The 121,896-nt window shown below is 40.9% G+C and overlaps 1 protein-coding gene across 1 annotated transcript; it reads left to right on the top strand.

Moving 5' to 3' along the window:
• Window positions 1-8,856: 8,856 nt before the first annotated feature.
• Window positions 8,857-103,670, top strand: LOC124710878 (pre-mRNA-processing factor 39). The gene is made up of 18 exons (XM_047240960.1): window positions 8,857-9,104; window positions 9,309-9,448; window positions 29,782-29,998; window positions 38,013-38,797; window positions 43,383-43,611; window positions 64,820-65,112; window positions 65,199-65,324; window positions 66,414-66,562; window positions 70,045-70,170; window positions 76,407-76,593; window positions 76,951-77,061; window positions 77,166-77,330; window positions 78,061-78,196; window positions 90,782-90,990; window positions 91,340-91,399; window positions 94,767-94,948; window positions 98,083-98,169; window positions 103,187-103,670. Exons 1-18 carry the CDS (start codon window positions 9,065-9,067, stop codon window positions 103,566-103,568), a joined length of 3,624 nt encoding a protein of 1,207 aa, XP_047096916.1. The 5' UTR covers window positions 8,857-9,064; the 3' UTR covers window positions 103,569-103,670.
• The last annotated feature ends 18,226 nt before the right edge of the window (window positions 103,671-121,896 follow it).

The following is a 121,896-nucleotide window of genomic DNA, read 5'->3' as shown; positions in this document are numbered from 1 at the left end:
CATACCACCCTGATTAGACAATGACTTCAGTGTCATACTTGCAAGATCACACAATGTTGCCAGGATGTTCCATCTGCCTATAAAATCTGCAAAAAAATTGTTCAAACCTTGAATTAACTCAAAGAAATGTATTGCAACTGTGCATCATTGTGCAGCTCGTGAACTAACTAGATTCAGTGAGGAAGCTAAACATGGAACGAAGAAAATTAGGGAGTTTCGGTTCTTCAGTCTTACTTGCAAGCCTGAATATGCTCAGGCATGTTGGCTGCATTATCATATGACTGACCGCTACAGTTGTCAAATTTCAGTCCATGTCTTTGTAAAAAAATTCGAAACTGTTTCAGAAAGCTTCTCCCCAGTGTGACCTGAACTTTTTATGAAGCACAAGAATCTTTCAGCTGAGAGCCCATCTAACCTTATGTATCTAATTATTATATTTAACTAGTCATTATGGTATATATCCAGCACTGAATATGTTGTTGTTGTTGTGGTCGTAAGTCCAGAGACCGGTTTCATGCAGCTCTCCATGCTACTCTATCCTGTACAAGCTTCTTCATCTCCCAGTACCTACTGCAACCTACATCCTTCTGAATCTGCTTAGTGTATTCATATATTGGTCTCCCTCTACTATTTTTACCCTCCACGCTGCCCTTCAATATTAAACTAATGATCCCTTGATGTCTCAGAATATGCCCTACCAACCGATTCCTTCTTCTAGTCATGTTGTGCCACAAACTCCTCTTCTCTAGAATTCTATTCAAAACCTCCTCATTAATTATGTCTTCTTGCCTAAACTACTTTTCGTCCACTTTTCACCTCCATACAAGGCTACAATCCATAGAAATACTTTCAGAAACAGCTTCCTGACACTTAATTCTATACTCGATGTCAACAAATTTCTCTTCTTCAGAAACGCTTTCCTTGCCATATCCAGTCTACATTTTATATCCTCTGTACTTCGACCATCATCTGTTATTTTGCCCCCAAATAGCAAAACTCATTTACTACTTTAAGCATCTCATTTCCTACTCTAATTCCCGCAGCCCCACCCGATTTAATTCGATTACATTCCATTATCCTCGTTTTGCTTTTGTTGACGTTCATCTTATATCCTCCTTTCAAGACACCATCTATTCCGTTGAGCTGTTCTTCCAGGTCCTTTGCTGTCTCTGACAGAATTACAATGTCATCGGCGAACCTCAAAGTTTTTATTTCTTCTCCATGGATTTTAATACCTACTCCGAATTTTTCTTTTGTTTCCCTTACTGCTTGCTCAATATACAGATTGAATAACATTGGGGATAGGCTTCAATCCTGTCTCACTCCCTTCCCAACCACTGCTTCCCTTTCATGCCTCTCGACTCTTATAACTGCCATCTGGTTCCTGTACAAATTGTAAATAACCTGTCATTCCCAGTATTTTACCCTTGCCACCATCTGAATTGAAAGAGAGAATTCCAGTCAACGTTGTCAAAAGATTTCTCTAAGTCTACAAATGCTAGAAATGTAGGTTTGCCTTTCCTTAATCTATTTTCTAAGATAAGTCGTAGGGTGAGTATTGCCTCACGTGTTCCAACATTTATAACGGAATCCAAAATGATCTTCCCCGAGGTCAGCTTCGACTAGGTTTTCCATTCGTCTGTAAAGAATTCGCATTAGAATTTTGCAGCCATGGCTTATTAAACTGATAGTTAGGTAACTTTCACATATGTCAACACCTGCACTCTTTGTTATTGGAATTATTATATTCTTCTTGATGTCTGAGGGTATTTCACCTGTCTCATACATCTTGCTCACTAGATGGTAGGGTTTTGTGACGTCTGGGTCTCCCAAGGCTGTCAGTATTTCTAATGGAATGTTGTCTATTCCTGGGGCCTTGTTTCGACTTAGGTCTTTTAGTGCTCTGTCAAACTCTTCACGCAGTATCATATCTCCTATTTCATCTTCATCTACATTCTCTTCCATTTCTATAATATTGTCCTCAAGAACATCGCCCTTGTATAGACCCTCTATATACTCCTTCCACCTTTCTTCTTTCCCTTATTTGCTTAGAACTGGGTTTCCATCTGAGCTCTTGATATTCATGCAAGCGCTTCTCTTTTCTCCAAAGGTCTCTTTAATTTTCCTGTAGGTAGTATCTATCTTACCCCTAGTGATATGCGCCTCTACATCCTTACATTTGTCCACTAGCCATCCCTGCTCAGCCATTTTGGACTTCCTGTCGATCTCATTTTTGAGACATTTGTATTCCTTTTTGCTTGCTTCATTTACTGCATTTATATATTTCTCCTTTCATCAATTAAATTCAATATCTCTTCTGTTACCCAAGGATTTCTATTAGCCCTCGTCTTTTTACCTACTTGATCAATGCTAAGATTTTTTGGGTCACTGACCTCTCCACAAAATTATTAAATCTTCTGGTGACAAGTATGAAATAAATCCTTTTTCGTGGATACCAAACCTTGAGACATTGTTAGCCAAAAAGGAATCATACTCCACAGTTAATTTCAGAAAAATCATGAAATTGTCATTTTTCACAGAACCAAACACCATTTTGTCTCCATGAAACGATAGGCTCGTAGAAGCTAGCTTCTTTATTGGTGAAACTACTCTTTTTAGTACATTTCTCCATTATGTCATTTCATGTTCATACTGGATGAGCAAGTGTTTGTCAGTTCCATTCATTTTATTTCCTCTGTTTTTCAGTTTTAAAAAGCAGTCTTTGCGAAAGGTAGAAGGTTTCTGTTCAGCTATCCAGTCACTGAAACTAGATGTTGCACATTGGGATGCACCACCGAATAATTTACAGCATGCACAGAACATGATCCTTGGCTAGGAGAATATAGAATATATTCACACTTTACAACTTCCTCATTCACGAAAACCCTTTGAAGCATTAATTTTTACGTTAAAATCGTTGAGCACAATGACGTATCACAATGAGGCAATAGAAAAATTAGCACTTTTATTCTGATCAGCACTACTTTTAACTATATAGTCCAATGTCTGATCATTGTTATCCCAATAAAATGGGCCGTTACTGGGAACAGGAAAATTCTCTGTTTTAGAGTGTGTGGAGTCTAGACATTCTTCCAGAACTCTGAAAGTTAGAACATATGCATTCTGTTTATGGTTTAGAACTCAAATTTCATCTGCTTTGCAGAGCTAGACTGTTCATTATTACTGTTTGTATTTGGAACTTCACTTTTACCACTAAAATATGAATCCTATCGCGATATTTTGTCTTAAATTTTACTATCCTTCGGTCTTATTTCTTCAGCTTTCTTTCGATATGTAGCACCACTTAACCTAGACTGGCCATCCATATCGCCACAGTGAAATGAAAAAAAAAATCTTCTATGTAGAGTGTTGGAAACTGACCGTACAGTGGACTTTGTACTATCCAGCTAATGTGGCTGAAGGTCAAGCTGAAAAAAAAAGAAATGGATAGGCCTGAGTTTTCCAAATTATCTCTTTCGACCTCAGCAGTACAAAACCCTTTTTTATACCAAAACCCGATTTTATTAGCATTTTCTGACTTCCAAAATCGCTCAAATTTTTCGTTTGTCATCCATTTCAGACTCTTTAATTAAAACAGAAAGGACCACATAAAATAACAACTTAACAATGCACTCACCTTGACCAGCTGATATGCAACTGCCGAAACAAAGACGCAGGGTTGCCAAGAGGGCTGCTCTCGATGTGTGTTCATTGTTAATTGTGTGCATTTCTAAGCATCATTTTTGAAACGTGGTTCCCTTAATTTATTCAGTATTGTAACTATGATTCTACATGCATTAGAAGCACCAAAGACGTATAACACATTTTGAAAGACAATGCAGCGTTGTAGCCACCACCTGCTTGCTAAATCTTTGGAAAAGTACAGTATACACAAGAAATTAATCCTCGTTTTATTACAGAGAAGTATTATTATAATATTAGTTAAGTAGGTCAGATAGTCGACACACTGAACAGTCACGAGTCCGATAGTCGAGAGTCAACTGTACTTGGGTTATAATAACAAATGCAACAGAATCAACATCACTATGACCAGTTAGTACTCGAATTATATACTTTGTGGAGAACAATGTGAAACATTGTGTTGTGTACAATGGCTACATAACCACGAATGGATGAATTGAGCACATGCTACATGCAAGATGTCGTAAGCTACATGATTATGTGGAGAGTAAGGGTAGGCCCTACAGGGAACGGCTTGCCCATGCACTCAACAATGCTCTGTTGGCCACTGCAGACGGCAGGACGCAGCGATCCAGTTGTCGAATGGCGCTCATTGAGAACAAGACAGCTGGTGTCCAGTAAACGTGAGTAGCAGCTCTCATGACGATCAACTGTGCCTTAATTTTCCACGGCTTCTAGGGAACATAGAAGATGAAAGTGTGAAATAACACTACACAACAAGTTGATAGGGGATTTATCTTTGAAAGGAACTGTAATCTTGTGAAGACTGTTTCTTCAGTTACTTTCGAATGTCTCATGAACAACTTAAAAAGTTATACAATGTGAGTTAACCAAAAATCTCAAAAATTGAAATGGACTAGAGAACTGAGGGAAGTACATTATTTATGATGTTAATTGATTCTTCTGTCGCTGCTTGGTAGAACATTACTTGTGATAGAACATTATTTATGGTATAAATAATTTATTTCACTTAATTATTTACTGTAAGTATATATTTTCAGAAATAGTAATAATCATGAAACATGGAACTATATAAATAAAATAAACTGAAACAAATTTTTACCTTCTCATACATTCTTCTGTCGCTAGAGAAGTCATTGTAAGATTCCCCTGGTTCCAAAATTGCAATGATCACTTCATTTTACAATGTAGTATGATCGTTATATTGTGACACCATGTGATAAGTGACACTAGGACTGAAGGGGATAGGTGTGGTGGTGTATCATTGATTAATCTCTCACACTGAATCTCTTCAAATACTATGCCAACTGTATTTTTAAATTAGTTTGTATTTGAGCTAGAAATGTATTGAACGAGTGTGCATCACTCAAAAATAAGGTACCATTTGATCAAGCCCATGCTTCTCTCTACTGTTACTCTCTCTGGTGTGTTGATAATTTGTGACTGTAGGTGTATCTTCATTTATTTCGTTTTGGCCTTTTTGCCTGATGAACTGACATTATGGATTCAACTATGCTTCTTCCTTTCAATCCCCATCGTCAAGAAATGGTTTTTCTAACTCTTCAAGATTTGATGATGTATGAGTTGGTGACAGTGTATCTGGAAGAAACTACAAATGACCTGTCTGTGCCAATTCTGATACTTCTTGACTGGACCTGTGACTCCATTATAAATTTTAGGTATTTGCTGTATGGGTTTGCAGATTCTTCTGTTTTGCTCAAACGATCTCACATTCCAATCAAGCTGTATGCAAATTATTTTATTTCATATGATCCATTATTACTAACAAATAGTACCTTTTTTCCGGATATTTGGCCACTGGTGATTCACACCACATCATTGCTTTTTTTAATTCCATCTCCAGTTTAATCAAATATGTGTGTCAAGAACTGTACAACGTTTGATGAGCACTGTATTTACCTCAGCCAGAAAAGGAAATCTACATGAAAATTGAGGTGGGACGAATGGGATGGTTACAGTTTCCTAACTGCACTGACAGCATACATGGAAAGCATGTTAGACTGAAGTATCCTAAAAACAGTCGCTCAAATTATTTTCGTTACAAAAACTTGTTTTCAACTTTCCTGCTTACAGTTATGGATGATGATTACAAATCCGTGGTGATTGATGAAGGCAGCCATGGCAGACACTGTGACAGCACAAGTTTTGAAAACTTGGCATTTTTCCACAAAAATGTGTTCTGGTTCCGAAACTATTGCCAGGCATAAATATGTCCATCCCTCATGTGGTGACAGGTGGTAAAGGGCTTAAATTATAAACCTATGTGGTGACCCCTTCCCCCAAGTTAGCAGGCTTGGAAGACACTTCGAAAGCAGTTTTCAATAAACAAATATGCAGGGGCCATCATGTGGTGACAAATACCTTCTGTATACTTGCTCAAGAGGATGAGTCTTTTTAAGGCCAGCAGATGTACAATCGATACTGCAGAAGCTGTTGTCAAAGCAGCATAATTGTAGCTTAAATTGCACTACAGGGGCACTACTTGGTTGTGCAAGAACACTATTACCGTAGTGTACACTACAATATTCGTATGGTACTATATCATGCAACTGCATGTTTATTTATGAACACAGAAAACATCTATTTGATATAAACTTGCGTCAGTTTTCTTCCTTGTTGTCATCTTTTTCATCACATTTTTATAATCACACAGTCTCGTAAACTCACAAAACGACTGGGAGAGTGGTGTGCTGACCACATACCCCTCCATATCCACATCCGGTGGCGACTGTGGGCTGAGGATAACATGGCGGTCGGTCGGTACCATTGGGCCTTCATGGTATGTTCAGATGGAATTTAGTTTAGTTTTTATAATCACAGTGTTGTATATTGTGCAAAAATACATTTGCATGCATCAGTCCTGTCAGTCTTTCTGTTTCTGCCACTGCCTTGCACGCACTTGCCCGCCACATACTTTGTAGAAAATCGCAACCAGCCAGATGCACGCCGCTGGCAAGGGCGGTCTAGCACGAGCGCCCTCCTCCTATCTGACTGGGATGGCGCCATAGCGTAATGTGTAGCACGTAGACCACTGTGAGTTCCCATGCATTTTGCGTGCGCTCTGTTTGACAGAGCCTTAATCCACTTGTACATGGAAGAATTGTGCAGATGGTCTAGTAGTAAAATACAAATTTCATGACAGGTAGAAATATTTGTCAATACTTCGCCAATAAATTTTTGAATACCTGAATGCTGATGCAATGAGCATTAAAATTATACTTAAAAATTTTTCTCAGTGAAAACATTTTGCCACCCACAAAATTTTGCCCCCATGTGGAGCTGCACATGTTGCTCCTGCCTAAACAGGAATGAGAGGTCTAGCTAATGACTAGCTTCAGTCGTGCCTCACAAATCAGATACAAAGCTTAGAAATAACAAAAATATCAAGTAAGGCTGAAATTGAGTGAAACACACATCACAGTCAAGATATGTTTATATATAGTTCCTCAGGATTATCATTTAGGATTAACACTGATCCTGATATACATCAATGACTTTGCCAGCAATGTTGGCAATAAAAAAAAACCTGTTTACTGATATCAGCAACATTACAGTAACTCATTGCTATGTCTGCAAGTCGCCGTATACCAGTGCACATGTCGGAGAAACAGGTGAGAAAAGATGATGATGCATGGCAGGAAGATAGCCTACATTCAGGTCTCAAACCCATACTGGAGTCAAGCAACAGGACAGACAAACAGTAGACCAAACACAAGAGCGAAACTGTAGCAATCTTTCGGACATGTCCAAAAGAATACATCCCATCTTCATATAGATAAGGCTTACTGGCCGACGATCTTCTGCAGTGTGGATGTACTCACATTGCCCAAACTCTTACGGAAATCGGTAGATTTACTGCCACAAGAAATGAGTATTGTGGGCAGGGCCACTACAAACGTTGTGTGTGGACACTAAGTTGGGAATGTGGGTCTCACAGGGAGGGTGCCAGAGATAAGTTCCAGCAGTCGGACTATTTTCCGTGTCCTTGGTGCTTCAGTCGGATATACTGTCCGCCATGTAACCCAGAGATCCTGAGCTCGAGTCCCGGTCGGGGCACAAATTTTCAACTGTCCCCTGTAAGCAGCTAAAGATCTGATTTCATTGTAATTTCATTCTTCGAGAGCTGCAAGATCACCAATGGTACATATAAAACAAAACAGAGCTGACACCTTCATTTTATATAAATAAGAACATATGCATGTGAACCAATTTTCATTTAACAACGCTGTAAGTGAAAAAGTCAGCTCTAATGATAGAGAAAAACACAGTTTTATGACATTAATATTTAGATGTGTAAGAGAAAAACTTAATGGTTAAGGTAACAAGTCTCTATTTATTCCCTTATATATATTGTTTGAAGTGTCTGTAAGTAGATATTTTCGCTAGAAAATAAAATGTTAATGTTTTAAAATTTTATTTTTCTTCTTAGCACTGCACCATACAAAATCTGATCAAGAACATACGTTGTGAGGTTTGCTTTGTCCTTTAAGGAACTTTATTGTTGTTAGTTTCTAAATTCTCGTGCTATTCTCCAACTTTTTTGTATCACGGATGGCAACTCATAACCTCATATTGACCTGTCTGTACTGGCTTCAGCGAATTGACATGAAGGGTCGTGACGAACAGCGTGAAAACTCCCTGACGGAAAGGTTCCGTGGCGTGACGGCCTTAAATCAAATCTTGCATTTTTGTGATCCTATATTCTTCTGAAAGGCTAGCTTTATACGTTGGTTAAAGATGCAACGACTTCCCGGAACACACTGTAAAACAAGTCTACAACACATTTGGCGTCGTTGGTAATTTCAGAAAAACCAGTCGATAAGCAGTTGAATAAATTACAGGGATCACACTTCGAAATACTTACTTTCGTTGCTGATTGAAATTATCTGTAATTTTAAAAAAATGTATCTAGCTATGAATTGATTCCTGATGAAAAGGACATAAATCTTTACACGTTCGATATTTGCCCTATTTTCTAACATTTCCCCAAAACGAATTTTTGGAAAACTGTCTTTACTATTAATTTTTACACGGCATCGCATAATACATTGTTGTGGTAATGATTTTGGAAAGTATCTCGTAATAAAATATATACTGTGACACAGTCTTTAGCATATTAACGCGCAGTTTTATTCGTTACACTTCTTTCGTAAATGACTGTATTTTATAGAATCTTAGAACTGTACCCCATGAGCTAAGATTTTCAGCCGTTGGCTATAGAGTTGTGATTCGTTGTTATTAAAATCTTATTAGGTCGCAAAGCTTGGGAAGTTTTTCGTGTAACTAAGTGCTGGACGTTTTATTACTAACGTTGCATTGATAGCGGAAAAAAATAAGCGGACGTAGCACTGTAATACATTGTCTGTTTACTTAGAGGAAGATGGCGTCAGACGAGGAGGGTACGGTGGCAACCGATGCAGGTAAGAGAAGAAATTGCGTATACTGTTTAAAGTACAGCAGAGTCGTCTTTGCCTAATGTTTGTCAACTAGCAATCATTATCATCACGACTTTAATGGAAGGATTCTATATTTTCTGTGCTGTTACGTAATTTTCGGTGAATTCGTTCATGTTGTTAACTATTTTCAATACACAATTGTCATTGTGACATTTTGTTGTGTGGTAGCTGCACGTGGAACACGGGCATCAAAAACACCATCTTCCAAAAAGACTCGTACTAAGAAGATGAAGTCTAGTTCTGGGACTAGGTCAACCCGATCCAGAAAGGCAGCTGCCCATGCAGATTCTGATGATGATGCCGTGGAGGTAAGATTGCAGTCTTCACTTTTTTGTCAGAATTATATAAATGAACTTACAAAATTGTGTGCAGACATGTTAACCAAGTTGTAGATGAAGATTGCAAACCTGTATGATAGTGTGTTGGTCATGGTGGCAGTTTCAGCTATAGTGTTGCCCCAGGTGTAAGTTAGGTTTATAGATAATTTGGCTGAGTTGCCAAAGCAAATGAATGTGGCTACCAAATGGAATAACGCATACCGACCGTACAGTTTTTAGCTCTTGAGTGGAGGAAGCTGATAGTGGAAGCTTGTGATTGGCTCGTAGTACACTGGCTACTGGGACAAGTCCTGCCTCCATGTCCTAGAGCAGCCAGCTCATGGCTTGTAAAAGAGACAAACGTGTAAGGTTTGATGCATTGCAGAACTGACAAGGGAGCTGATGGCTAATCACTACAGTAACCAGCTATAGCCTCTAAGCTCATATTTATAAACAAAATGCTAGCAAACGCTACACACAACACTGCACATGCAGCAACCCTTTATTTACATTGGTTACTTATTGTTATTGTGCACAGAACTGTTGTGTAGCTAGTGTTGGCAATGAGTGTAAATATTCTAGGGTGGCATGAACTTGGCTGACCTTCCATAAAGTATATGACCAGTAGTGTTGCCTTAATTACACACTGCTTGTCATGTTTAATATGCTTTCCATCTTAAAACGAGTAACTGCAAGGTAAATGCAGGAGCTGTGTGGAAAAATGGATGAGTCTCAAATTACTCTGGTGCATAATATGCATATAAACTACAAAAAATTAAAGGATAGTCCACTACTTAATTTTTAAAAAAATCGATGATGGTCCACTACTTAATTTCTACTGGTCTATGCAGTGTCTAATATTGTGCAACATGTAGAACCATGGTGTTGTACAGTTGCTGTTCTTATGTATGTTGATATTGCAGAAGTCTGTGGTAGGCTTATTGTGAGAGACATTTAATTTATATGTATCTGTAGAGAGAGAAATCTGAAATGATAAACCTACATTGGGTCGACAGAAGCGTCCGATCCCACGCGTCGGCTTTGACCCGTGACGTAAGGGTGTTGTCATGTGCGCCGTCATGACGGCGCGGAGTTTGGTTTGAGTGTGGCTGTCTCCAGTTCTGTTTTATCTTATTTTATTTACTTTTCTGATCTGTTCGTTCTATCTCGTGAGCTTTTTTTTTTAATTTAAAAACACTTATTACTTATTTTAATTATGTTTCCTCGAATTTATTCTTTAGTTTATTATATTTATCTTTCTGATCTGTTCGTTCTATCCCGTGAGATTTTTTTTTTAAAAAGACAAAAAACACTAATCACCTACTGAAGCATCTTTATCTTCTATGGGTTGCAGGGGTTACGACCCCTGGGGAGGTGGGTGGGTATTCATGCATGGCTGTCTTCACTTACACGTTGTAGCTACGCAAGGCATCTAAATTTGTTTATATTTCGTTTGCCCCCCACCCAAAACACCCCATTTCCTGCGCTTGTCCCGTTAGTGTGTCATTAGGCTTCTTGTGGAAAGTGTGTGTGTTTGTTTTTGTTTCCGCCATATATGTGACGTCATGGGTCAAAACAGACGGGCGGGATCGGACGCTTCCGTATTTCCACCTACATTAAATGTGAATTCATCATGATACTTCGCGTGTACATGTCTTAGTAAGTGGTACAGGTCACTGAAATTTGTTGAAATGGGTTTTGCAAGAAGGAAATTAGTTGGTTCTTGTGGGCTGTAGTATAATAGGACATACAGAATACATATTTCAATCTTTACTCTATGGCGTACTCAAACTGAAGAGGTGTCTCCTCCCATCATAATTTATATTCATATATATAACACAAAAGCGCTGGCAGGTCGATAGACACACAAACATACACACAAAATTCTAGCTTTCGCAACCAATGGTTGCCTCGTCAGGAAAGAGGGAAGGAGAAGGAAAGACAAAAGGATATGGGTTTTAAGGGAGAGGGTAAGGAGTCATTCCAATCCCGGGAGCGGAAAGACTTACCTTAGGGGGAAAAAAGGACAGGTATACACTCGCACACACACGCATATCCATCCACACATACACAGACACAAGCAGACAAACCCGGGAGCGGAAAGACTTACCTTAGGGGGAAAAAAGGACAGGTATACACTCGCGCACACACACACACATCCATCCACACATACACAGACACAAGCAGACATGTCTGCTTGTGTCTGTGTATGTGTGGATGGATATGTGTGTGTGTGCGAGTGTATACCTGTCCTTTTTTCCCCCTAAGGAAATGTCTGCTTGTGTCTGTGTATGTGTGGATGGATATGTGTGTGTGTGCGAGTGTATACCTGTCCTTTTTTCCCCCTAAGGTAAGTCTTTCCGCTCCCGGGATTGGAATGACTCCTTACCCTCTCCCTTAAAACCCATATCCTTTTGTCTTTCCTTCTCCTTCCCTCTTTCCTGACGAGGCAACCATTGGTTGCGAAAGCTAGAATTTTGTGTGTATGTTTGTGTGTCTATCGACCTGCCAGCGCTTTTGTTTGGTAAGTTTCATCATCTTTCTTTTTAGATATATTTTTCTCACGTGGAATGTTTCCCTCTATTATATATATAACACAGTACTATATGTTAAACAAGCAGTACTTGAGATATGAGAGATCTTGAAGATTCATATTGTGTGTTATTGTATTACTGTGAGTAATATTTTTTACCAGGTATATATACCCAGAAAATACGGGAAAAGCCTGAAATTTTTCATTGTTTTAGATTTCAGTTAAATTTATGTAATTTTGGCTAGTAAGCACTGATGCTCTAACAAAGAATTTTATTTTACCCAGCTACTGCAGCAGTAAAACATGAACATGAGAATAATACCTAAATAAAGCTTTAGTCGCAAAGAAAATGTGCCATTTTCAATTGAAACCACAGTGTGTGCTGAAGCGCCTGCTGAGGGCAAAATGTCGGGACTAGTGTAGCAGGGGATAAAACCCGTCGGCTTTGGACATTGTCACAAGTCGCCAATCGAGAAGCGATTCTTCTTAGTGTTGTAGCTCCCTTCATTGGCTGATAAGTGTTTTTTGGCTTTAAAAAAAAAAATCTCACGAGATAGAATAAACAGATCCACTTTATTAAGCAATCAGTAAAAAACGAAACTGAAACATAACAGCAAAAGCGAAAATGGTAAACTGCTATCTGGCGACTTGTGACGTCATTGTCCAAAGCCGACGGGTTGTATCCCCTGCTACACTAGACCCAAAATGTCAGACTATGTAGTACTTCATAACAGCAAACTGCTTTCAATGCTAGGCCTCATTTCAGTGAGTGTGAAGTTACAACTGTTTACATTTCTAACAGGTCTTGGGAAAATGTCTCGAGTGATGGTCTGAGAAGTGTTACTTTCAAAGTAAATTTCCTTTTATTCGAGAGGAATGAGAATGTGCTAAAAAAAAGGGTGTTAGACTCTGATTCAAAACTTTGAGGACCACCCACCTAGAAAAGCTTTAGGCCCAGAGGCCCAGCCGTTCATTTCAAATGTTACTGGCATGTTTGTGTTAGATATCTTGTAGGATAAAACACGCTACAAAAGATAAAACCTCCAAGGTCATTTTTCATATTTGTTTTAGTTATTTCATAGATTACAGAATATCAAATAATGATGGCAGAAAGCAAAATAATCCTTCAAAAGTTTGAAGTGAATTCTTGAGCAGTTTCGTATGTAATTGGCTTTTCTATGGAAAAGTCGATGTACTAAACAGAACAGGCATTCAGCCAGGTAGCCCACATAATTTGCGGTGCACAGCTGTGGAATTTATAATAGTGTTTATCAGAAACATTTAGCTGGTGCAATTTTATCAGTGCTCTTGGGGACCTGCCTAACCACAGCCTTGGGGTGGGGGACTGATAGTTAGTCAAAGCTTAACATTTCTTCTAACTATACTGCAGAGATATTAATTTAAACCGTTAATTTTTTCTATTTGTTCATTTGCAGTACTTAAGTGATGTTACTGTTGGCTGACTACATCATGTATCATATGCACTGTAAATGTTGAGGTGCATCAAAGCTCTTTCAAAAAAAAAAAAAAAAAAAATTCCCCACTCCCCAGCCAATGGGTTTCATTTCCTAAAGTGCCGGTAAGTTCTATGTCAGTGTATAAAACATTCACCATTCAAAGTGATGCAGCTCTGAGGGAAAGTGTATTGTCACTTAACGTAGAAAAGAAGGTACTTTCACCAGTTGTATAGTGCATTTTTAACCGGGAAATGTGGGAAGATTTTTGTTTTCTTTTCCACGTACATACCCTGTGTATGTTCTGGATTTTTTTATATTGTTTATGATTTTGGAAGTGCTTTAATACAGAGTTGGGTGGGGCAAGGGAGCCTATATTGAAATTTTTGAGTGCTTGGTAATGACTGCTTTTGAGGAGTGCTGTGCAGTATTGTATAATACACTGAAGAGCCAAAGAAACTGAAAACCTGCCTAATATCGTCTAGGGCCCCTGCGAGCATGCAGAAACGTCGCAACACGACATGGCATGAACTCGATTAATGTCGGAAGTAGTGCTGGAGGGAATTGACATAATGAATCCTGCAGGGCTGTCCGTAAATCCATGAGAGTACAATGGGGTGGAGAACTCTTCAGTACAGCACATTGCAAGGCATCCCAGATAAGCTCAAGCCCCTGCGGGTCTGGGGTAAGAATAGGCCCGAGGTATTCCTGCCTGTCGTACGAGGCGACTAAAAGGAGTTTCAACCGTTTCGGCCTTCCATGTGATGGTCCCCCTTGGGGTTTGACCTCCATTTTTCAAAATTCTACAGAAGTACGAGCCTTTTGGGGAAGGACACCTTACGTGGTGTACCACTGGTCCTAAGTGCACTAAGACCTTGGCACTCAGCATTGCACCGGCGTTGTAACCATACCCACTATTCCTCAAATTGGGCCTAAACGCCTGATGGGTTGTCAAAGTTACGCCCATAGTGCATCTCCATCTGCACCAGCGATCATGATGGACTTTCCATGGCACCAGAAATCCAGCACGGTAGCCAGCCTGTTGTGGTGGGGTCGTCATGTACCCTCTAGGTTGTAGCCCCCCCGACAACACAGGGATCGTACTGCCGATACCTGAGCTGCACCCTCCCCACGTCGGCCAAGGAGTAGATGCCCGTCTCCTTGGGGCATCAGGACTCCCGGCAATGGTCATCCTGCCAGGTGGCCCTTGCTGTGGCTGGGTGGTGCCCGTGGGGAGAGCCCCTGGTCGGAGTGGGTGGTATCGGGGCGGACGTTTCGCAGATGAAACGTCAACATGTATCAGGTCGCTCTGCGGCCGAGTGTTTCAAAAGAAAAGGTACCGTTTCTAGTTCTGGTTCTCCTGCCCTTTCCCCCTTGGCCACTCCATGGGAGGAGGGACAGGCCCGCTGGCTTGGGGCGAAGTACTTCCCCCGCTATTTGGTCTGTTCTCGAACCGATGGGGGGACATTCGCCACCTCCAAGCCCATGTTCTTTGTTCAGCACATTGAGGACATCTTCGGGGAAATCGAGGCTCTCAGCAAGATGCGTTCAGGGTCCGTTCTCATCAAGACCACCTCCGCCACACAGTCGGCGGCGCTCCAGGCGTGCGACCGCCTAGGGGACATCCCAGTATCCATTGTCCCACATCTGGCACTAAATAGGACGCAGGGGGTTATTTTTCATCGTGACCTCCTGCTACAATCTGATGAGGAGCTCAGGGCCAACCTGGAGCGCCGAGGCGTGCATTTCGTCCGGCGAGTCCAACGCGGCCCCAAAGACCGTCGCATCGACACCGGGGCCTTTATCCTCGCCTTCGAGGGGGACGTTCTCCCAGAGAAGGTAAAGGTGATGTGCTACCGGTGTGACGTGCGACCTTACGTCCCGCCTCCTATGCGCTGTTTTAGGTGTTTGCGCTTTGGGCACATGTCGTCACGGTGTGAGGCTGAGCCCCTTTGTGGCGATTGTGGACGTCCTCTTCGTGAGGAACATACATGCACCCCACCACCTCGGTGCATTAATTGTCCTGGCGTCCACTCGCCTAGATCCTCAGACTGCCCCGCATATCAGAAGGAGAAGAAGATACAAGAAATCAAAACTTTGGATCGGCTCTCTTATTCTGAGGCCTGGAAGAAGTATGACCGCCTCCATCCCGTGCCATTGACCACTTCGTTTGCCTCAGTTGTGTCCACTCCTTCCACGGTATCCTCACCCCTATCCTGTCCCCCCTCCACCTCCTCCGCCCATCAGGGGGCTCTGCCTCCGCCTCCCAACCAAATCCCTCCCTTCCAAATCCTCCTCCCCCGTGGCTCCCACCCCCTCTGCCCCCCCCCCCCCCCCCCCCCCCTGCGGGTTCGGGGGTAAGAATAGGCCCGCGGTATTCCTGCCTGTCGTAAGAGGCGACTAAAAGGAGTCTCTAACGTTTCGGCCTTCTGTGATGGTCCCCTCTTGGGTTTGACCTACTTGTTTTCCCAATTTCCGTTGTTAGTGCGTGCCATTTGGGGAAGGACACCTTACGTGGTGTTTTTCTATTGGTCCATCTTGCTCCACCATCTTGCATGTTACCTATTGTCGTGTGGGGGGGGGACTACGCCCAACATCTTCTGGGTTGTCTCCTTCTCGCCTTCTGCGCACTCTTCTTCTTAGCGCCCACGACCCCTGTGGACCCTTTCAACACCTAAAATCCAGCACGGTAGCCAGTCCGTTGTGGTGGGGTCGTCATGTACCCTCTTGGTGGTAGCCCCCTGACCACGCAGGGATCGCACTACAGATGCCAGAGCTGTTTCCTCCCCATGCATGCCAAGGAGTATGTGCCCATCTTGTCTGGGGCACGGGGACTCCGGGCAACGGGATATCGGCCAGGTACCCGTTGCTTTGGCTGGGTGGCGCCCTTGGGGAGAGCCCTCGTTCGGAGTAGGTGGCATCTGGGCGGATGTGGCGCAATGAAGCGCAATAAATCACACCAAGCTGGTGGTCGCACGGCCACCAGCGTCTCTAAGCGAGGTAGTCGACTTCGATGCTGCGCAATATGACCCTCAGACGTTCCCCTCGTTGGCTGCGCCATGGGAGGGACACCGATCTAGTGCCAAGCGGGAGCCTTATGTACCGCAATACCTTGTCTGCAGCAGGACTGATGGTGACTCCTTTCTTCCGACGAAGCCTATGTTTTTTGTGGAACACCTGGAGGATAAGTTTGGGGAAGTGGCAGGGTTGTCAAAAATGAGGAATGGGTCCATCCTCCTCAAGACGTCCTCCCCAGCCCAGTCACGAGCGTTGCTCTTGTGTGATAAGCTGGGTGACGTCCCTGTTACCGTCACTCCCCACAGTAGCGTAAATATGGTCCAGGGGATTATTTACCATCGTGACCTCTTGTTGCAATCCGATGACGAGCTGAGAGCCGACTTGGAACGACGTGGTATGCATTTTGTCCGTCGTGACCATCGAGGACCCAAGACAAACAGGGTGGCCACCGGTGCCTTTATCTTGGCCTTCGAGGGTGATGTCTTGCCCGAGAAGGTGAAGGTGATGGTTTACCGTTGCGACGTCAAGCCATACGTGCCTCCCCCGATGCGGTGCTTCCAGTGCTGGAAGTTTGGGCATATGTCCTCCTGTTGCCCATCCAGCGCTACATGTCGAGATTGCGGACGCCCCTCTCATCCTGATTCTCCATGTGCGCCTCCGCCTGTATGTGTCAACTGTGGGGAGCACCACTCTCCATGCTCGCCGGATTGCCCCGTTCTTCATAAGGAGCGGAAGATAATGGAATTTAAGACCCTGGACCGGCTTACTTATCGAGAGGCTAAACAGAAATATGAAAGGTTGTATCCTGCTTCCCTTCGAACATCTTATGCTGCAGCCACGTTATCGTCGCCCACGCGAGCGACGGTTGTCGCTTCATCTGTGCCGCCTTCAGTGGGCCTTCGGGGCCATGTATCTCTGTCTGCCCCCCTCGTGCCTGGGGGCAAGCCTTCCTCTGTTGCCCCCTTAGCAGTTGGGGGCAAACCCTCTTCTGTCGCTCCCCCCACGCTTACTTCGGGAGTGACATCTGCTCCACAACCGGGAGGCTCGATCCCTCCCCCTCCTTCTCCGCCAGCGTTGCCTCTGCCGGTTCCTCTCTCGCGGCAGGGGTCCCTCGGGGTTCTCCCTTCCTCCGTTTCTTCTCCTTCCCAGCCAGATGTCGGCCAGTGGCTGAAGGTTCCGCCACCTGCTGGTCGTAGGGCTTCTGCGTCGTCGTCAGCCTCCGACGCTCCTTCAGAGAAGCTCTCCCAGCCCTCTCACCCTAAGGGCCGACGTGAGAAGAAGGAACGGCATGTGTCCAAGAAGAAGGACGTTCCGGCGGTTTCAGCACCGCCTGCTGTACATAGTCCTGGCTCCGGGGATGAGGTGGAGATCCTCGCCTCTGCCGCGGATCTCGCCCTCACGGAACCCTTGGGGGCCTCTCCTATGGACTCAGCTGCCTCTCCCCCGGTGGCGGCAGTTGGCTCTGAGGCGCTGTCTGCCTCTTAGTCGCATTCACGCCCTCCCAGTCCCTTCCTGCTTCCATTCTCCAGTGGAACTGCGGTGGTTATTTCCGCCACCTGCCTGAGCTCCGGATGCTTCTGAGTGATTCCCCTGTTCTCTGCATTGCTCTGCAGGAAACTTGGTTTCCGGCACTGCGGACCCCCGCCCTTCGCAGTTATCGGGGATACTATAAGAACCACGCTGCCTGTCAACGAGCGTCGGGTGGGGTTTGTCTTTTTGTTCACCACTCTGTTTGTAGCTCGCCAGTACCCCTTCAGACGCCTTTAGAGGCAGTCGCTGTCAGGGTTGAGCTCTCGCCGGCTATTACTGTTTGCTCTGTTTACATTCCTCCGGATGGGGAGCTCCCCCGACATGTCTTGGCTGCACTGCTGGCTCAACTCCCGCCACCTTTGCTGCTTCTGGGCGATTTCAATGCCCACAACCCTCTATGGGGTGGGACTGTCTCCGATGACCACGATCGGGCCGTGGAGCATGTGTTGGCTCAGCTCGGCCTTAGCCTCTTGAATACCGGTGCTGTCACGCATTTCAGTGTTGCCCATGGCTCGTTCTCGGCCATCGATCTCTCTGTTTGCAGCCCTGGACTTGTCCCATCCCTCCACTGGAGAGTGCATCCTGACCTGTGTGGTAGTGACCATTTTCCCATCTATTTGTCACTGCCCCAGTGTCATTCTTCTGGGCGCCTGCCCCGCTGGGCTCTCCACAGGGCTGACTGGCCGGGTTTTACTTCTGCGGCAACCATTGAGTCTCCCCTACAGGGTGACATTGACGAGGTGGTCCGTGTTTTAACCACGTCCATCATTTCAGCGGCCGAGGCTTCCATCCCCCGTTCTTCTGGCCTCCCTCGGAGCAAGGCTGTCCCCTGGTGGTCGCTGGAGATTGCTGAGGTTATTCGCGACCGTAGGCGGGCTCTTCAGCGTCATAGGCGGCACCCGTCTCTGGAGACCCTCATCGCCTTTAAGAGGCTCCGTGCCTTCGCCCGTCGTCTTATTGCACGGCGTAAGCAGGAATGCTGGGAGAGGTATGTCTCATCCTTGGGCTCCCATGTCTCCCCCTCACTCGTGTGGTCCCGGATCCGGCGGATTTATGGATACCAGACCCCTATGGGTGTCCCTGGGCTCTCCTTGGACGGCGCTGTCTGCACGGACGCTGCCGCCATTGCTGAACAGCTTGCCGCGCACTTTGCTCAGAGGTCTGCGACTGCATCTTATCCCCCCGCCTTTCGCTCTCTCAAGGAGCGAGCCGAGCGGACGCTGTTCTCATTCCACACGCGTCGTTCTGAAACATACAATGCTCCTTTCAGCGAGAGGGACTTCCTCGCTGCCCTCGCCGATTGCCCTGATACAGCACCAGGCCCAGACTGCATCCACGCGCAGATGCTGAAGCCTCTCTCCAGGGACAGCCAGAGACACATTCTCGCGATCTTTAATCGCATTTGGAGCGAAGGCGTGTTCCCGTCGCAATGGCGAGAGGGTGTTATTGTCCCCATCTTGAAGCCCGGTGCGGACCCACTGGCGGTGGACAGCTATCGTCCCATTACCCTCACCAACGTTTTGTGCAAATTGCTCGAACGTATGGTGGGGCGGCGTTTGTGTTGGGTCCTTGAGTCGCGCGGTCTCCTCGCTCCATCCCATGGTGGCTTCCGTCGGGGCCGGTCTGCAGTGGACAATTTGGTGCGGCTGGAATCTGCTGCCCGTACGGCCTTTGCCCGACGTCAGCATCTCGTTGCTGTATTTTTCGATCTGCGGAAGGCGTATGACACAACATGGAGGCATCACATCCTCGCCACGTTGCATGAGTGGGGTCTTCGTGGTCAGCTCCCGGCTTTTCTTCAAAGCTTTTTATTGCGCTGCTCTTTCCGGGTGCAAGTCGGTGCCACCTCTAGTTCATCTTATATACAGGAAAATGGGGTCCCGCAGGGCTCAGTGTTGAGTGTCTCCTTATTTCTGGTGGCCATTAATGGTCTGGTCGCAGCAGTGGGGTCGTCGGTGTTTCCTTCTTTGTATGCCGACGACTTCTGCATCTCATTTAGCTCCACGACTACGGGAGTCGCCGACCTCAGGCTGCAAGTCTCCATTCGCAAGGCAGCATCATGGGCTCTGTCTCATGGTTTTCAGTTCTCTGCTGCTAAGCCTGATTTTGGAATGGGGGACTGATGACCTTCGCTGTTTAGTCCCCCTTAAACATCCCAACAACCACCACCCTCTGCCCCAGGGGCCACCCTTCCTCCTCCTCCTCCCCCCACGCCACCTGAGAAGCGATCCTCTTCTCAGGCGTCCATCGGGGAAACGTTCCGGACCCCAGCTTCCGAGGTCTGGCGTTCCAAAACGGACCCCGCGCATGAGGACCTTCTTCGGGTCCAGCCCACCATCCCTGTGCCTCCTCGGTCTTCCAAGAAGGCCTCCAAGAAGAAGTCTCTATCCCCCTCTCCACCCCGGCGCGTTTCGTCTGACGCTCCATCCGTGAGTCGCTGCTCCCGGCCGTCCTCAGTTTCGCCAGGAAGCTCTGCTGCCAGGCGCTCAGCTGGCCTTTCGTCGGCAAATGATGCTGCTCCTCCTACACAACCAGGGACAGCGGCCGCAGCTGGCGACGAGTCGATGGAACAGGATCCGCCTCCCGTCGGTTGTAGCGTTGTTCCCTCGCAACCTGGTCCTCCACGGCCGTCGAGGTGACCAGCTCTTCCCCCGTCTCGTTCCACCAACTTTTTGACTAGCGATGGCGTTGTTTCATTGGAACATAAGAGGTATTCGATCTAATCGGGAGGAATTACAACCGCTCCTCCGCCTGCACTGTCCGCTCGTCCTTGGTCTCCAGGAAACCAAGTTGCGCCCGACTGACCGTATTGCCTTTCCCCACTATACCTCGGAGCGGTATGACTTCACCCCTGTGGACGGTATCCCCGCTCATGGTGGGGTCATGTTGCTCGTTCGGGACGATGTCTATTACCATCCCATCCCATTGACCACCCCACTCCAAGCAATAGCTGTCCGCATTACTCTTTCTGCTTTTACTTTTTCAGTTTGTACCATCTACACTCCACCGTCATCTGCTGTTAGTCGGGCTGACATGATGCACCTGATCGTTCAGCTTCCCGCGCCGTTTTTATTGTTTGGCGACTTCAATGCCCATCATCCCCTTTGGGGCTCTCCTGCATCCTGTCAAAGAGGCTCACTCTTGGCAGATGTCTTCAACCATCTCAATCTTGTCTGCCTCAATACCGGCGCCCCGACTTTCCTCTCGGACTCTACTCATACCTACTCCCACTTGGACCTCTCGATCTGTTCTACCACTCTTGCCCGTCGGTTCGAGTGGTATGTCCTTTCTGACACCTATTCGAGCGACCACTTCCCCTGTGTCGTTCGTCTCCTGCACCACACCCCATCCCCACGTCCTTCGAGCTGGAACATACTGAAAGCTGACTGGGGACTTTACTCCTCCCTGGCGACCTTTCCGGACCACGATTTTCCCAGTTGTGACAGTCAGGTCGAATACCTCATGGCTGTTATCCTCAATGCTGCCGAACGTGCCATTCCTCGTACTACTTCTTCTTCACGTCGCGTTTCCGTCCCCTGGTGGAACGAGGCTTGTAGGGACGCTATCCGTGCTCGACGACGTGCTTTACGTTTGAATACAAACGACTCCGAGCGCAATGCCGTTGAGCCATCAAAGACAGCAAAAATGCTTGTTGGGCCTCCTTCACCAGCTCCTTTAACAGTTTTACTCCCTCTTCCGTCATTTGGGGTAGCCTGTGCCGGCTGTCGGGCATTAAGGCCCACTCCTCGGTACCTGGCCTGACCTCAGGTAATGAGGTCCTTGTTGATCCTGTGGCTGTCTCCAACGCCTTTGGCCGCTTTTTCATGGGGGTTTCAAGCTCCGCCCATTACCATCCTGCCTTCCTTCCCAGGAAAGAGGCAGAAGAGGCTCGGCGACCTTCCTTCCACTCGCTGAATCTGGAAACCTGTAATGCCCCCTTTACTATGCGGGAACTCGAACGTGCGCTTCCACTGTCCCGGTCCTCTGCTCCGGGGCCAGATGCCATTCACGTTCAGATGCTGGCACACCTTTCTCCGGCGGGCAAAAGCTTCCTTCTTCATACCTACAATCGCGTCTGGACCGACGGTCAAGTCCCCAGGCGTTGGCGTGACGCTGTTGTTGTTCCTATACCCAAACCCGGGAAGGATAGACACCTTCCTTCTAGTTACCGCCCCATTTCTCTTAAAATTGGATTTTGCCCTCCCTACCACCTTCAGAGAGGGTGAGAGCCAGACACCACCTTGGCTCCAGGCCAGTGTTAGTAGAGACAGTGAAATCAACATTGTCTAATACATATTAACAGCATGTTTACCTTAGGACAGGCCCTTTGTGGGACAAGCCCCTCGAAATGGTAAACTGTGGAGAGCTCCACCTGTTGAACTTCTTAAACAATAGCTCACGTAACAACTGCAAATAAATACACATGTAATAAACTGAAAATAACTCCACTCTATGTAGGTGAGCTCAGTTTTTGTCTACTCACCTGGATAGGAACTATTGGTGAGGTCCCCCCTGTGGGTTCGGGGGTTAGAATAGGCCTGCGGTATTCCTGCCTGTCGTAAGAGGCGACTAAAAGGAGTCTCAAACGTTTCGGCCTTACGTGTTGGTCCCGTGTCGGGTTTGACCTCCATATCTCAAAATTTGTCCGAAGAGCGAGCCGATTGGGGAAGGGCGCCTTACTTGGTGCATTGTGTCCATGTTGTGTTGAGAACTTTCGCCATCTTCTTCGTCGTTGCATTGCAGTCCTGCCCGCTCTCCATCGCTTGGGATTGGATACGCTCCTGCGTACACTTTCTGCCAAACACTGTGCAGGGCCATTTTCTGCACTGACGGCGACCATGGATCACATGTCACCTAACATCCAGCACGGTAGCCAGTCCGTTGTGGTGGGGCCGCCATGTACCCTCTTGGTTGTAGCCCCCTGACAACACAGGGATCGCTCTACTGATGCCTGCGCCGTTAACTCCCCACGTATGCCAAGGAGTAGATGCCCATCGCCCTGGGGCATCGGGACTCCCGGCAATGGCCATCCTGCCAGGTGGCCTTTGCTGTGGCTGGGTGGCGCCCGTGGGGAGGGCCCTTGGTCGGAGTAGGTGGCATCAGGGCGGATGACCCGCAATGAAGCGTGGTACATCATCTCTCGCTGGCAGCCAGCCGTCAGCAGTCTCTAAGCGTTCCAAAGCTCACTTTAAGGCTAATGTGTATGACCCCAAATCGTTCCCCTCCCTGGCCACACCATGGGAGGAACGAAGGGCTATGAATGAGAGCGAAAGATACTCGCCGCGGTATCTCGTCTGTACCAGAGCTGACGGGGAATCTTTTATGTCCGTGAAGCCTCAGTTATTTGTAGAGCATTTAGAGGACAAGTTTGGGGAGGTGGAGGGCTTGTCCAAGATGCGGTCCGGATCGGTGTTGATCAAAACGGCATCCTCCGCCCAGTCGCGGGCCTTGCTCGCTTGTACTAAGCTGGGGGATGTCTCCGTCACTATCACGCCCCATAAAAGTCTGAATATGGTCCAGGGCATTATCTTCCACAGGGATCTCCTTTTACAGTCCGATGACGAGCTGCGCGCCAACTTGGAGCGCCGCGGTGTCCATTTCGTCCGGCGCGTCCACCTGGGTCCGAGGGATCGTCAAGTTGCCACTGGTGCCTTCATCTTGGCCTTCGAGGGTGACACGTTACCTGAGAAGGTCAAGGTGATGGTGTACCGTTGTGATGTCAAGCCGTATATCCCTCCCCCGATGCGGTGCTTCAAGTGTTGGAAGTTCGGCCACATGTCTTCACGCTGTGCTTCCGACCTCGTCTCTCGCGATTGCGGTCGACCATCCCATCCTGATCATCCGTGTGCGCCGCCTCCAATCTGTGTGAACTGTGGTGCGCACCATCCGCCTTGCTCGCCAGACTGTCGGATTCTGCAGAAGGAGCGGAAGATCATGGAAATCAAGACTCTCGACCACCTGACGTACACTGAGGCGAAGCGGAAATATGATCGGCTTCATCCAGTGCGCATGACAGCTTCTTATGCCGCAACTGTCACTCCTTCTACAATTCCATCCGCTCCAGTCAGCTCTCAGAGTCGAAGTCCCACACCTGCCCCCTTGATGGTGGGGGGCACTAAACCTCCTGTTGCTCCTGCTCCATCTACTTCAGGAGCAACACCCCCCCAACCATCGGGGACATCAGTCCCCCCTTCCCAGCCGGAGAAGTGTAAGACTTCTTCGGCTACTCTCGTAAGGAAGGGGTCCCTTGGGGCCCTGCCTTCACACGTTCCGACCGGTTCCAAAGCCGACAGCCGCAAGTGGCTCAAACAACCGCCAGTCCCTGGTCGTCGGGACACATGGTCGACGTCTGTCCCTGAGACTGACCCAGTGACGCCCTCCCAGCCTGAACCACCCAAAGCGCAGTGCGAGCAGCAGAAGAAGAAGAAACTCCCCAAGGCTACCGACATTGCGGTGGCACCCATTCCACCGCTTCCTACAAGCTCTGCGTCTGAGGATGAGGTGGAGATTCTGGCGTCCGCTGAGGACATGGATCTCGCCAGTCCCTCGGATGCAATAGATAGCTGTTGTCCAGGTGGTGACTCAGTAGCAGCTGGGGCCCCGGAGGCGTAATCTGCCTCCCCAGTCCCTTCACGCCTTTCCCATCCATGGCTAATACCATCCTCCAGTGGAACTGCAGCGGTTTCTTCCACCATCTAGCTGAGCTCCGCCAACTTATCAGCCGTCATCCTTTCCTTTGCATCGCTCTGCTGGAAACTTGGTTTCCAGCAATGCGAACCCCTGCCCTCCGTGGCTATCGGGGTTATTTTAAGAACTGGGCAGCTTATGAAAGGGTGTCTGGTGGCGTCTGCATATATGTCCTTAACTCTCTTCACAGCGAGTTTGTACCTCTACAAACAGCTTTAGAGGCTGTCGCTGTTCGGATGTGGACGCCACAGGCTATTACCGTCTGCAGTATTTACCTTCCACCTGATGGTGCTGTCGCGCAGCATGTCCTGGCTGCTCTGATAGCCCAACTGCCGCCACCTTTTTTGCTGCTGGGTGATTTCAATGCCCACAACCCTCTATGGGGTGGGACTATCTCCGATGACCGCGGTCGGGCCGTGGAGCATGTGTTGGCTCAGCTCGACCTTAGCCTCTTGAACACCGGTGCTCCCACGCACTTCAGTGTGGCCCATGGCTCGTTCTCGGCCATCGATCTCTCTATTTGCAGCCCTGGACTTGTCCCATCCCTCCACTGGAGTGTGCATCCTGACCTATGTGGTAGTGACCATTTTCCCATCTATTTGTCACTGCCCCAGTGTCATTCTTCTGGGCGCCTGCCCCGCTGGGCTCTCCACAGCGCTGACTGGCCGGCTTTTACTTCCGCTGCAACCATTGAGTCTCCCCCACAGGGTGACATTGACGAGGTGGTCCGTGTGTTAACCACGTCAATCATTTCGGCGGCCGAGGCTGCCATCCCCCGCTCTTCTGGACTCCCTCGGAGGAAGGCTGTCCCCTGGTGGTCGCCGGAGATTGCTGAGGCTATTCGCGACCGTAGGCGGGCCCTCCAGCGTCTTAGGCGGCACCCGTCTCTCGAGACCCTCATCGCCTTTAAGAGGCTCCGTGCCTTCGCCCGTCGTCTTATTACACGGCGTAAGCAGGAGTGCTGGGAGCGGTATGTCTCATCCTTGGGCTCCCGTGTCTCCCCCTCGCTCGTGTGGTCCCGGATACGGCGGATTTACGGACACCAGACCCCTATGGGTGTCCCTGGGATCTCTTTGGACGGCGCTGTCTGCACGGACGCTGCCGCCATTCCTGAACACCTTGCTGCGCACTTCGCTAAGAGCTCTGCGACTGCAACTTATCCCCCCGCCTTTTGCTCTCTCAAGGAGCGTGCCGAGCAGACGCCGTTATCGTTCCGCACGCTTCGTTCTGAAGAATACAATGCTCCTTTCAGCGAGAGGGAATTCCTCGCTGCCCTCGCCGATTGCCCTGATACAGCACCAGGCCCAGACTGCATCCACGCACAGATGCTGAAGCATCTCTCCAGGGACTGCCAGAGACGCATCCTCACCATCTTTAACCGCATCTGGAGCGAGGGTGTGTTCCCGTCGCAATGGCGGGAGGGTCTTATTGTCCCCATCTTGAAGCCCGGTGCGGACCCACTGGCGGTGGACAGCTCTCGTCCCATTACCCTCACCAACGTTTTGAGCAAGTTGCTCGAACGTATGGTGGGGCGGCGTTTGTGTTGGGTCCTTGAGTCGCGCGGCCTCCTCGCTCCATCCCATGGTGGCTTCCGCCGGGGCCGGTCTGCAGCGGACAATTTGGTGCGGCTGGAATCTGCTGTCTATATGGCCTTTGCCCGACGTCAGCATCTCGTTGCTGTATTTTTCGATCTGCGGAAGGCGTATGACACCACATGGAGGCATCACATCCTCGCCACGTTGCATGAGTGGGGTCTTCGTGGTCAGCTCCCGGCTTTTCTTCAAAGCTTTTTATTGCGCCGCTCTTTCCGGGTGCAAGTCGGTGCCACCTCTAGTTCATCTTATGTACAGGAAAATGGGGTCCCGCAGGGCTCGGTGTTGAGCGTCTCCTTATTTCTAGTGGCCATTAATGGTCTGGCCGCAGCAGTGGGGTCGTCGGTGTCTCCTTCTTTGTATGCTGACGACTTCTGCATCTCATTTAGCTCCACGACTACGGGAGTCGCCGAACGCAGGCTGCAAGTCGCCGTTTGCAAGGCAGCATCATGGGCTCTGTCTCATGGTTTTCAGTTCTCTGCTGCTAAGACTCGAGTTATGCACTTCTGCAGGCGTCGGACGGTCCACCCTCATCCTGAACTTCACCTCGACGGCCACCTGCTTGAAGTGGTGGACACTTGCCGCTTCTTGGGACTCGTGTTTGATGCCCGGCTCACATGGGTTCCTCATGTTACTCAGCTGAAGCAAAAATGCTGGCGGCACCTCAACGCCCTCCGCTGCCTTAGCCACACGTCTTGGGGTGCAGATCGCTGCATGCTGCTGCGATTGTACAGAGCCCTTGTGCAGTCCCGGCTTGATTATGGGAGCCTGGCCTATGGGTCTGCGTCCCCCTCGGTGTTGAAGTTGTTAGACCCCATACACCACTGTGGGGTTCGGCTTGCAACTGGCACTTTTCGCACCAGCCCCGTGGATAGTCTACTGGTGGAGGCCGGGGTTCCCCCGCTGCGGGTTCGCCGCCATTGTCTGCTCGCCGACTATGCTGTCCACGTGCACTGCTCGCCAGGCCATCCCAATCGTCGCCTGCTTTTCCCTGCCATGGTCCTCCATCTGCCCGAACGGCGACCTAGGTCTGGGCTTTCCGTAGCTGTCCGTGTCCAGTCCCTGCTGTCAGAACTGGGGTCATTCCCTCTTCTGCCTCCCTTCCGGGTCTGTACACCTACGCCTCCCTGGTGTTTGTCCCGGCCATCCGTCCGTCTGGATTTGGCACAGGGACCTAAGGACTCGGTTCCGCCTGTGGCCCTCCGTCGCCGTTTTCTTGCGCTCCTCGCCTCATTTCCGGGCTGTGAGCCTGTCTACACTGATGGTTCCCTGGTTGATGGTCGCACTGCCTACGCTTTTGCTCACGCTGCCCATGTTGAGCAACGCTCCTTGCCGGCTGGCTGCAGTATTTTTACTGCAGAGCTGGTGGCCATCTTGCGCGCTCTTGAGCATATGCGTTTCTGCTCAGGTAGGTCCATCGTCATATGCAGTGACTCCCTGAGCAGCCTTCAGGCCATCGACCGCTGCTATCCCTCTTCTCCTCTGGTGTCCTCTATTCAGGAGTCTGTTTCCGCCATTGCCCGCTCTGGTCGTTCGGTGGTCTTGGTTTGGACGCCAGGTCACGTTGGCATCCCGGGGAACGAACGTGTTGACAGGCTGGCCAAAGGGGCGATCGACGCCCCAGCTTTGGAGATTGGCCTCACAGCTCGCGACCTGCAGCTGGTGTTGCGCCGTAAGGTGCTTGGGGTGTGGTCTGTTGAGTGCCATGGCATGACAGCCCAGAATAAACTGCGGGCCGTCAAGGAGACGACCGATGTGTGGCGCTCCTCCCTGCGGTCTTCTCGCAGGGAGTCTGTTATCCTATGTCGGCTCCGCATCGGCCATACATACCTGACGCACGGCTATCTTTTGCGCCAGGAGGATCCCCCCCGTGTTGGTGTGAGTCCCGGCTGACGGTCGCCCACGTTTTATTGGAGTGTCCCCGACTGCGCACCCTTCGGCAGTCTTTTAATCTCCCGGGCACCTTGCCTTTGATTTTATGCGACGATGCCTCCATGGCTGACAGTGTTTTACATTTTATCCGTGCTAGTCCTTTTTATGGTTCCATTTAGAGTGGTCCTGCACCTTTCCCTTTGTGTGTCTCTTGTCCTCGAGTCTCTCATATTTGGTTGCAGATTTTAGTGTGTCGTCGGTTGGTTGACTCTTTCCCTTTTTTGTTGTCGTGGTCAGTCAACCAGTCTCCGGCCATCTTCTTTTCTTCTGTTTCTTTCTGTCTGGTGTTCATCTGTCCTCTTCGTGTCTGTCGTATTCGTTACCGCATTTGTGTTCTTTTAGGGCCTGGGGGGGAGTATCCTTCCCCTTGGGGTTTTCTCTGCTCCGCGCCTTAATGTCTCGCCTGTTTTTGGAATGGGGGACTGATGACCTTAGCTGTTTAGTCCCCCTTAAACATCCTAACAACCACCACCATTGGTGAGGTACAATCTCAGTATTGTGAAAAGCGAGCAGTAGTCCTGGTGGGGAAGGTAGCCTTTCTGGAAGAATGCTACAGCTGCAGTACAGAATGACTGAGTCAGTTTACCCTCTAACAATGTGTAGAGATATATGTAGATTCTATTCATATTTTTCTTGCATTTGTGGTATTAGTTACTCGTGTGTGTTCCATGCAGTGTGATTACAGTTTGTGGAAAATAAACACACCCCCCCCCCCCACTCGCCATGTTCATGTAGTGTCCCCCCATTGATTCATAAGGTGTGTTGTGGAGGACCAATGTAACTTTGTAAATTACCATGTAGTTGCATTTTGTGCGCAGTGGGAGTAGATTGTGGAGAATTGCCTACCCCCTGTTCAGTTCGTAGATCTTTGATGGAGGGAACTACATGACCTGTGTGGTGACGACGTGCCTTCCCTTGCGCTTCTACTGTCCACCTCTACCCCCTCCCCCTCCCTGGTGCAACCACAAAAACACAATTTATCGCTTATAAGGCTCAACTGCACTTAGATTTCATATACACTTTTAATGTTTGTCCTGAACCCACTTTATTTAATAGTAAACATTAATTTTATACCATTAAGGCAGTATTTTTAATAATTTTCCAATTTTTTCATCTGCTGCAACTTGGAAACTGTTGGAGCAAAAAATGAATAAGGCCTTATGTAAAGGTTTCTTTCTTTTGTAGGAAATTTATTGTAGTTTAATTTTGTTCTGGGAAACATTTATGCTGGAGTCGGCAGTGTTCAAGTTATTTCAGAAGAATGTAAAGTGACTTTTAAACACCCCAGCACCCCAGTGTTCACACCCAACTTGTTGGAATTTTTAGTATCCTGTTCATGGGCCTCCCCTACCACTCTACCAAAAATTGTAAGACAACACAAAATGTTTCCCCTAATATTCTGTTGTTGACTGGACTGCTTTGTATAGTGAGTGAGTGTGTGTGTGTGTGTGTGTGTGTGTGTGTGTGTGAGAGAGAGAGAGAGAGAGAGAGAGAGAGAGAGAGAGAGAGAGAGAGAGAGAGAGAGAGAGAGAGAGAGAGAGAGATTAATTAAAAAAAAAAACCTTATTTTTATAACAGGAGACAGAGGAGAAGATTGGAGATGAGGATGAAATTGCTCCTGCCATTGTGACAGAAGTGCCAGAAGCTGTTGTTGAAGAAAGCATTGTAGAAGAAAATGGAGTTGTCTTCAATGATGCTGATGGCAACTGTATTGTTGAAGAAATATGCACAGAAGTGCAAGAACCTGATGATGAGTGTTCCCAACATGAAATTTTTCCCTCTTCAGGAAAGAATGGTAGGTGCATGCGCAAACTTTATTTTTAAGTACTATGCCGTTTCACATCAGTAACTAAGTATTTCATCCTGTGCTGTTGAAATTATGTAGTAATCGACAGAAAGGCGATCCCAGTCATCTGACACCACTGTTGTCAGCGTTTGACTGCAAAGCCTAAATGTCTGCAGACGAAAACAGTCATCTTCAGAGCAGCAATAACAGTAAGGCTTTCCCATAGAAACGTACGCAAAATCATGTTGCATGATTGGTTGAGTTAGAATTGCACAGCAACTGCACCAAACCCTCTACAAATGTTGTCTTCTTTTGCTGTCTCTACTATAGCTACTATTCTGCACCAGAGATGAAGTAATGGGAACATCATACTTTGGGAATGAGAATGGAAGTGAATCAAGTGTAAATTTGATTAAAGTGTGGGTGCATAATAGTGAATGAAAAATTCCATGCTGAGAGTTGCCAGTATTTTACAGTAATGAATGCCAGGCAAGTGATGAGAATTTATCTGAAAAGAATCTAGGAAAATAAATCACATATTAGTCAGAACAGTAAAAGATAACTGAACTGTCGTTGTTTAACATTTTCATATTTAGAAAGCACTGTTAACAGTGAGTTGCATCAAGCATATGGAAAAAATTGTGGCCAACTGGAGCTCTAATACAAGCTTTGTGTTTCATCTCTTGTGTGTGGTTTTAGCATGTTATCAGTAATTTATTGTTAATTGAGAATGATGATAATGTAACTCAAACTAGTTGTTAAGTAAAATTGAAAGCTAATAATGTGGATAAATTAGACTGGCATAAAGTTGTTGGGTTGGTTAATGCAAATGAGAGCTAATAACCAAGGAAATAGATGCAAGATAATATGGCAGCAGTAACTTTGTAGTTGAGATAAAGATCCCAAGTGTAGTAGTAGAGTTGAGGAAGTGAGTGTTTGAAGTTCAGCTTGACTTGCAAAAAAATTTACTAAGAGGCCTTGATGGCAAACAAGAAAATAGAAACAACCTTTCAACAGGACAGTACACATGCTCACAAAAGTTACCAGATTTGATAACCTATTTACATGTCTAAAAGAAGCTCACACAAGAGCTCGTGAAATTTCTGTGCTACATTTGTTTGGTACAGTGGTACAGACCAAAAGCAAACAAACAATTTGTCAGTGAAGTTCGGGCTGCCTCAAAAAGAGTGAAACAGATAATATGGACTGATCTCTTGCAGTGAGCAAGACAATGGCCCACCACTTCACACAAAAATGTGACAATAATATTGTATAGAAGACAGTGACCCTTACAAAAAAAGGCAGTCAGCTGGAAAAGTCGGTCAGTTGTTTCTGATATGAGCAGGGTATTATTTTTATGAATTACCTTGTAAAGAGTAAAGTAATAACTGGTGAATACTAAGCAAATATTCTGGACAAATTGATTGCAAAAAATTTACTAAGAGGCCTTGATGGCAAACAAGAAAATATAAATAACCTTCCAACAGGACAGTACACATGCTCACAAAGGTTACCAGATTTGATACACCTATTTACATGTCTAAAAGAGTTTTGGTTGGAAAAGTTTTCTGATCATATGAAAATGTCACGGCAACACTATGATAAGCAATAAAAACCATACGGAATCACATTTTCAAGATGGAACCTATTCACTGGGGGGGGGGGCAAGTTAGACTGACTGCAGTGATCAAAAGAGGGTCCTGTTCGGAAAAGAATGCTTTTTACATATTGTCAGGTGGGCAAATTTTATCCTTGGCCTTATTTATTCCACGCACGGTGAGCTGTACATTAATAAGTCGAGAAAGTCTTACTTGCTGACTGATGTATTGGGAAGCAGTTTCCTGCTCGTTTGTAAATAAGCTGAATTATGCTTCACCTCTTCTCACTTACAAGAGGGTATTTTTCTTAACCCTACACAGATGTAAAACTGTTTTAACTTTATTCTCACCAATAAATTAACATTTGTCTTTTTTTAAATTCTTGCTGTACTATAACTGTCCAAAGTAATTATGTTTATACATGGGCATAGTTTAGAAGTTGTAATATACAGTGGAATAGAAGTCCACCGTCCTCGTCTATTTTATTAATTATTCATATGTTTCTGCAAACATTGTTAGATCATAAACTGAAAACTACTGGTTTATTTTCTACTTTCTACAAGTTTTTCACTTTCTGCCAACTATATCTGGGCCATTCCATGCGAAGCGGTCTAATTTCGGAAAAAGTTCCCTCATAACCATCACAGATTTTGCTGAAATTTTCATGTGAACATTGGCACATGTCTCCAATGAACATTGGTAAAGTTTTACTTTTCCTAGTTTAATACTTGCAGAGGTACAGTCATTTGTTTGACGCACAGTGCACCTATCAACAGAGCACCTGTGAGTTTTTGGCAGTTTTCAGTCATATCTCTGGCAATATTTTCTTGCAAGAAAGAAGACTAGGGCATCTTATACAACTTTTTGTGCTCTCTTAAACAAAAGAATAAAATTTCTGAGCAATTTTCATGTGGATAGGCTGAAGCAAAGTCGGCCGGTTTTTTAGGTTAGATGGCCTCGGGCAAGTACAGAAAGGGCGACAGCCTCAAAGGGTGCGGGGCAAAGTCAGGACATGCGGGGACCAAGCAGCAATTGGTATTGTAATTGTAAACTGTCAAAGCTGCATTGGTAAAGTACCGGAACTTCAAGTGCTGATAGAAAGCACCGAAGCTGAAATCGTTACAGGTACAGAAAGCTTGCTGCAGCCAGAGAAATTCTGCCGAAATTTTTACAAAGGCACGGACAGTGTTTAGAAAGGATGGATTGTATGCAATCGGTGGTCGCGTGTTTGTCGCTATTAGTAGTAGTTTATCCTGTAGTGAAGTAGAAGTGGATAGTTCCTGTGAATTATTATGGGTGGAGGTTACACTCAACAACCGAGCTAGGTTAATAATTGGCTCCTTTTACCGACCTCCCGACTCAGCAGCATTAGTGGCAGAACAACTGAGAGAAAATTTGAAATACATTTCACATAAATTTTCTCAGCGTGTTATAGTCTTAGGTGGAGATTTCAATTTACCAGATATAGACTGGGACACTCAGACGTTTAGGACGGGTGGTAGGGACAGAGCATCGAGTGACATTATACTGAGTGCACTATCCGAAAATTACCTTGAGCAATTAAACAGAGAACCGACTCGTGGAGATAACATCTTGGACCTACTGATAACAAACAGACCCGAACTTTTTGACTCTGTAAGTGCAGAACAGGGAATCGGTGATCATAAGGCCGTTGCAGCATCCCTGAATATGGAAGTTAATAGGAATATAAAAACAGGGAGGAAGGTTTATCTGTTTAGCAAGAGTAATAGAAGGCAGATTTCAGACTACCTAACAGATCAAAATGAAAATTTGTTCTGACACTGACAATGTTGAGTGTTTATAGAGAAAGTTCAAGGCAATCGTAAAATGCGCTTTAGACAGGTACGTGCCGAGTAAAACTGTGAGGGACGGGAAAAACCCACTGTGGTTCAACAACAAAATTAGGAAACTACTGCGAAAGCAAAGAGAGCTTCACTCCAAGTTTAAACGCAGCCAAAACCTCTCAGACAAACAGAAGCTAAACGATGTCAAAAGTTAGCGTAAGGAGGGCTATGCGTGAAGCGTTCAGTGAATTTGAAAGTAAAATTCTATGTACCGACGTGACAGAAAATCCTAGGAAGTTCTGGTCTTACGTTAAATCAGTAAGTGGCTCGAAACAGCATATCCAGACACTCCTGGATGATTATGGCATTGAAACAGAGGATGACACGCGTAAAGCTGAAATACTAAACACCTTTTTCCAAAACTGTTTCACAGAGGAAGACCGCACTGCAGTTCCTTCTCTAAATCCTCGCACAAACGAAAAAATGGCTGACATCGAAATAAGTGTCCAAGGAATAGAAAAGCAACTGGAATCACTCAACAGAGGAAAGTCCACTAGACCTGACGAGACACCAATTCGATTCTACACAGAGTATGCGAAAGAACTTGCCCCGCTTCTAACAGCCGTGTACCGCAAGTCTCTAGAAGAACGGAAGGTTCCAAATGATTGGAAAAGAGCACAGGTAGTCCCAGTCTTCAAGAAGGGTTGTCGAGCAGATGCGCAAAACTATAGACCTATATCTCTGACGTCGATCTGTTGTAGAATTTTAGAACATGTTTTTTGCTCGAGTATCATGTCATTTTTGGAAACCCAGAATGTACTCTGTAGGAATCAACATGGATTCCGGAAACAGCGATCGTGAGAGACCCAACTCGCTTTATTTGTTCATGAGACCCAGAAAATATTAGATACAGGCTCCCAGGTAGATGCTATTTTCCTTGACTTCTGGAAGGCATTCGATACAGTTCCGCACTGTCGCCTGATAAACAAAGTAAGAGCCTACGGAATATCAGACCAGCTGTGTGGCTGGATTGAAGAGTTTTTAGCAAACAGAACACAGCATGTTGTTATCAATGGAGAGACGTCTACAGATGTTAAAGTAACCTCTGGCGTGCCACAGGGGAGTGTTATGGGACCATTGCTTTTCACAATATATATAAATGACCTAGTAGATAGTGTCGGAAGCTCCATGCGGCTTTTCGCGGATGATGCTGTAGTATACAGAGAAGTTGCAGCATTAGAAAATTGCAGCGAAATGCAGGAAGATCTGCAGCGGGTAGGCACTTGGTGCAGGGAGTGGCAACTGACCCTTAACATAGACAAATGTAATGTGTTGCGAATACATAGAAAGAAGGATCCTTTATTGTATGATTATATGATAGCGGAACAAACACTGGTAGCAGTTACTTCTGTAAAATATCTGGGAGTATGCGTGCGGAACGATTTGAAGTGGAATGATCATATAAAATAAGCTGTTGGTAAGGCGGGTGCCAGGTAGAGATTCATTGGGAGAGTCCTTAGAAAATGTAGTCCATCAACAAAGGAGGTGGCTTACAAAACACTCGTTCCACCTATACTTGAGTATTGCTCATCAGTGTGGGATCTGTACCAGGTTGGGTTGATGGAGGAGATAGAGAAGATCCAAAGAAGAGCGGCGTGTTTCGTCACAGGGTTATTTGGCAACCGTGATAGCGTTACGGAGGTGTTTAGCAAACTCAAGTGGCAGACTCTGCATGAGAGGCGCTCTGCATCGCGGTGTAGCTTGCTCGCCAGGTTTCGAGAGGGTGCGTTTCTGGATGAGGTATCGAATATATTGCTTCCCCCTACTTATACCTCCCGAGGAGATCACGAATGTAAAATTAGAGAGATTCGAGTGCGCACGGAGGCGTTCAGACAGTCGTTCTTCCCGCGAACCATACGCGACTGGAACAGAAAAGGGAGGTAATGACAGTGGCACGTAAAGTGCCCTCCGCCACACACCGTTGGGTGGCTTGCGGAGTATAAATGTAGATGTAGATTGCATGCTTAAGGCCAGGTTCTAGCCTAACAAAAAATAGGCAAAGTTTGGATTTCTTATTTTTATTTTTCATGGGGACAGTGAAGACATACAAAGGATTTGTTTTAGGATTATGGTTGGTCAAACTTTAAAATTTATTCTAGATTTTTCAATAAAGCGATGGTGTCCATAATCTGGGTTTGATCCAGGGCTTGAGAGTTTTGAGGTGCACACACTGCGTGCAGTGTAGCCCATCAGGAGATGTCTGAAATCAAAAATGAATACCATCAGTCGATGCATTAAATTTATGGAAGCTTATTCCTGACCACAATGAAATAACTAAATTTAATGATATGGTGCTAACTTTAATTTTAGTTAGATTTTTGGGGATTCATTTCACTCTTCATGGCTTTACAAAAAATAGTTAATATTAACGAATTTCATATATTATAGGTATAAGCTCCCACGGAAAGGGTTTACTTTTCGGGGGTCAAAGGTAGAAGTTAGTTAGTTGATCTGTTCATATTTTATGCTGCACACAGTTTTGAAAAATTGTTTCTCAAGAAAAACCTGTTTAAAGTTTAGGGAAAACTTTTGTATGTATTATTAGTTCAGTTAGCATAAAACTACATGTTGTCATATATTTTTGATGTCACTGAATGCAAATCTGAAGTTAATTTTCAAAATTGCTAAACCAATATGGCAGACAAAAAAATTTTTAGACCAAATTTGACCAAAATATGATGGAAAAAAGGTGCTTTTGTTATGTTTAGTCGGAAATATCAGTCTTTCCTTTAACTTACATTGTTCGTGGAAAGCATTTCCCTCGTGCTTCTTGGTGAGAGAAGCCAATCTGGAATATGTTTGCATGCATACTGCAATATGAATCATTTTGTGACTGTGTGTCATGACTCCAGCTGAGATTGTCCCACGGCAGCTGTGACACTGTTTGAAACAAAGGGCTGTAGAAACTATTATAACTCTAAGATTAAAAAACCCGGCATTATAGGCGCATATACACTTCGAAAATTAATTTAAAAAAACGAATTTTCGACCATTTTGAATGAGAACTTGGCCCTAAATTGTGAAGTTTATAACCAGTTTGTTTCTTAGTTATAGCAGAACAACAGACTGAAATGCCGCAATGACTCGTGAGACATCTCTCTTTTTAAGTTTGTCGAGTTATTCGCACTTTATTTTGCTTCATAGGCGTCAAGGTTTTTGGTATTGCCTTCCGCAGATAGTACTAAACAATTGTAGAATGTATTAAAAGGTGTCAGATTTGAGTAACAGGGAAATATGTGCCATTTTCAATGCACCTCCGCCATGTAGTTGTTTTTAGGACCTTACATGCTCGCATTGAAAAACTAGATCTAGTTCTTACATGGTTGATCTTTCTAATGAAAAATGGTATAAAAGAGTTTGCAGAAGACAGTAGGGTAAAAGTTGGTGAAAAACATCACTTTTTGGCATTTTTGAGAAAAATTATGAACTTTGTCTTCCATTTATGAACTATTGGAAAGCAATAGGTGAATGAAATTCTATATCCTAAGACCTGCTACTGGCTAGTTATTGTGTACAAAGTTTCTGATTTATCCAACAATTATTTCTGGAGATACAAAAAGTGGAACTTCATTATTATTATTATTTTAAACAACTTTGCTTTAAATTCTCCATATGAAAATTCCTCTGGAAATCTGGTTAATGTTGCAAAAAGTTGTAGAAGATGGCATAGTTTTCTTTCAAGAAAATATTGCTGGAGATTTTGTGTCAGTTGCCGAAAACTCAAGAGTGCCCTGTCGATAGCTACACTGCAGAGTCAAACAAATGACTCAGTCTGTGGAAGTATTTAATTTAGGATCATTGAACTTTACCAGTGTTTGTTGGGAATGTGTACGAATGTTCATTCAAAATTTGTCAAAATCCATGGTCCTGCAGGAACATCTAGACCACTTGTCATTGAATGACTCATCTGTAACTAAAAAGTTGAGGGGTGTGTGTGTGTGTGTGTGTGTGTGTGTGTGTGTGTCTGGAGTGGGAGAGGGAGGGGCAGTGAAGTGTTCATCAAAATTCTGTTTACACAAATCACATATGGCATAGCTTAAGTTAGAAGCTAGCTTTGTGCTGTAAAACAAATCGTGTCATTTTTTAAATGAACATTTTGAGCTATTTTAAAAATTCAACTTAATTTTTGTACTATTTACCTAGTTGTGCCTTATCCCCATGTGTGTACCCAAATGTGGAGGGTTGATTATGTCCCCAGTAGTTACATTTCTCAAGGCAGCAACTATTCAGGTAGTTTGATAATGTATAGCAGCCTCTCATATGACTCACTAGGATTCTGCAAATATTTAGCATGTAACTCATGTCAGTAATTTAAATATATTTTATTTATGTGCATACTTTTATTCCAAATTGTTGGCTTTTGAAACACGAGTTAGTGGCTTTATTTACGCACATCTCTTCAGCTGCAGATTTGGACAGTTTAATAAACATGTTGTTTCAATCCCATCTGTATAAATACATGAATAAAACTATTTGAAGTAGTGGAACCACACAGGAGTTGCATGTAAAACATAGCCAGGTTTTGGGAACTTGACCATTCAATAGAATGTTTTGTTGCAGCTACTGAAGAGGCTATTGTTCCAAAGATGGATGCTCCAGAACCTGTAAAGTCAGATGGTCCAGAACCTGCAAAAGGAGATGCTCCAGAACCTGCAAAGGTGGAAGTGCCAAAACCTGCAAAGGTGGAAGTGCCTAAAGTTGTAAAGACAGAGTCTCTAGAAACTGCAAAGGCAGAAGATCCAGAACCTGCAAAGGCAGAAGCTCCAGTGCTTTTGGAGGCAGATACCCTAGAGCCTGCAAAGCAGGACGCTCCAAAACCTTCAAAGTCGGAATTTCCAAAACATGGGAAGGCAGACGCTACAGAACCTGAGGATAACTTACAGCTATCCTCAAAGAAGTCATCTACTCGTTCCACTTCAGATGTAAAGACTGAAAAGAAGTCATCTACTCGTTCCATTTCAGATGTAAAGACCGAAAAGAAGTCATCTACTCGTTCCAATTCAGATATAAAAACTGAGAAAAAGTCATCTACTCGTTCCACCACAGAGATAAAGACTGAGAACTTGTCGAGTGATGAAGAGAGCCAAGGTGCACTTGATTCAAAAACCAATACTGACTCAAAACCTGGTATCACTTCAGATAGGCCTGCTCACATAAAGTCTGAAGACGACAGCCCATCAGAATCAGATTCAAAGGTAACTCCTGCAGAAATTGCTAATAAGATTCAAAGTCTCAAGAAAGAGAACGAGTCAACTAAAGAAACTTCAGACACTACTGCTAGTTTGGCAGTGGACAAGCAGCTGGAACCTGATTCCAAAGAAGAAAAAGTAAAAGAAGAGAAGGAGGTTAGTGGTATTCAGATAAAAAAGTCTACATATTCAGTGTATTTTAGTTATGAGGTATCTTTTAGGTTAAGGATTTGAAGTTGTGTGTGCTAATGTGAACTGCACAAGTATAGATACAGAAATCTTATCACTGGGAGGAGAGTACAAAAAGTTACTTATTTTTAATTGGTATTGTCTATTCATTGTCGGTGCAGTGTTCCCATTGGTTTTAGATGCCTAGTTTGCACAGAACAATAATTTTAGGATATTAATTCGCTCACATTGTTACTTCATGTCCACCTATCTTGAAAACTCTTTGTTTTCCAAATTTTGCAGTAGTTGCTGGAAGTCAGGTGCACAGTGTAATATCCAATGACGAAAATAAACAAGACTTCAAATTAATGTGACTTATACTCTCAAATACAATGATTGTTCATATTAACACATTTAATGTGGAGCACCACAATAATCTCATTGTGAAATGTCAAAACTGACAACTCGAGATACAAACACAGAATGAATAGCTGTTCGACAAATAAGATTTTTCTGTTGTAATTTGGCAGCAGCAGTATTGTCACAGCACACTCTTTTCCATGCTGCACTCCCATCTCTAAGCCATGACAGCACAGAATAACTGAATGACCAGTAGGTTCCACAATGTTGTAAAGCTGCAGCTGCTGCCCCTCCCTGAGGATGCACAGTGTCCATCACTGACCATGTAGACACAATGACAAAAACTTCCATACAGTCTGCCATCCTAAATTTCTTATCTAATAAAAATACCTTCAGATGTTGGAGTCACCACTCGTCCCTTAGGTAGATGTAGGGCAACACATCACTTTAACAAAGTTATATGTTAAAATATAGCAGTAAAACAAATTGGTTTAAAAAATAAGAAATCTGATGTTTATTACCAAATCATGTGTAATACTACTTTCATCAGACTAAGTGCTAGCACAGAACTTACAAGCACTTAAATTCTGTGTCTATGCCATTACCCTGAACTTCACATCCAAGTGTTTACCAGAGGGTTCACAGGACCACTTAAACTGCTTCTTGAACATTCAACTTTCGAATAGAACAGCCTGCGGGGAAATAAAAATATCTTAATCTTTCCTTGTGAGCTTTGATTTGTCTTATTTTAACAACATGATCACTTCTCCATGTGTAGGTGGGCCCAACAAAATATTTGTGCATTTGGATGAGAAAGAGGATGATAATTGAAATTTTGTGAAAAGATCTCACGGCAGTGATAAACGCCTTTGTTTTAGTGATTGCTTTCCCAGCTCACGTATCCCATCTGTGATGCTCTCTACACTGTTTCAAAATAATACAAAATGAACACCCCATATTTCAATGTTTTGATGTCCACCAACAACCCTATTGGTAAAGATCCCATACCGTGCAGCAACACTGTAGAAGAGATGGGCATTGTAGTGTAGGCAGTCTCTTCAGTAGATTTCTTGCATCCTCTAAGCAGGGTGATACAACCAGAGACATCTGGGAGATCCGGGCAAAACCCGGGAATTTTTTCGTCCGGGAGAAAATCGGGAAAAACCCGAGAATTTTTTAGAATTCCGGGAACTTTTCCTTGTTTTAGTTACCTGTTAAATTTTTGTGATTTTGGCTGCTAACAACCAAGGCTCTGACGAAGGATATTACTGTATCTCGCTTCTGCAGAATAATGCTGCAGCAAAAAACATGAACGAGAAAAAAGAAAACTAAAATAAAACTTAAGTCGCAAAGGAAATGCGCCATATACAACAACAAAACACAGTGCTCATACAAGCGTCTGCCAAACAGTGTGTCAAAGGCTTTAGGAAGAATATGCAGTGCTTCCTAACAACAAATTGCCTCCGATGAGCGTGTCATGACAGCTGTTTACATTTGATTCATTTGAGCAGTTGTGGGCGGGCTCTTGCGCATGCGCAGTTGAGTCGCTTATGGGTAGTACCTTCTCCCGTTTCTGGCTACAGATGTGTGGCTGGGCGCCAGTATCTAAATTTCTCCGGTTCGGAAATATCGTAGATCCAGGGCTGATACACAGAGCAGTCTGAGTTGTAGTGGGGAGGTGGGTAGTCTCCACGTGACCTGTGTTTACGTTTAGTGATTTTGCCGTTTCCTCTTCGTTTATTGCTCTCACATTAAATGAAAAGAAAACTGATTTCTGTGGCCGGGAGCTACCAAATGAATTAAAATACGTTCACATAATTACGGAAGGCTAAAATATGTTGATAGTTTCTGGTTTTATTTCCACCTTTCTGACTGTCAAGCATTAATCACCTTGCAGAACAATGAAGTTATTTTTGTCGGTTAGCTAAAGAGATTTGGCTTTTATTAATATTTTGCGCTGAGGCAGTCAATTTCTTTGAAACGAAGTGTTTAATTTCACACTGTTGGCTAGTTTCAACTGTTCGCTGCATTTCAAGTGCACATTTTCCATCTTCTAACTCGTATGGCATTATGCCATAATAAAGAGCCAAACATGAGATAATACATTACTGGTACTCAAGAAAATTTACATCCGAATCTGGACAACGATTGTGCACGTTAAGCCGAATTATACATTTTACTATAGTTCACGAAATTCCAATGCTCCTGAAGTATCCTTTGATGTTTTGTTTCTTTTATGACATAATGCAAGATCTTTTAATATTTTACATGTACGAACATGCGGGCTTTCTGCGTTATCGTAGCTGCGCAGGCGCAGTGACGTCTGTTATCTGGCGCTCTCTGGCAACTGCTGAAACGAACCAATTTCTGATAGGTCACAGGAAAATTTTGCGAATGGTGGTTTGAAAAGTGTTACTTTCAAAGTAAATTTCCTTTTACGCAAGATGAACTATGTGCGAGAAAGTACGATGAATTTATTAAATCACAGAGTGTTTGACTCTAATTTAAAAATCAACTCTTTGAGGACGACCATCTAGAAGAATTTCGAGCCCAGCAGATCAGACATTTACGTTATTATTAAAGATTTTACTGGCACATTTGTGTGATGTATCTGAAAACGTAACACGCACAAAATGATCAACATTATATGTGGAAGCTTAGCTTCTCTTGCAGCTTATTAATCTTAGAGACCAATATTATTTGTGAAAGCTTTGTTTTTCTTCTAGCAAAACTATGTATATTAATTTAAACCATTAAATTTTCTTTTTGTGCTATTGGTTGACTACACTACGTGTCCTGTGCTGTCATCAGCTGCTGAGACCACGTGACATGAGCTATGACTGGCTTACAAAAGTGCATCGCAATCTCGATTTCATTGCTTCGAAAAGTAACATGCAGTGTTTGGTGGAATTCGAATTTATACCTCCGTAAAACGAAGACATGCAGCGTACATGTTGCTACACATCAAAGATCTTTCCAAAACGTGTTGACCCCCCCCCCTCCCCCCTCCCGGGTGTTTCGTTTTCTAAAGTGCCGGCAAATTCTACGTCTGTGTAGAAAACCATAAACATTCTAAGGGTTGATAAGTTTTACAGTGCCGAGGAAAAGTATACTGTCATTTAACACGGAAAAGGTATATTTTCATCCGGGAGAAAGTGTATTTTCAACCGGGAAATCCGGGAATTTTTTTTTCTTTGTCCACGTATACACGCTGTCTAAGTGTTGTCAATAAATTGCAGTTTTTTGCTCATTTTTAACAAACATCATTTTCTGTGTGATGGTTCAAATTTAATTTGTTTGTAACCGTAACCCCTATGTATTTAGTTTAATCAACAGTGTATAGTTTTTGTTTGTTTGTCATGTAACCAAAATTAATGGAGTATTTTTAGTTTTCATATGGGGTATGTCTCACTATTCATTTATTATTCACGTCAGTGGCCACTTTTTGCACCACGCAGACAACTTTTCCGCATCATTTTTTAATTCATATTGATCATCTGATGACTTTTCTATATGGTAAATGACGGCATCGTGTGCTGACAATCTAAGACGGCTGCTCACATTGTGCGCCAAATTGTTCATATAGATTAGGAGTGGGGAGGACCTGTAAAAGTTTCTTGGAGAACATCATCTATCACTTACGTTTCACTCAGTCATTTCCTGTAAGCTGCTATGAACTGTGTCCCTTCTGACAAGAAATCACAAACTGACTTGCCCAAATGAGACGATCCTCCATAGGTGTGCAGTTTCACTGGAAGCCATTTGTTGTGAAAATTGTAAAAAGCCTTGTGGAAATCTAGGAAGTTGAAATCAACTTTTGAGACATCGTGTTTATAGAACTTATTACATTGTGTAAGTAAAGGCTAGTTGTGTTTCACAAGAGTAATTTTGTCTGAATCTATTCTGACTGCCAATAGACATTTTCTTAGTGACATTCTATAACATTCAGACACAGTTATGTTCAAAAATTGTGATGGCAGTAACATGACTTGTAATTCCATGGGTTACTTCAACCCCCCCCCCCCCCCCCTCCCCCCGCCCCTCCCGCACCCTTCCTCTGGTGTGCCCTGTACATCTTGGTGTGACCTGGAGGACTTTCCAGTCCTTGGCTATGGATTTTTCATTAAATGAGCAGTTGCATGTGATGGTTCAATATCAGATTATCAAATATCATGTGTTACTGGTCTCATAAAATGTGCTTATGACATTACAGAGTAAATTCCCTGCTGAGCCTGACACTGAAATGGTTTCCGAAGATGAACTACCAAACGAGACTTCAAAAGAACCTTTAGAGACAGAAGCGGTCTCTGATGAAGAGCTGCCAGAACCAACAGTCACCACAGACCTACCAGAGACTGAAGCTGTCTCAGAGGATGAATTTCCCCCAGAGAAAACAGAACGCAAAAGAAAAATAGACACAAATAAGAAAATCGATGGTTCAGGTTTGTTCTCGAGTTTCACATATATGTTGTATTATGATTGACTATGAATTTACACATTCCATTTTCACTCTTATTACTCATTATTTTGGCTCCATTATTAGAAGCTAAAATGATGCCAGTGAGAAGCACTTTTTTATATATACTTCAGAAGTAATGCTGATTCACTCGTCATTTAGACAATGTGAACTAATTACATTGAGTCAAGTAGACATCTAATACTTCACATCACATACAGATTTTTAACCAATCTAACTCCACTTCCTAAATGAAGAGTAAATGAGCTTCACTTTTGCAGTAAATATAAGGAGCACTTGTTTGGATACATTTGATGTCTTACTACACTAGCACTTCTTTTTGTGATAAATCACAGCACTAATTTTGTTTTCATTATCACAGCTGTAAGGATTGTTGACTGTAAAACTTGACTGAGTGTTAATACAGGATGTATATGACCCGGGACAATTGGGAGATCCGGGAAAAACCCGAGAATTTTTCCAACGTGGAAAAACCTGGGAATTTTTTAGAATTCTGGGGATTTTTTATTGTTTTAGTTTTCAGTTAAATTTTTGTAACTTCGCCTGGTAAGAAACAATACTCTAAGAAAGAGTACTACTGTATCTTGCTGCTGCAGAGTAATATTGCAACAATAAAACACAAACGAGAGAGAGAGAGAGAGAGAGAGAGAGAGAGAGAGAGAGAGAGAGAGAGAGAACTAAAATAAAACTTAAGTTGCAAAGGAAATGCACCATATACAAGAACAAAACACGGTGCTCATAAAACTGTCTGCTAACAGCAAAATGTGTCAAAGGCTTTAGGAAGACAATGCAATGTTTTACAACAACAAATTTCATCTGATGAGCATGACACCACAACTGTTTACATCAGATTCGTTTGAGCGGTTGCAAGCGAGCTTATGCGCTTGTGCAGTTGAGTCGCGTATGGGTAGTACTTTCTCCCACTTCTGGCTGCATAAGTGTTGCGACAGTTAGCTGTATAAGCAATAGCAGCAAGCAGCCAGATGCTTTCCGAAAAATTTTGCTGGTGCACTTAAGCTGCCAGATCCATGTATGCGCAACAGGCCCGGAACTAGGGGGCGGGGACAAACCGGGGTATCTGCCCGCGGCGGCAGTTTTGGGGGGGCGCGGGGGGGGGGGGGGCGTCAAATTCATATTATCGAGGAAAAGGCCTTGTTTCACAAAGCGCCTAGCATCCAGTGCACGTTGGTATATCGATTACTCATATGATTTTGAGCTCATCCCTGTTGGTTTTTGAACATTTTTGATCAAATTCTAAGTTAATTTCTAAATGAATCGTAAATTTATTTTTAACGTGCGCATAGTGTGCGTGATATCTCTGCCAGGGGAATCCCCGTCGCATCTATAAATAAACTTTCCTGTAGACAGAATGGACGGGTATATACGAGCCAAGCGAATAAAGCCGAAAGGGTGTATGACAATCGCTGTTTATGTGGTTTGCAAGTTATCAGCATTGTTGTAATTACTAGCGAATTCCATAGATTCAGGCTACAAGAGCGGAAATAAACGATGAACAGGAATAACAGGCAACAAAGATTACGTATTGTCTTCTCCGTGTGACCAAGAAAACGAAATTTTGGCAAAAACGTTTTGGCCAGACCACTATACTACTGAGGGTCAGTTATACAGTCCCTGGCTAGCAGCCGCGAAAGTTCTATTCTGGGGGTAGCACAGAAAACGCATTGTACGAGCATGTAATAACTCCGAACTGTAGAATAAATGTGGGATAACTAAACCGGTGATTGTGGCAAGGTTAGTGAAGTTAACCAGAGAATAAATTTGACACTGACAGGAATAGTTACAGAATTAGTGATGACAAGATTGTTTGTTAGAATGAGGAAGGAGAAGAAACGGGGCTCACACAAATTACGGAAGAATACGATGATTCCAAATTTATGTAAAAATTTCGTACTACTACTTTTTGATCTCATGCTTCAGAAGCTAGAGAGTATGAATGAAATGTGAAGCTTTCCTAACATAAAACTTTTTGCTTGTAGTAGGCCTAATAGGCATTTGATATTGGTACTTCATGAATTATATTCTGTCGTGTTATAAAAATGACCATTTGTGCCAAAACAGTCTCGTTTATTTGGTGTGTGTAACAATTGCTGCAATATTAGGTGGGCCTATTTTGTTTTGTCTAGCAGACAGTGACAAAATACACGTAATCAGATTGAGAAACCACACCAGCCCTGGGTACTATTTGTATAAACAGCTTTTTCTAGCATTAAACAAAGACATTTTGGATTTCATGTAGCAAAACGTTGACGAACTACATTCTTTTCCAGAAAGGAAAGTATGCCATACAAAGCTGTGGCAAGATTAGAGAGAAAAAAAAGCTAGGACTTAAGGATTGAAGAAATGTGTACTGTCTTGCTTGTCTCTTGTCTTTATTAGTTTTATGTATCCTGTATTTAATTTTATGTCACACAAAACAGCAAGTTATTAGCTAATAGGCAGTAAAGACTGCAAATTTTCTGAAGAGTTCTTGTTCTGCCAGTTACAAATAATCCCAGCCAGTATTAATTGCAAGATTTTTTAAAGAGGACAGGATGTCAAACTGGCCGACTGGGTGCAGGAGAGGCACCACAGGACAGTTTAATTTCCACTGGCCTGAATATATTTTGATGGAACCCATTACAAAATATTACACATTTGAATTCCACAGAGCAAAATACAGAGATGTGCAATGAAAGAATGTTGTATGAAGAGGCGTGGCACTGCACTTCGGCACATAGACCAAATAACATGTCTTACGTTCCCTCAAATGTTTGTTTTATGTATCAGACTGTTCAGAAAGATGTGCTCCACAAAATGAAAATCTATTTTCATCTGGGAGAAAGTGTATTTTTAACCAGGAAACTCAGGAAAAAATCCGGGAATTTTTTTTCCTCGTCCATGAATACACCCTGTAATAGTTCTTGTTTTTTGAGTTTCTTTGGATGTCAGGATTCACTTACCAGCCAGTATAAACAGGTAATATGATGTTAAGTTTAAGTTAATGTTTAGTAATGAGGTGAACCCAAACCTCACTGATAAAATTTTGCCAGTTGTTAAGGGAAATTTTTGAATGTTTCGATATCGGTGATCTATAGCCTCCAATGACGCCATTACATAGTAATAATGTGGTTGATTTAACCTGTTTGTTACTCCATTTTTTATGTGAAAATACCTTCACAACAATGAAAAATCTATACGCACAACCACTGAAACATAAAACACAAAAATAATTCCTGTAGGAGCCATCATACATATGCAGAAGCACTGGGATGTGATTGCCATCATTGTGGCAGTAGTTCAGTATAGTGTTGTTGTGCTGCTGCTCCGTTTCATTCATTGAACACATAAATGAGCTGTGTATGACTGTTAACATATAACTAATGCTGTCAGAAAAACAAACCTGCAGCAGAACTAGGTAGTACTGAAAGAAAATTTAAGGCTGAAGGGTAAAATGGACATTAGCATTGTGAGTAGCAAGTACAGTTACTGAGAGGAAGAAGTTCATTTCCAAACAACACAAACAGCACGTTCTGTTGGTTTTGCTGTTGTGCAGATATTTTCAGTGCAATACAAAGATAATTGGGGCTAATAATTTAGGTAGAATCCTATTACTTAGTAACAAGACACTCAAAACCTAGGGCTTTGTACAAAAATACTCAAAGCATAGTTTAACAACTTAACTGTTGTGGAGCCATCATACAATTGAGGAATTTTCTGGAAGAAAGGTTCCCCTGCAGTGTTGGGGGCCAGAATAGACTTGCGATAATTTCTTGCCTGTTTTATGAGGCAACAAATAGAAGTCGTCTTATTTGGTAGTATTTTTACCTTGGTGTTTTGACTGTTCTTTGGACTTCCTGAAGGTTTTCCCTTTAATGCTTCCCCCCCCCCCCCCCCCCCCCCCCCACCTGTTCTGGCTTTTTAAATTTTGGTCCCTATTTTGGATTTGACCTCCGCTTTCCAACTTTTACAGAAGTGCGGGTCATTTGGGGAAGGTCGCCTTACGGAGGTGCACCAGCTCTCCACTGTGCACTGTTATCTTTTGCACTTACAAATCAAGTGGATCTATCTTTACACCTGATATCCAGTGCAGCAGCCAGTCTGTTATTGGGGAGTTGTCATGTACCCTCTCGGTGGTAGCACCTGGACAACGCAGGGATCGCACTGCTGAGTCCTGAGCTGTAACCTGAGCCTGTCAGCCAAGGAGTAGGTGCCCATCCACTTCAGGGTATCAGGACTCTGGGTAGTGGCTGCTATGTCAGGAGGCCTTTGATTGGTGGGGTGGTGCCAATGGGGAGAGCCTCCAATTGGAGTTAGTAATATTGGGAGCCAGGCAAGGAGAAATGGAAGTGGACAGTTTGCTGAGTTCTTGGTTTTTTCCCAGACTGAAGGCAAATCTTTCGCTGTAACAAAGCCACCATATATATTCCTGTCACCATTTCTCCTCATAACAGGTTAAATAGAATTCAAGGTGTTATCTTCCATTGGGACCTAATGCTACAAACTGATGAAGAGGTGCGTTCTAGCAGCGTGGAGTCGATCTTGTTCGCTGCATCCAGAATGAACCCAAGGATTATAGAGTGGGCACTGTAGCTTTTATTCTAGCCTTCAGAGGCAACATTTTGTCTGAGAAGGTTAAGGTATTGGTTTATAGGTGTGATGGTGTCATGCTTTATTTTCTTCCTTCCATGAGATGTTTTAGGTGCCAAAGGTTCGGACAAGTGTTTTCCAGCTCTTCTAATGAGGCTGTCTATAAGGCATGTGGACAGGTGTCCCACGAGGGCAGCCCTTGTGACCAACCTTATCAGTGGGTCAACTGTCCGAAACCGCACCTTCTTCGTTGACTGTGATGCTCAGTGTTCATGAGGGAGAAGAAAATTAGAGTATAAAATGCTTGATGGCCCATGTTGTCAATACACAAAGAAAATGTTTGAAAGACTTCATCTGACTGATATGGTCTCAAATTTTGTGACTGTCCTGTCACAGTCCGTACCTCACACAAGGTCTTGCATGACACCTTGCATGGTTGTATTCCAGAGCCTGCCTGTTGGGGGATGGCATATCAGCTCCCTCACCCCCTACACCAATAGTGCTGGTGATTCCCATATGATTGATGCGGCTGGAGATGCCTAGTAATCCTCTGGTGTCGTCAGAGACGAGGATAGCTGTCACAGTGCCCCTCTCAAGACAGACAGCAGCCATGGGCTGCGGGCCAAAGGAAAGTGCGGTCCTCTTCACCCCTGTAAGATAAAATGGGAAAACTTCACAGAAACAGTCTCACAGGGATAAGAAGGATAAGCAGAAATATAAACTATTTTCTGATGCTTCGGATGTTCCGTTATCCACCTTTGCAGAGGTTTAGCTTATGCACTCTGACAGTGGATTACATAATCAGGTGTTGACTACCACTTGGTAGCGAAATAATCACAATCATCTTTACCATTTGCCACTTTCTCAGATCTGACTCGAATGCTCCTTGAGTGTCTAAGAGCTGTTATCGCCATCTGACAAAACGCCATTATTTAATGGCTACTTACTCTTTGATTGGTGTAGCACTAAAGGAAACAACATTTATGGACACACACCTACCTGCTCTGAGAAACTACAAACCCTGCTCTAATAGGAGTGTTAATGTTGAGTGTGTACGATGGGGTCTGTACAGTCGTATGCTCTGATACTTCCAATGAGGAGGTGCCCCTTACCTCTGCAGTAGAGACTGGCCGTTGGAACCTTTCAGTTCAGATGGCAATATGTAATGTTTATCTACCTCCAGATTGACTGATCGAATATCATGAACTGTTAGATTTAGTGGGACAGCTCTCTCTCCACTTCCTCTTCCTGGGGGACTGTAATGCCCATAATCCTCTGTGGGGTGATGACAATGTCTCGCAGAGGTAGAGTACTAGAACACCTCCTTTCACAATGGGAAGTGTTCCTGCTGAACACTGGAGCTGCATCACATTCCAGTGTGGCCCACAGAACATACTCATCTGTTGTACTCACAGTTTACAGCCCAAATATCATACCCATGATTCATTGATGCATCCCTGACGAGCTTTGTGACAGTGACCATTTTGCTGTTCTCTCCCTCTCGACTCAGACATCTGGAACATGCTCCATGTTGGTCACTTTGGAAAGCTGACTGGCAGGCTCTCTCCTCTACAGCCACATTTGTAGCCAGTCCTGTGACTGATATCGACAGAGTGGTATGGGATACTACTATTCATGCTGCAGGAGCAACGATACTCTACTCTCCAGCTCATCCCGCCATTGCCATGGTTGTCTGAAGATACAGCCATAGCTATCATGGAATGCCGCAGGGTGTTCCAACGGCACAAGCTCCACCTGTTTATGAATAATTTAATAGTGTTCAATAGAGTCTGGGGGAAAACTCGGTTGTTAATAAAGAAAAGGAAGCAGGATTGTTGGGAGCAATATCTGTTGTCTGTGATCCCACATCCCATTGTACCAAGTATGTACTAAAGTCACCCGCATTTGCGACCATCCAGGGCGGTTCCTGGCACCCCTGTCAATGGAATGATCTGCACTGATCCCATGGTACTTGCCGCGTGTTTTGCGGCACACTTTGCTGAAAGTGTCCACTTGCAGTAATTCACATCCTCATTTCCCGAACTGGAAATACCTTACTTATTGCTGCTCGGTATCCTTCCATGCATGTGGCTCTCTATCATGCAACATTGCTTTTAGTTCATGGGAGCTTCGCAGTGCTTTGTCAGTGTCAAGATACATCGCTTGGAACTGACAAAATCTGACACTGAAAACTGGATGGGTAAGACAATGAAAGACGTAGAAAACTAAAATTGAGTGAAGAAAGTAGTAGTTACTGTGTAGAAATTCCGAGACAGAACATATTAATGTAAATTAAGGCCAGGTGGGTGGCGAAAAACCAAGAACATGTTGTAGCACTAGCTCTCACCTGCGGAGTTCTGAGAAACTGGTGTCTTGAGGAAGAATGCAAATGGAGCATGTGGTGAAACAGGCTCAGAGGTCACGATTGTCATGCTGTAGAGCATGCTCTGCAACTGTATATTAAGTGTTACCAGTATACACCCTCCAACTATACCATTCATCCTAATTTATAATTTGGTGGTAGTTATGCTGGTGTAAAAGGCTGAACAGTGTTTACATAACAGCTGGTATATGACATGTTGTTTCGCAGGTGGCTCTTCCTTTGATAGTACATGTTTTGCCAATTACAGGGCTGCTATAGGTGGTGGTGAGAGGGTGCATAGGGCAGATTTCATCAAAAATTGTTTTCATTGTTATATTTTCATAATACTAGATATTTTAACTGAGTTCAAAAAATATTTCTGATAAAAATTGATTGGCTATTTTCTCATAACTCAGTATGTTACAGTGAGCAAATATTTTTTCCATCAGATGTTATTTGTACCCTAAAAACATTAGTTCATAACAGCAATATTATTCTTAATAATACCTTCAACCAGGAAACCCTCAGCAACATGCAAAAATAAAGTAGCAGAAAGTAAATTGATAACAAAACACAATTATAAAAATAAAATACCACTGTTTTGTCCTCTGATCCACACATTATGATGGACAGTACCTCTGGCATAATTTCTAGTTACTGAAGGACCTCTTCTTCTTGCCCTACGTGAATGTCTATTTTCAAAATGTCTGGTTGCTGGCGACTATATTCAAGGATATTGTGTAAGCACGAACTACTTCCATTATCAATGTGCTTAAATAAATCCCTGACAATACTGCCCTTTTTCTAGCTTCAGTGGATTAAATACCACTGTTGGTAGACTGGGTTTTTCAACACTCCATTACTTCATTTCTGTTCACAAAGTCAGAATAGTTTGTGGACCTTTGTACACTAGTGAACCTAGTACAGAATCATCTGTTTTTTATTTCAGAATAAAATACTTCTGAATTTTAAACAGTTCTCTTGGCAATAGATTTCTTGAAGACATATTTCTCAAGACCTTTTTCCTTTTGCTTCTGTCCTTAAGAGCAGTAAAAGGCGTGGACTTCTGCACATCGCCATCACTGGTAAATAGGGCATTGCAGTGGGAATGTTTCGTCTTTCTTCCTTTTGCTTTAATCAGACTTCAGTTCCTTTCATATTGCCCAAAAGAATGTTCTTGACTTGGGAAAAGACAACTAACATCATCACGAGAAGGAAAGTTGCTACTGACCATATAGCAGAGATGCTGAGTTGCAGATAGGCACAACAAAAAGACTGTAACAAAGTAAGATTTAGGCCTTTAATGCCTTCGTCAACAATAGACTGCTCCCCCACAAAAACACACACACACACACACACACACACACACACACACACACACTCCCTCTCCCTCGCGTGCGACTGCAGTTTCAGGCAATTGAAACCACACTGCGAGCAGCAGCAGCCTCATCATGCATGATCGGAGTGGCGATTGGGTGTTGGTAAGGAAGAGGCTGGGGTGGGGAGGGGGAAGGATAGTATTGTGGGGGTGGCCGGACGGTGGGACTTCGGGAGGTGGTGGGAGACTGGAAAGGCCACAGAGGAGCATTCCCCTAGTAACTCAATACCACCCAGGACTGGAACAACTGAATTACATTCTCTGCCAGTGTTTCGATTACCTCTCATCGTTTCCTGCAATGGAAATGTCCTGCCCACTATCCTTCCCACCCCTCCGACAGTGGTATTCCATCGTCCACCAAATCTATGCAATATCCTCATTCATCCTTACACAACCCCTGCTCCCAATCCCTTACTTCATGGTTCATACCCCTGTAATAGACGTAGATGCAAGGCCTGTCCCATACAACCTCATCTACATGAAGAGTCTTTCTTGAGTATAAGGTATGTTTTAGAATCCCTTTTGCGATTTAAGTACTTTGCTACGAAAGGGTCTTTTTTATTGGCTTAGTTTTTTACTATCAGAAACTGTGCAAAAGTCACAGACATGTTTTAGTTTTTATGAAGCTGTAGTCACAGTGTAGCTTAAAATAGGTTCCATAACTCATTTTAAGCTTTTCAGCTGTACAGTGGAATCTTGTTAATATGTTCCTCATTACTGTGTTTTCCTGCACCGTACGTCCCTCTCCCAATTGCATTAAACGCATATTAACGTGTCTCATTTATACATTTCCCCTCCCCACTTAGTGTGTTCAAATTTAATCTCTCTCTCTCTCCCCCCCCCCCCCCCCCCCTTTTTCCAGCAACTGTGCCCACCATAAGCTATGGTAGAAATAACCAATTTAACACATGGAAGTGTAGTGTAGTATAGTATAGTACAGTACTGTTGTTCTTGTATGTTGGCAGTAGCTCCAATGACTTTCAGCCTGTCAAGTGTTGATCAGAAGCAGGAGCAATATTGTAACAGCCAACATAAATGATAAACCACATGTAACTCAGTTGCTATATAATCATGTGTACTATAACATGACTTAAGTGTCTGATTAAATCTCAGTGGACGATTTTCTTTTTTGTGTCAATAAGTGTACAGATATGCCATGGATAAGAAGGTAGTGAGGCAGTCAATAATGAAGAAAAGTGGAACAGTATTCAGGATGTGGACAAAAATCCACACGTTGATATTGCGCGAAAACTGAACATTCCTCCGTTGACATTAAACATGATAATGAGAAAGCGAAAAATATTTGAAGCTGCATGCATGGAAGGAGGAAACGGCAAACAAGAATGTGTGTATGATTGTCAGATTTCAGAAATTTAAAATGTCGTACTGAAATGATTTAAGCAAGCTCGCACAGCGAACATTCCAGTTGATGGTATTGTGATTTATGCTAAAGCTACATATTTGGCACGAAAGTTGGGACTCGAAGATCTAAAGGCACCCAATGGTTGGATCAGAAGGTTTAAGAGCCAACACAGTTCGGTGTATAAATCTGTTTTGAGGTGGGGCTGCAAGTTTTAATATTGAAATTGTTGAGTTATGGTAAAATAATCTTCCATCTATCATTGAGTGGTACAGTTTAAATGGAACTTGTAATGCTGATTAAATGGGACTTTTTTTTACATCTTCTGCCTGACAAAACCACTGAGTTCAGAGGAGAGAAATGCCATGGCAGAAGATTTGGCGCAGAAAGGCTGACGACTGTTCTGTCATGCTCCACACTGATAACGTGAAAAATCCCTGAGGTTTCAGAAATACAAATGTGGACATTCCTGCTGCAAGTATGCATCTGATAGGATCAAGCATGATTGACAACAAGTTTATTTGAAAAATATTTGTGTGCTTGGAGTGCAGGGTTGGGAGTCAGAAACGGGTAAATAATCATTTTTTATTGATTAATGTGGCACATTCTTGAGATACGTTGTATCTTTGTAATACAAATGTAGGGTTTTTTCTTGCCAGTTGTACAAGCCACTTTCAGGCTTCTGACCAAGACCTTATAAAAGGCATGAAACAAAAATACAGAAAAATACTTGTACAGAAGAGGCTGGCCTGTCTTCATGATGCAAGAAAAGTGATGATGATGGATGTTATGCACTTTGTGAGAAATATGTGGGATTCCATGTGAGAAAGCACAATATCAAACTGTCTTCAGATGGCTGACTTTAATTGAACCGAGAGAGATCTCATCGGAAAACACTGAAATTGCAGAAGAAAACATCATGTCAGAAAACAATGGAATTGCAGCTGAACAGCAGCAGCAAATAATGGGGCAAGATGAAAATACCACATGCCTTACCTTCGATGCTTATATTGGTGTGATTGTGTCGCCATCTGTCAGTCCAGGACAGTTGATACAGTGTTGCAGGAGCAGATGGCAGAGAAACTAAGAGAAGATGAGGATGAAACATAATCTTCTTCAGTTCGTACAATGTCGAAAACCATTGAAGCTGTGGACACAATTAAACATTATCTGTTAAACTTCGAAGTTGATGAAGTATTGAATGTTTTAACAAAGATGGTCAGTATGATATTAAAATTGGGACAGGAGAAACAAGAAACAATTGAAATGTCCTTCAAGAAGAAAGACAGAACTATGCAGTGTAGTGTCGTTAGAACATGTAAAATATATCAACAGTTTTAGCAGTGACAATAAATATTGTCAGCAATGGTTCACAAATGGGGATTAAGCAAAATGAATAATGTTCCTCTTTATTAATGACATCTGTTTAAACTCTGCCTTGCTTTGTGAATCAACAAAATCATCACATGCCAGGTTCATAGTTTTCTGTATTAACCAGTTACTTTATTTGTACATAATGTTATGATTTACGAGTTACATACAAGTATTGGTGGTGTTATCTGCATTAAAATTGAAATTGGATGTTAATCACATTAACATTTAGTGTGTACACAGGTACATAGTCACGTATAAGAAAAACTCAAATTGAAATCAAATGTTTATATCTGAGTCTTTTAGGTGTGTTCTTAAAATAGGGGTTCATATTTTGGAGGCTAGAGGCAGTACTCCTACATCACGTAATGTACCTCCATTCCATTTGGCTGTTGGCTTAAGTGTACATGTCTAGCAGCTTGGATGTTGCCAGTGTTGCTATATTTAAAATATTTTTGCATATGATATACTAATGCATAATTTTGAGTTCCTGGATGTGATATACTGAATTTATTCTCAAAAAGGTGCATTTAGAACTAGAATTTGATAGAGCATGTCAGGAAGTGTGGTGTTAAAAGATCGCATATTACCCGAAAAGAGCTACTTTTAATTACATATTTTCCATGCCGAAAAAATAAATTCGTTACCGAATTAGTTGTTTTTCGGTAGTACGTTTTCACACTTATTACATGCAAAATCTGTGATCCTTCCAAAACACACTAATAAGATTCTGCTGTAGTTTCAAGAATCCCTTTGAGAAAAGCTCATTCAGTGATGTAATATTCAAAGTTGGAGTTTCAAAATATCTCGGACAATGTGTTCGCAGTAATGACTGTATCAACTGTGATTTTGTGAGGGCAATTATCGTGTGTGTCCCTTCTCTCCCAAAACAAATAATTAACATTCCCTCTGCCTCTGCCGACCCTCCCCCCAGTATAGGCTTGATCTGTAAGCATGACTTCATTACGTTTAGAATGTAAATGATCACTTGAAATAAACTGTGTGTTACACATCTAAGCAATCTTTGGAACAAACCTACATCTCAATCTCTTCCTTCAAGTTTCAACGTTTCAGTCATGAGGTACAGACCAAACAACTGCATGCATCTTCCTTTGCATTTTCAGTGCCTTGACAAACAGAATTTGCTGTGCACTGGAATGTGTAGTAACCTTCTAAATACAGGGTGTTCCATTTATCTGATGACTGCCTCTGTGGTACTGGAGATGCCAGACAGCAAGCGTTCTGTTGCCCAGCAATCGGACGCCGTGTCGCCCGTCTAATGCTGCGGTACGACAAAATTTAAAATATAAGCAAATAAATTTTGTACTCACCCATGTCACACAATGAGATGCTGGAACTGTCTGCCATTATTTTCCAAGCATTTCTGACATCTACTCAAGGAACGATTAATCACATGATTTCTCTCTGAGATATTGAATTAATTGATTCCCTGGTGTAATTTTTGAGTTCCTTTATCGTGTGCGGATTTGATGTGTACACTTTCCCCTTCAGTGCACCTCACAAATAAAAATTGCACAGAGCAGGACTTCCAGTGGGCCAGATATTGTTACTAACTGCCCTTTCATCAAACACATTGTAAATTGCATGCAAAGAAATATTGGCCATATGAGCCTTTGCTGAACCCTGTCGAAAAAATGCAAAGCTTCAGCTCAGTTCATTAAACGGTCACACAATGTTCTGCATGTATCTTTCACTTGTAACTGTGTCATTAACAAAAAAAAAAAAAAAAAAATATGAGCCCATTATTCCGTCACCACTAACTGCGCACCACACCCCTATTTTCTGATAGTGAAGGGTTTTCTCTTGAAGCAAAACAGGTCTATCTGCACTCCAGTGTTGACAGTTTTCGGAAATAACATGTCCTTGTAAATCGAACCAAGCCTTGTCTGAAAACAGAATGAGGTAAGGATCAATTTCACTGCCATGCACTTGTGTTAAAACCCATTTGCAAAGCTTAACCCTGTGTGCAGGATCGCCAGGTTAAAGTTCTTGCACTACTGATACTTAATAGGGCCTTAGCCAAAGCAGCTTTGCAACTCTTTGTACAGAAGTGCACAGTACAGTGAAACCCCACTTTTACACATTTCAAGGGACTTCAAACAAATTGTGTAAAATGCAAGAAAATGTAAAATGTGGGAAATAATGTTTTAAGCTATAAAAGTTACTTGTGGGATACCCCTCTTGCATTTTTGCACTTGATGTATGACATGTACATAACAGGCATCAACACTTGTCATTGTATTGTTTATTATCTAATAAAGGTCTATTATCTAATAAGAACCGCTGATGTAACTGGAACTGGTAACTATTTGGGAAGTAGGAACGTTTGGCTCAATTACATACATCATAATTGATGTTTTGTAAAGCGTGCTGCTGTCATTCGTTATTTAAGTAATGAAATACTGCATTAGTTTGCATAGCGTGACATGTTTCAAGAATTTTTTTCTCGTTGTCAAGTGCAAATATGTACGTAAGTATTTTGTGTGGTGTTTCAATGTGTGTTAGTCTGCATCTCTTGCACTGTAGTTGTCTTTTTGAGGTTATCAGGTACTGTGCCTCAGGTTATCAGGTACTGTGCCTCCTCAGTAATGTCTCAAACCACACACACGCAAACTACTCTCACATTGTTTGTTTGTGTAACATCACAAAAAGAAATATGTACCTAAATACTGCACTTGACAACGAGAATAAATTCTCGAAATCCGTTTTGTTCAAGAAAAATACGTAACCGGCAGTGTGTTTAAACTAAAATCATTTGAGCAACGCAAAGTGAATGATGTTGTCTACTAGCGAAATGGTCATAAGCCAAAACACACTAAATATGGCACGATAAAGGTGTCATGATGACAAGTCACGAAACTGCGTTTTCGCAGTAGACAATTTGAAAATAGTTGTGATTGGTCATGACATATGTATTCGAATGAACCTAGTTACTTCCATCAGCCACCATGCCAAATAGAGCTTGGCATCGGCTGGAGATAAAGCACGAATTGTTCCAACTTTACACGTTTACTGGTTCAAATTCACTGAGTAGAGTGCCCTGTTAAAAAACACTTAACTATGTAATATTTGTAAACACTGCTTCATGACCAACATCATGCCAGCATAATTTTTTCTTCATGGAAAATTTTTTTCATAATGTGTAAATGGTGGGAAAATTATGTTGAAGCAAAATCGATTGCAAATTAGCATTGTGGACATAGGAAATTTGACGGGAGTGATAAGACATTGTAAACGGCAAGAAAATGTTAATTCCGGTAACATAAAAGCAGGGTTATACTGTACATGTGTTTGCTGCGAAAGACGTATAAGAGAATTTTCCAGGTGGCATGCGAAGCCATAGAGACGAGCTTCTGTGAGAGCTGTATGTCGTCGTTTGCGCTTCTTGCCTTGAGCACTTTCACGAAATTTGTTCACTAATTTGTGAAATGCACCATGACTCAGAACTCGAACACCTGGAAACTTCTGTTCAAACAATCTGTGAACAATACAAATGGACTCTGTATGCACATACAAATCATAAATAAACACTCGTTGTGGAATTGAATTATTTGCTCTTGCCATTGTTACGCTCAGACTTCATTGTTACACTCGTGATGCCTGTTTCACTGCTCGAACGACACTGGCTGACAAGGCACATATGTCTGTACCACCTTCAGGATAAAACCTACAAAAAAGGGGGGGGGGGGGGGCATAGTGCGGCCCCGTGGGACCCACTTGACTGGCAGGCGTGGCTTTCCATGGCTGGCCTGCAACACCCTGACCAGGCAATCATCAGATAAATGGAACGTACTGTATTTTCGCATACTACGTTATTTTTCTTTCTAGGAGGACACTTTGCAGTACTTGGTGTCTTCAGGATCTCCCACGTTCTACAAAGTTCTTAATTGTGCATCAACACAGATTACCTCTACATCTAGCTGATGAAGTAATGTTGCCCATCACCAACAGGTGGCTGAGTAGTACATTTTTATCTACAAAACTGCATCAAGCAAGTATTTGGTCAAATCACTGCCAGTGCAGATACTTACAGTTTGCGAGTATGTTCTCGGGTTTCTGGCTTTAGACTTGAAAATGGCATTTAAGACAAAATTAGTTATGTAACTAAAAGAAGTTCTTACTAAATGGTAAAACAAAGCTATCAGTCACTACTTCAACAGATGACGCAGGGCTAATATTATAGTGGAAGACAGAACTATCTCAGTGATGTTGTGAGTAAACTAACAGTCATCTAATTAATATAAGGATTTAATGAAATAAATTCCTACACATATTGACAAATCTGATTTGGTGCCTTTTTATTCTGACACATGGAATCCTGTCAGTGACATAAATAGTAGTAACTGGCAATGAAAAGACCAGAATAAGTCATGCTGAGGGCACTGAAAGATAACTGCTTCTGTAGGAAGAATATGCCAGAACACCACAGTGGCCCTGTCATTAGTTTCCAGATGGTATATATCGATGATGATAGAGATGAGTTGCAAAGTTGTTGGGAACAGAAGACAAAGTTGTTAAGGACACAAGGTATTTTGTTGGCTCCATATTTTTTTAAAAAAAATCAGCACCTACTTCTTTCATACACTGTTTCATTTCGGTGTATAGTACAATTTCGTTGATCATGGTTAATGCACAGTACTTTCCAAACAGTTTGTAAATAATTTGAACATTTTAGGATGTATTGATCTTTATGAAAGAACAAGGATTAAAAAAGTGACACACAGAATTCTCTAAAATGCTTTTTCATATTCAGGTACCATGTTATTCAAAAAATCACATGTGAAGGAGACCACATTTTTACCACATATGTATGACTTCTTGGCTGAGATAATATATTCAGTTCCACATACGAAATATTTTTGTTGTTGTTTTGATCTTCAGTCCTGAGACTGATTTGATGCAGCTCTGCATGCTACACTATACTTCGCAAGCTTCATCATCTCCCAGTACCTGCCGCAACCTAATCCTTCTGAATCTGCTTAGTGTATTCCTCTCTTGGTCTCCCTCTACAATTTTTACCCTCCAAGCTGCCCTCCAATACTAAATTGGTGATCCCTTAATGCCTCAGAACATGGCCTACCAACTGATCCCTTCTTCTAGTCAACTTGTGCCACAAATTTCTCTTCTCCTCAATTCTATTCAATACCAACTCATTCGTTATATGATCTACCCATCTAATCTTCAACATTTTTCTGTAGCACCACATTTCGAAAGCTTCTATTCTCTTCTTGTCTAAACTATTTGTAGTCCCATGTTTCCCTTCCATACACTCCATACAAATACTTTCAGAAACGACTTCCTGACAGTTAAAGCTATATTTGATGTTAACAAATTTCTCTCCTTCAGAAACACTTTCCTTGCCATTGCCAGTCTACATTTTATACCCTCTCTACTTCGGCCATCATCAGTTATTTTGCTGCCCAAATAGCAAAACTCCTTTACTACTTTAAGTGTCTCATTTCCTAGTCTAATTCCCTCAGCATCACCTAACTTAATTCGACTACATTCCATTATTCTCGTTTTGCTTTTGTTGATGTTCATCCTATATCCTTCTTTCAAGACACTGTCCATTCCGTTCAGCTGCTCTTCCAAGTCCTCTGTTGTCTCTAACAGAATTACAATGTCATTGGTGAACCTCAAAATTTTTGTTTCTTCTCCATGGATTTTAGTACCTACTCCGAATTTTTCTTTTGTTTCCTTTACTGCACATTGAACATCTATAAAAAGGATGAAAAAGCTTTTTGAGTTTTCTGTTCATCAAAAAACAAAATTCATTTTATATGTTTATTAGTTTCAGAAACATAGACATGCCAAATCGGATGATTCGTTTTAATATGTCCACATACTTGAGCAAAAATAATCATTAAATTCTCTTTGTTGCATGAGGTTACTTCTGAATGAACACCTGTTACATAAATTAATATATAATTCAGTAAAGGAAATAGAATTCTTAATTTAACTCATCATTGTGTGTAAAATTCTAGAAGATATTGTGATAGAATTTCATGATCAGTTATTGATTATTAAAGCATCATCTTTGATAAACGAAGTGGCAGAATGTAAACAATGTGATGCTGCAGATTGCCTGAGAGTAACTCAACAACAAACTAGTAGTAAGGATTTAGGATACACCAGAAACAGAATGACTGTCGACACCTAAATGTGAATCGTCCCTGAAGAACAAAGTAACAGGGACTAAGTTGTTTGTAAACTATTTTATTTTATTGATTTTCTTGATATGAGGCACTGCAAGTATTTATTGCGCATTATTGAACATGTAGTTGTAAAAATCTATAGCACTTGGGCAACAGACTATCAGTAGGACGTAGACATAACACTTTACCAAAACATCTAACAGGAGTGATGAGGATCATTCACAAATGCAGGAAACCAGCAGTGTTATCAGTATGTACAATATATCCCAAAAAATCACTGGACACATAAATTTTCCAGTTTTCTGAAATACTAACGGTTTTCTGTAATTTAAATAATGGGAGTGTGGCAGCATACGTGGATGTGATTCTAATATTTAGTATGTGGCGGTCATTTTTTATTCTAAAACTAATACAGTAAGTCAGTATAACCTGTAAAGGCTACATAATTTAATAAAGTGATAAATTTAATAATAAAGTGATAAATTTAATAATAAAGTGATAAATTTAATAATAAAGTGATAAATTTAATAATAATAGTGATAAATTTAATAATAATAGTGATAAATTTAATAATAATAGTGATAAATTTAATAATTCTATAAGAGATTTGTTTTCTGTCTTTTAAAAGTACCCTGTGTCCTTAACTAAACAGGAAGAGAATATTGATGCTACACTTTTCAGAGGGGCATTCTGCCTGGGGTAAGAGAAGCTTGATCTTAGACCTCATGGTAATTCCAGTGGCATTATCTCATAACTTTACGCACTTGACATCACAATGTATTTCAAGAGTTATCTCTGATGCTATATTACGACTGATTTTTTTTATAGAAGACTGTTCCTGCTCAAAGGCAAAAGTTACAGATGCCCTCCCTCAATATCTATGGCAGGCCAGTATATTCTTACTGCATGGAATAGGATTTGAGTGAGTCCATGTTGAATTCGGAAACTGCAGCATATCAAGCATCATTAATGAATCTATAGAAGACATAATAAGGGAGTTGTAGCACAGGAAGCAGTGACAATATTCTTACAAACAATGGTTTGGAGGGGAGGGGGGGAGGAGGAGAAAGTGATACTACATATTTTTGGCTTAAGTGGTGAAAAATTATGAAAGTAATAAGGCATATACAGGTTTTATGTTATTACCATATACAGGAATATTAAATCTGAGGCATCAAGGAATCTTCTATTTGGTAAGTGTGGAACTAGGGGGCACCAGTGTTTGACTTCATTAATCCTTTTCATCCTGTGAGCATGTCTACACTTCATACTACACTATTCTCCAGATGTTGTGAAAGTGTAATTGCATGCTGCTTGGATTTTCCTAATGTGCTACGGACATCTGTATGTATCCTGATCTGCCGAAGTCTCACTGCTCTGGTTATGTTACTTCCATATGTCTGTGAATAAGAAGTTTCGGTTATTTATCATAAAACTTTAGGCCGTTATTGCGTGTTATCATTTGCAAAAAACCTATTTTCTATGTCTTGAATTGCTTATGAGCTATGATGATTGTTATGATCACATGATTTGCAATGTGTAAGGATGTGAAGGAATGCCTTGCATGCGGCCATGCATCGAATGTAAAGGCAGTTACTTGAGAATGAGACGATATATCATTCTGCTCTCTGTTTGAAATAAAATTTCGATATCTTGTCTACATTTCATTCACTGCAATGTATAAACTAAAATCAACCATTCACAAATTTTATCAGATGCGTTTCTACTTCTGTAAACTCTTCAAAATTTTGTGCAGTACTTTACTTCATTTGATTCAGCACAGTAAGCTTGATGGATAAGGGAAAGAAATTCAATTCTCCGAGTAAAGATATCGAACTGTAAGATGTGCAAAAATCAAATTTATTCATGTAACAGTTTTTGCAAATCGCTTGATAAGGATTTCATATTGGCTGCAATGCTATCTTTCAGTGCAGGCATCAGTATTTGGTGAGCAGTACAGGCAAAACAAAAGCTGCTGTCAGCATGGAAGGCAGTGACGATATCAATAGCAGCAAAAATGTTAAACAGGTTCAAATGTATGTAGGCTTCAGTAGTTACACAATAGTGAAGAGGCTGGCACAGGAGAGACTTGCACAGATAGCCACACCAAAACAGTCTTTGGACTGAAGACCACATCGTCAAATCTGCTTTTGTTTACAAGAGGTAGTGTTAACCTTTTTTCCCCACTTAGGATATTTTGTACCAGTGTGACGGAGTTATTTTGATTAGCCAGAATGTGTCTGAAATGAGAAAATTTGTCCCAGGTGGGAGGCCCCTCAGCTCTTGTCCCATCAGCTCTTCCCAGACACAAATTTGAGGTTTTCTCCCCCTATACTTGTGTGTGTGTGTGTGTGTGTGTGTGTGTGTGTGTGTGTGTGTGTGTGTGAACATTTTTTTTTAAAAAAAAAAGGCAACTACTCACCTGTAGAAAATCAATACTTGGAGCACAGAAACTTGTAACAGAAAACAGCATTCACACTAGCTCTCACTGAGCGAGGTTGCACAGTGGCTAGCACACTGGACTGGCATTCGGGAGGACGACGGTTCAATCCTGCATCCGGCCATCCTGATTTAGGTTTTTCGCTATTTCCCTAAATCGCTCCAGGCAAATGCTGGGATGATGCCAATGAAAGGGCACGGGCAACTTCCTTCCCCATCCTTCCCTAATCTGATGAAACTGATGACCTTGGTGTTTGGTCTCCTCCCCCAAAACAACCCAACCCAACACTAGCTCTTTTTCTAGCAAAAGTACATGCATTCAAACACATGACCATACAGATCCCAAACATTCACTCCTGTGGCTACAGCAAGACCAGTTATTGATAGTTGGTTTTTGAAAGCAGTTGCCTGAGCTGATGCAGGCAATGAGAAAGTGGCAAGTTTTCAGACAGATGACTGTGACTACACGACAAGATAAGAAAAGTGCAGGGAGAAATGCTAAAAGAGATGTAAGAAGATGAGGAGGGAGAAAGGAGAGAAAGTTGTAGAGGAAGAAAGGGACAGGAGGGAGAGGGAGACTGGTGATGTTTCTGGCAGAATTGGAGAAGGTTAAGGTTCTTAAAGTAAGATGAGTGATAGCAGGATATGTGAATTTAAATTGTAAGCCCATTAGGTGGGAGACTGTGTACCAGACAATATTTCAGAAAGAGATGCATGCTTGGTGTTTTGTCAGCAGAAAGAGTGTTTTCAGAATTGGTGGAGGTAGAATGAGCAGCGATACATGGCGAGATGTTCAGGAGATGTAAGAAGTGACTGAAAGAAATAATTGAGAGGTTGACTGAGGTGACCAGAGAAAGAGGATGAGCTCAAATTCTAGTGTGAATACTCTTTTCTATTAAGTGTTTCTGTGTGTCACATATCAGGCCATTACAGGCGAGTGGTTGCCTCTCCCTTATTTATGTTTATATGAAAAATATCCTCCTGCCATCTGCTGACTTCATGTTCACTAAAGTGTGAGAACTATAGTTGCTGCCTGGTTCCTTCCACTGCATAGGGCAATGAAAAAATTTGGTTAAATAAAGTGAAAGCTTCGAGATGAGTCTTGCAGTACAATATGTTGGAGGCAGCAGATGTGTTGTGACCAGAATGAAGCAATTAATACTTACCCCAGTGTTTTTCAAATTTGGAACCCTTACACATTAATTCACTGAAGTTTTTATATTTGTGAACTTGGTTGCTACATTTATGAATGAGTTTCTTGTTGCAGTATTGGCAGTTCAGTGTTGTATTCTGCACACAAGCACATCATCTTAAGTATTCACTGATATTTTCTCCCTTCCATACAGAGTGTGTGGGAAGTGTCTTAACACACAAAGAAGTTTCATTCATTTTGTTAAATGATGACTGTGTCCTTTGAAATAATAGGCAGTAATTTAATGAACTATATGGAGCATTTGTTGTCATTTTCAAACAAGCTATGTATTGGCTTAATTATTACAGGAATGGGAGAAGCAGGGAGTGGAAAAAAGAAAAAACGTTCCTCGGAATCCCAGAAGCGCAAATTACTTGATGGTGATACATATGATCCCAGTTCACCTACCTCTGAAAATAGTTGTGATGAGACTCCTGCTGCAAAGAGAGCTGCTTTGTCATCAGGGTCGTCATCTGTGCCAAAGGCTGCCACTAAATCACGAAAATCGCTGCCTGAATTGGAAAAATATTGGAAGGCTGTTAAAGAAGATCCTGCAGATTTCACTGGGTGGACGTATTTACTTCAGTATGTGGATCAGGAGGTATTTTAATAAAATATTCAATAGCCTATTTTATAATTAGAGACATACATTATTAGTGTCTTAAATGTTGTTTATTTTGATTCCAGAATGACATAGAAGCCGCTCGGGAAGCATATGATGCTTTTCTCTCTCACTATCCTTACTGCTACGGATACTGGCGAAAATATGCTGACTATGAAAAGAGAAAGGGAAATAAAAGGAAATGTGAGGAAGTAAGTTGTTTAAGTTGTTTGTTCAGATTCAGTGATCCTGGAGATGTAAACTTCATTGGAATTTCTGTAATGACTTTTTCCACAGAGGACCTTATATTTGCCTTAATATTTCAGTAGTCTGGTGTAGGAATAAGCTGAATGGTAAAGGGATTCCTTTGCAGTTATTGTACTGCTAAGAAAAAAAGTAAGTATTGAGTATATATGAACTACATAGCTCATTTTAAAAGAAATATTTCGTTTGACAAGATAGGTGTGGAGAAGAAGTGGGAAACTACTGGTCTGAAAATTGCCATGTTTTTTCCAACAGCTTCAGCAGTACGTGCCCAGCATTGGCAACCGATTTCTTGCTTTTGAATGGCAATAAAGCAGTGAGGATGTCTGTTGTTATATGCGATGGTAAATGGAAATATTTGGCACAGATAATTCTCATTTGATTTACATTAAATTTAAATAAAATCATACATTAATTTTATTCGTTAACTCTTCAGTGGAATTAGGTTCAACAGGCTGCTTAAGAGTAGAAGAGCTGCAAGAACTGAAGATGAAAAAAGCCAGAGAATTTCGCACACTGTGCAATGTGCGAGTAACATTAATTTGTCTAGAAGATAATAACTTGGCTTAAAGATCTACAAATAATTGCATAACTAAAATTTTGAATCTTTGTAGTAAGTTATGTGTTGGCATTGTGTGAAATAACCTCTGAAGTACGTATTTTTGAGGTGATCGGGTATAAGTAAAAATGCATCATATTAATGTATGTTGTTTGTATATGGCATCTCTTAGTTTATATTTCTTAAACATGTTGGGTTTGTACAAATTAATGTATGTATAAAAGCATTCAAAGTCTCGTGAATCGAGCCAAGCAAACTGAAGATCTGGACAGGAAGAGTTTTCAAGGACTGTCTTCAGAACATCCAGTACAGGAGCTGGCCAAACTGTGTAAGCTGATACTGTATTGCTAATCTGGCTGATACCGTAATTTGATTAAGGATGCAATTTTTATGGGTTTAGGCTATGTTGAATTTCTTTAGATGTTTGCAGAAAAGTGGAAACTGGATTTTTTTTTAACATTTGCTGATATATTTGTAGGTATTTGAACGTGGATTGAAGGCAATTCCTTTGAGTGTAGATTTGTGGATTCACTACCTAAACTACTGCAAGGCTACATACCCAGATGATGAAACCCACTTACGATGTCAGTTCGAAAAAGCTATAAGTGCATGTGGGATGGAGTTTAGGTAAGACTTCAGAATAAAAATATTCTTAAAACTCCTCATTATGTGTGTGTGTGTGTGTGTGTGTGTGTGTGTGTGTGTGTGTATTTGCTTTATACTAGTCCCATTGTTTTTCCACACACATTGGCTTTAATTGCCTTGGTGTAAGTTAATTGTGTATGAAACAAAATAATTAGCATCTTCTTATTGTCTCTTTATTAAACTTTGGTTGTTACTAAATAAGTAATATGTAGGGGCCTGAAGGTCTAGCATTTATTTCTGGCTAAATTCGCTTCTGTTTTTGGCAAACTCTGTATTAATAAGACTATCCCCCCAATTGGGCAGATGGTAACCAGATCCATTTGCAGGTTGCCTGCCTAATGTCTTCCTGGGGCAACAGCAGTTTGATTTTCAGTATTTTGCATTATTACTGGGTGAATTTAAAAGTTTAAAATACTGTCACAAACAACTAATTAAGAGATATAATCATACATTACAACAGTGGACTTGCATTCGGGAGGGTGACACTTCAAACCTGCGTCCGGCCATCCTGACCTAGGTTTTCTGTGATTTTCCTAAATATTTTCATGCAAATGCTGGGGTTATTTGCTTGAAAGGACAGTGTTGACTTCTTCCTTCCCTAATCTGACAGGACCAATGACACTTGCTGTGTGGTCCCCTCTCTCAAATCAACAAACCGTATCTTCAAAGTTTAATGAAATAACTACTGCAGTTAGAAACTATGTGTTTATCTTGTGGCAGTGTAACTGATGGCATGCAAATGCCTGGAATTTATACACCCAGTATTTGAGAATGAGAGTGCGTGGTGACTTCCAGCAAACTTTACACACAATTTCAGATCTGTTCAAAACATCCTCCCACTGACACTGCCACAAAATTATAAAAGAAAAAAAGTTTATTGCTTACTACATTTCTCCTGTTCATGCAGTAAAACAGCAGCATAGGGCAAGGCTTTTAATTTATTACTTCCTTACTACTAACTCTATTCACAACAAAATTTGCTGACAGTATCCACTTATACCACTGATTGTCCCTGCAAAATTATATTATGAAATGATGATCAGATCAGGATATTTGCATAAATATTGAGATGCAGATAACTACTTTTGCTTAAAATGCAGTGCGAATTACCCAGCTTATATTCACCTAGTATTTCCTAATTGGAGCACTTAATGACTTAAAACAAACTTTAAGCATAATTTCAGGCCTTTCCAAAACTTTTCTGCTTGTTTAAAACAAGTATTTAGCATATTAACCTGTTTGTAATCAGATTTTTGAAACTGTTTTATACATGGCAGTTTGTCTAAAAAATCAGGGGTTTACTGGTTTGCATCTATTTTTGGCAATATTTGTATGTAAATTTTGTTTGTTTGTAAGTGATCAGGTGTACATATTTAAAAGGCTTCCATGCTACATCTGAGCGGACAAACCTTTATTACTTTGTAATTGACTGTTTAAAACAAGTGGTACTTAGGGAGCTGTTTGAGTGGAATGTTTGCTTTGAATAAACTTGCAGATTTTCTTCTGAACTAGTGTTTGTTTTTTCTTCTTTTGGCTCAAGGCTTTCAACGAATTATGGTTTTTATTGAGAAGCATCAACATTTTCCTGCTGATGAATAGAGTACTTGAGAGTTTTGGTTTTTCTCTTCATCATTTTTCTTTTCATACCCTATTCAACAAATACAAAATCTGCAGAATACTGATTTTGACCTTTAGTGGGCTTTCATAAGTGTGCAAACCATGTATTTGACAGTGCTACACGTACTCAACATAGAAGTAGAATCAAAAATAGCTTATATGTTACGGTAAGACTTGTTAATTTGCAGTCAGCTGTGAGCATAAAAAAAACTAAAATCATAACCACCAGTGTGGAGAGGTGGTGTTTGTGGAAACAAGCTCTGCCACAGTGTCACAGGGCAGCCAGTCAACACCCTTGTTTTTTTTTATTTCTACAAAGGCAGAACTGAAACATGATCATAATGATGAGTCCCTTCTGGTGGTATGAAGATTTCTAAACCAGATCTATGGTGGACACATCAGTCACTTTGCTCATTTCAAAACAAGAAAAGCAGATTGGCAGTGTCATAAATGAGATTACTCAGGTTTGACCTATGCCAGTATTTGATGGAACCACAGTTCAGAATGCCAGCCACCTAATACGGTCACATTGAAATGGCCACATTATACCAACTTTTGAACTTCGGCTAGCGCACAAATGTACAACTTTCTGGAGAAGGGGAGGGGGAGGTGTGGACATTAGGATTCAATGTCTCATTGACAGTGAGGTCATTAAAGACGGGACCTAAGCTTAGATTGTTTTGTTAAGCATGGGGAAGGAAATAGGCCTTGCCTTCCAAAGGCACCATCCCAGCATTTGCCAGGAGTGATTTAGGAAAATCACAGAAAACATAAATCTTGATGGCCAGATGTAGAATTGATCTCCAGAGTGTCCAGTGTGCTAACCACTGAGCCATCTTGCTGTACATTTCTCTGAGGTAACTAAAATGCTAGGTCACATGGCTGAGTCTTACTCTGCATTACGTGGAGTCTGGCTTATGCAGGCCATTCAACTGCCCACAACTGGTGTGACACCAGAGCACCAAACACATTGATACATCATTGCATTCATGCGCTTTTTATATTGCAAACACATTTTTATGGGAATTATCTTTCCCTGTTAAACTTCACCAGATGATGTCCAATACCAGCAGCTGAAAATTGGCAAAATTTTCAATATAACTACACAGAAAATAAAGCAACTAACTACAATAAAATAGTTCATCACAATACAATTTTCTTTGAAATAGCATTTATTAAGAATTTTGTGGTTTCATTTTTTGAGGCAGAATTCATTCGTATTCACATTTGTCACACATGTGAATTTTTTTGGGTCCCTAGCAGTAAGCCTCGTATGTGTGTAAATAATTTGAAAGATATATTTTGCTGTATTTTGCTGTTTACACATCACATTTATTAGTAACTTCAAATTGAAAAACTTATTTTCACTAACAGAATTTAAATTTGTTTTTATAATGTCCTATTGTAGCAGTTTACTTAGATAGCTAGTCCAGATAGCTGTGGATTGACCATCGTCTGTTGTAGTAAGAAATATACGTGGTGCTAGACTAGTAACTAAATATTTAAAGTAATATAGTGTTTGCTTACCCCTGGTAATAACTTTATTTATTACAGTAAATATATGTAATCATGATGTTGGTCCTTGGGATAGTACAATGCCCATAGACATTTTGATAACGTGGGAATGAGTGACCTAACATCAGTTATCAAGTACAGTTAAAAAATGATGATGAAGACAATGTTTACAATAACTCTTTCTGAATCAGTGTCTCTTTATTAAGCTTCAAAATGTTCTTTTGTAAATCTGGTTAAATGCTTATTTTGTTCCTTTAAATATCATTTTTATATGATACATCATTTTAATCTCATGTTAAAATATGGAAATAAAATTCGTTAATTACTTACAGGTCTGATCGCCTTTGGGAAAGCTATATCAAATGGGAGTCTGAAGGCAAACGGCTGCAAAATGTTACAGCATTATATGATAGATTACTCTTGATCCCAACACAAGGCTATACAAATCATTTTGACAAGTAAGTGTTAAGCTCTACATTTTACTCTTAATACTAAATCTTTAACAACCCTTCAGCTCCTGTCATGTGAATTTCATTGTTAAAATAACTGAAATAAAAAATGCAATTTAAAATGGCCAACAAACTCTCACAAGCAAGGCAGGAGGTGCAGCATCTCTTCACATATCTCGTGGATAGTTAAGTGAAACTAGATAAAGTTATAGTGCTCTGTTGTTATCACTGCAACATTAAGCTTTCTGAATCTATCTGGAACTAAAGTAAACTTTTAAAAAATTAAAAATTGTTAAGAAATCCTCCTAATGTACTTTGTATGCATCTAGCAAGACTGACATTTAGTCATTGTATGTATTTGTGGGTTTAAGAGCTTAGGATCCCATAGGTAAAGGTACGTTACTTGTCAGGGTGTGAAAACACTCAACTTTTTGTGAAAAGATATTATCAGGAAAAAATAGAATTCAGTGGGAATGAAGAAATTTTTGAACATGGTTTTACATCTATGTACTGGCTATCAGAACAAGAGGGGAAAGGACTTGAGCAAACAATGCTATTCAAGGATTAAGTAAGAAATCTACTCAGAATGAGAGTAAGGAGACATGATGCAGCATGAAAGGAAAATAGATGTTTCTCCAAACTGAATTTCCTCTTAACATATACTTCCATCAATTGATTAACTTGTTTGTTGTTATTACTACAAGTAATATGACATTACAGATCCCATACACGAAAGTGTCATTTAAAATATTTTTTAAAAAGTTCTTCATTCTGTTACATATATCACCTGATATGTTACCTGTTTTTTTTTTCTTGTTTTTCCCCTTTTCAGTTTAGTTTTATGAGTAGAATTCATGTGTATTTATTATGCCACTTTAACATCCCTTGTAAATTGTTCATACAAACTTTCCTCACCCATATTCGGTGTAAGAGTTCCTTTGTAACTTGAAGGTAAGAGTGCGATTATTAGTTAAGGTGGGATGAATTGACTTCATTCAAGTATGTAACCAAAATTTCAAGATGCTTCAACAGTCACAAATTCTCAGCTAATTATTGGGCCAAAAGTGGCTACACTGGGTGTATATGCCCTGGGAAAAATGAGATTTTTTCATCTGGCGGCAATTTTTTAGAATTCCAGAAATTTTTCATTTTTGTGGTTTTTCAGTTTTGAACTTTTGTAATTTTGGCTTGTAAAAACTGATACTCTAACAAAGATAGTATTATAGGCCCTTTGCTGTTCCTTATGTATATAAACGATTCGGGAGACAATCTGAGCAGCCATCTTAGGTTGTTTGCAGATGACGCTGTTGTTTATTGACTAATAGTCATCAGAAGATCAAAACAAATTGCAAAACGATTTAGAAAAGATATCTGTATTCTGCAAAAATTGGCAGTTGTTCCTAAATAACGAAAAGTGTGAGGTCATCCTCATAAGTGCTGAAAGGAGTCTGTTAAACTTTGGTTACACTATAAATCAGTCATATCTAAAGGCCGTTAATTCAACTAAATTCCCTGTTGCTGTTGTTGTTGTTGTTGTTGTTGTTGTTGTTGTTGTTGTTGTTGTTGTTGTTGTTGTTGTTGTTGTTGTTGTTGTTGGTGGTGGTGGTGGTGGTGGTGGTGGTCTTCAGTCCTGAGACTGGTTTGATGCAGCTCTCCATGCTACTCTATCCTGTGCAAGCTTCATCATCTCCCAGTACCTACTGCAGCCTACATCCTTCTGAATCTGCTTAGTGTATTCATCTTTTGGTCTTCCTCTACGATTTTTACTCTCCACGCTGCCCTCCAGTACTAAATACCTAGAAATTACAAATATGAACAACTTAAATTGGAAGGAATACACAGAAAATGTTGTGGGGGAAGGCTAACTGAAGACTGCATTTTATTGACAGGTCATTCCAGTCGCCAACTTTATCTTCCGAATGCGAAAATATTTTGACACCGACCTGCATAGGGAGAAACGATCACCGCGATAAAATAAGGGAAATCGGAGCTCATGCAGAAAGATATAGGTGTTAGTTCTTTCCGCACACAATACGAGATTGCAATAATAGAGAACTGTGAAGGTGGTACGATGAACCCTCTGCCAGGCACTTGAATGTGATTAGCAGAGTATCCTTGTAGATGTAGATAGAATTTTACTTTAGCCCACTACTGCAGAATAACGCTGCTGCAATGAAACATAAAAAAGAGAAGTTACAAAGAAAATGTGCCATTTACAACACCAGAGCACAGTACACACACGAGCATCTGTCAAAGGCCTTAGGACTAAAAGTATGCAGTACTTCATAATAACAAACTGCTTTCGATGAGTGTGACATCACAAATGTTTACATTTCTAGCAGGTCATGGGAAAATAGTGCGAATGGTGGTTTGAGAAGTGTTATTTTCAAAGTAAATTTCCTTTTAATGCAAGATTACGTTATTTGTGAGAATGTGCAGTGAATTCCTGAAATCGCAGATCATTTGAATCTCATTCAAAACTTAAAATACTTTGAGGACCAATCACTTAGGGTAATTTCAGACCCAGAATGCCAGCTATTTATGCCATTATTTACAATTTTACTGGTGCATTTGTGTTTTATATAGCTTAAAGGGTGAATGGAAAATGAAGTCCCATGCTTCTTTTACAGAGCGTAGGGGAACGATGCGGGAGACCCGCACCGCCTTACTAGGCAAGGCCATAATTGAGGTGGTTTGCCGTTGCCTTCCTCCGACCGTAATGGGGATGAATGATGATGATGAAGACGACACCACAACACCCAGTCATCTCGAGGCAGGAAAAATCCCTGACCCCGCCGGGAATCGAACCCGGGACCCCGTGCTCGGGAAGCGAGAACGCTACCGCGAGACCACGAGGGGCGGGTGTTGTGGTGTCGTCTTCATCATCATTATTCATCCCCATTACGGTCGGAGGAAGGCAACGGCAAACCACCTCAATTACGACCTTGCCTAGTAAGGCGGTGCGGGTCTCCCGCATCGTTCCCCTACGCTCTGTAAAAGAAGCATGGGACTTCATTTTCCATTCACCCTTTAAGCTATATAAAACACAAATGCACCAGTAAAATTGTAAATAATGGCATAAATAGCTGGCATTCTGGGTCTGAAATTACCCTAAGTGATTGGTCCTCAAAGTATTTTAAGTTTTGAATGAGATTCAAATGATCTGCGATTTCAGGAATTCACTGCACATTCTCACAAATAACGTAAACTTGCATTATATAGCTTAAAGGGTAACATCTGCTAAAAAAAAGACCAGTTTTATTTTTGGAAACATAGCTTTTCTTGTAGATATGCTGTATGTATATTAATTTAAACCATTAACTTCAGCTATTTGTTTATATCTCCACTTAAGTGATGTTGCTGTTGGCTGGCTGCATAATGAGTCCTATGCACTGAATGTCAGTTGTCATTGGCTAGTGAGATCATGTGACATGAGTTATGGTTATAATGTTGTAGTGCCTGTGTTATTCTGAATTAATATGCAAAGTTCTTTTGGACATGAATGCATTTCTAAAGGAATAGGCACTGTGGTGACTACAGCCATTATGAAATATGTTAAATGTATTTGCAATTGGGAATGTGGACAACCATCAACTGCATAATGACGACATGAGGAAGTTTGGGTCCGGCTGTGAGTTGTGCATGGATAACCAAATGGTAAGGTGACCGCTCGTGATAAGTGGCAAATCCTGCCCTTGCACAAATTTTCATTGTCGTTCCATTCTACAACTGATTGTTGTCCATACTCGCAATTGCGAATACATGTAATGAGCAATGATTGGCTGACAAAAGTGCACCACACAGCACAATCTCAATTTCATTGTTTCAGAAGCTGCCATGCTGTATTTGCTGAAATTTATTCTTTCATAATACATAAAAAGTAGTGTATATGTTGCTGCACATCAAAGCTCTTTCCAAAACGTTCTTTTTTGCTGGGTTTTGTTTTCTAAAGTGCAGGGAAGTTCTGCTCCGATGTATAAAATCTTTACTGTGCAAAAAGGTGGCAAGTTTTATAGCTCTAAAGGAAAGTATATTGTCACTTAACATGGAAAAAAAATGTGTTTTCACCTGGGGTGTAGTGTATTTTCATCTGGTACAAAATGTGTTTTTAAGTGAGAAATCTGAGAACTTCCTTTTTCTTGCCATTGTATACACCCTGTTACACAGTCAGCCTTCTGGTGGCTATTTATAGGTTCAATACATTATGCCCAGCCTCACAAAATTTCTGTGTTCTGAGCTACAAGATTTTATGATTAAAACAGATGATGTACTTCATTCTCTTTATTTCATAAAACATTCTCACATTTGCGTGAATAGAGGGAGTCAAGAGAGTATATCTTACCTGGGAAAGATCTCAGCTTGAGTAAAATGGTTGGGAAGTTGCTCAGTGTAAAGTACATTATCAGACTTCATAGGAATAAAACTAGAGAAGTTTCTCACAAGCGGAGAACATTCTCCATTATTATTATTATTATTATTATTATTCTTTTTTTTTTAACTGAACTCTGTAGCATACATCGAGCTGTGTTAAGTTCTGTTGAAGTTAAGTTTCACAGAGTTTTTTTAGTAAAAATGGTAGAATTTATGCAGCTCAGAAGGCAAAAAAGACTTGCATAGCCCAAAGAAATACTGAAAAGAAAAGCTGTAGATGCCTATACAGGGTTAACAATAAAGGCATACACTTTAGTTGATGAACTTACTTCTGGGAAATCGTGAAACACGAGGGGGTGGCATGTCAGACGATGCGAAAATGAAAATACTTTTATGCTATTTAGCTGAACTAGGTTTTCAGATTGGTGTAGAAGTAGTATGCGCCAGACAACTGTGTCGCAGATACTTTGTTATTCATCATCATGGTTTCTCACAGAATAAATCATATTTTGTTATGTTAGAAATAAGCAGGCAGATCAGAAAAATTAATAAGTAGTTTATTACAAACCTAGTGATCTGTTTCTTCTAATGAAACCTCATGGGTGACCAATCAAGTACTTGGCAAATGGGTGAACCATTGTGTGTCATATTAACCTAAATTGTCTCATGTTAGACAACTCTGGGTTCCTTTTTGGAGTCAATTAAAATGTGATGCATTCTTAAGTTTTCACTCGTGTAATGTGTTCACGTAACTAAATAACAAAAAAGTTTCCCGCGTGTTAAAAATTCAGTAACATCATCAGAAAATGCATTTTCATAAACTGTCTGTAATCACCTTAACAATTTGTTGCCGCACATAAAAGTGAAATCAAAATGTAGTGGAACTCTTCCAGAACACATTGTTACCATTTCTATATTTGTACAACAAACCATTTGCGGACCTTCTCAAGGTGGAATTGAGGCAATAAGAACGAACTCCTCAGAGGATACTGTTGTATCGGTAGCTGGACCGACACTGTGAAGTGGATTGCTGCAAAAGAAAGCTTGACTAACGCTGTAGCCGATAGTGCACGCATTAAGCATACGGGCGTGAAGTCGGGAACATGAGAACTTATTAATGAATAAGAAGAAAAGTATGTAGATGCTTTGTACTTATCTTTTATTTCTCTTGAATACTCGTAAGCTATAGGCACTGATACAAATGGCTCCTTGTTAGTTCGTAGCCATTAACTTCTGATGGCTATTCTGTCTCTCGGCTAATGAGAGAGAAAGGCTTCATACAACTGGGCGATAGCTAGGTTCGCGTACAACTGGTCGGTAGCTAGGCTCTCGTACAACTGGGGGATAGCTAGGTTCACGTACAACTGGTCGGTAGCTAGGCTCTCGTACAACTGGGGTCGAGTCCACTCTCGTATCACGCGACCTGCCTTGGTGGTGGCGCTAGGTCTGCGATCACAGTGGCGACACGCGGGTCCGACATGTACTACATGGACCGCGGCCGATTTAAACTACCACCTAGCAAGTGTGGTGTCTGGCGGTGACACCACAGATACGCTTTGAATTTTTTTGTATGAAATTGAGAATTTTCTCAGAAAATATTTTTTTTTGAGTCTTCTGCTGAGAAGCTTCCCTTTTTTATTCATATTATCCACTGGCTAACTTTCTCTGGGATTTGGTGAAAAGTGGGCAGCATCTCCCCTTATTGGGGATAATGGTGCCAATCTCAGTGTTTGCAGGTATGAGACAGGAACTTTGTTTTGCAAACAGTAGCAATTCTATGATCTAAGCATGTAATCATCTGCCTTCTAAATTACTGTAATTAAAGTTGCAATTTTGCGTGGACTTGAGCATTAAAAGTCAGTGCTTATTATTAGTTTTCAGGAACACATCTCGAGCAATCCTCCTCAAAAGGTGTTGTCCGTAGACGAATTTCTGACTCTACGCCGTGAAGTTCTCCAAATGCTGAAGCAGTTTGATCAGCCTTTAGCCAGTGACGACACTGTTCCAGGTGAAGAGACTGAAGCGCCACCAGGGGAAGAACCAGAAGAGCAACCAACCACGGTCGGTGTCTCTTACATGTGTAATTGATTTCATTGTGATGGGTGGCAAAGGAAGGCAATTATGAGATCTGTGATTTCACGTATGATATATAAATTACTATAGCTGACAGTTATTGAATTTTGCTATTATGGTGGTATTTCCAATCAGTCTTAAAACTTCAAAATTAATTTGCTATCAGTTTAAAATGTAAGCTCTATAGCTTAATAGGTAACTACTAGGGTTACAAAATTATTTGTTGGTCTGGATCTCATTACTGCACTTAATTTGTCAGAATTGTCTAAGAAAAAGGTGAAAATTAAAAAAGTCAGAAAGCTGAACACAGATGGGTAATGTTTGTGACTCTCTTCCCTCCCTTAGAAATCTGATGAAGAGACTACGGCATTGAGAGAGAGAATTGTTGCAATACGGAAGAAAATACACAAAAACACTGTCGCTGCTGTAGCAGATCGATGGAACTATGAAGAAGGAGTAAGTGCTCCTGGATTTTTCATTATATTGAAAATACTTCATAAAAACATTGTTATTGAATTAAATCTGATCCTGCATAACATAATCTTACTTCTATTTTGTAGATAAAACGTCCGTACTTTCATGTGAAACCATTGGAAAGATGCCAGCTGAAAAACTGGAAAGAGTACTTGGACTTTGAGATAGAGCAAGGAGACAAGACTCGCATCATTGTGCTATTTGAAAGATGTCTCATAGCGTGTGCATTGTATGAGGAATTTTGGATAAAAGTGAGTTTTTTCATCAGTTAAAATTTTTAAATCAAACTGCATAAAACAAGATATTTTTAAAATTCATAGATTGGAGATTGTATTAGGTATGGTATGTACAGTGTAAATTACAATCACTTATTTTTTCACAGTGTTAAGAGAGAAACGGAATAGAGTATTGTGTAGGATCATGCTGCTGAGAGGAGTGATAACTAATGACAGCTGGAATGTGTGTTGCAACAGTATATTGAGGTGTACTGACACCTTTAACTACATTCTTTCTACCCTCTGCATCTGTTTTCATGTAGCTTTATTCGCTTTCCCTTCACTAACCCTTTCTTGCCACCTTCGTGTAGCATAAGGAACCGGTCTTTGGCTTCTTTTAAAGAATATTTCCACAGTCCTGTGAAGTAGAACACTGGTAATTACGGATATTGTATTGTTCATAAGCAAATCAGGTATGTCAGTCTTATTTGTTACGCATATTTTCTTGTGTATTATTGTAGTTCCTTTGTAATGGGTAACTGAACATTTAAAATTTACTTGTTCCATTGTTTTTTCTAGATTTTTACATATCGTGTACCCACTTAGTCTTCTGGTTTTGGAGAAATATTGCCAAATTCTTATAGCTAAAAGATCTGCCCCATTTCTCATTTTCTAAATGTTTATCTGTAACCATTAATATAGCTGTTTTGATCTTTGTGTAATCATAGTTAGAATTTGTTACTACAAATTTGATATACTTTCACAGTTCATCAGGTATCTTGAAAGCCTGAAGGAAGATATGACAGATAAAATAAGAAATGTGTATGAGAGGGCATGTACAATACACCACACAAAGAAACCAAATCTTCACCTTCACTGGGCTGTGTTTGAGGAGAGTCAAAGTGAGTTCCTGAGTATATCCTAAGACAAAATTTTGTAATATTTCACTAGAAATTTTAATCCTTCCCATGCTTGAACATATTGTAAAAAGATCAGCAAAAAGAAATTTTCAGAAAAGCATGCCATTTATACATATTGTTACTGATATGAATTGAATGCTTTTAATTTGCAGTTAGTGCTACCATTTTTTTTATTTTTTTATTCCCCAGTAAGCTTGTGCATGTCATGACATAGAATTAGATACCTAATTATTGTAATGTTGGCTTACTTCAATCCATATTTTGAATGTATTGATACTATTGTGTGTAGAATATTGGTGAGCTATTGCTGAGATACTGTATAAGGTACAGTTTAAAAGTTGAGATATTATGTTGTTGACAGACTGTAATCTTTGGAAGTACAAGTCTTTCGATAGTACTGTGGAATTAATTACTACACTTGTTGTCCATTTAAATTGCACGCTGTGAAGTGTCAGAAACATACATTTATTTGTAATTTTTTATTCACTAGCTATGGTCTTTAGGTGCTGTATTATTATGTGAATTATTTTGTATTAATCTGTGCAACTTCGAAATATTAATACATCTATCTGATAGTTGGGCAACAATATACTTGCAAAAGTTCACATTTAGGAAGAGGAAGTTGAAACATTTGTGTGCAATTGTGGATCAGTAAATAAGTTGGGTGTTGCATCGTGAAATGGGTAGTACAGCAAGGGAAAATGGAAAAAGACCATTGCCAAAGACAGGATCACATGACAAATGTGCATGTAGACAATATGTAGACATACGCAAAAAAACATTCAAAAATGCAACAAGTCAAAAGAATCATACTTCAGTAGCTTGTTAATGATATTGTTTTTAGATCTGCATTCAAACCAAAATCATAAATTTTAGATTCCAGGCCACGGACTGTTTTAATCCTAATAAATGAAACATGATTGATGAAATATGCCCATTTTAGTAGTTGCATAGCTGGAACCAAAATACTTTACAGTTCCCATACAGAATAAAATTGATTACTTAAACAAGCGAGTAATCAGATTTCATTAAAAAAAATGAATAAAATAGAAAATATATACTCGAAAAAATTTAAAAAATTAAAGTTAGTGACTATACAGAACTGACAGAAAAATGAAAGAACTGATAAAATTGGGGGCAACGACTGAGAAAAGACACACATATGGTGGAACATTACGTGCAACAGAGCCATAGAAGACAGGATACAAGTTCAAAATAAATTTAACAGCTGTAAAACATACAGAAAATGGAAATAAAGATACAGAAGACCTTTTAAGAAAATAATTTGTAGAAGAGAGATTATGGAGATAGGACTTTGACAAAAACACACACACGTCATTTTTACAGAACCTTAGAGAAAATGGCCGATATCAACCACAGAGCTTATACTTCAAAAGACAAGATGGAACACTGGAGGCAAACCCAAAAAAGAACTGCAATACTGCAACAATACATTGACACACTATTAAACTGTAATAAACCAATATGGAGACTGCAGTTTGAAAAGCTAGAATCTAACCTTTATTCGAAACCTCCAATACACAATTGTGAACATAATAAAATCATTGAAAAATAACACAGCACCTGGAAAAGATTTAGGGATTAGACAGCAAAAATGAGGTAACCAAAATACACAGAATGATAGAAAACATACAAGAAACATTAAAGGTACCAGAAGAATGGATGTCAACCCTAATACATCCCATCCACAAGAAAGGAGACAAAACAGACGCTGATAATTAGAGAAACTTCACTACTGTCCATCACATATACTGTATTCACCTGATCATAATGTCATGTAGAAGAAGGTGTAATTAGATGAATGACGAACACTAACTTCACGTAACGAAGGTTTATTCAGCACTTGCACATTCATGGGTGCGGAGCGAACTGCCTCCAGCCAGAACACATACAGCTACAGAACATTCCAGTACAATGACATTTGTGGATACTTCTAGAATGTACTCGAACCGAATATAGAAATTAAAATTGTACAGTATAGGTGAGTTTTGAACTTGCGACCCTCCATGCATTTAGTATCGTAACTGCTACACCACGGTGCTACTCAGCTTCTTCTGCGACAGTAAGATGTGGTTTTTTTCCCCAAATTCGTCATTCGAAAAATATGGCAATGTCTTATATTCACAGATTAACTATTTCTGCTGAGATCGACATTTTTACATTGTCTAATGGATTATTATAGGGGTTGTCTTACATTCGCAGATGAGGCTTTGGCCATTGAAGTTTTGTACAAATGTATTTTAAAGACTTACGAAGAGTAGGGCTTAGCATTCAAGTAGGCTTGAGATTTTGCTGTTCACCGAAACTTTCAATACAGTATGTGTCTTGCTTGAACAATCATGTGACATTTGACTGGTGGTTGTAGTGCAAGAGATAATTGAGAAACTTTTGACGGTTTGCCATTTCTTGACAGAATGCTCCTTTTTTTAAAAAAACCACTCACGTTCTCTTTTGTGTTTGCCATTGGAGTTATCGGCAGTTTAAGCGAACGACGCATGTGCTGTCAACCGAGTTTTACTTTTTACTCATTGTAGCAATATAGCGAAGGCCATTTAATTTTTATTTCTGGATCTCTGTTACTCTGTGGTGTATTTTATAGACCCTTCTCCACATTCTTGTTTTTAGCTATCTTCTCTTCCATCAATTGGGATTGACATGTAGTGGCTTTTAACTCCTGTCTGTGTCTTCTTGTTCTACAGTTTAGGCATGGGCACCTAATGTTTTTGTGCCCTAAAGCAAAGCAGAGCAAAACAAAACAATTACAGTTTCATGAAATAGTTGAAGCTAGCATTAAATTCTATTAACTTACTAACTTTCGTTGTATTTGAACGGGTTTCCAATAAAAGTTCTCATAGCTGTATGGATACCATATATATACATTTATTTTACCTTTAAGTGAAGCTAACATTCAAAGGCGAAAATGTTGTCCCTCAAAATCTGTTGCCTGATTCTGAACTCAAGTCAGTATTTTATTTGGTTATGGGAAACTGTAATGATTTACCAAGCGTGTTGCAAATAAGAAATTTTGTCTCTGTTTACATCTTGGACTTGGGGGCAAGGTGTTACCAGCTGCAGAAGGAGATGGTACATTCACACGAAACGAGAAAGAAAATTAATCCAGGATTAAATATCTAACAGACAAAAATCCCATTAAACTGACAGAAATTGTCATCACAAGACTAAATTACAGCGGAAAGACCCATTGTGGAGATAATATTGAGAGACACCACTAGATCACAGGACAAGTACAGGTTCAAGAATTGGACTGAATTGCAATTGCGGTCTTTTATGTACATTCTATTTGCTGTTGTTACATATTACCTGCACCCTAGAAGGTGTTGCTGTCTGTGTTTCACTGTTGCTCAGCCAAAGCACCACACCACAGCACTACAAAATGGTTGGAAGGGGAACAGTGACACCAGCTTGGTTGAGAAGTGAGAACTAAGAAGAGTGTGAGGAGGGAGGGTGGTGCACAGAGCAGATTTCGCTATGCTGCCAACCAAGGGCTGCGTATTTTGGATCTTTATGAACATCTGCCATGTTTAAACTGCAGTTCAGTTTACCTGAGTCCATTTGTACTCTGAATCAAAAAATTGGATAAATAATCAACAATAGCACACATTTCTGCAGGAGGTAGCAAAAGTCTAGGTTGGAGCTAGTGGCATACTTAGTGTTCCATGCAGCAATGTCGTCTACGCTCGTCATCAGGTATGATGAGAATGTTAGGAGGGTGTGCCAGCCGCTGGTTCTACACAAGAGCTGTGGGTAGACAATATGTTTAGAAACAAGAGATATTGTAAAATTCTCACATCAGTATAGAAGCAAAATCCTCTATTTATTCATAAAAAACAGCTGTGTTCTCAGGTACCACAACTACAAACTGAGAAATAGCAACAAATTTGGAAGAAGCAGCCAAATATTTGTGACTACAAAGATATAAGTTTCGCAGTTCTCCTGTTAAGAGGGTGGTGGTGGTTTAAAATATTGGTACTGCAGACGACAGGCTAACTAAACAGAAAAGGCTGTGAAGATAAGAATTAGTGTAAACAATATATTTTTGTTTGTTTTCTCATTGTATTATCAAAATATAGGCATTCAACAAATGGCAGAGTTTAGAATATGTATGATAACTTTTTAGGCAGATACCTTGGGTCAATAAAAGTTTGTAATTTTGATTAGTCAGAATATGTTAAAAATGTATTTTTCCAAAGGAGCCTCTTAAAAAAATGGGGTAGAGGGGGGGCGCAAGTCATATTGTACTCAACGTCATCTTATACTCAGGTAAATACGGTAATACTCTATCCAAAGCTCTATTAAATTGGCTAGAGCCTCCAGTAGACGCACGGAATAATACTGACCGGGGTTCAGGAAGGAAAGATTGTGCAGTGAATGGATGTGGTGCCTGAAAAAAAATCAACAATTTGAGAGTCCAGGAACACCACAATAACATTCACCTTATGATTCCTTAGGTGTAAAGATACTTGGAACCATTTGAAATCAAGACAGAGTCAGAGATGGAATGTCTCTGTCCCAGTTTTAGAGAACAAAACTGGTGGTACATGGTACAAAGGAGTCAGTGGGGTAAAGATGGGGAAGTGCAAGGAAAAGTCTATCAATGTAAAAAAAATCTGGCCTTCATTGATGATAACAACAAATAATGGCAAAGAATCTTAAGATAATACATATAATCTCAGCCAAAACAGGACTACAAATATCATATGAAAAAGTACAGTACACGGACACGCAATCCAGAGATGCACTAGAGACTTATGTATGGGTGGATGACAAAAGTAAAAAGTTTGATGCCTTGGAAAACATTGTACAGTAAACATGGTTGAACTTGATATCCAATGCCGAAATGATCAAAAAAATTGCAGAAAGTGTCGAGACTTATATGAAGCTCTAAAACAAAATTAGTATCTCCATCAATGCCAGATTAAGACACTATAATATGGTAGTCTTAACAGAGGCCTGTACACCTCAGAGGCAGCAACTAAAGGAAAAATAAAAATCAGTGAAATTCGGAAATATCAGAAAATAACTGAGAAAAATCTACATTCCAGTTCAGAAAGAGATCTGGGTGAGAGACTGACAGAAGAACTGTGCAAACAGGTGGACAATTGAAGACATTATAAGGAAAAGACGAAATTATATGGACGCATACATAAGATGAAGGCAGACTGAACAACAATATTTTTAACTTACTGGCGACTATAATTGGAGTGACGAATGATGGTGGTTGAGTGTAGGCTTGTTGTGTGTGTCCACGTCATGTGTGGACAGTGGTTTTCAGTTACATAGGGAGACAATGGTCAGCCAGTAGCCTTTTGTAGTTTGATTTCCCCTCAGATCATAAATCATCAGTTTCAGAATGATATGTACATGTATCTTGTGGGTTGAAATAAATACTATTTCAAGTTACTGCAGTTACTTTTATAAAACATCAAAGGCTTAGCAAGAAAATAGCAGAAAAACTTATATCTTGTTCACAAATACAGTAGCTGTTCTTGAATAAAGAAAAACAACTTTGTTTCCCAAAAACTGTGCCATCTTGTGTGCACCTTCCCAAATCTTTATTTATTAATTTTTTTCTATCCATCCTTAGACAATATAGATTGTGTGGATGTTGTCGACAAATACATATATATGATACAGACACAAGGGCATATAAAAGTACAATTGCATTTCCTAAATATAAACTTCAATTATTTGTCTTACTGTGTTTCATGATTATACATCATGTACCACTCTGTTATTGAACATACCAAAAAAAGCTCCTAGTTAAATTACTTAATCAGTTACATTGTCGACAAAATTTTACCTACTTTCCAGGTAACTCTTGACAGAATAAAAACACTTTTCTAACAAATAACTTTCTAGGCTATGTCTGAAGGCATGTATTTCTCTTCTGTCTTCTATATTTTGTGGAAGTTTGTTGAATAGTTTGTGCATTGTATAGTACACTACTTTATGTGTGTTTTTTTTTTTTTTTTTTGCTCAGATGTAGGTGGTGACTTGATTTGGTTTCATGTTCGTGTAGGGAACTGTTCGTTGGGTACTGATTGATGTTTTTCTTCATGTGAATCACTGTTAGTAAAACATATTCACAGGGAACAGTCACGATTCTCATAGATTTAAACAACTTGGTGCAGTGCATTCTCTTGTTACTATTTTGTCATAATTCATATGGCTCTTTTTTGTAGTTTGAAGATTGTTTGAATATTCTGAGTATTTGTTCCCCAAAAGATTATTCCATAACAAATGATTGCGTGCACATATACAAAGTAAGTTGCTCTGGTGGATGCGTTACTACCCACCGATTTTATTATTCTAAGGGCATAGCATTCTGATGCTATTCACTTTCGAAGGGCATTAATATGTTCAGTCCATTTTAGTTGAGTGTCAATATGCTTCCCCAGAAATTTTGTTTTTGAGACACATTCTATGTTTCATATTTCACTTTTATAGAGTATTGGTTTTGTTTACATTTAAAGTAAGTTTGTTTGTTATCTATCCAATTGCACACTTGCTTAAGTGTTTCTTCAGCATTATTGTTTAGTATGATTTGTGATGCACCAGTGAGTAGAATGTTACTTTCGTCGGCAAACAGTACCATTTCACCAAGTTTAACACTCTTTGGTAAATCGTTGATATATACCAGAAAGAGTATCGGACCCAACACACTTCCTTGAGGGCTCCAATGTTAATATACTCTGAATCGGAGATGTATTTTATAGTGAGATTGTTAGTTTGAGAGATTTCTACCTGTTGCACCCTGTTTTTCAGGTATGAGTGAAACCACCTGTCTGCTACTCCTCTTATGCCGAGTGCATCCAATTTGTTTAGCAGGATTGTGTGGTCGACTGTATCAAAAGCTTTGGTGAAGCCTAGGAAGATGCCTGTTATATGGTTCCCTCTATCTAGTTCTTCAAGAACAATGTTTGTAAATTGAGCTATAGCTGTCTGTGTACTTTTGTTAGGCCTGAAACCAAACTGCTCTTTGCACAGAAGATTGTACTTTGTTAGATATCCCATTAGTCTGTTTTCCATAATGGTTTCTATTACTTTTGAAAAGGATGACAGTAAAGATACTGGTCTGTAGCTTTCTGTATTTTCTGGGTCACCTTTCTTAAGTATGGGCAAAACCTCTGCATATTTTAGTGCATCTGGGAAGTTACCTGTGATGAATGATTCATTAATGTGTGCTAAAGGCTCTTTGAAACTTTGTATACAGTCCTTAACATAAGGCACTTCATCTATACCTGTTGCGGTTTTATTTTTCAGGTTCCGAACAATGCTGGTTATTTCTTCTGTGGTGGTGGGTTGCAGCATCATTGTGTTTGGAACATAATTTAGTGATTGTACATGCTGTTTTCTGTCAAATTTTTGTTGTAGTTTGATTGGAAAAGTTTGCTACTTTTTTAGGCTCTTGTATTATAATACTGTTGTGATGTAAGAGGATGTTTTCCTGTTTTATCTCCTGTTTGGTGACATTCCAGGCTGCTTTTATCTTGTTTTCTGCTTTATCTATAATTTTATCATTATGGGACTTCTTTGCTGTTAGTAGCACTTTTATGTATATTCTTTTGTAGGTGTGGTAGTATTCTTGAGATGCATGATCATTTGGGTTTTTTGTTACTGAGATGCTTGAGGGTGAGGAAGGATTTCCTTATCCCACTCGTCACCCAATTGGTTCTGTTTAGAGGTTTGATGACTCTAAGTACTTTTGGGAACATTTCTTTGAATCTAAATTTAAATATTGATAGAAACTTTACAAACTTTTTATCCGTAGTAGCCTCCGTGTAGACTTCACTCCAGGTTTCTTTGTTAATCTGCGTGGCAAATTCTGATCTTTTTGATTTAGAAAAAACTCTTCTATATGTGAGTAGTTTAGTTTCTTTTTCTGCTGGGATGTGTAAATTTAAGATCTGACAGAAATGGTCTGAAAGTCCAAGGTTATCTACAACAATTTCACAGTTTCTTTTCTCTATGTCAGTTAAGACATGATCAATGACTGAAGCTGAATACTTGGTTACCCTTGTGGCAGTGTTAACTAAAATTGCTTCCATCTCAGCATCACCAGCATATGATTCTTCACCCTCACTAGATTACTCAAAATGCTATTAGTCACTATCGCAAAGAATATAATCTTCAATTCCATAAAGATTATTGGAAATTCTAGGTACTGCCAAGTGACCAAGAGCCAATGGCACACTGCTGACAAAGACAAGCATTGCAAACAGCCTCATGGTGTCAAAGCTGCTTTGTTCCCGATGTAATTTCTATAGATTTGTTTTACACTAGCTTTGAATGAATGATTGAGACACACATACACATTCCTAAATAATTCACATCACTTATCATGCCACCAGGAATAATCATGTATCACAGTTAACTTTTTTCAGTTTTTGTTTCATTCGATTGCCAGTGTTTGTGCGAAAACTAGCCAACAGAAGCATTGATTCTGAGTGAAGAAGAGCTCTTGACCACTTATTCTACACTGCTGAAATCCAGTCTAGAACCAGTTCCTCTATCATCCACTCACCACCATGAGCTCTTACAGTAATACCAGCTGGGAAGCTTCCTCTCACAGACAGTGTTTTCTGATTAAAAACCACATACAATGGCAGTTTTCATCAGTCAGCCATAATGCTTCACGTCACTTTGCACTACTGCATTTCCACACCACATGTACACATTTGCGCACTATGTTCCACTACATTATTTACTGTAGTGCTGTTTGGCACATTAGAATAGACTGACGTTTGGTCTGCATCCCCCTTTTGGGGGTGTAGATAAATTTTGTGATATAGGTGGCTAATGTAAAATTTTGTTGGCAAAATGTTTCTTTTACGTGCTGTTTTGTAGCCTTCAATTTGAATCCTTTTCTGTTTTGAACTACAGATTAAGCATGTCTTGCTTTCACATCTGCACATTTGCAGTTTCACCCTCGAAATGTTCACCAATTTTTTGAACTGTTTGAGTTTCACTTGCACACTACCAATGAATGTTTTTTTTTTTTTTTTTTTTTAATCAGTATGAAATCTGCATCCAGCTTCCTGCTTTACTGTGTTTCTTTGCATAGCTGATAACTTGAATTTAAATTTCATTCTGTAACTAGTGGACTGCTTTCCCACTTTCATGCACAAACCAGATGATCAACTTTTCTCTCATCCTCAATTTTGAACATTCTCAACACCCCCCCCCCCCCCCCCCCACACACACACACACACACACACACACACACACACACACACACACACACAGTCTTTTTTTAGGTCTATAATCAGTTTATTTTTCATGAGCCATTGAGCGTACCATTCATCCAGTATGAAGGTTCTCATCCTTTACTGACAAGTGTGGTTAATGACAGTAGAGTAGCCGCCAAGATTGTAAAAAAGCTATCATTATCCTAACAGTCTTTATTTATCTTTTTAACAATGAGAGTGCTTGTCTCATAGGTAGCTATCATTATCTGTGGACTGGCTAGTCTGTGATATTTTAAAAAAGCTGTTATTGGAATTTTAAAACTTTTAGGTTTGTTTTTACTTTAAACACGCTAATTTTGGTATAGTTGGTGAAACGTATACAGTAGCATTTTTAACAGAACAAAATTGCAGAATAATTGGAGTATTAAAATATGTTAACAAACATGCGGTCCTTCTACTGAAATTTGTTACATACAAATTAGACCTCTCACACAGTCAAAGTTAAATTTAGTATTCATATTGGAGTACAGTGTGATAAAACTTGAAGCAAGAACATATGGTTTGATGACGTTACATTGCTGTGCTCATGAGACTGTACTTTCTGTCCATGTGAGATGTACTTTCCCTGTCTTCCCTTTTTTTAAAAACATGCCTGTGGGTGAATCATTCATACAACTATTTTCAGATGACATGTAATCTGAATTATCGTCAAATACTTTATCAACATTTCTCCTGTTCACTGCACATGTCGAACACCAAACCAAACCAAATGCATGAAGAAGAGAGAAGTCTAATGTCAGCTTATGCCTACAAAGCAAGCTTCAATAACAAAGGTCTCAGTAATGAAGAATTGTTCCAGTGATGCAACTGCTGCTGCCAAGTGGGCACAGTAGAAAAAAGTAAAAAATCTCTAGACAGCACAGATGTTTCTGGGAGTCATATATCTGATAAGCGCTATAGAAAATCGAAGTAACTAGTGTGATGTAATATTACATCTTCGGTACATTTTGTACAATCACTGTAATATTACGTCAGCCACATGCCAAGTAATCTTCAGTAATTATTTGAAAATAGACTTCCGAACACTTGATGCTGTTAAATGGAGAAAACCTTCTCATTACATTTTGTTTTCACTACATTTTTTAGATAGTGCAGTTCTTCAGCAAATCCCATTTCTGTGCAGGCATTTTTTGTACCACTTTTACACATCTGAGTGACAACTTTACAATTTTGAAATCTCCTTTATGAAGGTCAGTTATTTGTTTAAGGTCTAAAGGTGCTAACATAAAAGCCTTTTGTGCTGAGTAGCCATGGCAAATGGTTGTTGTTACGGGTAATGAATCGCTTGCCTGGCTCTCACCAGGTCATTGTTTAATGGAGTGCTTTGCTATGTATTTGTTGTGAGTTTTATATTCTTCTAATGGTCCAATGTTACTTTCACAAACTTGTTGGAAACATTAAAATAGATGCAAAATTTTCTTTCCAGTTACAGCCCTTGAATTCTTAAATTTGAAGACACTGTCACTTAACGAGTAACATCAGTGCAGTATCTGTGCATCTGCTTATTGTATATTTTCTGAGCAGTGTGTAACAAATGTAAGAGTATATAAAATTTCTTTTCGTGTTTATTATTTTTTAATTTACTGAAAACAATTTTTATCTGAAAGATTTCATATCATCTTGATGTGGATGCAGCAGTGTTTTCTTTTGTTCATTGTTAAAAGGTTAAATTTCAAGGTAAACATAAGGCAATGTTGCTGCCTCTGTTAACTGTTAACCTCTCTCACCCAGTTGCAGATTGTGTGTAGTTTCCCTGAATTAGAAAATGTAAAGCAGGTGTCAGTGCAAAGGTTAGTTTCAACACTGTAGTGCTGTACTAGGCATTGGTCTGTTAACCCGTTGGTGTACGATGACTTGTATATGAGTCATCACACTGGAATGCTTCTATGTACAATCACTAGAGCTGTCACCATGCAGTTGCCTTGTGTGGTGCTCAGGTGTATACTGCATTACCAATGGTTCTGTTTTTAGTTCAGGCAGCATGGTAATAGATGAGGGAGATTGTACTGATCACAACACAGGAAAGGATAATTCATCATTTTTCTGCAGATTAATAACTTTTTAGCATCAACAGGATCCTAGATTATTTGTAATAATGAATTGTAGCTTAAATCTGGTTATCATCCTTTGTCTCTATGTCTCTCCCCTAAGTAATTAAACATTGTTGTACTTGTTCTCACTAGGGAATGGTCAGACTTTTTGTTTTGAAGCTTGGCATGATTTATGTCACTCATAGGTATCGCCACTTCAAATACACAACCCAGATTTGTGCTACCACTTCACACTATACGTTGTACCGAAAAACATGAAAACTGATATTTCCTCTATTGTCACCTGCTACTAAGTCATGACTACCTCAGGATATTGCTAGCTGTTGGTACAGTGTGCATGGTGGGGGTATTGAGCTTGTCTGCAAATTCCCTACTTTTGGGCTTTCACTTTGAGCCATGTTGTAGATGTTTGAAACGTATGAGCTTGTTTCAATTTCTGTATCGTGACTTACACTATCAAGCAATTTAGGCTAGTGATTTGTAATAATTGGGTTAGAAGCTATGACATTAATTGTAGCATCACATGTAAAACAACTAGGCATCTACTATATTCATGCAGCATAGGTGTTTAAAGAAACATTAAGCAGGCAAAATACACTGCTGCATTTCTATGTGTGGAGTGAGAAATAAACACAATTAATAAATATGGTGCTGCCTGTATTGAAAGGCAAAAAGTCACAAAATTTCGAAGTTCAACAGGAAAACTATTGTCTTTAACAGATATGCAAACTTCCAAAACAGCCAATTGGAATGTCGTTGCATTTTTAGTGTTAACATACAGATAAGCTTACTTCATGTAGTCCTACAGTTGGAATAGAAATGTAGTAAATTTGTTAATTGTTAAATTAGATGTATTATCCATTAGTAAGGATAGATTGCTATTCACCGTATAGCAGAGATGTTGAGTTGCAGATAGGAACAACAAAAGACTATTGAACATGTAAGCTTTTGGCCACAAAAGTTGTTCTTATGTGTGTGCGTGTGTGTGTGTGTGTGTGTGTGTGTGTGTTTCAGGAGGTGGTCGTTGTTTTCTTGTGCCTGCCTGCAACTCAATATCTCCACTGTATCATGAGTAGCAATCGTCCTTTTTATAATTTGTCACTATCCAATCCTGGATTTTCTATTGTTTGATTATGCGTTAGTAATTTAGGTTTGTTAACATCTTTGTTGTTTTAAGTGTCCCGAGTAGGAGTAATAAATTGCTAATAATTCTGGCATAATTTCAGAAAATTATGATCAGGCAGCAGAAATATTGACAAATCTGGAGAAACTTGTGCCAAACATGCTGCAAGTGGCTTACCGTCGCATAAACTTGGAAAGGAGACGGAATGACTTAAATAAAGTTGCTGAACTGTACGAGCACTACATTAATACATCAAAAAGCAAAGTCATTGCAAACAATATGGCAATAAAGTATGCAAGGTTTTCGTGGAAGGTAAGATATATATATTGCTTTATCCACCGTACTGTACACAGCTTCTTTGCAGAAGGTAGTTAAATATGAAACCATAAAGTGGATGCAGGTGGATATTGAGTCCAGAACATCTTGACACTCCTAAGGTACACTGTTAAATCTGCATTCCTATTTCAGCAATTTGACGAGTGCGCAAAGGCATTCCCTCATCTTCACTTTGATTCGCTTTACCATCGAGGTAAGATGCCCCCTTTGGGAAACAGACTGCCACTGTTTCATCATTTGTAACACACACACACACATTGGATACATCCAAAGAATTGTTGAAATGTTTTGAGTTTTGTTTGATGTAACTGTTTTCATTTTTCAGATATTAGGGGACACAGACAGAGCCATCTCAATCCTGAATAAGGCGGTTGAGAAAGATAAGGTAACAATATAATGTATTATAATGTTTAAATTCTTACTACCAGTATTTTGTGACTGGTACATAATTTTTGATTGGTTAGTGAGAAAATTCTGAAATATCGTAAATCTGCTATGGAGCACAGTGTTCAAATATCATAGCATGACTCTTGAATGCTCTGGCTGTCTCAAAAATTGTATCCTCTCACTCACTGATGGCTTGGTATCAACGTAGTACCACAAACTGATAAACATGCAACCAGTTTTCATCAGTTTAACATGTCAAAAATTTTCTAACAAACTGCCATTCATAAGTCTTAAATTGAACAAATTAAACTTTATGTATTAATATTTATCAATAATGACAACTCAGTAACATTGTGGTAATTGTTACAGAACATATTTCACTCGTGTATTTGTGGTAATACTTGCCAGTGTGGTGAGGTCTTGATTACACTGTTGGACTGAAGATGGAAATAAAAAAGGGAAAATTTGTGAAAAGTGAAGTTCTGTCATCTCTTCCCTTGGTGATTCTATATTCAGTTTTGTTGGGAAACCTCTCACTGCAAAGCAAAAGCCTTGAGTCATCAGTGTGTGCACACAAAAAGAAAGAATGAACGTGCCGGTGCTGCTAGATGGACTATGTTGTGGAGGAGGTTGTCTGGTGGGGTGGGGCAGCACGCGTTCACGTCGATGCACATGCACACAAAATGGGGGTGTAGGAAGAGCGGCTGGCAGTGGGCGGCTTGTGGCTCAGAGGGAGGCAGCCTGCTTGCTGGCAAGGGATGTGTGAGGGAGAGGTGGCAGGTGAACGGGCTAGGCATGTGATGCACTGGTATTGGAGCCGTTAGGGAGCTGCCCAAGTGAGGGTGGCATGGGGATGTGAATTGGAAGAGGGTGAAAGGATAGGGGAAGGGGAAACTGTTAAGCAGAGGGTGTGGGGATAGTGATTTACTAGAAACTGGGGTCAGGACAGTTACAGGAGTGAAGGATATCTTGCAAGGATAACTCCCATTTGCATAGTTCGGAGAAGCTGGTGGAAGAGTTAAGGAACCCAATGGCCCGGGTTGTGATGGAGCCATTGAAATTGGGCCTTTTGTCCTGAGCTGCATTTTTTGTCACCAGGTAGACTTCATTCTTGGCAACAGTTTGGTGATGGCCATTCGTCCTGGCTAACGGCTGGTTGGTAGTCGTACTGACACAAAAAGCTATGCAGTGTTGGCGGCAGAGTTGTTATGCTACATGGCCCTGCCTGTGAAGAGTGTGGAGTAAGAAGTGTTGGGTGGGTGGATTGATCAAGTCCTGCACAGGGATATGAGCCCTTGGTGAGGGTTTGGAAATGCTGCAAGGAATCATATCCCTGTGGAAGACCCAGGTGTAAGACTTGCCCAATCTACCCACCCAGCATGTTCTACCCCATCAGAGGCCAGGCTACATGTGAAAGCAGCCATGTCATATACCAACTGTACTGCAAACAAGTTTTTTATGTCAATGACTACCAAACAGCTGTTCACCAGGATGAATGGCCACTGTCAAACTGTTGCTAACAACAAAGTTGACCACCCAGTGGCACAATATGCAGCTGAGCATAACGTGCTAAATTTCAATGGTCACTTCCATTTACATCCTTACCTCCACCACCAGCTTCTGTGGACTACACGTCCTTGCAACACACCCTTCACTCCCATAGTCATCGTGGCCTCAATCTCCATTAACCCACTGTTTCCCGCACTCTCTGCCCAACAGTTTCCCATCCTTTATCCTATCACTCCCTCCCATTTCACGATACACGCCACCTTCAGTGTAAGCGGCTCCAACACCTACGCCTCCAACACCCATGCATCACATGCATAGCCCACGTACCTGCCATTTGTGCATTACAACAAACTGGCTGCCTTTCTCAAAGCTCCTAGCCACCCACCCCCTCTCTTTTTCAACCCACCCTATCTTCCAAAATGCAGCACCAACGTTGTGCATCTGGCTGGTATCATGTAGAGTGCATGAGCATGTGCAGATGCATGTGCAGTTGCCCAAGAAAGAATTACTCCAAAAGCTAGCAAGTTTTCTTTTTTTTTGTGTGTGCTTTTTGGCGACTCAACACTGCTGCCTTTTGGTGAAGGGTCACCTATACTCCCTAAAGTGTGTGTATTATTCATATGCTGTTGTCTTGAAAAAACTGAAATCATCTTGATAGTAAGTGAAGCAGGAAGGAGAAAAGTGCACAGAGCAGTTCTAGTTATTAGTGGGAATGTGTGCTGCATGCTTTGTGCAAATTCCATTAATGACTTAGTCACTTATTTCCAGATAATCATAAATTTGTAATTTGTTGTGCTTTTTGAAATTCATGATAGTATTGTGATTGTGAAATTGTATAATTTATTAAATAAGCGAACAGTAGTGTGATAGTGGTGGAGTCAAGTTGTGCTAGAAATTTTTGTCACCGATTCCATTCAGTATCTCTTCATTTATTATGCGATCGAATCACCAGCATTCTTGTGTAACACCACTTTTCAAAAGCTTTTATTCTCTTCTTGTCACAAATGTTTTGTCCCATGTGTCACTTTCTTGCAGAGCTACTCTGCAAATACCTTTAGAGAAGACTTGCTATCGTTGTAAAGTTAGATTCAATAACAACAGTTTTCTTTTTCAGAAGTGCTTTCTCCTTATTGGCAGTCTGCATGTTATGTCCTCTCTACTTTGGCTGCTGTTGGTTATTTTGCTGTCCAAATAGCAAAACTTGTCTAATCTTTTCAGTGTTTAGTTTCCTAAACTGATTCTGTCAACACCACCAGATTTAATACATAAAAAAAAGACGTAGTTTCTTTCCTTTATTTGTACCTTGTACCCCTCTTTTCAAGACACATATACAACAGTCTCTGAGTAGCATAAATAAGTTGAAACGTCGTCCTGTGACAGTACCAAAAAAGCTGTGTTAAGGTCATGTTTAGGTAAAATTTGGACTGTGTCTTTGGAGCCTGTGGGTCTTATTCGGTCAAAATCTATTTATTACTTACGCCCTGCCTCCTATCTGTCACCTGCCCTTTCTCCTTCACCTTGCAGTTGGTGGATAGCGATCTTTGGATATTTTGTTGTATGGAAAGTATTATACATTGTTAAAATTCTATGACATCCAGAAAATTGATTTGTCACCTCTTCGCCAGGTTATTGCCAGTGGAGTCAGATTAAGGTGATAGAATCAGCCTCGGTAGAACTCAGTGTAGTAATCATTTTTAAGACATCTTGCAGACATAGTACTGTGTTTAGACAGTAAGGCACAATTAATCAGTTTTGTTGATATTTGTTAAGTTTTGAAATATTGTTGCTGTGCAGTTGTATTTTTAATCAGTAGTATGGCGTTAAAAAACTTCTCTCGTGGAACCTTGTTGTTTCAGGAAAACCCTCGCCTTTACTTGCAGCTTATTGACATGGGGCTTCAGAAGAATCCCTTGGATGAAGAAGAGATAATTGCAATTATAGATCAGTTTCTCAGTGGAGATGCTGACCCTGAGCAGAAAGTTCTGTTTGCTCAGCGTAAAGTTGAATTTCTTGAAGATTTTGGAAAAGATGTTGTGGGGTAATTCTGTTATTATTATTATTGTTATTATTATTATTATTGTCATCATCAGTAGTAATGAAAGAAAATTTAGATGATTGGTAGTGCATGAAACTGTGTAGAAAAAAGAGCTGTTCTCCTGTCCACATGTATGTCTGTTGTATATAATGAGCTCCCATTCCTATGCATGATTATTGTGATATAAAGTTGTGAGGTTGATTTAAAAAGTCAGGTAAAAAAGCAAGGAAAATAATGTAATATCACTTCATCACTTGATGAAAGTTCCTTCCTCGTAAGCCAAAGTTTTAAGTTTGTGAACAAGAAGAGGCTACTAGGGGTATGTCTGGTGAATAGGGTGGATGAAGAACCCGTTCAAAGTCCAATATATGCACTTTTGCCATTGTTTATTGCGGATAGGTGGAATGGTGCATTATCCTGGTGAAGGAGCAAATTATTATTATTATTGTTGTTTTGTGTGTGTGTGTGTGTGTGTGTGTGTGTGTGTGTGTGTGCGCGCGCGCGCGCGTGCCAAACCAGGTCTCTTCCCAGCCAACGCAAGTTTCAAATGATCCAACAGTGACACATAATAGGACCCTGTTACAGTTATACCTTTTTGCAAATAATCTATGAGAACTATTCCTTAGGAACCCCAAAAATCAGTGGCCATCATATTACCATCTGACAAAATGGTCTTTGCCTTCTTCATTGCACTTTTACCAGCCTTTGTCCGTAGTTTTGACTGCTATTTTGACTCTGGTGTGTAATGATGGATCCCAGTTTTCTCATCAGTCACAAATCTGCACAAAAATTTGTGCGGATTGCAATTAAACATCAGCAGACATAGTGTTGAAATGTTGTGCCAGATGCATTTTTGATCGACTGAGAGGTCACAGCACGTATCCCCCTCAAAGTTTCTTCATAGCCAATTCTCCGTTGCAGGATACAATGCACTCACTCGGTTGAGATTCCTACAGTCTCAGCAATCTCACAAATTTTTTATTATTATATTTTTTAATGATGTGATCTCACATGGATGACCAAAAGTAAATGGTATAGTGCAGAGTGTGCGTGAGCTTCATCCAGTTGTGTTTTGATTTATGCGGTTGTCCAAATCTTCAGATGAAAATGTTTAGTAACAGTATGAAACTCCACTGTCTCCATTTTTAATCACAGTAGACACACTGGCCAATTCAAATAGCTTTCAACAGTGAACTGTCTGCTGTACATTGTTGAAATTCTCTATGTAATTTTCGGAATAATCAAGCTTACCAGTCATGAAGGCCCAACAAAAATGTTTCATTCTTTCGTGGAAGTTTACCAGACTTACCAAACCACCCCCATACATGGGTGTTAATCTGGTTAAAACTGAAATTTTTGTCTCTGATGAGAGGTAATGATTTCTCTCAAATTGAAGTTTAGAGATGAATAACAATTGATTTTCTTTGCACTCATGGAGTCAAAATATAGTTTGAATTGGTTACTTATATGCTTTCTAACAAACCTTAAAGACAGACTTCCACAAAATGTCACTTTTTTATGAAAATTGGCTGCTTGCGTAATATTTGTTTGTACATCATGAACTGACAATGAGGAAAATAGTATGTATTTAGCAGAAATTAGACAATTTGAGAAACTCATGTTTTAATTGCCTTGTCTGTTAAGTGTTTGCCCTGTCTGTATCAGTCAGTACTATGACTGCATGAAAGAAGATTGATAGTGAGTTTACAAATGCTGATGAATCGGAATCTGACAGAAACAAATGCATAAAATGTATATCAGTTGACTGTATTACCCACACTCTAGTTAACTTCATCTACTTCCATGTTCTGTAAGCCACTATGAAGAGTATGGCATAGGGTATTTACCATTCCATTTGTGTAAGGAGTGTGGGAAGAATGGCTGCTTGAATGCCCCTGTATGCTTTGTAATTACTGAAATCTTGTGTTTGCGTGCTCTACTGATGCGGAATGTAAGAGCTGTATTCCTTGATTATGCTCCTTGAAACTTTGTGAACTTGCTCCCAGATGATAGTTGTCTACCTTAAAGTGTGTGCCATTTCATATTTTTCACCATTTTTGTGATGGTCTTGTGTGGGAGAAACAAGCTTTGTGGCGGTTTATGTTGTCCTCCTCTCGAGTATCCCCTATTCTGAGCTGTGCAGAAGGGAGTTATCCTTACAACAGATTCTCCACTCCCAAAACATTCCTGGCATCTGTGTACAGTAACCCAATGTCCTCGCACCCTCCACCCAACTGTCCTCCCCCCCTCCCCCTGTCATGACACATCCTCACAATTTGCCTCAACTCACCCTGATTGTACATGCTCTCTGCTGGTGCACATGTGTGTCTTTTCCCCTTGTTTGCTTGTTTTATTTCTGCTCCCTATTTTCCTTCCCTCTGCTCCCTATTTTCCTCCCCTCTGCTCCCTATTTTCCTCCCCTCTGCTCCCTGTTTTCCTCCCCTCTGCTTCCTGTTTTCCTCCCCTCTGCTCCCTCCCCCATACCACCACCTGACGCCGTGCCTGACAGCCATGTCCTGCCCCTGCCCCACCCTGCTGCAAATTGATGCTCCCATTTGACATGTTTCTCTTGCAATCTGGCCAGAGATAGCAGTTGTGTGTGTGTGTGTGTGTGTGTGTGTGTGTGTGTGTTTTCTTTTCCGAAGGAGGCTTTGGACGAAAGCTTATATGTAACAGTTTTCATCATGCCTTCGTGCTACTCATTGTGTCCTCTTTACAGTGATTAGCTATCTATCCTTTTTGTAATATTGTTGGTATTGCAGCCTGGATTTCCATTGTTTAACTTTCTAAGTTGATCACATCTAACAAAGCGATCATAAAAGATACAAAAGTTTTGCATAGAAATGACTTTTTATGACTGTAAAGTTTTCTTGGTACTACAACTGCACCAAAATAAATGTTTCTCAAACCTAAAGTGTTCGTACTATGAATTTTCCTACAGTTATGAATTGCTTGCTTTCTCCAGTATGAAAACTTTTTTGTGTTGGTCCTGTCCTTTCTAACAAAGCAGTCTTTTAACTAGGTGTCACTACTGTGTACAGACGTATTGTCAGTTAAATGCAAAAACTTCAATACACAACTGTCTTCACTTGTCTATATTTAGTGTTCTTAATTATGGTCATGTCATTGTTTTACAGTGTTCAGAAAGCACATGATGAGTTCCAGAGGTACTTCAAGATGGCAAAGGATCGAAAGAAAAAATCTGCTGATGCAGAAGGCAAAAGGTGAGTCAAATGTGAAGCTACAAATTAACTTCTACATTAGTTTAATACCTTGTACAGCACTGGTTACTTGTTTTGAAACTTGTGGCAGTATTAGTTTTCTGTGCAAATACTTACGAGTAATTTCATGGAGGAATTTATAGTTAAAATGTACACAGCTATCGGTGGACTGATAACAATGGAATCAAGTGGGAAAACAAATGTGGCCAATAGTGAACTGTATACTTGTGAATTTAGCAGCAGTGCCAGAATAAAGCACAACATTTATACGGTGCCACAAAAGTGTAGTTTGTTTCATGATCACTTGCTCAAGAAATGTGCTGCACAAAGATGGTGCAATTAGTCCTTATACCTGAACAGCAAAAGATGTTAATAGTTTTTATGTAACAGTGTAGGTGTATGGTGCTTTTTTCCCAGAGAGTGGAATTGAGAATACTTTGCAGTCTCACTAATTAGTTCACTTATTTTCCCCACACTCCACGCTACACATACTCAGCTGGTGACACTGAAGGAAGCTCCCCATGAGGACTCTGTTTCTTCTTCCATCTCCACAAATTGATACACATGGAACACCATTGCTCTTGATTATTCTTATAATTTTGTTGTTTCCTTTGTTCCTACTAATCTTGAACACTTTGATGACTTTAGTCATAATATATGCACTTACTTGATATTCAGCAATAAATGTTCAGTGCATAATGTGAAATGTTCGTGATTTAGAAAATTCACGAAATGTCGACTGTTGGTGGCTGCATTATGTGGCGCATTGACTCTCTGTGCCACACATCTTGCTGACATCCATCTTGTTAGCTGCACATCACTTTAGTAAAGATGTGTTTGTGGACTGCAGCAAATTGTAGTTGTACAAGCAGTCTGTCTCAGACTATGTGGGAACAGCCTAGAAGCAAACAGCATCAAGAGGATTGATGCCTATAGAAAATATTACTTTTTGGGATAAAATATATATATATATATATATATATATATATATATATATATATATATATATATATATATATATATATATATATATCTAAAAAGAAAGATGATGAAACTTACCAAACAAAAGCGCTGGCAGGTCGACAGGCACACAAACATACACACAAAATTCTAGCTTTCGCAACCAATGGTTGCCTCGTCAGGAAAGAGGGAAGGAGAAGGAAAGACAAAAGGATATGGGTTTTAAGGGAGAGGGTAAGGAGTCATTCCAATCCCGGGAGAGGAAAGACTTACCTTAGGGGGAAAAAAGGACAGGTATACACTCGCACACACACACATATCCATCCACACATACACAGACACAAGCAGACATTTGTAAAGGCAAAGAGTTTGGGCAGAGATGTCAGTCGGGGCGGATGTACAGAGGCAAAGATGAAGTTGAAAGACAGGTCTTTCCGCCGTCCACCTAACCTTCGCAACCTCTTAGTTCATCCCTATGAAATCCCCAAACCACCTTCCCTACCCTCTGGCTCCTACCCCTGTAACCGCCCCCGGTGTAAAACCTGTCCCATGCACCCTCCCACCACTACCTATTCCAGTCCTGTAACCCGGAAGGTGTACACGATCAAAGGCAGAGCCACGTGTGAAAGCACCCACGTGATTTACCAACTGACCTGCCTACACTGTGAAGCGTTCTATGTGGGAATGACCAGCAACAAACTGTCCATTCGCATGAATGGACACAGGCAGACAGTGTTTGTTGGTAATGAGGATCACCCTGTGGCTAAACATGCCTTGGTGCACGGCCAGCACATCTTGGCACAGTGTTACACTGTCCGGGTTATCTGGATACTTCCCACTAACACCAACCTGTCAGAACTCCGGAGATGGGAACTTGCCCTTCAGCATATCCTTTCTTCTCGCTATCCGCCAGGCCTCAATCTCCGCTAATTTCTAATTTCAATTTGCCACCGCTCATACCTCACCTGTCTTTCAACTTCATCTTTGCCTCTGTACATCCGCCCCGACTGACATCTCTGCCCAAACTCTTTGCCTTTACAAATGTCTGCTTGTGTCTGTGTATGTGTGGATGGATATGTGTGTGTGTGCGAGTGTATACCTGTCCTTTTTTCCCCCTAAGGTAAGTCTTTCCTCTCCCGGGATTGGAATGACTCCTTACCCTCTCCCTTAAAACCCATATCCTTTTGTCTTTCCTTCTCCTTCCCTCTTTCCTGACGAGGCAACCATTGGTTGCGAAAGCTAGAATTTTGTGTGTATGTTTGTGTTTGTTTGTGTGTCTGTCGACCTGCCAGCGCTTTTGTTTGGTAAGTTTCATCATCTTTCTTTTTAGATATATTTTTCCCACGTGGAATGTTTCCCTCTATTATATATATATATATAAAAAAAACAAAGATGAGATGACTTGCCGAACAAAAGCGCTGGCAGGTCGATAGACACACAAACAAACACAAACATACACACAAAATTCAAGCTTTCGCAACAAACTGTTGCCTCATCAGGAAAGAGGGAAGGAGAGGGGAAGACGAAAGGAAGTGGGTTTTAAGGGAGAGGGTAAGGAGTCATTCCAATCCCGGGAGCGGAAAGACTTACCTTAGGGGGAAAAAAGGACAGGTATACACACGCACATATCCATCCACACATACAATATGTCTGCTTGTGTCTGTATGTGTGGATGGATATGTGCGTGTGTATACCTGTCCTTTTTTCCCCCTAAGGTAAGTCTTTCCGCTCCCGGGATTGGAATGACTCCTTACCCTCTCCCTTAAAACCCACTTCCTTTCGTCTTCCCCTCTCCTTCCCTCTTTCCTGATGAGGCAACAGTTTGTTGCGAAAGCTTGAATTTTGTGTGTATGTTTGTGTGTCTATCGACCTGCCAGCGCTTTTGTTCGGTAAGTCACCTCATCTTTGTTTTTATATATAATTTTTCCCACGTGGAATGTTTCCTTCCATTATATATATATATATATATATCATCAGAGTTTAGTGGAAAAGACTATTTTCTTGCAAACCCTAATTTAAAATGATGTGTTTCATGTCAGTTTAAAAATAGTTTTAATTTGTGGGCAATAGTCTGGATCATAAACGGTGTGCATTCTTAATATTGATGCATCATTTTATCTCTTGTACAGCACTATACAAGTCTTGCGCCCCTCTCAGAATTTCCACAGCTGCCTCCTCTTGCGCGTCCTCTCCCCCGTCAGGTGTCTCCATAAAACAACCTTTTTGTAATTTCCCGCCACCCCATGCAGATTTACCAGATTTTATTATCATGGAAGCTGATTTACTAAAAATGAATCATTGTTGAAAAACGTTAATTACATGAACTGTTATGAAAGTTGGCAAACAACAAATTAATTGTAACATTGTAATAAAAAAAGTTGCTTATGGCAGGTATTGGATCCAGAAAAATGTTTGCGAAGCTGGATTATTCACACTGACTTGTATTAACATTGTTTCCACACGCTTAAAATTATGTTTGTGCTACTCGTGTGTTAATAAACAGTTCCCACCTATAAGTCTTATGAGAGGGAAAAACTGATGTTTTATGTTGACCAACAATTGTCCTGGTGTGCATAATTGATTATCCAACTCCAAAGGTATTCACGTTCATAGTGGGTAATTATAAAACGTGATAGGCTCTTACAGGTCTTTTTCAGAACAACTTGGAAGAATTTGATGGGAAGTGCAAACTTAGTCATAAATGACAGGCTTCATGGAGCAAAGTGTTTTGTCCTTCCAATAGAGAAAAATATAAGGAAATGTGATCCAAGCACAAAATCTAACCAGATGTTCACTTGCAGTATTTTTGCATTTGTGTACTAGTTGGTATTTTTTAATAGTAAAAGATCTAGTATCTAAAATATTATGTGCAATTGACATTTTGGATGATGTAGTCTTTCAGAATGAGGAGTGCTGCTGTGAAAGTTGGAAGGTAGGAGACAAGGTTCTGGCAGAAGTAAAGCTGTGAGGACAGGTCGTGAGGCATGTTCGGATAGCTCAATCGGTAGAGCACTTCCTTGCGAAAGGCAAAGCTCTAGACTTTTGAGTCTGGGTCTGGCACACAGTTTTAATCTGCCAGGAAGTTCCACTGTAGCCTTTCATGCACAGAATATATGTTCGAAGAATAAAATATTTAACTTGGTTGTATGTTAATGGGTTTGACTTCCTATTGAGATATTTTAAAGGTTTCCAGAATGAAAATTCACTCTGCAGCGGAGCGTGCGCTGCTACGAAACTTCCTGGCAGATTAAAACTGTATGCTGGACAGTCAAGTGCTCTACCATTTGAGCTCCACAGTATCCTTTCTTCCAGGAGTGCTAGTTCTACAAGGTTCGCAGAAGAGCTTCTGTGAAGTTTGGCAGGTAGGTGATGAGGTACTGGTGGCATTGAAGCTGTGAAGACGGGTCGTGAGTTGTGCTTTGGTAGGTCAGATGGTAGAGCACTTGCCAATAAAAGGCAAAGGACCCGAGTTCGAGTCTCGGTCCAGCATACAGTTTTAATCTGCCAGGAAGTTTCTTACTTTGAAAGTGTTTTGGGCATGCAGCAGTTCGTGATTTTTAACAAACTAATCTTTAATTATGCTACGCCGTATTCTCCTGCATTTGTAGATAAACAGGATTCACTGAAGGATTGTCTGTACCAAATTAATTTCAAATTCTACTGATGATATTCCTCCTCTTGTCAGCCTACACTAATATTGGGCCCATTACATGTTACATCATTGCCTTTGCCTTTTTCCAGATATTTATATCCCCTGACATGGTCTCACTTCCATCTACCCTGTTTTTATTTCATCTCTTTAGGGATGTTCACGTTATTTTATGGGCACATATCTATAGCTGTGAATCAGTATAGTGGAAAAAAAAGAAGTCAGGCTTACTATTTTGTTGGGTGGTTGTGCATACCATCATTCATTGTGTCATAAACTGTTGTACTTATTACACAGCACAGAAATGATTTACACCTTTCCTTCATAGTTACTTTATTTTAACCTTTCTTATCTGTTGCCTATTGTGTGTTAGTAGTTTTTTGCAATTAAAGTAAAATATTAATGTTTCAGTGACAGTGCAAAGAAGGCAAAGATCCAAACAGGGGATGCATTGGTGGCTTCACAGCAAGCTTCCCAGGCAGTCTCAGGTGCGGTGGCCACTACAGCAGGAACGACAGTAGCAGCTACGACTACAGGACAGTACGCACAGTCTAGTTACGCACAGAGTGGTGGCTATTCTCAAACAACAGCAACAGGTGCCGCTGCAAGCAGCAGCTATCAAGGGGGACAATATCCTGCACAGCAGCCGCCCACGCCCTATAGCCAACCTCCATACAATCAGCAATATAGTCAGTCTGGTGACCCAAATTATGCAAACTATCAGAACTGGGGATACTCACAAACTGGGTATGGAGGTTACAACCAGGGATGGGGCAATTACAATTACTACTGAAGCTGTACTCGTATCGTGCGTTTTTTCAGAGAGAGTACAGACTGTTTACAGAGTGTCATTCTTCCTGTAATATAGTGAGCCAACATTGTAAAAAAAATCAGTTTGAGGTGTTGCAGATTGACTGTTATAAATACTGCTTTAATGACGTATTCTTATATTTTCTTGACAGTTCATAGTATGGAATTCAGACAAACATTTCATCATCATACCTGCAGTATGTTCAGATCTCTATTTTAAATTCCCTTTTCACATCGACACACATCCATTAAAGATGTCATCGACATGCACAGATATGAATTTAATAAATTTTTTTATTGAATCTAATCATGCGTTTTCAATTTAAAATAAACAATATTGTATGTACAAAATAAAATTTATTTCTAATATATATTCATTTGTCTATCATTTTGTCTGCATTGAAGACTGTGTGAATTGTCCACCATTACTACCATACAGGAAGGTTTTTTTTTCCCAAAGCTTTTGTATTATTGATAGAAAAACTTGGTTACAGTAAATGGTTTGCGTAGTAGAATTTATGATATTTTGTTTATCATTTATTAGTTTCTTGACATTTCCATTTCAAACTAAGCTTATTTCAAAGTTCTTACGACGACGTGTTGTTGGTCATTCTCAGAATTATCTTTCAAGATAAAAATTAACAACAAAAAATCACATTAACAGATTTCATTGCATAGCAATGTTACACTTGTCTGTCAGCTTGTTGATGTCAAGATGACATTGAATTATTTACGAGATTGTGAATGGTTACTCATTGTCTATAATTGATGGCACAGTAAATTTAACTACAAGGCAGTTATAAACATATTTTGTGAGACCAAAAAATAAAATATTGCTATTATTTAAGTAGACAAAAATATTGACTGTTTTGCTCAAACGAAGTCCAGGGCACAGTTTTCAGGTTAGCTACTTGTGAAATTTTTTCTTATATTTATTCTGTTTCCTTGTCAACTGTTTAATCTAAATGGCCATCACAGTGCCCACTCATAATGCATTAGTTATATCAAATAAATGTATATCATCATATCAGTCTTTTCCTATTTATATTTTTTCACAATGTCTGTCCTCACAGCAAGTACTTTAAGCAGAATGTTCATTTTGTTGCTAATAGCTCTGAAATGCCATCATGTAGTACAAGTAATGTTTTTTCTCTCCTCACCCCCTGCCCCTCTCACTCCCATGCGCGCGTGCTGCACTGGCCAAACAAAACATTATATCCACCTACTTAATATTCTTTTGATCCATCTTTGAATTGCAATACAGCAGCGATACTGCATGGGACACTCAACAAGTTGCTTGTAGTTTTTCCAGACATATGTGGCCCAGGGTGTCTACACACTGGCCAGATGTATAAAGTTAGTGTAACACACATTGAATGGTTTAGGTTGAAAACCATTTAGAATCTACATTATTTGGTTATTACTTAAATCTGTTTCATAACATGATTATGTACAGTAATGATGGATTTTTCAATGTAATAAAACACTTAAGACAGACGTATTTACTTTACCTTACATTTACAGTGCTCAAAATACTCTTTATTAATTATAAGTTCCTTAGGATATATTTGCTTCCTTAATTTTTGCTGTAAGGGGAAACCTCCAGGTGATAATCACCATAGCAGCTATAAATATTTTTCAGATAAGGCAATATTAGCCTCACACAGACCAGGAAATAAAGTGTTCCATAGAACAATAAGAAATAGTCAATTAAATTATTAAACATTTGATGCGGAATTTTTTTCCCTCTACTTCTCCACTGATATCTGCAAACCACTGATGTGCCTGCCAGAGGGTATATCCCATTGTATAAGGTACCAAGTTTTCTTACACGCCGGTCCCCCCCGCCAGTGGGCTTACTGTTCTTTGGTGGGTTTGTACTTTGCTGCCATGGGGCTCCAGCCTTTGCAGCATCTTTTCTCTTCTGTGCTGCATGCCTACACTTTTCCTGTTCTTTTTCCTCTCCCTTGGGGAACATGTCTGGGGTGTTTTCAGGTAATGTTACACAGTTTCTGTAGCTGACATAAGAACAGTCTCGCCACTGTTCTTTCTTTCTTTCTTTCTTTCTTTCTTTCTGTTCACCTTCTATCCTTTCTCTGCTCTGGCATATGAGGCTCCTCGTTTCCTTCTTCCTCCCTGTGTGCTCCTGAAGGCCAGTCCACGCATCTGACACCTAACAGGTGACTGGGAAATGCATAATTCCCAGCCCTGGGTTTGACAGGTAGGGTTCACACGTACCCACTGGTACAGGCCAGGCCCAGGTGGGGGTGACTGCCTGTGCTGCTACCTTCCCAGTTCGGCAATTGGTCCCTCTGTCAGGTTTTAGGAAGGTGTGACCTGAGGTGTGAGCAATCACCAAAGGCAGGGGTTTTCATCAGCATTGCAGTCCACATCTACCAAATGTAAACAGAATGAAGATCCCAATTCAAAGACCATCCCAGCTGCACCTCGGTTCCTCATGGTTTCACGTACTTAAGACCGTCAGTCCTTTGCAACGGTAAATCTGTTTCTGATTCACAAAGGTGAAGAACCAATTGGCGGCCCTGTGAAATGCTGCTCTCATTTATGCATTGGCACTTTCCAATCCCAAAGAAAGCAGGTGTTGAAAGATGTGAAAATTACCGAACTATCAGCTTAATAAGTCATAGCTGCAAAATACTAACGCGGATTCTTTACAGACGAATGGAAAAACAGGTAGAAGCCGACCTCAGGGAAGATCAGTTTGGATTCTGTAGAAATGTTGGAACACGTGAGGCAATACTGAATCTATGACTTACCTTAGAAGAAAGATTAAGGAAAGGCAAACCTACATTTCTAGCATTTGTAGTCTTAGAGAAAGCTTTTGACAATGTTGACTGGAATACTCTTTCAAGTTCTGAAGGTGGCAGGGGTAAACTACAGGGAGCGAAAGGCTATTTACAATTTTTACAGAAACCAGATGGCAGTTATAAGAATGGAGGGACATGAAAGGGAAGCAGTGATTGGGAAGGGAGTGAGACAGGGTTGTAGCCTCTCCCCGATGTTATTCAATCTGTGTATTGAGCAAGCAATAAAGAAAACAAAAGAAAAGTTTGGAGTAGTTATTAAAATCCATGGAGACGAAATAAAAACTTTGAGGTTCGCCGATGACATTGTAATTCTGTCAGAGACAGCAGAGGACTTGGAAGAGCAGCTGAACGGAATGGACAGTGTCTTGAAAGGAGGATATAAGATGAGCATCAACAAAAGCAAAACGAGGATAATGGAATGTAGTCGAATTAAGTCGGGTGATGCTGAGGGAATTAGATTGGGAAATGAGACACTTAAAGTAGTAAAGTTGTTTTGCTATATGGGGAGCAAAATAACTCATGATGGTCAAAGTAGAGAGGATATAAAATGTAGACTGGCAATGGCAAGGAAAGCGTTTCTGAAGAAGAGAAATTTGTTAAAATCAAGTATAGATTTACATGTCAGGAAGTTGTTTCTGAAAGTATTTGTATGGAGTGTAGCCATGTATGGAAGTGAAACGTGGACGATAAATAGTTTGGACAAGAAGAGAATAGAAGCTTTCGAAATGTGGTGTTACAGAAGAATGCTGAAGATTAGATGGGTAGATCACATAACTAATGAGGAGGTATTGAATAGAATTGGGGAGAAGAGGAACTTGTGGCACAACTTGACTAGAAGAAGGGATCGGTTGGTAGGACATGTTCTGAGACATCGAGGGATCACCAATTTAGTATTGGAGGGCAGTGTGGAGGGTAAAAATCATAGAGGGAGACCAAGAGATGAATCACTAAGCAGATTCAGAAGGATGTAGGCTGCAGTATGTACTGGGAGATGAAGCAGCTTGCAGGTAGAGCTGCAACAAAGCAGTCTCAGGACTGAAGACTACTACTACTACTACTACTACTACTACTTTGCTTTTGGAGACTACTTCTGATTCTCAAGCACAACTACTGCTTGCCGCTTCGCTTTCCCATGACTATCCCGTTCGTGTCAAGGCAAGTAGAACTCTGAATTCTTCCTGTGGTGGCGTTTGTTAGGCTACTTGGTCTGACTGAGGCAGAAATCGAAATATACCTTTCTGATCAGCATGTCATTGCTGTCCATCAGATGATGAAAAAGGTAGATGTATCATTAGTTCCCACATGCACTCTTTTTCTCATCTTTGGAAGCATAGTGCTTCTGACCAAGATAAAAGAAGGCTATGAAGTTATTGCAGTCTGACCGTACATTTGAAACCCGATGTGCTGCTACTGATGTCTTCGATTCAACCACACTTGAATGTCTTGTCGACACACAGGCAAATGTGTAACTTCTGGTAGGGATGCTCAGGACGCCAATTTTCTGCCTCCTCCTCCTCCTCCTCCTCCTCCCTGCTGAATCAACTGCAATGGCAACCATTTCGCCTCCTTTCGAGATTGTCCCCGTGTATCTCGAAGAGTGGGCTGTCCACCAGATCCGGGAAAAGGAAAAAGTGCCTTATCCGGTCACTCAAAATTATTGGGTAGTTGCAAACCCTGCGTCCTACCGCTCGGCACTTACATTATTGTTCTTGTATCATCTCGCCTGATGGACATGGCCACACATACGTGTCCTCAAAATCAGCACTGATGTTGTGAAATCTCCGTCAGCTCGTACAGCTGTGCAACAGGCCACCAAACATTCGCCTCCTGGGGTAGTCACCTGCTACACAACCGGCAGGCCGGAAAGGACAGAAGAAACACTTCCACGAAGACTTCCTATGTCCCTCTGGCCAGCAATATCTGAGTCTTCCTCTGCCAACCAGAAAGGCTCCAAGAAGTCAAACAAAGGGAAACAGTCTTCTCCTTCGCCGACTCTGAGATCCTCTTCGATGGTGTCGCCATGCGATACCCTCATCTGGCCCAACTCCATGTTATTTGTGCACACCGACTCTGTAGATCAACAGAGGGAGAATGCTGATGCCTCTGTAGATTTCGTGGAACAGGATCCTCCAGCCTCTGCGCCCTGTAGCAGTGGGTCTTCGAAGGCTGGCGCTCGGCAGCTGCTGAGGTGACACCTTCATTTTTTGCTTTCTCCCCCTTCCGCGTTATGGCTCTCCTTCAATGGAACGTTTGTGGCCTTCGATAAAAAAAAAAAATGGATTTACAGCTGCTCTTAGAATCCTGGTGTCTGCTTGGTCTCGGCTTCCAGGAAACAAAATTGCATTCTCATGGCCACTTTGAGCTCTTGCATTTATTCCCAATCTGTTTTGGTAAGGACGAATTCCTTCCTTCTAGTTACTGCCCCCGTTTCTCTCACCAATTGTGTTTGCAAGATTATGGAACGTATGGTTCATGCCCTGCTGGTATGGTGGCTCGCGTCTTGCAACTTACTAACCACTGCACTGGGTGGATTTCGAGCGCGCTGTTCTGCAGTTGACCATCTCGTCACTTTATCCACCCATGTCGTGAATGGTTTTCTGCAGAAATCCCAGAATGGCTCTGTTTAACGATCTGGAGAAAGGCTACGTCACCTGCTGGAGGACTGGTATCCTCTGTACACTCTACATATGGGGCTACTGCGGCCACCTGCCCCATTTTTCAAGATACTTGTGGATTCTGCTTTGTCTGACACCTTTATTCAGGGCCAGGGTTCCATCCTGAGAGTCATTCTCTTTGCTGTCGCCTTTAACCCTATCGAGGCCTGTCTCCCACTGGGTATATCCGGCTCCATTTTGATTAACGATTTTGTCATCTATTGCAGTTCTCCACAGACTTCTCTCATTCTTCAGCAATGTCTCAATCACCTTCACCCAGGGAGCATAGACAGTGGCTTTCTTTTTTCCACTGACAAAACTGTTTGTATGAATTTCTGGCAGCACAATTATCTTGGGCCTGTTGATTTTCTGTTAGTTGAAACTATGAAGTTCCTGGTGCTTGTGCTCGATTTGAAACTTCCTTGGTCCTCCCACGTTACGTGGCAGCCTACTGTATGCAGTCCCTCAATGTCCTACATGTCCTCAGTGTTACTACCTGGGGGAGCAAATCGTACCCCCTTCCTGTGTACCTTTGTGTAAACTGATGGCTCTGGAACTGACTGTTGTGTAGGGTGGTGTCTTCACCATTGGCACTGACGTTTTTCAGTATCAGCTTCTGGAACACTGCTTAGTATGTACAGCAAAGCTTTTCACCCTGTATCAGGCCACGCAGTACATCTGGTGACACAGGCTTTTCAATTGTGTCATCTGCTCCAACTCTCTTGTGTCCTTCAAAGCCTTGGTGTGCTGTACACCATCCAGCCCTTAGTGTAAAGGATCCAGGAAAGCTGGCACTTGCTCATTCTTGATGGAGCCACTGTGATGTTTATGTGGGTTCCTGGCCATGTCGGTCTGACAGGAAATGAGGCAGCTGACACTGCTGCCGAGGCTATAGTCCTCGTACCACAGCCCACTAGTTCTTACATTCCCTCCAACGATCTCCGTGTTGCTGTCTGTCAACAAGTGGTATCACTTTGGCATCACTATTGGTCCTTCCTTCATAGGAACAAGCTCCGGGTTATCAAGCCTCTCCCAGCAGCTTGGATGACTCCTATTGGCATGGGGAGATCATTTTAGCTTGGTTGCACGTCAGGTAATGTCTTTCAAGCCGTCACCATTTGTTAAGTGGTGCTCCCCCACCAGTTTGTAATCACTGTGCCCAATCTTTGACAGTCCATTTCCTGGCAGAATGCCCTTCTTTAACCCCTTAAGTTCTTGTTTGTGTATGCCGTCTGTGTTATCAGCCGTTTTAGCAATCAAAGCACAGACTGTCTATGGTGTTCTCCTTTTTTTCCGCCATAGCAGTATGGCAAAGGTTATTCAGTTTTTAGTTCAGGACCTCTGTTTCTCTTTGGCGTATTTTATAGACCCTTCTCCACCTCCCTCTTTTTACCTATCTTCTCTTCCATCATTTGGGATTAATGTGTAGTCGTTTTTAACTTTTCTCTTTATCTTCGTGTCCTACAGTTCTGACATGGGCGCGTATGACCCTAGTTGTTTTTACACCCTAAAACAAAACAAAACATAAGTTTTCTACCAACCCCATTGATTGTTTGAATGCCTCTGTGCTTGCAGTAATTATTCTATTCTTATCCTCACGATCCCCATGTTATTAATACATAGGGGGTTGTAGTGGATATTCCTAGAGTAATCATTTAAAACCTGTGCTTGAAACTTTAATAGACTTCCTCAGAATAGTTTACACCTTTCTTCAAGAGTATTCCAGCTCAGTTCCTTTAGCATCTCTGTGACACTTTCCCACAGATCAGACAAATCTGTGACCATTCATGCTGCCCTTCTGTTACATTCAATATCCCCTGTAGTTGTATTTGGTACAGGTCCTCCACACTTGAACAATATTCTAGAACCAGTCGCACGAGTGATTTTTAAGCAATCACCTTTGTAGGCTGAGTGCACCTCCCCTGTATTCTACCAATAAACCAAAGTCGGCCACCTCCTTTAGATTTCATATCACTACAGTGTGTTAAGCCTAGATACATGTACGAGTTGACAGATTCCAGCAGATATAGGATACTATGTTTTTTTTTTTTTTTCATTTTGTAAAATGCACAATTTTTGAACATTTAAAGCAAGTTGCCACTCTTTGCACCGCTTTGGAAACTTATCAAGATCTGTGTGAATATTCATGCATCTTCTTTCAGACAGTACTTCGTTAAGATAACTGCATCATCTGCAAAAAGCCTGAGGTTGCTATTAATATTGTCTGCCAAGTCATTAATGTACAACATGACCAGCAAGGGTTCCAACACACTTCCCTGGTGCATACCCGAAGTTATTTTTATACCTGACAACGACTCACCATCCAAGATAACATGCTGTGTCCTCCCTACCAAAAAGTCCTCAATCCAGTAACAAATTTCGCTTGGCACCCGATATGATCGTACTTTTGCCAGTAAGCGTAGGTGTGGTTCTGAGTTGAATGCTTTGTGGAAATCAAAAAATACTGTATCTACCTGACTGTCTTTAGCCAAAACTTTCAGTATCTCATATGAGAGAAGTGCAAGTTGGGTTTCACATGATCGATGTTTTCGGAATCCTTGTTGGTTATTGAGGCAGTTGTCATTCGGTTTGAGATACCTCCTCCTGAATAATTTCAGTCACGAGTTCTCCCCATTTAGAAATAAGTTATTTAGTTCTTGCTTTATGGTGTGGATACTTGTCCTGCTGGAAGATGTCATTGCCATTGAGGAAGATGTCAAATATGAAAGGAACCGAGTGGTCCACAGTCATATTCACGTAATCAACAGTTGTCGTGCCGCCTTAGATTTCTACCATAGGTCCCATTTAGGCCCAGGTGAATTTCGCCCACAGCGTAATACTGCTACAGCAGCTTGTTCATGATGTTTCGGGGAATTGTTTGCCTGGATGACAGCTCATCAGGAAATGGCTACATGGCTATTGATGTGATGTAACAAGAAAAGTATTTTTTCCAACCAAACAACATAATCCACAGTCCAGTCTCGGTGATAATTTGCCCAATAGTCATAATTGACAATGTCATTTGGTCAACATGGAACTGTATGGATTGTCTACTACAGAGTCTTGTGTTCAACCACGTGCGTTCAACGGTGTGCTCCAAAACACTTGTGCCTATACTAGGATTGTACTTGGGTGTCAGATCTGCCTCTGATCACACACACTGCCTGCCCTCCTTTAGAGTAAGCAAGCCTCGGACCTCCACATTCTGTAATGTGGTGTGGCTGTGAAATTCTGTCACCAAGTCATGATTTGACTGTCCTTAAACCATTTTTCAGAGTCTCATATAACTGTAGTATGTGAACAGCTGACTGGCTTAGATGTTTGACATGCCCATATCCACATGCCAGGCTGTAATGATCCGTCCTTTGGTAATGTTTCTCATATTTATTCAGTTTGCAGACAACAGTATTTTACACCGGGTATTTGATTTAAAGAAAGAGAAGGAAAAAATAATAGGTGAATATGGACTGGGGGAAAGGAGTGAAAGAGAAAGCCACCTGGTTGAATTTTGGTTTAAGAATTGTAAAAGAATGCTGTAGATGTGGAAGAGACCTTGAGATGCTGGAATGTTTCAGACATTTTCAGGGGCAGATGTGGAATGGTTGTGAACTGTGGATTAATACTAAAGAAATTGCAGAAAGGTAGGAAATTAAGGAGATGGGACATGGATAAGAAACGGAGGTGGTGGAGAGTTTTAGGGACCATTAGGCAACAGATTGCAGAAACGGAGGTGGCGGAGAGTTTTAGGGACCATTAGGCAACAGATGACAGAAACGGAGGTGGTGGAGAGTTTTAGGGACAATTAGGCAACAGATGACTAGAGCAGGAAAGGAATACTGTAGAAGATGAATGGGCAGCTTTAAGAGATGAAATAGTGAAGGCTGCAGGGGATCAAGTAGGTATTATACAAGGCCTAGTAGAAATCCTCGGGTAACACGAGATATTGAATTTGATGACGAGAGAAAATTTAAAAATGCAGCAGGTGAAAGGGAATACAAACATTTAGAAAATGTGATTAACAGAAGTACAAAATGGTTAAGCAGGAGTGGCTACAGGACAAATGTAAAGATTTAGAAGCAATTTCACTAAGGGAAAGGTAGATATTGCCTGCAGGAAAATTAGAGGCCTTTGAGTAAAAGAGAAGCAGGTGTTTGAGTATCAAGAGCTCAGGTGGAAAACTAGTCTTAAGCAAAGAAGGAAAAGGTAGGAGGGGGATGTTGAGGGTCTGTACAAGCAAGATGAACTTCAAGGCAATATTATAGAAATGGAAGATGTAGGTGAAGATGAGCTGGGAAACATGACACTGTGAGGACAATTTAACAGAGCTTTGAAAGATCTAAGTCGAAACAGGGCCCAGAGGTAGATGACATGCCATCAGAACTGCTGATAGCCTTGTGAGAGACAGCCATGACAAAACTCTTCCAACTGGTGTGAAAGATGTATGAGACAGATGAAATACCCTTAGACTTCAAGAATAATGTAGTAATTGCAAAGAAAATAGCTGCAGGTGTGAAAATTACCAAACTATCAGTTTAATAAGTCATGTTTGCAAAATAGTGACTAGAATTCTTTACAGAAGAATGGAAAAACTGGTTGCAGCTAACCTTTGGGAGATAAGTTTGGATTCCGGCAAAATGTAGGAACACACGAGGCAATACTTATCCTACAGCCTATCTTAGAAGATAGGTTAAGGGAAGATAAACCTCTGTTCACAGCATTTGCAGCCTTAGAGAAAGCTTTTGGCAGTATTGACTGAAAGACACTGTTTGAAATTCTGAAAGTAGCAGGGGTAAAATACAGGGAGCGAAAGGCCATTTACAACTTGAACAGGTACCAGATGGCAGCTGTGACTTGTGGGGCATGAAAGGGAAGCAGTGGTTAAGAAGGAAGTGAAACAGGGTTGTAGCGTATCAATGATGTTGTTCAGTCTGTACACTGAATAAGCAGTAAAGGAAACAAAAGAAAAATTAGGAGTGGGAATTAAAGTCAAGGGAGAAAAAATAAAAACTTCAAGTTATTACTGTCACAGACAGCGAAGGACTTCGAAGAGCACTTGAATGGAATGGACAGTTTCTTGAAAGGAGGATATAAGATGAACATGAACAAAAAAAGGATAATGGAATGTAGTCAAATTAAACCAGGTGGTAAGAGAATTAGGTTAGGAAACAAGATACTTAAAGTAGATGAGTTTTACTATTTGGGCAGCAAAATAATTGATGACAGTGAAGTAGAGAGGATATAAAATGTAGACTGGAAATGGCAAGAAAAAAATTCTGAAAAAGAGATATTTGTTAAGATTGAATGTAGATTTAAATGTTAGGGAGACTTTTCTGAAGGTATTTGTCTGGAGAGTAGCCACATATGGAAGTGAAACATGGATGATAGTGAGACAAGAAGAGAATAGAAGCTTTCGAAATCTGGTGCTACAGAAGAATGTTGAAGATTAGATGGGTCAATCATTTAACTAATGTGGTGGTGGTACTGAATAGCATTGAGTATACAAGAAAATTATGACACAACTTGACCAAAAGAAGGAACTGATTGACAGGACACATTTGGAGACACCAAGGGATAACCAATTTAGTATTTGTTCCAGCTTAAAGTCTAGTGCTGGCATGCCAGTCAGAAATTAGAGAGCAGAGAAGGCTGTGATGATGTCAGCCAATTGCATGCTGACCGACCCCTCTCCAGGACAATAACGCCGTGGCAGCACCCTCTATACGACGAGGACATAGACGCCACCCTGGCTGGTCGTAGACCACTTCTACAGCAGCATGAAGATTGGGCACTTCAAGAACAGCGACTTAGGCATTGTATATACTGAAAACCATTGTTTATTTTGTCTGTTGCCCTTTGCTTGCGGCACATCTGTAAAGTATTGTAATCATTTCCTTTTGTAATAAAATTCATTAATACGATTTTCTTGAATTGTCTACTGATCCAAGAAAACATGTTTCCTAGGTACCCCATATTTTGGGCAGTATTCAACAGTATTGGAGGGAAGTGTGTGTGTGTGTGTGTGTGTGTGTGTGTGTGTGTGTGTGTGTGTGTGTGTGTGGGGGGGGGGATTATAGAGGGGGACCAAGAGTTGAATACAGTAAGCAGATTCAGAAGGATGTAGATTGTAGCAGTCATTCGGAGATGAAGAGGCTCGCACAGGTAGAGTAGTGTGGAGTGCTGCAGCAAACCAGTCTTCGGACTGAAGACCACAACGAGTAATTTCAGTCTGTTGATCATCTTCAAGACCGTAGTTCGAGTAAGTCACTTACGTCAATGGATTTACTTATTTGTGGCCTCTAACATTGATAGAGTGATTCCCCATTTCTCTCTCCTCCCCTCAAATTTGTCACACATCTGCAACTCATTTGTCAGTGTTTTGACTTGTCGGAGTACGTATGCAACATTTGCATTCAGTAAATACAATACAGCTATTGAAATAAAGATGACATCAGTTAATTTTGAAAAGGCTATCAGATGCTGCAAATGGTAATTTACCTGATCACAGTGTAAAAAACAAAAGAAAAAAAGAAAGAAGTCATGTTTTATCAAGAATTCAATAATGAACTTGTCAATTTAGTCCAGGCTGCAGAACAAGGGAGGAGGGACAAAGTCCAATTATCTGCCTCACAACGAGAGAATTAAAGTAAGTTACTGAAAAGTTTTGCCTCACTCTCATGACATGCCACCACGGCATACTCTTTTGACCATATAAAAAATGGCTACTTACAGCTGTGTAAAAGTAAATCTGCAGCGTCAATGCAATTCACTAAAGTTTTTTTTCTCTCTCCAGTCATGAGTAGGACGTGCAGTCTGTATGCTCTATTCGCTCTGCCATGTAGAGATTACTCACAGATGCCTGTTGCTGTGAAATACGGCTTGTAGGTACTGCAAGAAGAATGCAACAGGATTGTGAGATATGTGTTTGGAGGCAACTGGGAGGACTATAACGACACACACAATATGCAAGTCTTCACTTGATTAATTTATGATATTCCTCCATTATGAACAACAGTACGAACCCACAAGAGGTGGTTGTGGGAACACCTGGAATAGTGGATAATGCACTATTACACAATGCACATCTCATGCATACCTTCCTTCAGGAGGCAGAAGTTGACTAAATGGAATGGCCTGTGGTATGTTTTAACATGAACCCTGTTGGTTATTCTCAGGACAAACTGAAACACTTAACTGCATGACATCAAGGGAGAGGTACTGTCAAACAGGTCAAGCAGCATGCCGAGGATGATATCAGCATTTTGTAATGTGTAGGATGTAGCAAAATATGTTGAATGTTAACTCTTTCTCTGCTACAGATGTGCTCCTTACATTCCGTGCTGAGGCAGCTTTTGTTATGACTGCTGCTCACTAGATACTGGTGGCTGGGCTTAGAGATGGCATTCCAGCCGGTATGAAAAATTTATCATTCAATTGTTACTAGGTGCGAAGGATGATCGTGCATAATGCCCCCATTCACATCCTTGTGCATCGTGAATTGCGGTCATAACAATCGCCATCTCTTATATGAGTCAAGATACTGAAATGAGATTTTCTGCAAATGATAGCACACAATGAAGTACATACATTGTATGATAAATACTCCAAACGTTTTTATTCACTGATATATGGAAACAGGATAGTGATTATGGAAAAACTGGGACTTCTCAGGGGATTATGTTTTACCTGGAAAAGTCAGGGAATTTCAGGCATTTCATAAAATCTCAGGTAATTCTTAATTTTTTAGTCTAGCATTGAAATTAAATTTTATTGAGTTTTATAAACCACAAATTTCAAAAATGCTGAGGCCTAATATTTCAATGTGTGTTGTTTATATGAATATTATGTCATATAAATTATTGGTGTTTAAAAACGGCAATTAATTTACTGCTTATGGCTGGTGAGTGGAGGCTGATGGGGAAGAAGTGTGTCTATTATGGTATGCTGCCCCTCGTGACCACCCTACCCCCCTTCCTTCCTGTCCAACTCACCATTAATTTATCAGCAGCTTCTTAACAGTATCTTCCTCCCCACACCTGGAATACTCAGGGAATTCTTTTTTCCAAGTTTGAATAGCCATCCTGTGGGAGTAACTCGTCCACAGCAGTGAGAGGTCGGCAGTCCAGGACGCATTCAGCCGTCTATAGCACTGTAGGAAAACCCATGCAGCACATATATACACATCCACTGCAGCTGGAGAATGGTGTAGCAGGCCATGTAGACATGCCCACAGCAGCAAAAGGGAATAACGAATGGTAAATGTGTGCTTGTGTATGGACTGGCCATCAATTCTAAGAATTACTATTTTTTGTTTCATAATGCTTGTATTTTCTCACTCAAACGTAAGCGCATACACTTTCACACATTTCAATTGGTTTAAAACTATTTTAGAGTAGTTCATAAACTTCATACTCAAAAGTACATTTAATATTTATCCCTAGTGCAGATATATTCTTGTTACAATTTGTTCGGCACAGAGTTTGGAACAACTGAGAAGACTGTGATGATAAAGCAACAAGAGTTTCATTTTTGGTTACCTTCTTGTATGCATGCAAGCAAAAAAAAATGCACATTAACAAGAATGTAATACAGGTAGCAGTATGAGATTAAATTTCATAGTAATAATGAAGTGAATAAAAAACATCTTGCCTGCAAGGCCATATTTTGTCGAACAAAATTTGTTCTTCACAGTTAGGCAATTGCATTTTCATTGTTTATAACTGAGCATAGTGGTTCGACAAATCATACATAGTATTCATGAGACATTGGAAATATGTGGCATTCTTAATGTAATCTTAATCCCGAAAGTTCATCAAACCATATCCATAACATATGTTGTTTCCAGTGGCTTACAAACATGGCAAAATCTCAATGATAAAATTATCACTTTGCAGTGTGCACTCCCTGGCAGATTAAAATTGTGTGCTAGACAGAGACTCGAACACAGAACCTTGCCTGTCACTGACAGTGCTCTTACCGACTGACCTATCCATCCTCACAGCTTTACTTCCACAAACACCTCTCCTACCTTTCAAGTTCATAAAAGTTCTCCTGTTGACTGAGCTATCCATCCTCACAGCTTTACTTCCACAAACACCTCTCCTATCTTTCAAGTTCACAAAAGTTCTTCTGTATATCTTCCTACACTAGAACTCCTGGAAGAAATGGTATTGCTGAGGCATAGCATAGTCACAGCTAGGGAATTGTTTCCAGAATGAACTTTTCGTTCTGCAATAGTGTGTGTGTGTGCGCGCGTGCTGTTTTCATTGGGAGACAATTCTCTAGGTTGTGGCCTAGCAAGTAGACTGCAATATCCTTTTTTCTGGAAGTTTTAGTGTAGCAAGATATGTTGGAGAACGTCTATGAAGTTTGGAAAGTAGAATAGAAGTACTTGTGGAAGTAACATAATGAGGGCAGTTTATTAGTTGCGCCTGGATAGCTCAGTCGGAAAGAACATTGCTTGTGAAAGGTGAGGTCCTAGGTTTGAGTTAGAGTCTGGCTGAGAGTTTTAATATCCAGGTAGTACAGTCTGTAATAACACCCTAGAAAAACACAATGTCACAATTTGTCAATTGTGAATTACGAACTTTATTCCATAAAGTAGTCTTGCAGGAAAAATGATTTGCTTGTCGATTTATAAACCTAAAAGTAGCTTACAATAATTAATCTGAGACAGTGCCTAATGGTTACTGCTAAGTAGTTGCTCTTCTAAACAGCTTCTCATACAAGCGAACCACTTGCATCTTTACCTGTGGTTACTTGTGCTTTGGGTACTTGAGCTATGCACAACTCTGTTCGAAAAGAATAGCTGAATGTAGTCATAGGGTCAAGCCGTGCACATCTGCTTTCATGCCCAACAACTAATTTACTGCAAATAATAACCTGTAGCTGTTATCCTGCAGTCAAATAGTCAATGCGCTGGCTAGAATTAATAAAATACGCAGAAAAATAAAATGTAAGTGAATAATTTAACAAAAAGGTTGTATTCTAACATCTGTAATTGATGTAGGTGACAGAGAATTATGATGGATAATGCTTATTTAAGAAAGGACACCTCAAAAGAACGGGAACTGATCCTACAATATTCAGTAAAAATACAGGCAATCAAATGCAGTAAAGTTACGTTGAGAGCATTATGAGAATTGCAGCAAAATTCCCAAATTAAATAGTCATCAAAGATACATGAAAGGCAAGTCCATTTCACAATCATGATATTCTTCAGTGCAAAACAGTTCAGATTCAGATTCTTTATTCACCATTGACCACCTGAGGTGGAATAGGCAATTTACATGGATACCATATAACATTTTCCTTGAATAGTACCTTAAAGCTAAATGAACATTGCAAATAGTGCCCATAGATGATAACATAAGATAAATACATTCAGTGACATCACATAATGAAATCCTTAAAAATTAATGAGAGTTGATTTTATATTCATAAATTCTGTTATATTGTAAAAAGGATTGATTAGTAAGCAGTTTAGTAGCTTGCTCCTGAAGCTACTTATGTGAGCCGACCAAGAAGAAAATGGAAGTTTATTAAATATTTTTAGCCTATTGATTAGATGGGAATTCCCTGTTCTTGTCAGCCTGTGCCTAGGTATGTCTAATTTTGTTTCGCCTCTGGTATTATGGTGGTGTATGTTCTCCCTCATTTCACAATCTGCTATATTGTTTTTTGCATACAATGCTGAGGCGTATATATAAAGATTAATAACTGTTAATATTTTCAGCTGAATGAACAGTGGCTGGCAGTGCTCTGATCTACCAGAATTGCTCATTGCCCGTAGCACTTTCTTCTGAATTTTTAGAACTTCAGTGATGTGAAGAGAGTGTCCCCATATCAGCAGTCCATACTCTATATGCGACTGAAAGAGTCCAAAATAAATAACTCTTAAATAATCTTTTGTCACCAGGCTTCTCAGTTTCCACATTAAATACATAACTCGAGACAATTTTGTGCAGGTATGGTTGATGTGTGTTCCCACGTTAAGTTAGAGTCTACATGAATTCCTAGAATTTTAACTGCTTTCACCTCTACCTCTTTTGACAATCCTAGTATAATCTGTTGGTTTTTATCAGGATAGAAAAAGCAGCGTATTTGATGAGAACCAGGCCATCTTGCATCATATCTTGCAGAACTTACATGTTCTCATGCTGAGCAAGCAAAGTTGTGTCATCAGCATAACAAATAACAGTAAATGGGGTAAATCATTGACTGCAATTATAAAAAAGAAGGGCCCAAGGACAGAACCTTGTGGGACTCCTGTCTTAACTTCTATCAATTGTGAGTCTTTGTTTCTGACAGAGGCAAACTGCTTCCTATTGTTTAGGTATGATTCAATTACTGCCAATACAGAGTCTTGTACACCATAGAATTTGAGTTAAGCAAGTGAGATATCATGAGAAATGCAGTCAAATGCCTTACTTAAATCACCTAAAAGAAGTGAGGCTTTATTTTTATTCTCGAAGACTGTTTTTACTTCATTTACAATTGAAAGAACAGCAGTGGTGGTATTTCTTCCCTTGCAAAAGCCAAATTGACTATTAGAGAGTAAGTTATGCGACTCAAAGTAGTAGTTTAGTGGTCGGTAATTTTTGAGATCATGTTTGTCCCCTTTTCTATACACTGGGATAACTTTCGATATTTTTAGAGTTGTAGGATAGACTCCAGACTCTAGACACCTATTAAACAGAAATGCTAATGGTTCACTAATTATATGCACTGTTTTTTTTTAATTATGTAATTGGACAACCAAGAGTAGTCCATGCTCTTGGAGTTTGAGAACTTTGCCACTACCTTTGTAATCTCAGTGGGTGTGATTGTCCTCCATTTAAAGATATTGTTTGCAGGTTGTTGTTGCTTAAGTAGATCACTTGCATTAGTGTTTGTTGTTTCAGTTTTGTTCCTAATATCACTTACAGTGTCGATGAAAAAACAATTAACTTTATCCAGGTCAAGAGCTATGCTATGTTCATCATTCCTGCAATGCTCTTGTGCAACAACATTCCATGCAGCTTTGCACTTAGTAGGAGCCCCTTCAATGTATCTTTTGTATGCTGTTCTTTTTGCCATTCTAAGCTTAGTTCTATAGGTTCTCTTACATTCAAGATACGCGTTCAGTATGATGATTTACAAATTATCACATGCGATACAAAGAATAGTAACCCATCCTTTTCTATTCTAAATTCTGTAATTCAAGAAGAAAAAGATTTCTTACTCTGGAGCACATTCAGATCCCTCAAAATACAAAGTCCCTTCAGAAGTTGAAGTATGGTACTGGCTGTTCACCACCCAGAATCAGTCATCTATAGACGACTGAATCACTCGTGTTACTGCAAACAGGTCTGCCTTCTTCCAGAAATCATGTAAAAGTATCCACAATTGCTCCTTTGAACTCTTCCCTCAAAAAGTACCAGTCTCTACTTCATGCCAGCATTGTTCCACCACTGTCCAACTCTCATTGGCTGAAGGCTGTCCCCACCAAAAATACATCATTCTTGGGCTGTAAAGACGTGATTTGAGTCAATATAACCACTTTCTTAACTAAACTAATGCATTACAACAATATTTAAATAAAGGAATATCATAAACATTCGGTTCCCCTCAGATTATTCCCAATACTTATAAATAAAAGTTGGTTCATTAATAAAAAAGCCAATATTCTTGTGTAAGTGTACTTATGTTAAATGACAACAGATTGTCACTAAATATTGCTTAAACAATTATTTATGCCTGCTTGACAGGAGTGTTTTCTGACACTTTTTTTCCAATTGCGGTGTCTGCTAACACATGTGTTTGACCACTTTTAAATAAGCACAGTTTTGCA

Source organism: Schistocerca piceifrons, chromosome 1 (genome assembly GCF_021461385.2).
Source record: "Schistocerca piceifrons isolate TAMUIC-IGC-003096 chromosome 1, iqSchPice1.1, whole genome shotgun sequence".
Lineage (NCBI taxonomy): Eukaryota > Metazoa > Arthropoda > Insecta > Orthoptera > Acrididae > Schistocerca > Schistocerca piceifrons.
The sequence above is the reverse complement of the archived record's forward strand: the minus strand, read 5'-3'. Positions and strand labels throughout refer to the sequence as shown.

Coding starts and splice junctions, on each gene's coding strand:
- LOC124710878 (XM_047240960.1), top strand. CDS start 9,065: ATGGCGTCAGACGAGGAGGGTACGGTGGCAACCGATGCAG. Junction 77,062..77,165: donor GATGGAACTATGAAGAAGGA/GTAAGTGCTCCT, acceptor TCTATTTTGTAG/ATAAAACGTCCGTACTTTCA. Junction 78,197..90,781: donor TGTGTTTGAGGAGAGTCAAA/GTGAGTTCCTGA, acceptor GCATAATTTCAG/AAAATTATGATCAGGCAGCA.